Source organism: Nipponia nippon, unplaced genomic scaffold (assembly GCF_047370975.1).
Source record: "Nipponia nippon isolate SJK-2023a ecotype South Korea unplaced genomic scaffold, ASM4737097v1 scaffold_19, whole genome shotgun sequence".
NCBI classification, from domain to species: Eukaryota; Metazoa; Chordata; class Aves; order Pelecaniformes; family Threskiornithidae; genus Nipponia; species Nipponia nippon.
This window is the reverse complement of record NW_028262335.1, coordinates 1,783,237-1,921,274: the sequence shown is the minus strand read 5'-3', so window position 1 is coordinate 1,921,274 and position 138,038 is coordinate 1,783,237. Positions and strand designations below refer to the sequence as shown.

Genomic DNA, 138,038 nt, shown 5'->3' with positions numbered 1-138,038 from the left:
TGGGGCGAGCCCTCTCCCGACACAAGCTGGGTTTCCCTTGCGGCAACCAAAACCAGAGCAGCACCCTCTGCTCCATCAGCAGGTTGCAAGAAAAGCACCCCAAAGCCTCAGAGTTTTGCAAAAAGAGCCGGCGCGCATCCCTGCCGCCTTCTTCCAGAGCATCCCTCCTTGAACAAACAATGGGGCATTTGCAAAGGAGCATCCCTCCAGTGAACAAATAACGGGGGGTTTGCAAAGGAGCATCCCTTCTTGAACAAATAACGGGGGGTTTCCAATGGAGCATTGTCCCAGCAAACAAATAACAGGGGTTTGCAACGGAGCATCTCTCTACTGAACAAATAACGGGGGGTTTTTGCAATGGAGCATCACCTTGGTGAACAAATAACGGGGAGTTTGCAATGGAGCAGCCTCCCAACAAACAAATAACAGGGTTTTGCAATGGAGCATCCCTCTACTGAACAAATAATGGGGGTTTGCAACAGAGAATCCCCCTGGAGAACAAATAACGGGGGGGTTCGCAAGCAATATCCAACACAAGGAGTGAGGAGAGGGAGGGAATATCCCCCCGAGCCGAGCTTGTCGCCGTCTTTAGCGCCCAGAACAAATCCGAGGCGTCGACCGAGACCATGTTAAGCATTCAGGGAGACAAATGCCAGACCCAGGAATAAAGATCGGCTGCTCCTGTTTATTTCCATAAGGCAATAATAACTCGCGCCTTCGCTTTATAAAGTCGAATTTGTTACGGCGGATGAGCTGTAAAAAATAGTGGAGTTGGGGGGGGAGGAAAAAATAGAGGCTATAAATAAATTTGTAATTTTAACATGCATTACCATGTAATTGAGAGGGTAAAGGATGGAGCTGGCGCGGGGTCGGAGCTACCTATAAGCTCCCATGGGGTTTTTTGGCTGAGCTACGAGCCCCTGGAGATGGATCCTGTTCGAGTCTGATGGGGGCTTTGGCAGGGCATGGAGGAGCCCAGAAAAGAGCAGGAAAAGGGGTAAATAATATTTCCTGGTCGCGACGAGACACGGTGAGCGATTAGCAAGAAAGCAGAGCCAAGCAGCCGAGCCCCAAAGCTCCTGTACTGACGGGAAGGTGGATTTGGAATTTAAACATAAATATCTATAATTTGGGGGCTGAGGAATAATTGCGAATTTATCCTTGATATGCATTAGGGGCTCCAGGAGAGCAGGCCGCCCTCGGATGGGCACCGGGGGATTGATTTCTGCTTGGGGAGAAGGGTTTGAAGCGCTGGCGTGGGGATGTTGGGGACAAAATGGGACCGGTGGATGGATGCAGCATCCTTTGGGATGGAGGCATCGTGGGGAGGAGGGAATGCAGGTCCCAAGCACTTGCCTGCTTCTGCAGAGCTGGCACTTGGCAGCTGTTAGACAAAAATAAATCTCCTATCCTAATGGTCAGGGCCACTTTCATGGAGGAAATTTTCAACACAAAGCCAGGAAAAACCCAGCTGCTGCTCCATACAATGGGAAAAAACCCTCAAAGCATCTTGCCAGCCCAAGTCCAACCTGTGCGATGTGTTTCCAACCTCGAGTAGCGGCAGAAGACAGACGAACAGGCGGACAGAGGGACAACCGCCTTTTAGAAGCAGAAGGCAGCTCCCCGCTGGCTCAGGGCTGCTGCAGGTGACCATAAGCCATTGGGATTTTAATATATTTTGCTAAAATATATTTTGGGATCATCTCCCCCATTGCGGCTTCACTGGCACGGCTGCACTTCAGGGCTGCTCGCTCTGCAAACGGAGCGAGCGGCAACTTGGGAAGCGTCCAGACCTCCCTCCCATCACACCGTCCACCTTCCTATTACTTATTTTTTCCAATATTTTATAGAGCTTTTTTTCCTTCAGGTAACAAAGATGGCAGGGTCAGCAGAACCCAGCCCTGCTGCCGTCTCGGGCGTAGAGATCTCTGTTATTCATTTACCGATGCCCGTTGTCATCGCTCGCTTGCAAAAGGCTGTCAGGTCTTCTTTGCATCTGGTGCCTTGCTCTGCCGTGCCTGAGCTTGCTCGCATTTCGGGGGGCTGATCTGGGACTTATCCAACACAGGCTGGGGGTTTATGGGATGCTAATAGAGCAATATATATATCTTTACATGGAAAAGTCACTTAATAAAAGGGCTGTGTCTTGGGGAATAAGGTGGGTTCATACCCTGAGCGGTGTTTCCTCCCCTAACAGGGACCGAGGAGGGATGCTGATGGCAGCGGGAGCCTTTCCAGCCCTGCTTGCATCCCCTTTCGACCTCAGCTCCTCCGCAGATGCCCTAAACCTTGGGAAAAGCCAAGGCTGGGAAGCCAGATCTCACCGGGACCCAGCCAAATGCAAGGAGACAGGTCCCCTCCAGCCCTCGCCCGTCTCCCTGGCACAGCAGGAGCAGGGGGGGCGGCTGGCTCCTACCTTCCCGCTCCCCATTTCCCCGCCTGTGGCAAGGCAAATACATCCCCGATACATTTGCAGACAGATTTCCACGGCAGAGGGGCTCGTCCGGGGGTAATCCCAGCTGGCACCAGGGCGAGCGGCTTTTCGACGCTTCTCATCGCCCAGCTCCACGGGAGCAAACAGCAGCCGACGTCTGTTTAAACACAGATGCCGTCGGGCGCATCGCCTGGCTGTTTACACTCCTGCAAAAGTAATATCACCCAAGCCTCTCTCAGCTGTCATCTCCTTTCATATCTCATCCGTGCCTCCCTAAATTCTCTTTGCATCCCAGATTATGAGGTTTGCTTCCCTTCGCGGCACACCTCCTGGTATCCATAGCCTGAAGGGATTGCCCCGGCTGTCCAGCCTGACCATCGCCAGGGGGAAAATTGTATTTTTCCCTAGCAAATTCGCTGCAATTCCTACACACCTCTGCTCCAAGTCACCCTCTGTATTAACACCACCAGGACAGACCTACACCAGCTGCATCATCCAGACCTTCCTCCTCCTCACTCGCTCCCAGCATCCCTATACCAGCTTTGCTTTCGCACCGCTTTACCTCCCCAGCCCATAAATCTGCAGGTTTGAAGCAACTATAAATTTTTTACATATTGTCAGGGGAGCTCTTACAATGTCTGTATCACCTTGGGCACATAAGATGTTTCGTGGAGCGGGGAACATCCATCCATCTCAGAAGAGAGCTGTGTTTTCTGCTTTAGATGCTGACTTTAAGCACTGTCCATCACCCAGCGAGAAATACCGATAACAAGTAACACACGCCGACGCAAACAGGTGAAGTTCGGGCACCGGGCAAGTTTTCAACCAAGTTTTCCATTTATTTCCACACATTTGAAGCTCCTTCCCAAAGGTGTAAATGGGATTTGCTTGTTTGCGTGCTTTTTTCCCCCCCAGCAGCAATGTATTTACTTTCTGCCTTGGAAGCAAGGTGAATTATGCAAGCTCTCCTGGCGGCCGGGTTAGCAAGCACTGCTGCAAGCAGGAGAGCAAAAAAAGCTTGGTTTTGACCCAGATTGAAGACACGTAGGTCAACTCCTTGATATCTGGGCAAGGAAGATGAGCCCATGATGGGATCTGTAGCATCTTTTTAGTGCATGCCATCCTGGTGGCGAGAGATGGATGAAGGAAAGGGAAAGGATGCTTTTTGGCTCAAAAGCTTCAAAAGGGGGGGGGTTTGAGATGAACGACCAAGCCGGCCCCAAATTTCAGGTTTTGGGCACAAGGAGGGACAAGGAGCAGTCACACAAGATGGGTTTCCTTAGGGAAAACCAGTTAAAACAAGCTGTCCAGCAGCCCTGCGCTGGACCTGCTAAATACCTTATGGGACGGCTCATCGCTTACCGAGACCGAAGCAAAAATGAAAATAAAAGCAAGTTTCTTTGGGCAAGTCCGAGAGGACTCAGTGGTTCGTTGCTGCTGCACCAGAATATAGGAACTGCTGCCAAATTTAGGATAAAACCCCCATCCTCCCACCCTGCCATCGCCTTCGCCCACGGCAGATGCAAAAGCAGCCGGAGGATGAGCTCAGATGCAAAGCATCCGTGTGGCAGGCGTCAAAAATTCAGGGAGATGAATCACGCTCTGATCTCCAAGAGCATCCCATCACCGCAGGTGCTCTCCTTCTTCATTAAGGCCACGTTAAGCAACACATTTTGAGCACAGCATAGGTCTTCCGAGCTTAAAAACCCGACCCCGAGCGCTTGCCGCACCGCCCGTCTACACCTGCTCCGACTCCAGACGACTGCTTTGGGAGCACTGGGATGGTTTTGCCACTCGAGGTTTAGCAGAAAGGGGGAAATAACGGAGAAAAAGCAAGATCCTGACTCCTCGAGCACCCCTGCCTGTTTTACCTTCAATATTTTTTTTAACGTGCTCTTCTGCAGCGGGTTTTCCCCCCCTCCCATCGCTGCTTCAGCTCCCAGCATCGTGAGCGAGATGTAGCAATGCGGCTTGTGTATCCTACTAAAAGATATTTAATAAATATGCAAATCACTCCCCGCATCTCCTCGGGCAGGTGAGGTACGCGAATAGGCTGTAGTTAAGTATTAAATCCATCTACCGCCAAGTACCTGGAGAAGAGCAGAATAAACCGGAGCTGAAGTTTGCATGGAAACAGGGTAAAGAAATGCATCTGACAGCGGCAGGGAAGCTTTTCTCATTGAAAAACAAATCCAATACACCGTACCGTAGCACCCACCGGTCCGAATTTAAGTAAGCTGGAAGAGAAAACAGCTAAAACCACAGCATATAGTCTCATTACGGACCAGACGCATGAAATTTTCCTTTTATCAAGTCAAGTTTTCCCTGGTGGGTTTCTGCAGCATTTCTCAGCCCCCGACTGCTCTTCCCAGACCGCTGGTGCCTAATTTCTCATCTTTATCCTATTCTGTATTTTCCAGACCCAGAATACCCTTCCTACCAGGCTCTCGGATAAATAAGTCCAATCTTTGCAATCGCTCTTCAGAGATTATTTTTTCCAAGGCAGGCAGACTTTATAAACGCTTCCCCCAAGGAATAAATCACTATTTTCCCCCCCAGGCTAGCTGAAATAAATACAGCACTGAAGAAACCTTGATATGGGAACAGGCAGGCAAGTGCACGTAGGTGTCTTATCACTCCATGCTCTTGAGCATGCTGAGGTTTTCCCCTATTTTTTGCCCAAAAACTCCCAAACCCAAGGAAAGTTGTCATCTGTATGGAGGGCTTGAACAGGAGCACAGCTTGGATTTGAAGCCAAGCCATCAATTTACAGGATGATCCCATACAATTTTGAAACCTGTTACCGTGCTCTCGTTATTTTTGCCCTCCAAATCACTAGATTTGGGCAAGGGTTGTAAGAAAATGCTTCAACCAACCCAACGCAAACAACTGGACTTTCCAGCCTGCAAACTTTGCAAGCGTGATCCAAATGCCTTTTTATTCCCCCTTTCCTTGAAAGCACCAAGCCTTCCCCTTGCCAGCTACCTGCCTGCATGCAAAACCCTGCCAGATGGCCCATTGCTGCCTCCAGCCAGCTCCTGCCCATCCCTGCCCGTGCTGGAGAGCAGACCCATGCGGCCGTGCTCCTGCCAGATTGCTTCTACGGGAAGCAAACCCTAAAAACCCCCAAATCCTCTAGAAAATAATAGAGGCAGCGATGCTTTGCATGGGGATGGAAACACGCCCATGCATTGGAGCCAGCAGCAATTTTGGAGAAGCCACATCAGGCTTCACATGGGGCAAGAAGCCTAAAAATGACCTCAAAAAAGAGCCAGAGCTTTCCAGAGAGAAACAACGGGGCCGTCAAGACAGGAGGGGTTTGGTCGATTGGATGCACAACTCAGCATCAGCTCAAGCTGTGGTGCTGGCAGCCAAATATTGCAAGTGAAAAAGTATAGAGCTGACCTTAAACGATGCAGAAGGGCAGCCAGGTGCCATGCATCTTCCCCACCAACCAGAGGAACAAACAGTATTTTTTCTTGCAGAGCAAAAGAAAAAAAAAAAAAAAAGGTATTTTCCATAAAAATTGTTTCAAAAAAATATAATAAATAATAATTTTGGCGCTGCGTGGAGCTTTCACTCCTCTGCTGGCCCTGGGGAAATGGGAGCCAGAGCACCACGTTCCCCAGTGCTTTTCAGCAAACCCAGCAATAATAAATCAAAGCCAACCGCCGCAACCTGCCATGAAGCAGCGAGGAGGCCAAAGGGAAAGAGCACGACCCAGCTCCCGCGAGGAAAAAGCCAAGAGGCGATGGGAGCCAGTTGCTTTGCACGAGTGCAAGCCCTCACCTCGAGCTCAGAGAGAAAAATTCTGCTTTTTAAGGATTTTTTTTTTTTTTTAGCCTTTCAGAGGAGACCTTGCCCTCCTCGAGCAGTTTTATAGCGAGCATCACGCTCGGCGTCTGGCTCAATTCTGGGCACATCCACAGCCCTGTTCAGCACACGACTATTTTCCTCGGAGACCTGACCTTGGTCCATAACGGGCAATTTTACAAGGAGGAAAAGCACCTTGAGGAATTTGCAGAAAACTCACTTCTAGCAAGGAAGTATCTTGCTTTCCTTTTGCTTTCTCTATTTATGAGCTCTTTGGAGATTTGGTTAGACATCTGCTTGCAAAGGGGCAGCTTTCGGGGATGTTGCAACACGACGGCAAGCAAAAAGTCACCGGCAACGTCTGACCTGGATCCTTTTGCTCCTTTACACCAGCAATGGGATCCCTTCAAAATAAACCTTCTCCCAAGAGGATTTCCAGCCAAAGAAGTAGCGGGGGGGGGAATGTTACTACGGCTGGAAGAGGCGAGGATGAAAGATGGAGCAAAAAGCAAGAGAGAAGCAACTGAATTTTAATGATATCTACTTTATTTAAAAGGAAAAAAAAACCAAACCAAACCCAAAACCTTGGGCATTTGCATGAAAGTGGCAGGCTGTAACGCTGCCAGGAGAAAGCGGTTGGAAAAAGGCCACAAAAGGAGCTGCCCCTTTGCATTTCGGCTCCGTGCATGAGTTACGGCGCGATTCCCGAGGACGCTGGGCTTATCGCTCCCGATAAGCCTCTTTTTATAGGTCTGGCAGCGAGATGCGAGAAAGCAGTAATTAAATTTTCACGCGGAAGAAGGCTTCTGCTTTGCACCCGTGTTGGGAGAAGTCAGCATAAAACATAGGGGTGGGCCAACGACAGGGGGATTTCAATTGTATTTAGGGCAAGGCAAAAATACTAGAAAAATATAACACTTTTCAGCTCAAAAAGCAAGTGCAAACCTGGGAGCACCTTCTAACCCCAATATTAATCCAGCTGCCCCCTTTTTACCCACTAAACGTGCACGGAAACCCCAAGAAGTTCACAAGCGGTGCAAACTCAACCTACATAAGCCAAGCAGAGAGACTTGTAGCTAGGTAATAAAGCCACTGCATGCCTGGAAATCAGCTTGGAGTTGTGGGTAGACCCAAAACAGCCTTGAAAATGGGTCTCTCTAAGATTTCCAGCCCCTCCAGAGAAGCTCAAGTCCATCAAGGACATGGGCAAGCAATGGGAGATGGTGACCTAGATGCTCCAAGAAGCTCTCCCTGTAGTCAAGCCACCAAAGCCACTACTTGCATGAGCTTGCAGTTTTGTGGGTGACCTCCACCGAGCTGCTGTCCTGGTTGGTCCAGGTCCAGCCACCCCACATCCTGGGGGAAACCTCTTTTCTCAAGGCATGAAGATGAAAAAGAAGTTGCCAAACACGAGAAGGCCAACACGAGAAGAGCAGCACCTCTGCCCAGAATGAAACCCATCCCTGACAAATGACCATTAGCTCCAAAGAGATGGAAAGCAGGGGAGGAAAAGGGGTGATAAGCTATTTTCAGGTGGAAGATGCAATGTGATGCCCTACTTAGGCGGGTGCTTCATCAGCCAGAGGAAAGGACTTGACTCATGTCTATTTTATGAGGTCTTTTTCTCCATTCTGCTGAGTGCTTGGCTGTCTTGAGACTCCAGACTTCCAGTCGTTAGAGGCAGTTATCTCTATGCAATTTAATTAAAGTCTAGTGTTTAATGACACAATGTGCTGCTAATTATTTTTCACTGGTTGTCAGGAGGGTTGGGTTTTTTTTTCGGTGGTTGCAAAGCAAAATTTAATTACGGCAAAGAAAGCGCAGGGGTACTATCTGGAGGGCTTTTGGAAACAAAGAGCCTTGGGTGAGTAAGTGGCGCGTCCAGCTCTGCTCAAAGAGGACTATGAACAAGAAATATTGTCTGGAGCAGATAACCACCACATACGGACAAGAAATAGTGACCTGAGGGACACCTCTGGCTTGTTCCACTCTTACTTGGCCAACATGGCCGTGGAGAGTCATGAACAAGCCAGCATGTGGATGCATCCTAAATTTCCATGTCACCTTGGAAACATGGTCTATGGAGGTGCCATACTAAGGCAGCAAGAAGGAGTTTGGGGATGAGGTAGAGCCTACAGGATGCAAACAGGTTGGGTGACCCCAACTCATAGCATGAAAACCAGAGACAGACAGAGTTTGTTCATGCAGGACGGGTTCCGTGGATCACCACAGTAAAATACTGACTTTTCTCCTTAAAATAGCTTCCCACACAGCAAGTCAAGTCCCTCTTACAAGCTGTCATTTTTGGAGGGAGAATCTGTTTGCATCTCAATCCGTTTCTTCTTTCAAGCCGAATTATTCCCCCATTGGAGCCTTCGTCGTAGTTGTAGACTATCAAACATGTTCACCGGCAATTTTAGCGCTCCACAGTTTCGCCTCATCAGCAGAAGAGGGATTTGGGAATCCTGTTTTCCCCTCCCTGCCTCCAAGTCTTTGTCTGCTGGGAGATTTCCCCTCTCTAAGCCTCAGTTTCCCTGTAAAGTTGAGATAATGACGCACATTTATTTTGCAAATTGCTTTGATCTCTACTGTTGAAGGGTGTTCTGCAAGACTTAATTACATGTGTCACCACCAGCCTTTGCTGCACACATTAAAGTATCTTAAGCCGCCTAGCAATGCAGAGGAGATCTGTGCAGAGAGAATTAAATGTGCAATATGCTCATCTGAGAGCAGAGTTTTGCAGTTCTGAAGAGAGCTGGTGAAGTTTTGCAGCTGATAAGTAGCTTTGACAAACTCCCCATCATTTTTGCATACGTTATTATGGTTTTTCCCTTCAATATTAAAATATATCTGCTCGGCACCGCACTTAAGAGTTGGCAGTGGGTCTAGAAGCAAGAGTTTCTTTTAGCGAGACGCAGGCAGATCCTGTTTTGCTGCAAATAAGCCCAACTTTTTAAAGCTAAACCCCCACTGGAAATTGTTATTTTCTTGAGATCTTTGAAATGCCTACGCACTCGGATGGCACAAGCAGCGCACGGTGACACCCAATAATTACAGCTGGTCAAAACATGGAATTTCAATCCCAGGAGAAATTCTGACATCCTGAAATTTGCAGGTTTGTTCCAGCTGACAGAGAAGATATCACTGCAAAACTGCCCACGGATGCGGCGGTGGGGGGGTTCTGTTTTGGAGCAGCATCTCCAGAAAAGTCTGGGTGATGTTACAAAACACTTTTTGCAGAGCTTTAATATTTTGTTAGCGTGTGATGCGATAGCAGCCGAGACATTAGAAGCGTTGCAGAAGCATAAAATAGTCATTAAATACCCCAAACCTGGGCGATCAGGGGGGAAGAACCTGCACAAAGCCAAGCTGGATGATGCATTTCCCCAGCAGCATGGCCTTGACGAGATGAATATTGCAAAGACATCCAAGATCATTTGCATCCTTCTGCCCACGACTTTCCTCCTCATCAGCCATCTGCTACCCTTGAAGGGCTCGTGCTCTTTGGGGAGAGGTTTAGTTTCCAAGGCTGGAAACAGCGAGAAGAGCTGGAATGAGAGCAGCAAAAAGTCCAGGAGGAATTTGGAGGTCAAGGACGGAGCCAACCCAACATGCTCCAAACATCCTTTCCTAAGGGCTTGCTGCAGCCTTTACGTGCACAACAGCAAAGACAAAGAGAAAGGGAAGAAAAAGGCCCCCCCCCCCAAAAAAAAGGGGAAAATGAGGAAGGGAAGAGAAGAGCAAAACACTTCCCAGGGAAAAGCATCCCATCCCCAGTTCCCACCAGCGTGGCAGTGGGCAGATTAGCGAGTGGCGACCGCAAAGGCTGGGCAGGAGCCGCCAGTGCAATTATTTTGGGGAGAGGAGCGTGGCTTGAGAAACTCGTTGCCATCCTTTGTGGATCTATAATGAACCTTTAAACACGCAAAAAAAAAAAAAAAAAAGCAAAGAGGAAGGGAAGTGAAAAGCTCTCATTAAGGCTTTTGGCAGATCTGATTAGTGGTTTTAGAGCCCTAAACAACCGTTTAATTGGTAAATCCTCCAGCAGCCAAGGAAAAGAAAGGGCCCAGCACAAAAGCGGACTGTTTTCCTTGTTGTTGGAGAACTGCTCCCTTCCTCCCCGGGGAGAGGGCAGGGCTGGGTGACCGCATTGCCAAGAAAAATCAAATATCCAGCAGAAACTCCCCTCTTCGTCCTTTAATCCTGCTCCCTCTAGAAGCGGTGCACCAACTTTGCATTTCTCCATCTCGCCCAGCTGAGATGCTTCATATGGCAATAACAGAAAGGGCATCGAGCCGCGCACGGGGACCTCACCTAAAAGTGGGTTTTTAGTGCTTGGTGTTGGATCTGGGCCGATGCTGAAGGCTGTGGCCACATCCCTGGCCACATCTGCAAATGGCCAATCACTGCTCATTTCCAGCTCTGAGAAACTTCACAACAAAGTAAACTTAAAAAAAAAAAAAAAATAAAAAAACCACCAACCCAAAAAACCCCAAACAGAAATAACCAACCCACAGCTGCAGGGGCTGGAAGGGCGGCCAGGGCGCATCCATCCTTTTGCACGTCTCCATTTGGAGATCGCCGCTGCCTTTCTTCTCTGCTTAAGCTTTGGAGAAAGCAAACTTCTCCAAGGCAGCTGAGCAAATCCCTCATGCTGTGACTCAGCCGGCAGCCCGATTTAGCTGCTGTCCCCCACGCACACCGTGTACCCCAGCACACCGCGAGCTCACCCCGTTTCTCTATGACTCAGGGTTGCTCCACATTTCGATGCTTCCTTTGCAGCTCAACTCTCTGCAGCCCCGTGCTGGCAGCAAAAGCCACTCGAGGCAGCAGCGTGAAAGCCGGGGTGGTGGTTTTATTCCCTGGAAAAGTGGGGTTTGCAAGGGCGCTCCCCATTCCCCTCTGTCTCCCCCCAAAATCACTGCAAGGCTGCAACAGCGTTCCATGCAGAGGGATCCCTTGCAGTGGGGTTTTCACGCTGCCTGCCTCAGAGAGCAAGCACCGCTGGCTTTGACTTCTTATTTCTCCTATTCATCATCCTCTTTGCTATTTCAGCTTCATTTCGCCATCTCCATCCTTCACAGCCCTATTCCCAGCTCAGACCCTGCCTCCCTGCAAGAGAGATGCCATCGCTGGGATTAAAACCAGCTTCAGCTCGGATGCTGCTTGCACCAGCATCCCTAAAACCCAGGTACCCACAGGTTTGCTGCTGGACCGCAGCTGACGGGAGCGAAGCACCGCAGCCAAGCATCGCCCGGTGTTTCTACCACTCCTCTGCTTGCCCTGGAAATATTTCAGTGCAAGCTGTGCTCTGGGGAATTTGGGAACCCCAGCTCCTCCCTGCCTCCTGCTACTTCAATGCCTTGCTGCCTTCCTTCGTTGGAGTCCACAACGTTGCGCCAGGGATTAATTTGGCCCCGTGCCTTCATTTTCATCCTTGGCCTTGAACGTCCTTTGACATCCTCTTAAAAAGAGATTGATTAATAGGAAATTACTCAAAGTCCTTTTAGCCAGCGCTGCTTTTGACACTGAGAAGGAAAGGGTAGGATGACAGCGCCCAAGTCAAACATTTGCCAAATTAATTCCTCTGCTAGAAATTGTTTCGGATTTTGAGTATTTTTTTTAAAAATCCATCATGCAGTAATTCTCTAATTAGCTCAGCATTGCTTGAGTGAGGACACACCGAGCTGATTTTTGAGGAGGGAAAATATTTTAGGTAAATGCTTTTTCACACACATCCCAACATGAAGGGGAAGAAAATCCCGACCGGGTGCAGGAGACCTCTGAAAACTAAGAAATACTTTTTAAATTACATGAGAGAGGGAATTTGGTCTTGGGTATCCGAAAGCAGGCAGGGATGGGGTGTGGGCAGGACAGGCAGCTGGCCATAGCCTTGGGAAATCGCATTAGGGCCGCTGCTGCTCTGCTGCTGCTCCGCAGAACTGCTGCTAATGCATTAATGCTCCATTTAGGAACAGGGCCCATCGATCCCTCATCTCCGAATAACTAATTCAAGCCCCCAGTGAGTTAATATCATTTCTCCATGCTTGGAAATCTTCCCGTTACCGGCAGCTCTCTGCACCCCATCCCTGCGATGAAGGCGTTGAGGCTCAGCGCCCCATCTCCCCTCTGGGTCTGCATCGCTGCCCTTTATTCCTGGCAGAACATTATTGCTGCCAAGGGCTCGACACCGAAAAAATCGAAACCTTGAAACCCAGAGAGCCCAGACCACAGCTCCTGAGCATGCTGAATCAGCTGGACGCCTCTCCCCTGCAACGCTTGCTCTCAGTTTTGCTCAGGTTAATTAAAGGAGGGAGAAGATCCTATCGTCGGTGGTCTCTACTTTACAGTAACACAAGATCTGTCGTCACCCCAGCATAAATTAGTTGCTTTGCTCTTGCAAAAACCCAAAACCCCCCCCAAATTTCCTGCAAAACTTCCCCCCTCCTGCTTTTCCACGTCGGCACCGCTAACCCTATCCCTTCCCCTTGGTTTGCTGGGGTCAGATCTAGACAGATCGTCCCACGCCGGGGAAGCCAACCCTACCCCACAACAGGCATGAAGTTGGTAGAAGTCTCCCCAAAACGCTTGCGTGCAGCATCCCGGCTGCTTGCTGCACGCCGTGGAGCTTCCCACTCCCGCAGCAATTCCTTTTCACTGGTGGGTGCAGCCGTTCCCACCTTATCAAGCACTTTGGCATGCAAGGCATTATATAACCCCACGATATTAAGATTTTTTCCAGCCCCCGTAGGCTGCCTATAAATAAGGGAAAGCGATGGGGAACCAGTCCCACTAGAACCTGGTGACGGATAAATCCACCTCATGTACCCACATGCAGCTAAAACTCCCCGGGGGAAGAGAGACAGGGGGTCCATGCTTGGCTTGAATTCAGCCCAGCACCTAAAAAAAGCCTGCCCAGGATTTCACCGCTGCAGACTGGGTAAGGAGCAGCCCCCCAAAACCTCTGCGAGCCTGGGGTAGGCTGCTTTTCTGCTCCCCAACGTGATGTTGCATTGCTCACCCTGCTCAGGAGCTGAATCTGATGATGAGCAGAGAAAAAAAACCCACCCTAAACCTTCCCATCCCTCCCAAATTCTGCTTCCAGAGTCAAAAAGCCTCTTTCTGAACCTGAAAAGCCTCGCTCCAAACCCAAAATGCTTCTTTCTGAACCCAAAAAGGCTCACTCTGAACCCAAAAAGCCGCTCTCCGAACCCAAAATCCACCCCAACATTGGTATACAAGTTCACGGAGAGGCCACGAGAGAAAATGGGTGAATTTGGGGAGAAAAAAAGATGGGTTTGGGGAAGAAATAAAAGATGGGTTTGGCCTCGGGGAGGGTAAGGGGAGGCAGGAGGAGGGTGCTGGGGAAAGCTTTGAAGCTAAATTTTGCATAAATCGGGGCCGAGATGAACCAAGCCCGCGGGGACACGCTTGAATATTGCTCTGCAGCTTCTGCCTTCATCCCGGACAGCAAAACTACATTTATCTCTCCCCCTCTTTGCATTTCTTTGGGCTTCATTCATTTAAGGCCGAGATCTGTAAATGGCCTTTTTCTCCCTCCCGCTCCAACCCTTCCTGTCTCTTCCTAAGCTGCTTTAATTTCCCAACAAGATTTATTCCAGCTGCTTTCACTCCTGTTACTGATGATCCTGACTCGGGAATTGTCGCCAGAGGATTTGCTCTCCTTTCATTGCTCCACAAGCGCAACGGGCAAAAGGGGTTGGTGGAGGCAAAGAAATCCTTCAGCCTTTAAAAAAAAATCCCGTCTTTCCACAAGTTCCCAATGTTCCCCCATCACCGAGACCTCAGAGGTGGTTGCAGTCATCCACCATGAATGATTTTCTCAATTTTCCCCCCCGATATCTGCTTTTGCATAGTGTTTCTGGCGATGGTAGAGCAGCAAAAGCTGGGGTAAAAAAATTGCATTTTAAAGACAGAGCATTAAGGCAAGGGGTGGATTCAACCTCAGCCAGCCCTGACAAACCCTATTAATAGAGATTCAACTTTGTCTTTAATGGGATTAAAAAAAAAAAAGGGGCGGGGGGGGAAACATATAGGTGACAGAGAGAAACTAATTGGGTGGTGTAGATGTTGTATTTAATCCAAATTTTGGGATAAATGTGTCCCCACGTCACAAAATGCTGCTGGTTTCTGCTTCCTAAAGCCCAGCTTTGCCCTGGGAGGACAGGACCAGAGGAGCGGTTTCTCTGCAGGATATTGATAAATGCTTCTGCCCCGAATTGGGTGGAAATATATATATATAATCTCCAGAAGGTCTGAATACTGAAAGCTTTTAAAAACCGATCGGTTCAATCAATGCATTCCACTGTGGCTTCAACCATTTAATGCTTCCTTTCTTCTTCCCTGCCTTCTCCTTTTTTTTTTTTACTTTTTCCAAGGAAAAAGACCCCAAATTTTAAGCACAAGTGCCCGGGAAAAAAAAAAAAAACAACCACCCTTAAATGGATTTTTTTCTTTTTCCCCAAGTTTGAAACTCCCCTCCCTTGACCTTCAGCCTTCATCACTCCCATGCTCCACCTCTTCCTCCCCCCGCAGCCGCCGGGGCGATGCTGAGCCCATTAAGGGAGCCGTAGGCTGTAAATCATCCCGTTTCCAGCCCGCTGAAACGCCTGGTCAAAAAGGGGAAAGACTGATGGAAGTCTTATTTAAACATTTTGGAAGTCATTTGGGGGCGTTTAAGTCTTTCTTCATTTGCCATCGGTCCCTCTCCGGCGAGCCGAGGGCCTGAAAGGAAGACGGATAGCCGAAATAAAGCTTCTAATTGGCACCTTTTTCCCCTGTCTTTGGCCAATTTCGAGGCTTAATCATGATGAATAAGGAGACAAGGGCCGAGCGGGTGCCAGGGCGTGGGAGGAGGCGGCGGGACGGGAGCATCCCACCTCCATCCCCTCTCCATCCTAATTTCCTACATTTCCATTGGCGCCTGCTGGCTTTTATCTGCCACGTTTCAGCAGGGATGCCATATTTTGCTCCCGATCGCAATCTCCCAGGAAAGGTGATATCTCGTCGGGCGTAAGCCGAAGCCTGCAAGCACCTTTGCAGACTCAAAAAAAAAAAAAAAAAAATCTTATTTTTAATTTTTTTTTTAACAAGTACTGGGAGATTCGGCCGAGCAAGCGCTGGGCAGGACATGACAACGGGCTCCATCCTCTGACCCAAAATCCCAACGTGCCCATCCCTCATTGGGATGTTTTGATGCTTTTATGGGAAAAATGCAACATGCCACTATCTCCCAGGAGCTAAACCTCATGCAACCAATTTTCGACATGGATTCAGGGTGGATTTCCTAAAAATAAGCCTTTCTGCAAGCTTGCGACAGCCTCCTCCGATGCATGGCAGCACCCCACGCCCGCTTGCAAACTGCAGCCAGAGTTATGAATATTCAGGTTATTTTGGCTATTTCTAGGCAAAAGCATGCAACACTTTCCTAGCATCCTTGCAAAGAAGCCCAGCATCCCGCAGCTTCATCCCAAGAGCAGGGAAGAGGCAGCACGTTAAGCATTTTGGGGCTAAAAAGCATGGAAATCAGGGCTGAAAGCTGCAGGAGCTGTTTCACCTAAAAAATCCCATCCGTCTGGTTCGGTCCCAATTCCCCAGGGATGGGCCGAGGTAGGGATGGGATTTTGGGGCCAAGCATCACGCTCGGTCCCCAGGCTGGTCCCAAAAACCCCTTCCTCCGAGCACGATGTGCCCTTGAATGGCTTTGGTCCCCCTCTCATTTTTCTGTACCATGCCATTGATGGAGATTTGCATTGATTTTGCCATAAAACATTATGAATTCTGCTTGGGGAGAAAAAAAAAATAATAATAAAAATAAAGAACATTGATCTGCTGCTTAATTCAGCGCCGAGCTGCGAGACCCTGTAACGGCTCAGCCCAGGTTTTACGCTGAGGTTGCAAGAGCTCAGACTTTTTATATTATATTTTTTTTGCCTTTTTAAAATTATTTTTTATCAAAGTTGCTGCTGCGTTTGGGAGCTCCCATCTCTCCTGGCCATGCAATGGGGTTTTTTTTGATGTATCTCTTACCACCGGCACCAAAGGGGAATTTCAGAGCCCTTTAATCCCAAATAGCAACATTCAGGGTCTTATTTCAGCCTCAGCCAGTCCAGTAACCTGATTTTTACTGGGATCCAGTGGTTCCTCCGTACCCCAGTACCCTTAGGAGGAGCGCAGCTTAATTCAACATCCATCCATGTTGGCCAAATTGTGCAAGAACCAACGTTTTCGGGCAACCCAAGAAAATGCCCATTTTCCCTCTCTATCTCCATACACGCTGCTATGGAGCAGGGCGCAAAAATCCACGTAAAATATTACAAAATCACTCAATTTTGGTCTGTTATGGGTAAAATGGTGTAAATCCCCTCAGGTCCCATTGATTGCCAAGGAGCAACACCAATTTACACCCGCCGGGGGAATGGCCCCTCTATATTTGCTGCCTGCCTTTGGCAGATCACAGTCCATCAATAAATATCAATAAATCCCAAATCCACCATAAATCGAAGCGGGCATTAGTCCCAAGAAGAAGAACAGAAACTTGTTTTAATTTAATTTTGGATAGCGATGCAATGGGCTAAAGTTTTTCTTGATGGTGCAAACCCACCTGGGAGCTGCTCCCCGAGCAAAGGCAAAATATAAACCAAAAAAATGTGAATTTATCTCATGCAAAAAAATACGAGGGCTGGGCACAGGGGAAAAAAAGCTCAGGAGACGGTTATCTTTTCTCTGGGGAGGATTTTTCCACCTTCCCCTTGCAGGGTGACCTGTATTGCTATAAATTCCTCGGGGTACCTGTAATCTCCTGCGTGCAGCAGGCAGCACAAAGAAATCCAGGGGGTTTGCTTTTTTTTTTTTTAAGCAGGCAGCACAAAGAAATCCAGGGGTTTTGCTTTTTTTTTTTTTTTTGAATGACGAGCAACACCTATCCCAAGCAGATAACCACCAGGTTCAGAAACTCGCGCCCTGCGAACGCGAAAATTGGATTTCACTGATGTCCTCAAAGAAAAAATAGAAATCAAAGAAAAATCCAGATTTCCCCATCTCTCCAGAGGAAAACTCCTCCAAAAGTGTCGGTTTAGGCTTTTCTGAAACATCAGCTTATGTATTTCAAAACCAAATTGAAACCCGAATGCTTCAAAGTGGGGGAAATAAATAAATAAAGTGTTTAAGTTTTGAAAAAAAAAAAAAGATGAAACAAAGCATTTCTGCTCTCTCTGGACTTTTCTTTCCAAAACAAGATCCTGGCAAAACCAGCAGTATTTTTGCAGTGTATTGGGATTTTTTTAATAGATTAGTGTTCAGTCAAGATGTCTCCTGTTAGATGTACCGACCCTCTGCCACCTTCACACAAGTCTGTCTCCAACGCTGGATTTGACATAAATCGCCTGGGGACCCAAATCTTTAGGAACCAGCTCCTTGATTTTTCAAATTATAATTCTAATATATTAATGCATCCAAGTGACACTTTTTATAAACGGGACCTTCTCATGGCACCTGCATGAAGCCGGGGTGGCTCCAATGATGGGGACAAGCTCAGTCCCTTGATTTTTGGTCTCACCTGTGTCACCCGGCAGTGGCCCCCAGTGCTGTCCACCACCAATAAATACAATTTGGGGGTGAGATATGGTATTTCTCCTGCTGGCAGGTGCCTATTTCCCAGCCTGTCAGGTGCGAATGAGATCTTTGTTGCAACCTTCTCCATGAGCATCTTCTGGTGAGATGTCATGGCCTTGGAAATGGGCACTGTGCTGCTGTGATGGCAGCATTTCTCCTGGTGGAGAGCCCTATACTGTCCTCAGCTGCCAGTATTCACAGCTGGAGTAGCTCAACCAGGTCCCACAGCTGCCCCAGTGCTGACGTTGGCGTCCTCCAAAACCCTTGGGGACAACCCCAGACTCCTCAAGCTTTGACCAACTGGGCTCCTCCATGACCTGGGGTCTGGGGACAGACCACCACCGCACCACAGAGTAGTTTATGGGAGGGGAATGGCTAAATTTTCCATGGTCCAAAAGCAAAATTACCATCAAATATCCCCAGGAGATGCCAAGACGGGTGTCTTGGCCATGCTCCTCATCTTGAACAACTCCATGCACGCAATGAAGACGTGCAACTGCTTTTTGCTGTGTCCCCCCGGCTGCGCAGCACCAGCTTTCCTACGGGGCTGATTATCTCAGAGCGAGCAAGCAGAAGAGTCCTCCTGAAATGTTGATTGCAAAATCAATAGGCGTTTCATTTTAATTGAATTTCTGAGCTGGGCAGGGAAGCCAGAGCTGCTTCCGCCTCTCTTCTTGCACAGGGGCTGCGGCGTAGACAGACAAATGGACCATCCCATCGCGGTCAGACGAGCAAATGACTCGGGTCAATCCAGTCTCTGGTGAGCCTAACAGCCCGTGGACTTAAGTGCAAGATGCTTTCATCAATGAGAATAGCCTGAAATCACCCAAATCTCGCTTTTCTCCTTCTACATATCCAAACCATCACCCAAATCTCACTTTTCCCTTCCCACCCATCCAAACCGTATCCTCTTGCTGTTGCCACCAGCTTCAGGTGCATCCAGTGGATCCAGGCGCTGATCGCAGGAAGGAGGAGAGCTGAGGCAACCCATGAGTTAGAATTTCTTTTTCTAAGACGCAAGGATGGGGATTATGCGGTGCAATGGATGCGGGTGACCCAGGAGGCTCCAGCCAGTGGTATATCCCTTAAATAACCATCATCGCTGGCTCTTGGCTCCAAAAGTTTCTGAGGAAATAGTCCTGCCTTTAGCCCTTGGTTATGCCAAAGAGTTTTTTGGAGGGATGCATTTTTGTTTTCCTTGTACAACCTCTGCAAAGCGTCCACTGGCATGCCCAAACCTCCTTGCTGAAGTTATTACTGACTAAACCCCCTAATTTTCCTGCCTGCATCTGCCTCCACGGACCAGCACACGAAATTTCAGATGCACAAAGTGGATCGATACTGGCTCCTTCGACCGCCCATGTTAATTTGCAATTTGGATGCAGAAACCGCTCGTGCGTTGGCAAAAAAAGAAGCAGAAAGCAGGCGGGGAGCAGCCCCCGGTGCTTCGAGGGTTTGGGGGTGGCTGGAGAGATCTGCATGGCTCTCGTAGAAGATCAGCAAGACCCCAACCAAACCCAACCTTACTTCAGGCTCTGCATTTAACAGGAGCTGCTAAATGCCCCCATATTTCATAGGAAGGCAACACAGCTTGGCATCCCTCCGTCCCTGCTCTAATACCCATCAGCATAACACAGAAAACCATCAATTTAAAACTCAGGATAAAGCAGTATTTCACCATTGCAGGGAAAAATGATGTGCAAATCCCCCTTTTGCTGTATTTTCTGTGCTCCCCACAGCACCAAAACCCAGGTGCTGGTGCAAAGCAGCCGCTCAAGAGCGATTTTGGGGGAATATATATCACCCAAAGGAATATCACCCAATATCATCCCGGCTCTCTCCCCTTCCCAGGGCAAACACACTTCATCAGTGCCTGCAAAAAGGATGGTTTGGGGTGTTTTTTCTGCACCTCCAACCCATCAATCCTCATTAATTCTTCCTAAAGGAAGCCAATTTGCACAGCAGAGGTGTCCCATTTGGAAAAGCCAAATATCCACCCTTGGGCTCATAAAGCAATCGGAGGATGCAGAGATGTGAAAGGAGGTAAACAGACCCCAAAATAAGGTTTAAAAACTCCACTGGGCTACTGATGAGCATGAGCTGGTCCCCATCCCCACGGCAGTTGCTCCTGTAGAGGGCTATTTGTGGTCCAGGTCCCCCTGAGCTTTTGGGGCAGCCCCGTGCACCTCACCCCAATTTCTTTTTCCCCCTTATTTAAGAAATCTGGCCAATTCATGAATCACTTCATCACTACTGCAGTTTTTTTGCAGCAAAGTGGCCAAAAATCCCAAATTCCCCTGCTCCTGAGTATGGGAGACACCAGGGAGATCACTTCTGCTGCCAGGTGCTGAGATGGGTAACCCCAAAACTCAAATTGCCACAAGCATTTTCTTGCTAAACGACCTTTTTGAAGGTATTTTGGAGCTTGAGTCCCCAGGGGATGCTCAGGAAAAATGGATCTTAAACCAGGTCCCCCAAAGGGACTTGTGCACGGAGGTGCCTTGGAAAGGGTCACCCACCCCCATGGGGACAGCGATGGGCAGAGCCCATCCCCGCTGCAAAACCGCTTCACCCACAAAAAAAAAAAAAAAAAAAATCACATTATAATTGTAAGTTAATTAAAGCAGAAGACATCAAAGCCACTTTAGACAGATTAATGATACGACGAGTGCCAGAAATTTTCCCCGGTTTATGCATCAACCGCATCGCCAGCGCCTTTTTCCAGGCCCTGGTGCTTTTGTGTGTGATGGGAGGCTCTTTCATTCCTCCCCTGGTCCCCCGCCTTTTTCCTTGCCTCTCTTGATGGATGAAGGATTTGAAGTCCTAACAGCTGCAGGGATTTTTGTGGGGAAGAGAGGCAACATTCAAAGGATTATCAAGTGAAAAAAATCAACTCCCTTTAAAAAAAAAAATAAATAAATAAAAAATGAGAGGGTTGGACAAATTGCAGGCACATGCGGAGAGATGTGTGGATATGTAGTTATATATATTTTATATATATATTGAGTTATATATTGAGTTATATATTTTGATTTTTTTTTTTTTTTAAGATTTTTATTTTATATATATATATATAAAAATTCATAGGGACCAAGAGAAAAACAGGGAGGACAAGTGCAGGATTGAGCCAGCAACCTACAAACTGGGGGGAAATGAGGTAGCTTTAGGGATGCTGAGCGTGGCAGTGTGCAAAAAAATAAGGGCATTCTCCAGCTTGCAGCTCCTCACCCCTTGTTTTCTCTCTCTTGCCTGAAAGATGTTGTTTTTCTCCTTTTTTTTCTCCCCATGGGATGCTCTCCTCTGTGTCAGGGTGGTGCATGCCCCAGGGGACCATGGGGAGAATTGGGGGTATGTGTGTCTCCAAAAATCTCATTTTCTCTCTGCCATTGCCTCCAAAGACCGCATTTCCGCAGGGAAAAGCAAACTCAAGCCCAGATAAAAAAAAAAAAAAAAAAAGAAAATATCTGTATAAACACCCCCAAATCGGCAGCCCAAATTAAAGTCTCCTGGGGAGGGAAACAAATTCAGCCTGGAAACCAAAGGAGAGCTGGAAAAATGCTCCAGCACCCCCCAAAATGCCTCAGAGGGGCAGAAAGCCCAGCAAAACCCCCTCTAGAACTATTCCTACCCTTGTCCCCGAAAGACATCCCTCCATCGCAGGATGAGCAAGCGCTGGGGGAAGCTGACTCTGGTAATTGCTGTCTCTAAATGTCTACAGGCAAGGGCCTGACCAGGCAGCAAAAAGCCGATGTCAGGTTAGTCGTCTTTCACCGAGGTCATTTAAAAGAAGAAAATGGCATTTACATGTGATTTTAACTAAAAACTCATTCAGACGTGTCAGTTAAATTGGCTTTCTGGGAATTTCTTCCTCTTCGGTGAGAGCAGATTGAGTCCTGGTGCTCCTATAATAACTCCTCAAATCCAGTTACATGTTTCAGCTGTTTTACACGTTCCCCATCCCCAAAATAGACCAAAATACTTAAACCATCACTTTTGAACCACTCGTAATCCTGCAGATTTAAATCTGTCTTAAGGATGCTGCTGAGACAGGAGCTGAGCAGCAACCTGGGGGTTTTTCGACGTGACCACGCACCTCGATCAGCGTCACCATAAATCACCGCAAGCCATTCATTATCCCTCCAAATATTGTGAGCAGATTTGATGTCACCTCTGCGCACCTGTCAATCACACCTACATAATCAGGACAGTTGATTGACGGCTCGGGATAAGAGCGTAAACAGATACGATGCAGATAGCGCTTTCCACCCATAAAGTGTTTTATTATATGAAAGAGAATAACAACACAATGGTTTTAAGACATGGAAAACAGGGAGCAGCTTATTTATCGCAGTCCCCCTCCCAAAGCTGCTCCACGTCCACCTATGCCCAAAAACCAGCCAGGTTTTGGCAATGAGTTGGGTTGAGGGACCAGTTTCTCATCGGGGATGGAAAACTCGCCGAGCTGCTCTTCTGCAAGTGGCTTTTCATCAGGGCATTCCACCGGTTCTTATTTGGATACCTCAGGAGCGTTACAGGGGATTTAGATAAGGGATTGAGAAGCGCACTATGGCCCATCATCATCAAGCCTTTAGATATACATCATCTGTAGGCAGCTGGTGGCAATGGCGAGGCTCCAAGGGACGGGGACAAGCATCATCCCAACATCTCCTTAATGCCAAGACCTCTCTCCCAGCTCTTAACCCCTCAAACCACCGTCAGGAGGAAGACTACCCAAAAAAGCATGCACATCCAGCTCTGCCTTGCAGCTATCCACTGCTGGGTCACAAAGCAGCTGGAAGGACCCATAAAAGCAGCAATTGCAAATTTTTTTTTTTTTTTTGGAATCGCAAACACTTTGCACGGGGACATCATGCAAATGCAACACAACGACATCCTTCCAGAGGAACATCAGCTGCTTGTGCACCAGCTCCAGCCTCAGATCCAGAAATTGGGGACCAAGGGGCTTGATGAAGCCACATGGTTGAGCACAGCACATCCTTGCTCTGTGATTACAGTGCAGCCACTTCAGAAACCAAGAATAAAAAGCAAAATTCCCAGATCTTGATAGTCCTCTGCCACCAGCAATCAGCTGTGAAAGCTTTGAGCAAAGCAAGTCACCTTCACAACGATATTAAATAGCATTTTTTAAGGTCAGGACAGAGCAGGTTTGGGATTCAGCCTTCCTCACCTGTCCAAACCTGGACATTAAATCATTTTTCTTCAATATGTACTCAACACAGATAAATCTGACTTGTTGAACTCTCATCACCCAACCGCACATCTGAGATGCGACTGTCGTGGTCCTCGATGCTCAGCATCCTCCTCTCCACCTGGGCGATGCTCGCATGGTGGGGTTTCACTTAAATCCCTGCACAAGCCAGTCTGGAAGCAAAATGAACCTCCAAAGCCCCAGGTTTTGTTGCATCCCATCCTCAAAGCTCGACCTCGGGGGTACTGGAGGGGTTTTCCTTGCACCGAAACACCCAGGAGATTTGAGCTGGCATTTCCCCAGCACGGAAAAGCCAGAGAGCAGCAGATCCTCCCCACAAAAAAAAACCCAAACAACTCAAACCAAGGAATTAGCGGCTGTTGTGCAGATCATATTTTATATTTGTGTTCAGATAAACACGGATTTTGGCTCCCTGCCCAGGCCGGCGAAAGCTTTTATCTCCCGCGAAACACCAGGGACCGGGTGAACTTTAAAAAAAAAAAAAAAAAAAAAAAGCATCATTTCCCACCTCCTCCTGCCATCTCCCTCCTCCAGCCGGGGAGCCGTGTCGTTTCTTTCTCTGTAGCAAGTTCATTGCTTAAAAATACCATCTTTTCCCAGCTTTTTTTGCTTCTTCCCCCCTCCCAGTTCCTCATGCTAATTTATGGAAATCAAGTGGCACCTGTTCCCAGCCAGGGATAATAAAGGAGAAGTATTAAGGGGGGGAAAGCACAGCAAAGGGGGGGGCTGTAAATACTAATTGTCCTATAAGGAGAAGGCGGTTTATTTTCTTGCCAAAGGGAAGGTTATGTTTAATTAAATCTGCTTGTTCTCTGCTTTTAAATGAACTTCGAGCCTCCATTATGGGGCAGGGGGAGGATACTCCGATGCGCCCTCCTTCCCCAGGGAGCGTGGCTGCAAGGGAGAAGGGGGGACACGCCGCCCGGATCTTGCTTGTCGCAAGCGTTTTGGTGCGTGAGTGAGCACCCATATGTGAAAGGGGCTGAATTGGGTGCAAATTTGGTGAAGAAGCATTTTTTGCTGGGAAACTCAAGCATCACGCATGCTTAAGCATTGTGTTTCCCAAACATGCAGCTTTTGGACCACACACCGGGATGCAAACGTGCCTGAGGAGCTCTCGGAAAGGAGCATGGAGGCAAATCCAGCCAGGAATTGGAGAAAAAGCTCTTTTGTGAGCTAATCTGGAGAGATGCAGCCCATGAAAAGCTGGAGATGCTCTGGAGAGCCCCATTTACACGTCTCGGTTGCTGCATCCTTGCTCACCCAGCATCACCTCCATGGACGACGGTCCCTCCCCTCTCATCCTCCTTGAGTCCAAATTTTGGGGGGGTTTTATACCTTCTATTTTCTTCCAGGTTATTAAATACACACCGCTCAGTGCTGTGAGGCGAGGCAAGGTGTTCCCACCCCCTCTGATAACATCTCGGATCGTTCAATTCTCATTGCTCCAATAATCCAGATCTAATTTGCCAGGAGCCCAGCACCGAGTCTTTCAGCACTTCATTAGGGAGCGTGAGCAGCATTTCATTACCACAACCCCTGCCACCATCCCCAGGAAAAAAAAAAAAAAAAAAATCCAAAATAAAAGCTGAATTTGCAATCCATGCAACCCCCAGGGGTTGGGCTAATTTCCCAAATTGATTTTCGGTTGCATGGGGTGCAGTTTCCGCTACCTGGATCCAGATTTATCCTTCGTGCTCCCCCAGTTCAAGCTCATTTTAACTTTTTCCCCTGACGTGTCCCAAAATTAACACGCTTTCATTGGGGTAATTTTTACTTCTTGAAGCTTTTAATCTGGATTCAGTGATTATTTCTGGAAATCTTATATATTCCCATAGGCCAAGGGACCCCCTTCATAACCCACATGCAGCTTTTCCCCTCCTTTAAGCTATTTGAACCCAGCTTGATACTTTTCAGCCCTTTCTGTATGCAATCATTTTTCACCTTTGCTGAACTGGGTGCAAATTTGGTGAAGAAATTCAAAATATCACCTTTAGGATTTTTTGGGGGTGAAAAACCAGGCAAGTACATGGATTGGGGGCAATCTTAAGGAAGGAGCTGCCTGGATTCAGGAGCATCAGGCAGGGTAGAAATTAGAGTCAGTCCTGTATATGAATTGATCATTATGGAGGTTTGGGGAGGAAATTAGGGTGGGTTATTCTGCAAATAATCCAGTTACAGGGTATCCCCCACGTGCCTTAGATGGAGCTGATTTAAAGGCTCACAGGGGTGTTGGATAAGACAAGCACCCGCTCCAGGTTCTTAAAGCGTCTCCTCTGCGCGGGCGAAGGGACAGACGAGGCAAGGAGAAAGGAAGATGGAGCGATACGAGGGAGGGTGGGAGCGAGCACGAGCGCAGGCTGGAGTTATTTATAGGCTGTGGGTTTGTGCGGGAGGAGATAGCGATGCCAAAAAGAGATGGTAAAAATAATCTTGGAGACAGGTGCCGCTGCCTTGGGGAGGAGGCTGCTGCCAGCGACAGCTTGGGGGAAGTGCAAGGTAAGAAGAAAAGGGGGAAAATAAAATAATAATAATAAAAAAATTTGCATTTCTCTGCGTCATTTCTCACCCGTGCAGAGAAACCCCATCCTTTGCAAAACTGTCGCGTCACAAAATTGGAGGCTGGACTTTATGGACTTTCCTTCTTGCTGTAAAATTGGGGTGCATCGATGCTGCTGGCTTTGGGGAGCTCTCGGCTCCCCAAAATCCAGACGAAGGACCCTGCGGAGGATTAGACACAGGGCACAACTGCCGACTGATTCCCAAGGGAAAGGTAGGGAAAATAACCCCTCCTGGATCTGACCACAATTCCCTGCACGCTTTGCCCCATGGATGGAAACCCGAGTCCTGAAAACCATTTTCCACAGCCAAGCTTCAGCTCAAAACTGTATTATTAATAAAAAAACCCAACTTTATTAACTTAGCCTGCAAAGCTCTTACCTTCTCCATGGGGGCGAAGAACTAAGAGCAAAAAGCCTACATTATTTTAAGCAAGAGATCCATTTTGCCTGCTATTTTGCCATCAGCAGCCCTCCTGGAGATATTTGTGCTGCAGGTTTGACGTGGGGAAGGGACAACCCCAGACCCACGTCTGTCCTTGCCCATCTCCACCTTGCATGGATGCAGCTGGCACTGAGGTGGCTCTTGCTTATATATATATATATATATATATATATATATAAAATGTATGTATAAAATATTTATATATTTATATAAAAATAGGAAAAGCCACCAGAAACGGAGGAGGGGATTAATCACACCGGGTGAGGAGGAGGGAGGCAGCGCGCACTCCAGCTCCAAAGAGCCACAATCGGATAATCAAGGCAAGCGCTGGCGGCAAAGTGGCATCTCGACGTCTTGTTATTCCTTCCGCGACCTCCTCCCCTCCCTCCTCTTCCCTTTTTTTTCCCCTGCACGAATCCATCTCCTTGCCCTCTTTTCGGAGCGGCTTTCATCAACTTGTCACCCAGCGACAACAAGCCGGGCTGTGAGCGCAATGCAAAAAAACCCACGTCAGTAAGAAGAGGGAAAAAAAAAAAATACCCTAAACCCACCCAAAGCTTGATGATCCATCCCAATAACATGAAACCTGGAAAGATACTCTTAAACCGGCAGCGGTTTTGGCTGGAAGAGCTGACGGCGGCTGCTCGCACCCAAGCGAGCAAAGGCAAGAGGAGAAGCAAGCGAGGATACGGGACAAGCCTTGCTGCAAGCGCGCAAGACACGATGCGCTCAGGTTGCATCGAAAAGAAAAAGCCAAGCCAGGCTCTAGCACATGCTGGCATGGAATTAATTTTATTTGCAAAGTAGAAAAAAACCCCTTGCTTTTAATTTCTTTTCCCTGTTTTCTCGTGGCCTGGGAAATGCAGAAGGATGAGGCCAGGAGGGATCTCCACCGTGCTGGTGGCAGTGCTGGTGGCACGGTCCGGTGCCTCGGCTGACAAGGGGAGGACAAATGAGAGTGTTTAGGCAGTAATTAGGCAGTAATGACCTACTTGGAGGTCTCTACTGTGCAGGAAATAACCTGAGCCGGGACTCAGGCGAAGCGAGCTTGAGTGTACTCAGCAATTTATCAGGTTATTGCCGGCTTGCAGGGAACCATCGACTGAGTCATTAACCCCATTATGGACTTCTGCTTCTCATAGATACCTCTTTTAAATAAAAAGCCTTTTTTTTTTTTTTTAACCCCAAACCCTCCGTTCGTCCAAACTGGGAGCCGCTGGGCTCCTTTACCCTCTTTTTTAGCAAAGCAAAGAGGCATCATCGCAGGTTCTTGGGGATGCACAGCTGCCTTTGCAGAGCCAGCATGCAAAAAAAAAAAAAAAAAAAAAAAGGGGGGGGGTGTCTTTAGCCCCAAATTTCCAGCTCTTGGAGGCTTTTCTTCATGCCTGGTGAATGCACCCACCCCCCAAGCAGAGCCTTTTGCAATACTTAAGCATCTTCCCATCACTATATATAGATGCTCTTACTTAGACTGAAGGAATTGATTGTACTTTCGGGGGGAAAAAACCACATCTTTGTCCAAGTTTCATATTTATATACTGCCAAGCTCATGCAATTTTAATGAGGGTTTTGGCACGTCGGCTGAACTTGAGCAAAACCGCATGCCGTCTCCTCCTCAAATCCCTCTCTGCCAGGTACGGAGCTCACCTGGCTCCAAGAGACCTCCAAACCCAACTGGAGATGCTCAACAGGGCCCTGGATGCTGGTGAGGGCCCTGGATGGGCTCCCATCCTCCTGTGAAGGAGCTGGAAATAACATGAGCCATCCTGCCTGAGGTTTCTAGTAATCCTGGGGTTTTTTTTTTGGCAGGGAAGGCTGCAAAGACAAACCCCCATGCTGTGACAGAAGCAAGCGTTTCCAAGGCTGGCACAAACAGAGCTTGGTTTCTGCTTTGAATCCAAGTTCAAGATTTTGCTTCCTTCCAGTTGACTTGCTCCTCACAAAGATGCCAGCAGGATACAGGCAGTTTGCAAGCAGTAAAGGGAGCAGACCTTTCACGCATCGACTTTTTTGGCCAACCTGGCATCCAGCCGAAAGAGAAACCCAAGGTGAGCTTCACCTTCACCACCAGAGATGTCTTTTAGATTTTCACATCTTGGCCATGACCTTCACACTCTTAATAGCCAACCAGGAAAAAAGGAGATGTATGAGCAAGAAAGCAAAGCAAAGGGACATTAGCCCAAGATAACAACACCCTAAAGGCACTTATTTCTCTCTGCTGATCCTTAAAGGAAGGCACACAACCTCCTCCAGTACCACCATCTTAACCGCAGGTACCTAAACCCAGGCAAAGCACATCCTCCTCCTGCAGCATCCCGTCTCCCAAAGCTTCAGGGCTTGGATCCTCACCAGGATTTAACAGAGTAAGGCCATCGGAGATGCTCGTGGTGCAGAGCATCCTTAATTACCACTACGCCCCGTTTACTCTCCAGGGTGGTATCATCTTTGCAGCGTCACCGCGATGCCTCATCACAGCGTTAACGCACTGTGACTTACACGACATCTGCTCCACTGCACTGCCGTGCCCCACGCCCGCGTATTAACGCAACCGATCCAGTCCTCAACCTGTCACGACGCCTTAAAATCAACAGCGGGACGACTCCAGGTTGCACAAGGCAGCCTGCAAACGGCGTGAATAATTCATGCGCAAGATGCGGAGAGCAATGCGACGTCGCTGGCACGCATGGTGGGGATCCCGTGAGGTCTGGCAGCGGAGTTGGAGCAGAGTGGGGTGAAATGCACTTGGAAAATAGTTTGGTTGCCAACGAAGAAGGGAAGGAAAATGTTAAATAATGATAAACAAATCAATATATATAATAAAGCAGCTTTTGGCTGGGGGAAGCATTTGTGCTGGCTCCCAGAGGTGCACCCTCATGTCTGGGCACGATGCTCCCAAAGGAGCAAAGTTTTCCCTTTCCACAAGGAAATCACTCTTATTTTTGTAGGATTATGAGCACTAGGTGTAGCATGGGGTGGTTTGCAAAAAAACCAAAATCCAAAAAACCCAACAAACCACAAACGAGGGATATCGCAGAGAGGAGAGACGCAGCACGTGATGGGGCAGGACCTCAGGCAGCACAAGCCCCATACTAAGTAATTATTCTGAAAAAATACCACATTTCACCCCAAATATTTCCTCTCCCCAAAACCATTTAAATCCACACGATGCAGAGCGGGTAAAGCAAACAGCCATGCAAATCCCATGCACTTGAGACTGGAGGAAAACAACCTTGAATAGGGCTTCACCACACATTGCTCGTACTCGAGAGCCTCCCAATTTCATTTTAATTTATTTTCCCCATTTCTTCAGTGTATGCAACCAGGAAGGTTGCGTATAAAGTGTCATTAATGACCTCGGCGCAGGCAGGGATGGGGTCTGCATCACATCCCGCAAGCATCCCAGGGGGTACTTGGATCTTCCTGAAGCCTCCAGCCCCATTAGTGGGTTTATCCCCAAATCACAGAGGATTATTTCTCCCCTTCTTTCCTTCCCAGATGCCAAATAAGAGGCCAAGCAGGACAAGGAGATGAGCAAGGTTGCCCAGGAGCCTTTCCAAGGGTGGAACACTAAATCAATGCTCTTGAGGTTGGTTGCATGAAGCTTTTTTGGGATGCTGGGACTTTTGGGCAAAACACAAGCAGGGAGATCACTGCGTTACCCAACTGCATCTTTTTCAGTGCCTGCAACATCATAAAGCCAGCGGTTTCTGCTTTTGGAGCACCAGCAAACCTCTTTCTGCTGGAAAAAAAGGAAAGGAAAAAGCTTTGCGGGCAAAATCCCGGTGGAGGAGGTACGCGCATGGCTACCTCCTTGCTGCGAGCAGAAACGTCCCCAAAATTGGGACATAAATAACAGGTCTGGCCGCGCAGCCAGGAGCCAGCAGCTCCCTGCAGCCTCACCAGGATGGCTACCACCAACGCTGCCACCAAGGGAGATCAAAAGGCCACAGACAAGACACATCACAGCTTTGGGGGCCATGAAACCCCCGTTCTCACCTGAAGCATCCCCAAGAAGAGGGCAGGGGGTTGCTCCTGAGCCAACAGGTAAACCCAGACTTGCATTAAAGGACCACGATGGGTGATGGATTTGCATCACTTAGAGGCACATCAGCTCCCAGGTGTGTTTCTGCTCATTCCCAATTTCAATTTCCTCATATCACCAGCTTCACTTTCCAAAGCAAATCATTTGCAGCTACAAAGCTGCTCCATTTTGACAATTTCAGAACATAAAAAACCTAGTGCAATCACTCCGAAACGTCTTCAAAGTGGCGCTGCTGTCAATCACCCTTCCCTACCTCCACAAAGGCACTCCACAGAAAAAAGGTTCATCCAAAACCACTGACAAAAACTTAAGCTGCTCTTCTGTCTCCCAAATCAAAAGATCTTTCATGAAAACTGAACCACTTACGGGCCTATATTTGAGTTTTCTTTTTTATATCATGGGATCATTGGCTCCATAGCCAAACTTCTTGTGACCACGGAGACGAGAAAAAAAAAAAACCCTACAGCTTAAAAATCCGCCAAAACATAGTTTTTTCCTCCTGGCCATGTGCCATAGCATCTCAGCGGGGACGGAGGAGGAAGGGGACGGAGGAGGAAGGGGACGGAGGAGGAAGGGGACGGGAAACATTGGTCCCTGGAGCACCAGGCATGCAGGTGTAAAACAGGCTGCAAGTGGAGCCAGTCACGATCTATTCGATCTCTTTTTTTTTTTGTATGAAAAATTGTGTTAAGCTAAAATTTGCACAGAATTGGGAACCCTCCACGCTTGTAATTACTTACTTTAATGTGCTGTTTGACAGCTCTTGTGATTACTGTGGTTTTAAGGCTCCCGGCATCTCATCATCGCACGAGCAGCTCAGGCTTTGGGAAGAGAAATGCCAATTTCTCCCCCTTGTGATTGCACAGAAAATCTTGGGAATTCAACCAAAATGTGCCCGAGCTGGAAGATAAACGGGGAGACCCTCCACACACCACAATTCTTCCTCGTTATCGCCCAGCCCCGCTAATTCCCACCAAGCTGCTGCTAAACCATTTACCGCGTGAAACGGCGCATCCAAAGGGACTGTTTAGTTCTTTCCCCTCTAACCAGATTAGGCAAAGCAGCTCTTCGGCACGCCGGGAATCCTGACCAGCGTTCACCAGGGCCGGCAACTCCTGTGCCGAGCCAGCGACCTGTGGTCAAAGACCCACTCCAGTTTTGGAAAGGGATATTTAAGGTTAAGAAGAAAATATGCATCCCCAGCTCTGAGCATCAAAGGCAAGAGGACCTTTGTGATATATTCAATGGGGCACCCAAAAACCTTTCCTGAGCCCCCCCAGACCTCAATTTCTCCATCCAGATGGACAGAAGACCAAGCCATGGTGTCCACCATTTGGGTTCAGCACCTCCAAAGCCCCTGGCCCCTTGCAAAATCCTTTAATTCCTTTTGCAGAGCACCAGGAAAACCCCATCAGGGGTCCAGCGAGGTGGGGCAGTGTGGAAATATCCATCTTTTCCCAAATCCCAAAGCATACAGCCCCAGCAGGGCCAGCAACAACTTCATCTACTGCAATTCCCATTCCCTCGCCTCAGGCGCATGCAGACCTCCAGATAAAGACATTTTCATATTTAAAAGTCTCCTTTGCCTTGTCTGCACTTTTCCTACTGATAATAAAATCTACCAATGTAAATACATTTTTAATTTAATGAAACGATGCTTCCTTTTCCCTCCCTTAAAAGCCTGGTTCTTGCATTTATTTCCTGCCATCGCCTGGTAACACTTGAAGCAAGCAATTCAACCCAGGAACCGAGGACATTAGTATAAAGCACTTAAACTATAGGTAGGGGAAAAAGAGCAGACAATAATAGAGGATTGCAAGTTATATGGTACGAGCAAGGGAGCGCCGATAGAAACACTCAGAGTCAAGGGTGAGACGAGAAAGGCTGTCTATAAATTTACTCCACCTGTGTCTATATATACCTGTGCTGATGTAGCAGCGAGCAAAGCACACGGTGTTCTGGCAAAATGAAAGAGAAGTGTAGAGGGTATAAATGGGCAGCGAGGAGGATAAATGGGATGGAAATGGGTCCGGTAGCAATTCTGCCGTCCCTTCCCAGCATCTCCCAGCCCCGTGGGTTGGTGCAAGGATGGGAAACAAGAGTGAGAAAATAGCTATATAATGCAGATTTGCAAAAGCAGCTTTAGCAGGCGGAGTAGATGGGGAGATGTTTTGGGCACAAGGGGCATAAGATCTCCCGGAGCAATAAAATTGCACCTATCCCTGCTAACCTGCGCCTATTTTCCCTGCACAGCCTAAATTTGGGGTCTGCAGCACCCCGGAGGGACAAATATCCAGCCTCGGAGCTGGGAAGCTCAAGCATCAGAAAGGCATCCCCATCTCATCCGCTCTCAGGGCTTGGAAGAAGGAAAATTGCATCAAAAAGCCAAGTTGTGGCATGCCGGAGTGGGAGGTCAACGAAGGACACTCAGACAACGTCAAAAAAGGATGGTTATCCTTACAGAAAAAACAGGGTTTTATCTCAAAATATTGCCAGGCTAAGTAGTTTAGATGTATTTGGTGGCAGGTCCCCAGTATACCCAGTTCCACACCAGCACCCTGCCATTCAATATACCAACTTTGCAGCTATTTTAGGAAAAAAAAACAGCCCGATTTCACTCAAGTCCTAAATGAGCACATCACGCCATAACGCCTCCATTAGCCAGCTTACAAATCCCTCAAAACTATCCCATTAATTACTCTTTCCTCTCCATTTATCGAAGCCCCGTGACTTTGCTGCTGCAAACCCACACCATTACATTGCTTTCCATTTACCTTCACACCCATTAGCAAAACGAATTAAGCTTTTAGCCACGGCTCTAAATGGCACGACTGGTTCCTGTCCATCTATTCCCTGGGATGTTCTGCATTTAGGAGGAACCAAAATTTGCAGAAAATACACCGTTTTTCTCCTTTGCAGCCCAATTCAAGCTTTTATTTTAAAAATTGGAGGTTGCACAGAATCTTTGTTTCCTTGCCCTGGGATGAGCTTTGGGAAAAATTCAGCTTTGCACCACTGAACCTCAACCAGCATCGGTGTTTCAGCCGGGTTCTGAGCCACCCATGTGGAAATGGGGAAAAAAAAGGCTGGTTTTAGGTTTTTTTCACCCAAATCTGGGGGTTTTTTTGCATGCGTTGCAAGCATGAGCTGGTGCAATGCAACACATCTGGCACGTGGGAGGCTGCACACAGGATGCAGCCAAAGGGATGCACAGCCCCGGGATGCGACGCGTCCTTGGCGAGCAGACACTGAGCAGCGTTTCCCACCTTCCAGATAAATGCCCTAATTACAGGGCCCGCTAATTAAACTGCTTCTTGGGCCAGAGGAAGGACGAAGTAGAGCGGAGCCCAAAAACCAGGACACCAGTATCATGGGGGGGACCCCAAAAAGCAGGTCTGGACGTCAAACGTGCCCCCAGGGATGCATCCCCCATCCCAGGTACCGCAGCCGATGCATTTATCCCAGCAGCTCAGAACAGCTCCGGACCAGGCGGGGATATAGGGAGCAGCTCAAACAGACAATGCAAATCCCCCCTTGATGGGACACACAGCCAGTGCAAAACCCAACACAGAGAGGAGAGACCATGAGATAAGGTCAAAAACCCCCTTTCTGAAGCCCACCTTCTCCAAAAAACCCTACAAAGCACAAACCCACCTCGGCCAAAAGACTTCACAAAAAAATCTCCTTCCTAAAAAGCATCATTTCCAAAAGATCTTGGATTTCAATCACGTTAGGGACATACCGTGCTTCCTTGGTGCAGGAGGTGAAGAGCTGCAAGACGAGTCCCAACTTTCCTCCTCCAAAACCAGCATCTCCAGGATCTCAGCTCCTCCAGGCACAAGCCCACAACCAGGCAAAGCAAACTGGTGAGGATTAGGCTTGGCAGAACTAGTTTTTCCCCTAGTTTTGGGGGAAAAAAATACTGAAATGACCAGCAGCAAGAGCCCACGCAGCCTCTCCAGCCCAGGAGCCATCACAGGTTCCACCTGCTCCTGATGAGCTGCAGGTGATGCCCCACCTGAGACAAATAAGCTCCTGCCTCCCCACTTACTTTTGGCTGCAAAAATTAAGGGGGAACTGCAAAAATTAAAGGGCAACTGCAAAAAGCAGCTGCTGCTTCGCAGGAGCAATCCCCTGTTTTTGCAAATGCCCCTTGGGGAAGGATTTCCAGCTCCCGCTGAGGTCAAACCCAGCACCTAAATCCAACCTAGGCTGAGCTTAGCTCCTTGCCCCCCTATTCATGCTCTTCCCCTGCAGCAAAACTCCTCTGCCTTACGGCATTTTAAAAAGTTGAAGTTTAAATGGTTAGGGAGGTGGGAGCAGCATGGCACGATGAGGTGCACGTGTTTGAGGTGCCCAACGCAGCTCTAAAAGGGCCAAATCTCAGTATTATAAGAACTTCCGTGTTATAAAAATCCCGGTATTATAAAAATCTCAGTATTATAAAGGGGAACAGGGAAAATAAAGAATTTTTTTTGCAATAAATGCATTTTTCTCCTTGTGTTTCAACCCCATTGCAAAGCAAAATATACCATACTGCAAGATTTTGCTGAAATAAAGACAAAGTTTTAGCAGAACCCAGGCCATCCTCAGCATGCTCAGCATTTTATTAATAGAGATTTTTTTTGTTTTTTTTCACTTCCCCAGGCTGGCTCCGACTCGTGTCACCGCCTTGGTGACACCGATGCAAATAGGAGAGGGATGTTTGCTTGGAAACAAATAGGTCAGGCTGTAAAACACGGACAGGCTGTCACCGGGGCATGGGGACTTGCTCCCACGGCCCTTGCTTCGTCTCTCAGAAGCTGCAACCGGGCCGGATCCAGCCAAAATTTAGGCACTTAGTCCTTGCTAATAGCAGCAGCGGTGTTAGCATCGCCACGGAGGTGCTTAAGTGCTTTCCTGGCTGGGTTGGAGTGGGATTTTTCTTCATTTATGTGTCTTTTGGGAATCTGAGGTTTTTGTTTTTTTTTTTCTCCCTTGTCTGTGTAATGGGAACTTTACAGATAGGGACAATTTAAAGCAAGTCATTAAGCAGAAAAGTCCTTGAAGTAAATAAATCCAGGGCAGGGGGATGAATCCGGCAGCGGGAGAGGCACAGAGCAAGGCAAGGGAGCTAAAACCAGGCTGTTTGGGGGCTGAGATACTCCCCAGCTACTAAATACACTCCCAAAAGTGCTTATTTCATCCTATTGCAGCATCCCGTCCCATTGGGATTTGCACTGCTCCATCTCGGGGTATTAGAGACTTAAAAAGAGAGAGAAAAATGGCTTTTCCCCATTCCTTGCAGCTTTTCTCTTTCTTTCCTTCCCTGTTAAGGTCCCGGTTACAAAGCTACTCAGAAAAGGGAAAAAAAAAAAAGGTGCAGGAGCCAAAAAGGAATTATCACCAAGGTTATTTTTTTGCAGAGGACTGGCCAACTCGTGAGCAGAGTAGAAAAAACTCAATATCCCATTTTTTTAACCCACAAAGGGTTAATCCAGCTAAGAAAGGAAGAGTAAAAAATATCAAATAAAGCCATTAATTCCCATCCCTGCCCAGCCAGGGCAAGCCACCGGCAGGTAAATGGGGGAAAATTGCAAGAAGGTGCATAATGACCCCGAGTTATTTCCGAGCGATTATGGAGAATAACAGTTATTACGGGCAAGAACGGGGAAGGTCAAATGGCCTGATCCTGGTGCAAGGCAGCTGTGCAGCTGTTTTCATGGGGAATGGGGGATTTTGAGCCTCTAAAAATATCCCCTCAATGAAAAGCAATTTTCTAAACCCGTGTTGGTGCGGGAATAACCAAGCCTGGGTGACGCAAGGGGGAAAATTGCCTGAATTATGGGTGTTTTGGGGGCTTGCAGCACTGGAAATGTGCTACCATGGGCTGATGCTCTGCTACAGTGTTCCCTGGGTCACCCTGGGCATGTCCCTTAGCCTTGGCTCAAGACCTGCCTCCAGCCGCTTCAATAAAAATCATTATTTATTTTAAATAAAATCCCTTTTCCTATAGAAGAACTCACCAAAGACATCAGGTTTTAACCTTTCCTTGAAGAAATAGCTGAAAAACCCACCGTACCCAAGCCCGCGGAGCAAGATGCCGGGAGGATGCGCAGATGGGACAGGGATGAGCAGGGAAATAAGGGAAACCAAGAGAGACGTGAAATTTGGGAGCACCGACCCCGCTCCCTGCTCCTGCCGGTGACACGTTGTTCGGCTCTCCCACGAGGGACGTTAATTTTTATGGTGGAGCACGCTCGTCTCCCTGTTATAGGAATAATTTAATTAACTTGGAGAAATGTAATTAATTTTAATTGTTTGCGATAATTCATTGTTTAATACGATATTAATAATTATTAAAAAAAAATCCTAATGCCCAGTAACTATCCTATAATGTGCTAATTAAACTCTCATATAGGAAGCACTTAATTTAAAGCGTTGGGAAATTGGTTTTGGTCTCCAGAGCCCGAGTCAGCGACCCAAGAAGATGGAGGGAGGTGAGAAGGGAGGTAGGGCTGTGCCCACTGCACCCCGAACCCCAAATCCACCTGAAGCTGTTGGTTTGGGTGGTGATGCACTTGGATACTTCTTTTTCCTGGGATTTTGGGCTTCCTGAAATTACCTGCGTGGGGTTCATCCTTCTTTCCCAGCAGAGCACCCCAAGAGTGACACTGTGTTGAACATTGCAGGGTGGAAAGCGCTCGTTTCCATGTCCTCTGCTGTTCTCATAACCGTCTTAAGTACTTAAATATACAATTTCCATCAAGGAATTACATGCTGCTGGCAGCCTTTTAAACCAGGGAAAGGACCCCCCGTGGAACTGTTTGCTTTCTTGGAGTGGTATCATCTTCGGCGAAGGATTCGTCCTCTAATTGCACCATCTGTGCGTTGGGAAGATGCGATTGCATCCCTTGTTTTGCTAATTTTTCCCCCCATCTTTCTCTTTTTTTTTTTTTTTTCCTCTCTCCTCCCTTGGAAAAAAGCTCTGCAATTGCAGGTCCCAACATTCCCCCAGTCCAGGACTTGGATGCTCAGCCCCACCAACCACAAGACTCCCAGTTTGGGGTGGTTTAGTGGGAAATATCTAACGGGTACCAAAGCAGCACCCAATGGGGCATGGGACCCTGTTGCACCAACTGTCCCCCCCTTCCTTGTGCACATCCCTGGATCACGATCCCCCCCTTGGCACAGCAGGACAGACCCACAAAGCCATAGCGATGCACCCAAAAAGCAAGAGCACGATGCTCCCAAGCTGCAGGGCCAAAACAGGGACAGAAGCAGCAAATTTGGGGTGAGGAGTGATGCCTGATGCTGGCTGGACACACGTTCGCTCGCAAAGCGCCTGGCGTATGATGGTGATTTGAAGATGGAGGAGTTGGAGGGCTTTGTTGCACTTCGAAGAGTCGGTGCTCCCAAAAGCATCGATTAAATCCTTGCTGGAGGTGACAAAAAGCATCTCCATCCTCCCTCACCCACAGCCCTTGGTGGCAAAACTGCATTTCCCCAGACAGTGCCGTTAAGACCTCAAAACCCATTTTTTTTTACTGGTTAAGGGCTTGATTTCTGAACGTCCCTTGCAAAAAGAGCCTCGGGGGGGGAGACACGCACATCTCGTGCTCTACCAACGATGCTTCAGTCAGTGCAAGCGCAAAGCCTTTGCTAAAAATACCTCCATCTGCTTTGATGAGCCAGGAGACGGCGGCTCCCCGTGCCTTCGGCAGCCGTCATTAGCAGCTTGCATCTGCCTGGCTGGCAGCAAACGGCTCCTTTTCCATGTGGAGGTGTTAAAAAAATATATATATAATAAAATAAATAAACCCGTGTCATTTGTTTTACTTGCCAGCCCCGGAGCAATGGGAGATCTCCTGCAAAGCACCTGTTCGCTGCTTTCCCACCTCCCTTGCAGGTGGGTTTGGCACAGCTTGGGGAGAAAAAAAGAGTGTGCAGGAGGGGAGAGAGCTGCCTCTGTGCAAAATAGCAAGGGATGGAGCTAAGCAAGGGGAAATAAACCTCTTAAACCAAGTGGCATGGTGGAAAAGCAGGACCTTGGCACCTCTGCAAGCTGGAAGATGCTGGTAGACACCACCCAAGCCTCCATCTCTGCATGCACAGGGAGAAAAAATGAGATTTGATGGACCAAACCAGTCTTCGGTGTCTCCCCAAGCAATACACCACCCCACATTGCAAACTATTTATTTATTGCAAGGACAGTTTTGGCAGAGCAGATCCTCACAGGCGATCACCTCAAGAAGCTGGCAGCGGGCAGAGGACCAGCCACCTGCAGAAGCTGGTTGCCCCCCTAAACCATCATGGCACCCCCCCATCCCCCTGGCACATCACCGGCAAGCGGCGATTAATGCCAGAAGAAGTCGCCTCACAGTAATTAGTGTCATTTACTTAAAACGCTTGACCTTGAGGAGGTTTTGCATCGACCTCAGCTCAGGCACTGGAGGATTTGAGAGCAGCAACATCTTCCACGTGCACATAAAACCCCCTGTCTTGCTCCCAACCCTACGAAACCATATTGAGCTACAGGAGCTGGGTCTCCAAATTAATTAGGGGGGTTGGTTTTGCTTGGGGAACAGGAGGAAAGTGGGAGCAGACGGCTGCTGGCCAGGCACTGGTTTTGCAAAGGGGACTCAGAGCCTTAATTACTCCTTTCCCTTAACCTCGTTGCACCTTGAGGTATTTTAACATCCTTGTTGCTGGCGGTGGGGATTGATTGATCGTCCCTCCTTTGGCATCCAGACGGCTTGATTAACGTAACACTAACCAGTCACTCCCAACCCTGGGGAATTAATCACTTAAATGTGGGAATTACTCAATAAACCGTTCAAACCTGCAATAAACCAAGCCATTAAAAATTAATCACTTGACATCCCTGCCATGTAAACATAGCTAATAAGACCAGGGTAGGGAGTGGAGAGGGGAGAACGGTCCCACATCATCTGTGTTTTCCCATTCTTGCCCTAAAAACATCATCAAAAAGCCCAGCAAAGGACCGATCTCTTCCAGCCACATTTGCAGACTCAACCGAGCCAAGGACTGGCAGCTCAACGCCGACGAACCGGCTTCATCTCCCACAGGAGAAAGGCGAGGGGTTTTATTTTAAATCCCTTTCCTCCCATAATACATCTGACACTAATCAGGGTTCCAGCCCCATGGGAATCAATGATTAATGATGTTAAATATAGCAGGAGATTGCAAGGGTAAAATTAGGCGCCATGCATAAAACATCACAGCTCCTTGTTAGATAGTCAAATTAGACTAATGGTTTGATGTTCACGCGGGCTCTGGCCCTATAATTATGAATGGACTGGCTAACCTCCTCCCCAGCTGCACGCGGCTTGGATGCTGGTGCCGAGAAATAGCCTGGGCTTGAGCCTTAATGAGAACACGGCGATCATAATTAGAGCCCAAGGGCATGCAAGGATGGGGCTGAAGGTGGACCTGGACATCCTGAAGGTCAAGGGTGTGGTGGGGACCACGCTGTCCCGCCAACCGGCTGTTTTGCATCCCTGAGGGTCTGCTGCAGCACATGGTCCTGTACCATGTTCCCATGGGGTTGAGGTTGGCTGGGGTTGGTTGGTTGGTGTCAGCATCGTTATGGGCTTGCCATGGGGTCAGCGTCATTGTGGGTTGGCTTTGCCCAGCAGCGTGGCCATCAAGCCAACATCCCTGAGGCTTGGGGTGAGGGTTTGCTGCAGCACATGGCCCAGTCAGCATCATTATGGGTTTGCCGCGAGTCAACATCATTATGGGTTTGCCATGGGGTCAGCATTGTTGTGGATTGGCTTTACCCAGCAGCATGGCCATCGCTCCAACATCCCCTACCAGTGTGGCAAGAGCTTTTTGCTCAGCATGGTTTGCAGAAATACCCCCCAAACCCCCCCAGCTCCCAGCCTTGCAGATTTACACCATCATCTTCCACCCTCCTGGTCACTAATTAGCTCCAAGCAAAGCTGTTAAGGAGCCCAAAGCCAGGGAGAGAAGGAGGGGAAACGCAAAGCCATCAACATATATAACCACTTCCTCCAAAACCAGTGCAAAGAACACAAATCTGGCTGTAATTAATCTCATTATCTGGGAAAGAGAGACACAGAGCAATTGCGTGGCTTGAAAGGGTTGTCAAAAATGGGAGTACAGGAGAGATAAGCCTTTGTGAGAGCTTAAGCTCGGACAGCCACCAGCCTTAAAGCTAGTTTCAAGGGAGATCAGAGAGACAGGGAAATAAAGACAGGAGGAAACCAGCCTAGAGGAAGCAAATTCAATAATGTCTTATTCCACAGCCCTTTTGCATAAAAATCGAGACAAAAATAGCCCAAAAAGGCCAAAAGAGCCGCTCGTCACCACCACTGTGTTGTTGCATCCCCTGCAAAGCTCAAGCAAGTGGCCAGGTGTGGGATGGGAGCATCCGCGCTCATCCTCCAACCCAAAGAGCCGCATCCTGCCCTGCAGAGCTCCGCCAGGACCATGTCCAAAGCATCCTTCAGGAGAGCCTGTCTCAGCAAGCCAAAGGGGCTGAGGTTGGATTCCACAACCCGGAGCAGGGCTTGGAGCTGGCATCTACTGACCAATACCCCCCCAAACCATTATAAACCAGTTAAACAACCATGAGACAGTGGACGCGTCCACCTCCTCAGGCTTCGGTGCACAGCAAGACCCCCCCAGCAAACACCCTTTTTTGGGGGAAAAAAGGGGGAAATTCCCCCCCCTGGCAGAGGCTGGCAGGGAGAAAAAGCCCCCCGAAAGTTGCAGATGGCTATTTTGCGCCATTTCAGAGACTGTCGATTGTTTGGAGAAGAGGAGATTATAGCCTGTCAGGCAACCTGAAACCAAGCCAGGCGGGATCTTTGCAGTCTTAAACCCCTGAAAACGAATGAGCAGATTAAAAAAAAAAGCAGTTACAAAAAAAAAAAAGCACTTTTCTCCCTCCCCAGCTGCAAAGAACGGAGAGATGCAGCCCCAAACTCACCACTGCCTCCACCATCCCCATGCTGGGGAATGAACGCCAGCCTTGCCGAGTTTTTTCCTATTGCATTAGTGTCTTCATTTGCTCCTCTGGCTTTAATTGCAGAGGGCTGGAAGGAGGCAAAGCCGCGATGCTCAGCCCTGGGTTCAATTTCCCATTAACCTCTGGCCTGAACATGGGTTAATAGGAAGAAGAAGGAACTATCAGGGGTGATACCCAGGCACGCTTCGCCCCCAGACGTGGGCAAAGCATCGCCATTAGCAAAGGCAAAGGACCTGGCCACTTTCAAACAAGATTTTTTTCCCTGCCTCGAGCAGGATTTGACCTTCCCAGGACTGCAAATCCCTGCTGAGGAGGTGCCTGCCCTGCTGCATCCCACCTCAGCCTGGGTACATCCTCACTCCCAGCTCCCCACCCTCTCCTGGGGGTTGCTTTTTTGTCCCCCCTCCAGCCTTTTAAACACCAGCCTTTTAAACACTCTTTTCCCCCCTAAATTCCCACCGTGCAGTATGACCCAGCATCGCCGGCAGCATCTTGCTCCAGCAAAGGCGTTCGGGGTTTGGCGCTAGCAGCGGATCAAAACGGCTTTGTGAAGGCGGCTGGGAAAGGACGTGTCCACTTGACAGATTGGGGTTTGTCGGAGGGGGGTTTTGGCTAACAACCTGAAAATTGTCATTTTTTGACAAGGACTTCAAAAAACTCTGACACAAAGAGTGTTTAAGCCTTGTTTCTGCGAGAGGCTCCTGCGAGAGCACTTTTCCCCTCGCCGCTTGCAGCCTGCAATCCTATTAGGATGGTTTACATCCCTGAGCCGGGGATGAGACCGCAGTGAGCAACCCAGGACCCCCAAATCCATACCCAAGGGGTTTACCCCCACCATGCAAGGCCTTGCGGTCCCCGTCCCACCCTCCCCGATCCAGAGCATCTCCATCCTCTCTCCCAGCAAACCCCTGCAGTCCTTCGCATCGGCACCACGATGCAAAAGCAAAGCCACGGCCACTGCCACCGCGCTCCCAGGGGATAGCTACGTCCAACCCGGCAAGGAATGACAACTGATTGACTCTTATTAAGAGTCCAATAATCTCTGGGAGATTGCAGCTTTGATAAGCACTCCACTGCACAGCTTGGGTCAACCGCATTAGGAAAATGTAATTAGATTAATAAATTCTTGAGTTATTTTTTCCCTCGTCAGGGGTACTGGGAGCTCACCAAGCCTCATTAGCTGGGGAAGCCGTGGGTCCTTGGCTTGGGAGGATTTAAGCACTCGAATCCAGCGTTTTGGCATTGCAAGCTCAGCAAACAGGGAGCTATCGTGAGGCTCTCCAGCCCAGTTCTCCAGCCTTAATCGTCCCAGTTATCACCATCCATGAGTGCAATGACCTACGTGGGGTTAAAGCGCAGGAGCTGGTCCTGCATAGGATGCAACCAGCCCTGCCACACGTCACCAAACATCTTTCCACCTCTTTGGGAGAGACTGCCAGGACCCTGGGTCGCATCCTCATCCCCAGCAATAGCGGAGCTCGCCGAGAGGCATGCTGAAGGCAGGGGTTGGCTTCACCCTCCCCCTTGCCTCCCTTCCCCTTTCCCAAACCTATGCCTGTAGCAAAGCTCCCCAAAGGCAGCAGCTACTTCTCAGCTCACCCAACTTCTCTTGGCAACCTCTGCTGGCAGAGCCCTATCACCAGGAATAGCAATGCGTGCGGAGGTCCAGCTCTTGCAAACAATGATGCCTGATTAAGACAGCTGCCTAATATCCTACCCTGGGAAGGGGAAACTCTTCCCAGCAGCTCCAGCTCCCGTTGAAACGAGACGTGACACGTCTCAGGTCCAACTTTCCCTTCCCCGCACGCACACCAGCACAGCGAATGGCAGCAGAAAGGTGTTCGCGCAGCAAATGCGTCCTCCAGAAGAGCAGCCAGGAGCAGGACAACCCTTGGGCTCTGCTCACCATCCCTGTATTGCTGCTAAAAAAAGCCCAGGACGAGACCACACGAGTTGCATACGCTTCGGCTATCGCACCATCCTCCAGCCCCCTCCTTGCATGGAAGGTGCCGAAGCAACTGCTTCATAGAGACATCATGAATCAGCCTTTAATATAGCGTACGTTGCATTATTTTTAGCCGGGGACACTATTGTATTGTGCTTGTGTGCAGGAATCAGACCATGAAATTGGCTGGATGCAGACTAGTCGTGTTTGTCAGCATGAACAGGCAAACAAGGAGCTGAGCCATGCCAGGGTGAAATGTTAAAAGCATTTAAGTGCCATTTAATGGCACCTCCTATTAGCAAGCTGGGCATTCAAAAGCACGCGTCGTTATTAAACAGCATCCTCGGTGGCTGGCCTCGATAGCCCCAGTCAAGTCAGGAGCGAGGGTTGCCCTAAAATTAACCTACCAACCCAAATTCAGAGCCTGGCAGGGCGCCTATAGCAACTCTACATTATATAGTGGCTATAGGAAAGGCAGCGCTGCCCTCGTAGCGAAGTACAGCCAGCTACGAGTGCTCAGGCCCTAGCTCAGCGAACCAGGGCATTGCAAGCAAGCATGGGAGCAGAAAAACCTCTTTTTTTAAGGATAATTTAGGGCCCTGGGGCTGGATCAGCCCCTTTGGGGTCGCAGTCGCCACCAAGGTAATTAACAGTTGTTCAATCCCAATGAAGCTGCAAGAGGCATCCACCAGCAATGCAAGGGCTGAGGGCAAGGCTAAAGCAGGGTAAAATATCCCTGATGAGCATCCGAAATGGTCACGGAGGCTTCAGCATCTCTATTTATTGGCTAAAAAGGGAAGAAATTGGGGTCCCTTCCCCCTCCCTCCACAGTTTCAGAAGAAGAGGAGTGAGAAAACAAAATCCTGCTTGGAGAGCGTGGAGCCAGGAGGAAAAACAAACCCATCCAAGATATCTGAAGAGGGCAATCACAGCTCTTCTCGCAGCCCAAATTGTTAGTTTAGCAAATTACTTTTGAACAGCCCGTGTTTTGACATTTCTCAAGTGTTTTGCTTCCCTTCCGCCCAACTCAAGGTGACTGTTTCCAAGCTCAAACACTCGGCCAAGAGCAAAATAAGAGCTTTGGAGCTTGGCTTCCCCTCGCTTTGAGAAGCAGCTGGTCAAGGCCCCCAAAATAATGGAAATGGGGACAACCCCATCATCCCCCATCTCCATCCCTCCCTTGGAGCCGCTTATGGGGCTGCAAAACCCACATTACCTGGGACAGGCAAACCAGAGGAACAAACCATAGGCGCACAGCACAGGAACTCATTTCTACCTCTGCTCTGCACCCATTACTGCACTTAATTAAATTAAAACCAGCTGAAGTCATAACAGCTGGGGAGGGGTTATTATCAGTGGCCAGGTGTCTCTAAAAATATTAATGGTGAGTGATAAAACCAGAGCTGTCAGCTGAGGTTGTGCTGAAGATGCTCCTTCAATGCCTTATTCATGGCAGGAGTCACCTGGGAGCAGAGGTCGGGTCTGTCCCGCTGCTCCAGAGCTAGTCACGTCGTTAAGGTTCAGACACAAGTATTGCACCACAGAGGCAATTAGCAGATAGTATTTATTTTGCCTGCAGCAGAGGATGCTCTGCTAAAGAGCATCTAGCTGAAAAAAGGGGGAAAAAAAAAATCAAGATTTAGTGCCCAGAGTCCCTGTCGCCATTTGTGATTCTCTTGCAGTGCATCTGTACTGCAGCTTTGCTAAGCCTGAACCCAAACTCAGTTTCAAGCTTCACAAGAGCTTATTTCCTCTGCTCTGCTCCTCTCTGCTGCTATATTTGATGTCTCTCACTTGCCGGCTCCCCAGGGGCAGAGCCCGGAGGAAAGCTAGCGAATGAACATGAATTTCTGGAGGTTTTTTATCATCACTCCCAGGATCGAGACGGCTGCTCTTTGTGCCGGAGCTGTGTAGCTGGGCTTTGATACCGAAAGCCGCAGCCCGGCGGGTCGCTAGCTCCCCTGCTTGCTCTATAAGCCGGAGACAAAGATGCCATGGGGGATATTTTACATCTGAAATTCATCTGCGTTTGCTCCCGGCGATGCCTGTAGCTGGTTTCAGTGGCTATCGGCACTAAGAGGGCACGTTCACCCCATGCAAGCTGCACTTGGCCTTGCCTTAACCCTAACAGCAGGCACAAAAGCCAGCGAGAGCTGCAAAGGAGTTGAGCAAAGCCCCAAGTCATCCCTCTGCAAAGGGGATTTTGGCGTGCGCTGCGCAGGGACGTGCAAGTGCCAGTAATAGGAGTCAGCTTTTAGCAAAACCCCTTCCAGTCCGGCTCCCTGGCTCTGGTTCACTTAAAAACCAGCCTCTGTTTTTGCTCCTTGCACCCCTCAATTGCTCCTTGCAGTTTCCCACGGAGCAGTAATGCGCCTCCATGCAGGGAAACCACCCATCACCCATGAGGAGATGAACTAAAAAATAAAAACCTTGCCTTAAACGGGCTTTGGAAATGTCCCAGGCAAGGCGATGGCAAGATGAAGAGCCATTTGGGTGTCATGAGCACATTGAAGCTCAAATAAATACCTTGCTGAGGATGCTGGCAGGGCTGATAGCTCGGCGGGGAAGGTGGGTGGATGTTTTCCAGACTTCCCTAGGGCTTACTAGCCCTTTTTTTTCCTCTTCCCAAACCCGCTTTGGGTTAAAACCCTAAATCCCAGCCTGGACTGAGCCCCAATGGCATTTCTATCCCCAGCAAAAGCAATGTGCATGGCCCAGCCAGGGGCAACGGGGCATTTTGGGCAGGACCTGGCTCCTTTGGGAAAGCAAAACCTGGCTCAAGGGGGAGGATAAAGCCAGTTTCAAGGCAATTAGAGCACGTTGAGTGGGGTCTGAAAGCCATCCTGGCTAAGCCAGGCACCGGGCTGGTAGCCAAACCCAAACCAGGTTAGCACCGAGCTGCAGCATGGCTTTTGCAAGCCCCCGCGCTGCCAAAATTCCTCCTAGGCGGGGTCGGGGGATGAACCCCAAATCCCACACCCCTTTGCTGTCCCCCTTGCAATGCCAAATACGCCCTCAGCCAGGCTGCACGGACGATGCTGCAGCGACTTTACCCTTCAGCAGTTGCAAAGGTGAGAAAATAAAAGTGTAGAGCTAGAAATTGCTCCCCGCCGCTGCTAAATCCCAAGGAATAAATAGGATCTGGGGGAATTTAAGCATCCCCGGGTGAGCTGCCACCCAACTCCTGTCTGCTAGTGAACCGAGATGCAACGTGCCTACGTTGGAGATGCCCTGGGCAGGGGAAAACCCTCGCTCGCTGGGCTGAGGACGCAGCTGGCCGCCGGCTGGTTAAGCATTTGCCAGCGTTGGGATTATTACCTGCTGTTCAGTTGGGTTTAATCCTTCCAAATTGCTGAGGAAAAATTCACTTGGAGGAATTAAGAGGGCACAAATATTGCCTGTTAGCTGCGGGGAGGCGACTCCATCCCGCTGCTCTCTATCAGTCCCCCCCGCAGCTTTGTTTTGCTGAAGCTTTTTTGTGCAAACACCCCGATAGTTTTTACAAGCCAAAACCGATGCAACCCGGGCACGGCTCGATGTTTGCAGCAGCCGGCCGCACGTGCGAGGGAAAATAAGCCAGAGATGCAGCTGCGGTTTGAAATATCCCCCTTTTTTTTTTCCTGCAGGGCAGCAAACCTCCCTGCAATACAGCTGGGTTTCTCATCCAGCCATCCACCTGCAACAGGCTCTGCACCTTGGCACCCATCCTGCTGCATGCAATCCTTCCTCCTCCCTTAAAAAAAAGGCTTTAAAGGAACATCCAGTCGCTCTTCTGGGGCATTGTATTTTGCTACCAGCTCATTTAGAGCAAAAAGGAGTTGGAAAAACAGCTCTGCATCCCATCTTTTTTAAGCAGGCAGCCATTTCCCCACCGGGAGAGCGTGCAAAGAGCCGCAGCCGTTAACCCTCCGCTTCAATTAAAAGGGGGGTGAGGATTTGCACGTCCAACCCCGGCAGCTTCAATCACGTCAGATAAGCAAAAGGAATGAGCAAAGGACGCCGGCTCCTTGAGTTGTGTTGAAGGGAAAGCAGATTTAAGGGATGAAGTGATGCTCACAGACACGGTTTGCAAGCTCCGGTCCCAAAAGGTGCCGCATCCCAAGGGAGGCCAGAGCTGCAGCAGCATCCCAGCACCCAAAACCTTCACCAGCCTGGAGCAATTAATTCCCTGCATTTATCCATCCTGGTTAACCTGGGAAAGCCATTCCCAGCGGGATTTTTCCCAGGATTTAGGGGATGCCCCTTCCAGACAGTCCAAAATGGGAGTTTTCAGGCTGATAAGGAAGCCTGTAACCTTATTTAAAAGTCACTTCTGCTCATAATGGAGGCACTTACCCCTCGGATACATCATTCGCCTCGCATGGGTTTTATTGCCAGTAATAACTCCCGGAAAGTCCTCAACAGATGGAAATTTTATTTGGCTAATCATTGCTGGTTGAGTTACGGCGGGGAAGGCACCGGTGGGGGTGAGCAGCGCGGGGGGCTGTGACCCCAAAAAGGAGCTGGGCGATGGCATAAATTAGGGCTGCTGCGACTTCCCGACCTATTTTTATGAGACTGAGGATGAGAGAGAGGAGAGAAAATGTAATTTCTTCCTACCCAGCAGAGCTCCTATTCCAGGAAAATAAGAAAAAAGGGATTTTTCATTTTGTTTCCCAGTTAAACTCGTGTCTCCGAGCTCTTCTGCCTGGGAATGACAATTGCCAGCCTATTTGTGCATTATGGCCGCGGGATATATATATATATATATATATTTATATAGGGGGAGGCAGTACTGCATAAGCCTTTCTAGCGTTGCTTTACATGTGTAACCACTCCTCAGACATGATTTTTTAAAAAAACCCCAGCTGATTCCCATGTAAACTGCTCCAAATCCCCCCTTCCCTGCGGGGAGCACGAGTGTGACGATGTCCTTATCGCCAGGGCTGCTGCAAAAAGCAGGTTGGAGCCTCTGCCACCGCAGAGCCTGGCCCAAGGCGGGTTTAAGGGCTGGATCCCGAAGGATTTGCGCTAAATTTGGTGAATCCTGGAGGATTATATCCCAAATGGAGCTTTATTCATAAATATATATAACTGTACATGTGTATATACCAGCTCTGGGCTCCTTGCCCCATGGGGGAGAGGGACTGGATGAAAACCAGACCCAAGGTGAAATTATTGCTGTAATCAAGGTCTAATTAGTGCAAAGAGACCCTTGGAAATAAAGAGATGGGGTTGCAGTCCCCAAAAGCAAAGGGTTGGGGGGAAAGTGGAGCTTCTCCTGCCCTATAGCCTGGGGAGGGGGCATGCAAAAAGCAAAAAAGAAGAATAATAAGTAGAACCAGAAAGGATTTTAATAGGAAGCAAGGATTTTAATCCCTAAATTCCTCCTGTGCCCAGCAAGGGGGAAATATCACCCTTCAGTGGGTGCTGGAGGTGGTGGCACCCACTGAGCAGGGTGGGAGACTGAGCCCAAGGGACTTCGCCGCTTGCTGTGGCAAGAAAAACACTTGCAGATGAAGTCCGGTTTGTCAAGTGTTTATTTTCAGGCAAAACTTGCTTCCATCCCGCCCGGCAGCCACTTGTTGTGTTTGGGGGAATAATTTCCATGCCAAAAGCCCCCCAGCCGCCGCGCTTCCTCAGGACTTAATAACCAAACATCTTCAGAAAGACCCTAACTTCATCCCATGGAAATAACATTCGCCTTCCCTGCTGCGTATATAGATATATATTTAAATATTTTTATATATATACACACACATATAAAATATATCATACATATACATGCATTATTCGAACGCTGCTCAACACAGGAGCAAGGAGCGTTGCCAGGGATGCAGCACCCAGTGCAACCCCCCCGCCCTCTCCATCCCACCCCGGCTCCTGCACCCCGCTTTTCTGCAGCGATTTAATTGCTTTCCTCTTTTAATTGCTCCTTTCAAGGTAGGTTTCTCATCCCAAATCTCAGGCGAGCCCAGCTTCAGAGCGGTCCTGCCTTTGCAGCTCAAAGCAATTTCTCCTTTGCTCCTTTCCCCCCCGGGCTCCCACACTGCTTGTTATGATGAGTATTATTATTATAAACTTATTTCTATTTTTTTTTTCCACCCGCAGCTTGCAAGGAATGGGGAAAATCCAGGAGGAATCAAACCAGCTTGATTAAAGGCGACGGAGAGGGATGATGGGGAGCGAGGAAGGGAATTGGCTTTGCTTGCGGCTCCTGGGGAAGAAGCAGGAGGGAAAGCACAGCAAGGCTGGACCACGTACCCCTCCTAGAAACCTCTCAGATTTGTTTTCCACACCAAAATCTTGCGGGGGGGAGAAAGGAAATTTCTCCTCCCATGGCTGTGACCGGCTCAGCCATCTCATAACCCCGCTTATTCCCTGCGCAGGCACTCTCTGCTTGAAGGACACGGCCGCTGCGGCCACGCGTCTTTTCTTTGCAATGGGACGTGCAGTTAGCAGAGCAGGGTCTTTAAGATGAAGAAAAAAAGCCACAGAGACCCCATTGATCACAGCCCCACATCTCTGTCCTCTCTGGGCACCTCTTTGGGCCATACCAACATGGTATATCTGTGGAGATGCCACCACGGCACCTCTCTAGGACATACCGCCACGGCATCCCTGGGAGATGCCACCATGGCACCTTTGGGACATACCACCGCAGCAACCCTTTGGAGATGCCACCATGGCACTTTTGAGCCCTATCAACATGCCCTTCCCACAGCAGCTCTCCAGGGAAGCCAAGGGACCCCACCGAGCTCTCCACACCTTTTCCCCCAGCAAGAGCTCATCCCAAGGGCCTACAACTGCCCTCCGGGCTGGTGGCCAAGCCACAATCCCACCACAGGACCTGGACCATGGCACATCCATGACTCTCTACCCACCTACACCCCACGCCATGCTCCAAGGTGGAAAGCATGGCCATGCATAATATTCATCCCCTGACCTTCAGCCAAGAGCACAACTGGAATATCCTTAATCTCCTGGCCGGGGAGAGCAGTGCGGCGTTGGCCGCTGGCCAGCCCAAACCAGGAGCAGCTTTTCAATCACTCGAGGAGGCTCTAAGACAGGAGCTGCTCGCGAAGCCATCACTCTCCATCCTCTTTGCAACACGGCTGAGGGCTGAAGACTATCGGCCACCAGGGTCTGGGCAGGGCTTGGTGCCAACCGAAGGGGATGGAGGAGGAGGAAGGTGGGAAAGGATGACTCCAGCTGCATACGGATGGGCAACGAGCCTGATTTAGGTGGAGCCTCCTGCATCCTCAGGGATTAAAAGCATCATGGAAGCAGCTCCCCCACTGTCCATACCTGGTTTTGGCCGACTGGCACAGCAAATGCCAGCAAATGGAAAGTTGCAAAAGCAGCTGCAAAGATGCTTGCGCATGAGATGCTTCTTGCACGATGCATCCCCCCGGGACAAGGGTCATGAGCCTGTTTCTCCTTTAAACACATTTGAAAGAAAAAAAAACACCCCCCAACCATTTCTAACCCCTCAAGGTAGCAAAAATCTCCATTTTAAGTAAAAAAAAAAAAACATTCCGCAAGCTCTCCAAAGCCAGAGGGTGCTGCCCCGAGCCCCTTGCAGCACCACCAGGCAGCATCTTTCAGACAATAAGCAAAAAATCTTTCCTAAACCAGAGCCCTGGCGTTTTATATATTCATTTTTGTTGGTGCAGGTGTTAAAGGGAGCCTTCTGCTTAATAGCATGTGCTGGGAGTTTGCAAACATTGGCTGCAACAAGCTCGCCGGCTGCCCTGGCACGTTAGCATCCGGGTGAGATAATGAGTCTGGAGGAAGGGATCGATACAGGGAATATCGAGAAGACAAAAAGGGGAATAATAAATAAAAATATAATAAGCGTGAGGTGATGAGTCTTGGTGCACCCATCCCCAACTTGGATGAGGGGGAACAGGCTCAAGTCTTGCAAAAAGCATCTTCCAAAGGGTACCAACATAGAAATATTTGCATTTAGCGCATTAAATGCACTTTGTGATTAAAACAGCAAAGATTTGCCATCATGCAAATTAATACCGTGGCTCATTAAGGTGGCAGCAACAAACGCCATTGGCTTCGATGCTTCTTCTCTCCTTTCGGGAGCACGGTACCCACCGTTAGCAGGCGGTGCGAGAAACATCCGCATTAGCTGAAGGACGTTAATTTGGGATGAGAAAAAAAAATATCCAAGGTGGCAGAGCAGCCTCCCGGTGATGTCGGGCTGTGCACGGTGGGGAAACATCTGCAGCAGCATCTCCTCCGTGCTTCGAAAGCAGCAGCACGGCTCGATGTAGCATCCTCGGTTTGGGGTATTTTAAATGAAATTGTAGCTGCGGTGGCCGACGCGGGCTGGAGAGCCCGGAGGGACGGCACCTGGGGGCCCATAAATTGTTTTTATAACATCCCCTTGCTAAACAAAGTGCAATCTCCATGGCTGGCATTACATACAGCATTGCAATAAATATATATATTTTTTTTTTTTTAACCGATGTGTTGCAATCACATAGCATGGGAACTCCCTACCATGCCGTGGGGTGATATCCCTTGAGAACCACCTGCTGTCCTGCACGCCAACCCCAAAGGTGGCAAAATTGCAAAGGAAAATAGGAAAAAATGGGTGGAAAAAGCCACGAGCTCCTTCACAGCCTTCCCGTGGGCTTCACTGATGCTCGTGGTCCTTGGGCTGCGGCATGCTGCACGGCTGGTCCAGAAACTTCACCACCTTCTTTGTGCTGTTTCACGCAGCTGAGACAGGGAGAAAACTTAATCAGAAACGACTTTAAGGGCAAAGAAAGAAAAACCCAGCAAAGCACATTTGATGGCTAATTAGCAAAAATACTCAGAAATCGGTGCAAGGCGGATAATCTTCGCTCCCTGGCAGCAGGAGCCGCGCCGTCCCATTTCAAGGTTGAGCGGTCGGGAATATCAATCTGATAATTGTAATGCTACAAATGAAAATCAAATTGAAGCCAGTTAGAGGATCGCATTATAAATTGATTTAGTCCTCAGACAAGTTTCCACCTCCCTGGCCCCGGGTTTCTTCGTCGAGGATGGAGAGAGCTTTGAGTACCAGAGATGGAGGTGATGGGGTACATCCTTCTGCCCATTTTCCCTCCATCCTGCACCATTTCTGGGGGGGAAAAAGGGAATTTGGGGGCTTCCTATTGATTTTTGAGCCTGTGCAGCTCCAAGGGGGTGCATAAACCCCTTGGGATGCTGTCGCTGAAGCAAGGGAAAGAAAACATTTGCACCCGAAGCCAAACCAAATTACAAAATACTGCGAGGAAACACGTTGATTCCTACAGGATTTATTTCCATGCTCCCAAAATTTTCTTTCCTCCGGAAACCGCGCATACTCAGCTCCCAAAACCAGGGGATTTTGGTACCAAATAACCTCGACTCACAGTCAAAAAAATGGCTATTTCAGCAAAACGCCTGTTTCAGCGCAGCCGGCACCCGCTGAGCGCTCCCACCACTATTTCTGAAACTCCAAGTGCACCAATATATACAGATTCCTTCTTTATACAGGTAATAATATACATCATATTTATATATATATATTTATATATATAGATATTCACACGCAGACACACAGACACCTTCGGCCCAAGAGCCGGCACCTCCAAAGCCCGCAGGGAGGTCACCGCTCCCGCCGTTAAAAACCCTCTCCCCACGCATGAGCTGGTTTTTGGGGAAAAAAAGCCCATTTTTCAGTTTTTTTCCTCCTTAAAAAAAAAAAAAAAAAAAAAAGGGGTGATGCACCCAGGGCAGGACCACCCCCGGCAGCTTTTGGGTGGTTTTTTGAGGTAGGTGCCAGGTGGGTGGGGGGGTCCCGGGGTGCTATAGCATCAATGGGACCTGCCAGATGAGCAGGGTGCTGTCGGCATCGCCGCCCCGGCGCGGCGATTCGGCGTTGAAGTTACGGTAACCCCGACCCCCCGAAATGATGGCCACCGAGGAGATCTCCTTGCGTGGGGTATCACGGGCGCAGGGTCGGCTCCGCACCCAGACGTCGGGGTCATCGGCCATCTCATAGATAGAACCGTCCTCCTCGGTGTGTGCCGGCGTGCCGCCGACCGGCGCTTCCCGCACCGATAGCAGCTGCCCAGGGAGGTGGGAGGTGGATCGGAGGCGATATTGCAATAAAATCCCTTTTTTTCTCATTTCTCGAGGCTGGGGGCCATCCAGCTCAGGGGGTTTCTCTTCCTCACCCTCTTCTTCCTCCTCCTGGTCGCCCTTTAGCACGTCAGGGGCCAGGGTGCTCAATGCCACCGCCAAGAACTCCACAGGGCCACCATGGCCGTTGAGGGACACCATGCCCTTTCCTGCCAAAAAAAAAGAGTTTTGCTAAAACCGAGCCCGAATATAAGGTTGCATCCATGTAGGGAGGGATTTTTTGGGTGCCCACCGGTGATTTTGGGGATGCCCTCCAAGCGGGGCACGGGCAGCAGCACGATGATGCCCTGGTCGGTGCCCACCCAAAGCAAACCCTGGCAGATGAGGAGGCTGGTGACCCGGACGTGTTTTTGGCCTGCGAGAGGAGAAAAAAAAAAGAACAAAAGAGGGTGAGGGATGATTTTGCAGCAGCATCTTCCCAGATAACCCATCACCAGTGGATTTTTCATGGGGGACACACTCCAGAGCCCCCCAAAAATCAAGCAGCATCTTTGCATGAAGGTCTCCATGCCAGGGAGGGCGCTACAAATATAAATAAATAAAAAGAAGAGGGGGAAAAAAAAAAAAAAAGTAGTGAGACTTCTAATGGGCAAATGAATATTTTATCACCGGGACTTAGCGCTGCATGGCGTCGGACTCAGCGAAGCAATATATCTGCGGAGATGCAACTCCGGTTTCTCCAGGAGGACTTTATTAATGACCTGTCGAGTTAAAAAGGATGAGGGAGCACGAGTTCAAAAACGCATTAATACCCAACACTCACTCGCCCAGGAAGAAAAGGAAGTGATAAATATTTTAACATGCCCTTAAAAAAAAAGAAAAAGCACCTTACATGAGTATCATGCTTATAACTAATGACGCAATTATGTCGCTTTGTAGCTGGAACAAGGAGGGAGACAACCTTGCAAGCCCGAGGCAGGTGAAAGCAGGATGGGTGGACATGGCTGGGAGATGGTGCTGGACGGTAAGCTGGGGAAAATGGGGTGCATGGGGCAATGAGTGGGGCGCACGCATGGGTGCAAGGATGGGGTACAAGGATGCATGCACGGGGATGAAGATGGGTGCAAGGATGGGGTGCAAGGATGCATGCATGGGGATGAAGATGGGTGCGAGGATGCACACACAGGTGCAAAGTGGGATGCATGGATGCACACAGGTGCAAGGATGGGCTGCAAGGATGCAGGCACAGTGCAAAGATGGGGTGCGTGGATGCATGCAAGGATGCACAGAAGTGCAAAAGATGGCGTGCAAAGGATGCAAAGATGGTGCAAGGATGCAAGAATGGTGCAAGGATGCACGCACATGTGCAAGCACGGGGTGCACAGAGGTGCAAAGATGGGATATGTGGCTGTATGCACAGGTGCAAAGACGGGTGCAAGACTGGGGTGCACAGATGCAAAGATGGGATGCATGGATGCAAGGATGGAGTGAGTGGATGCATGCACATGTGCAACGGTGGGGTGCACAGATAAGGTACACACACGGGAGCGGAGGTGCAAAGACGGGATTCATGGATGCGTGCACAGGTGCAAAGATGCCACCAGCTCCATCTCTGCAGTCAATGAGGAGAGAGCCCAAATGTCCAAGCTCAAACCTTTACACCGTTAACCAGATCAATTCCTTGCACAGTTTCTCTGCAAATCAGCACAGCCATAAAGCAAAGCAACACGCCTATGGGGTGATGCCCCAACTTGCCCATTAATTGCAATTAAGAGCCGGGGAAAGGGGAGCTCACCCGGCAGGACGAAGGTGGTCCTGGTGGCGATGTTGATCTCCTGCAGATGCTCCAGTGTCTCGGTGTGGAAGAGGCGGATGGAGGAGCCCAAGGAAAAGGCCATCCAGACCCCGCTGCCCGCCTTGATCATGTGCGTGACGCTGGCCTCCGTGTCCGGGTGGGCCTCAAAGGTTTGCTGCCAAAAGGGGAATTGCAAAAAGGAAACCAAGAGTTGCTCCCTAAAATCGCTGCTAGCTCAGGCTGTCTCCAGGAGCTGCTTTCGGGCTGCAAACCTGCTTGGGGAGGGGACCAGAGTGACCCTGAGGTCCCATTCCTCCTCACCAGCTCAAGGACACTGAAACCAGCCCATCTCCAAACCCCTCTTGGGTTTTTTTTAGCTGATAATACAGCCTTTCCCACCTCTCCGGGTTGTTTTTTTTTTTTCTTTAAAAGACTCATTTCCCAGATTAGATGCATCTGCAAAATCCATCCCAAGATGGGACGAGACCTTCCTGCTTCCCTCCAACCCCAAAAATCAGCGATCAGAGGCTCCGCTCCCCTGCAAGAGCTATTTGGGGAGCACAGCCTGGTCCATCTGCTTCCCAAGCTCCCCAACGGAGCATTTCCCTATCAGACACAGGAGGCAAACTGCAGGGAAACCACCTTTTTGCATCAAAAAATCACCCCTGCTCAGATTTCCCAACATAAAAAACTCATATTAGCATCGAAGGATTAAATCACTGGGGGAGAAACCTGCACACGGCAACTTCGCCTTCATTTCTCCTAGGGCTTTGAAACACTTTTTGCTTCAAAATTTGCCTTATATAAAAAAAAAAAAAAAAAGAGGAGCGGGTATGGATCCCCTTCCTGGAGAGGACCGGCATAGAGCATCCCCCCAAAAAGCTTACACAAAATGGGGGTGGATAGAGGTTTTTACGTGATCTCCCCCTTGTTCCCCACCCCACGTGGGATTTGTTCCCTGATGGTTTATTCCCAAGTCACCGGTCCCATCCAGGCAGACCCAAGACCCCATGACACAGCTCTCCATCAAATACTATTTACACCACCCCCCCACACACTTTTTTCCTTTTCCTTCCATCACTTTTCTTCTGCAAAAATTCCCACCCGGCTCCTGTCATAAATAAAATCAAAGACTGAAAACGAATCCAGTCCCCGATGCATTATTCATCCCTGGCACCGCCGTTAGGCTGGATTTACGACAGCTAATACATGCAAACTAAGTTTGGGCACTAAACGTGAAAATTAAAGGTGGGAGAAAAGTGGTTTTTTTAAAAAAAAGGAACTATTCAGCATTCCCTGTTTATGCAGCTGGAGGAGATGTCTCAGCATCCCCCTCCTGTGACCTGACATCGCAGGGAAGGGACCCAAAAGTGATGAAAAGCAGCAAAAAGCAGCAATAAAAGGTTGTTTCGGGCGTTGCACAGGCAGAGACGTGCCCATGTGTGTCCTTCAGGGCTCCAACCAGTGTGACCCCCCCAAAGCCAACGCTGCGTCCCCCCGCGGATGCAGCATGGGGGTCCCGGCGATGCTCCCTACCTGGGCGCGGAGGCTGGTGGCATCGAGGACGGTGACCTGGTTGGCACAGCTGGCCCAGAGGGTCTCATCCAGCGTCAGGAGGGCTCGCACGGGGCCGGTACCCACGGCCAGGCAGGTGGGCTGCTCTGCCGGGTCCCACAGCCCCCCTAGAGCAGAGGGGCCGGGATGGGAGGCGAGAAGATGCTCAGCAAAATAATAAAAAGCATCTTTTGATGCAGCTTAAACCACCCTACATGGCTGCTGGGGAGGCTGCAAACCCCTCGTGTCCCCAGTGTCACCTCGGATGCCTCCGAGCATCTTAATGCCACAAGCAAACGGATGGGGGGAGCTCGCACCCCCAGCTTCAATCCCCCCCAAAAAGCCCCTTTGCCCCCGTGCAAACAGCTTTTTAGCAGCAAACAACTGGCCACCTGCAACACTCGGGCACGTTCCTCGCTGCAAAAGCCAAAAAATTCCCTTTTTTGTTGTTGTTTTTTAAATTTATTTGCCCTTGAAGCGACACTCCAGAGCCGATTCATCCGGGGCCGATCTGGAGTGCCTCTGTGAACAGCATCCAACCTGGATTTGGATGAATCCACCACCAGCGGCGGCTGAGCAGCTTCAATAGGCAATTGCTCTCCTTTTCTTATTTCCAATGCAATTTTTTTAAATAAAACCACAAGATCCAAGGGATAAAAGAGCCCTTTCGGCGCTCGGACCTCTGCTCCCATCGGCAGGAGTTTGCAACCGAGCCGCCTTTCAGCAAATCTTCATTTTCCCATAAAAACGAGCTATTTTGGGAAAGCTTTTTCCTTCCAAAAAGATGGGGATAAGATTAAAAACCCCACCCTTGCAGCCCTGCCAGCGGCTTGCTACCTTCGATGTCCGTTTATGCAACTGAGATTAAATGAAAGCCGCTTCATTAATTGGCTTGCACGGTTGCTATAAGGTGGGAAAGGGGATGCGCAGCCCCCCAAAATGCAATTTAAGTGGCTTTACTGGCTCCGGGCTGGCCTGGGTGCTGCTCGCTGCAGGTTATCTCAGAGCAAATGAGGGGGTTTGTCCAAAAATAAGCCAATGCAGCACATTATTTGAGGCTCTTTCCTACCCTCTAGCGATGAAGCAAAGGTATTTAACAGCCCAGGCGAGGAGTCCCTGGGGAGGAAGGCTTTGAGCAAGCTGCAGCCTTGGGCTGACCTGGAACCGGGGGAAAATAAACCCAAAATCAAGCTAATAAAGAGAGGGCTGTTGCATGGATGGGGTTTGGAAGGGATCAGCTCGGTTTATAGCACCAAAAAGGTGATTTTGTGAAGCCAAAAGCTCTAGCATATCCTTGTGCATCCCGGCATCGGAGCCTTCCTGGAGCCCCCGAGCGCAACCACCCTCCGAGCAAACCCTTTGCTGCGGTATCAAGCCCTTGGCGGGACCGTTTTCCACACGTTTTCCCCCAAACCGAGCCCCTCTTGCATTCATCCTGGCAATGCAAAATAGCATTTTTTTTTTCCTCCCCTGTGCTGTAAGAGGAAGAATGAAATAGTGGGGAAAAAGAAAAAGAAAAATGAAGATTTATCACCATTTTAGCAGCCAGCACATCTCGCTGGCATGAAGAACCTCCTGCTCCATGTTTTTTAGGGTGTCCCACCCAAAAGCCTGTCCGAAAGCATGCACGGGGGTGCCCTCACCGTTGCTCCTGGGGTAAGCGGCCACGGTCCCATCCTGCAACCCCGCAAACAGATACTCGGGGCTGTGCTTCAAGCAGAGGACGGGTTGCATGCCCGGGCTTTTGCAGGTCAGCAAGCATTGCGTCCCCGTGTCCACGCTGCCATAGACCGCGATGCTGGAGAGGGAACGGGGGGAAGATGCAGGAGATTGGGCCGGTCCTCGAGGTTTGGTGCTGGTGATTGCACCCAAGGATGGATGCGGGCTCACCTGCCATCCCGCAAGCCCAAGCAGACGGTGGGATGAGGGGATGCGAGGGCCTGTTCGGTGGTCGGTCGGGGCTCCTGGGTGCCCGCTAGTTCCCCCTCGCCTTCCTCGGGGATGTACTCCATGCACAGCACCGGCGAAGCCACCGGGAAGGACTTCACCGTCCGTGGCACAGCGCGGTTGAGGGAGAAGATCTCCACCTGCCCCCCAATGCCTTCCTGGCCCCCTCCAACCTGCAGGGACCAGAAAATGGGTGTTAGCACCAGCCACGAGCACTGGAGAGGGAGTTTGCAGCCAGTGTGACCCAAACCCGGCAGGTTTTGCCCTGTTTTGTGGTTGTTTTGCTCACCCAGAGGTAGCCCTGCGGCAGCGAGGTGCTAACGGCGGAGAAGCCCAGCAGTGAGGACTGTACGGGGTTGTGCACTGCGGCGCCAAGCTGCGGGAGAGACCGGGGTACGGGGGGGGCCGTAACACCCCCAAATTACCCCAACACATGGCCAGGTATCAGTGCATGACCCAAAATTTGGGATCCAGCCAAAGCCCAGCTTGTATTTTCCATTTTCCAGAATGGATTGCACCAATTGCTGCCTTTGCAACCAGCTTGGCCATCCCATCCAGCCCATCGGCCATGGGATTTCTGTCTTTATTCCCCAAACAAGCTGGATGTCAAGGGGAAGGAGGTACTGGGGGGGCCTGGAGAAGAGGTTGGCCATCGCTCTTACCTGCAGATCGAGGGCCTTGGAGGAGAAGGCGGGCATGTGGCAGGAGAGTATGGGGCACCAGAAAGGAGCTTTGCTCTTCTTGTCTTCGTCGGGACAGAGCCAGCCCGGCTGGTTCTCCTCCCCTGCAGCGAGCAGAGGAGATCGAGGACGGCTGAGGCACCCCCAACATCTCTCCCCTCCCCGATGGGACCCCAAAATGAGTAATTTGGGGTGCAGGGCTCTCATCTCCAACCCCAAACCACCCTCATCTCACCCCTTTCCTCCAAACTATTGCACCCCACCGCAGCATGCAGCCAAGCAACTGCCCCGAGCAGCGGCAAAAAAAGCCCCCAAACCCAAATAATATCTACATCAAGGGGGAAAAAAAAAAACCACCCTAATGTGTTTCTTCACATTAGGCTTTAATGTGTTTTCATTTCTAACTCGTGGATGCAGGATTATCCCCCAGGCATCCCAGATTAAAAAAAAAAAAAAAAAAAACAAACAACAAAACCAAAAACACACCAAAAAACCCTACATAAACTGTTAAAAACAAGAAAATCAAAAATCCTTGCAGCCTGGGGGGATCCGAGGACTCAAATAGGATTTCAAGTGATTTTTTTTTTTTTCTTTCTTCCATTAAACAGGTTGTATTTTTTTTTTTTTGCTGCAGTGGCTGGCAGAGTTAAATAGGGATAGGGACAGGGAAGTGGCAGGAGGGGCAGCTCCTCCCTTGCTTATTCATCCTATTTCATGGAAAACAGGTCCACTCCAACACTGTCGGCACGAGAGCCAACGGAAATCCATCACCACCCGATGCCACCCCAGAGATGCCATCCGAGAGCAGCCAAACGCAAAGCATTTTGAGCCAGAATTACCAATTCCCATCATTTCCAGCGTGCAAACCCCCAAAATGTTCTCCGTCACCTTGCTCCGATTTTTTTCCCCTGCCCCATTTTGCATCAGGATTCTCAGGGCGAAGCAAATCCCCGTTCTGCTCCCAAATTTGGCTTTTCAAAGCAAGGGTGATGGCAAGCAACACGCCGCAGGACTACTCACGCAGTCCTATCTTGGCCAAGTGCAGGCGGTTCACCCAGGAGATCTTGCTCAGGGGGTTTGGAGTGATGAAGACCACCATCACGCTGATGGGGCGGCCAGACCTGCGTAAGGAAAGCACCACCAGGTTGGTCTTCAGCCTCCTCCTCCTCCTCCCCAGGGTGGGAAGAACCCACCCATGATCTGCAAACTCACTTGTCCGGCTTCCCAGGCAGCAGGAGACGGAGGCGGCACTTGTTGGCAGAGTGGATCTCCTCCTCCTTCACCTTCATCATCCTCTGCAGGGCCAAGCACCAGTCCTGGGCCACTGTCATATTCAGGTTCTGGGGGAAAGTCATAAATCATGCAAGTGCCTGCAAAACAAGCCTGAATCATCCCCAAGTTTTATCCATGGGGCTCAGGAGGATGAGGTGCCCAGTGGTCCCCAAGGAACCGCATGGTCATTGCAAAGCGCCCAAGCTTGGTTCTACCCAAATCATGAGTTTGACCGTGCTTTGGTACGTGGGTACCTGGTAGGTGCCATGCAAGGTGCTGATGAGAAGGGTGATCTGCTCCACCACCGCCAGGTCCTTCTGCAGGTCCTGCAGCTCCTGGAAGAGCCGTGGTGGCCCCAGGTAGACTTTATCTTGGGTGGAGAAATGGAGAAACAAGGTCCATGGAGGATGCCTCATCCCACCCCACTGAAACCAGCCCAACACTGGATCAAGGGATGGGTGCTCACTGTGCGAAGCCTGCCCGGCTGGCACGTGCTTCTTGGCGCCGGCGTTGTGGATGACAACGTTGTCCTTGTCGTAGGCGCCGCTCTCCTGCCCCACCTCCACCACCTGTACCTGCGGGAGGGCCGTGCTCCACTTCACCACGTATTTGGGACCCAGGGGCACCAGGCTGCTAATTTCCAGCTGGCCTCTGCCGAGGGAGGATGCAAAAATACATGTAAATAAATCAGCAGGTGCCGTGGCTTGCCCTGCAAGCCCTTGCAAAATGCATGTTGCAAGCTGCGCCCCATTTGCAACCCCACGCCATGCACCGGTGCATGCCTGCACCCCCAAACGTGGGGCACACAACCACAGCAGACCACACTCGGCACCTACCCTGAGTTCACCGGCCTGGAAGAGGGGGAAAAAACGATTAATAAAGAGGTATTATGGGGAGGTCAAGGAGGGTTTTTCCCTTCGCAGCAACCTCCACCAAGCCCTGAGGTCCCAGCAGTCTCCCGGACCCTGCACTGGCTCCAGGACCCCACAGCACCAGGGGACGGAGGCTTTGCATGGAGGCATGCCAAAAGTGGGGAGCAAAGCAACTCCAAACCAGGTGGGCTCCTCCTCCGAAACAAGGTGGGGTGGATTTAAAAGCCTTTGGAGTAGAGCTAGCAAAACCCACTCAGCCCAAAATTGAGGCGGGGAAGGTCGCTACGTCAACGCTTTGCAAAGCGATTTTGGGGTCTGGGGCCGCCGACACGTACTTGAAGTTGATGTTGGCGCAGACCAGCATGTCGTTGAGGAGGAAAACCTTCCGTTCCTTCGACTTGATGAGCTGCCCCCGGTCGCCGTACACCGTCTCTGTCAGCGTCTCGCAGAGCAGGAGCTGCCGCTGCCCCGAGCTCAGCAGCTGCGGAGGGGATGGAGCAGGTTGGGGAGGGGCTCAGCCTGGGGGCTCTTGCAAACCTCCTGCCTCAAAATTTGGGTTGCTTTTCCCTTATCGCAAGGATTTTCCTCCAGCCAGGAGCACGCATGGCGCCGAGCTCTGCAGAGACGGCCGTGCAACAGGCTCTGAGGCTGCACGGTACAAAACCCCTTTGCACCCTGTAGGTCCAACCACCAAGAGAGCAGAGCCCTGAAAGACCAACGTGGCCCTTTTGCAGCCTCTTTTGGGTCTCTCTTCATCCCCTGGCCCTAAATCCTGATCCCTGGCCTGAGGTGGCATGTGCCCCGCTGCGGTTTTTGCCACCAAGGCCGTCCCCAGTCCAGGATGTGTTGCAAGAGCTTCATTTAGGGTTTGTTTTTTTTTCCACCACCGATTGCAAAATGAGGCAGATGAGACAGCAGCTCATCCTTGCTTTTCCCTTGAGGGGAATTTCCTCGTGCCAGCCTCGAGATCTGCTTTTGCTCAACATCCTTTCAGAGAAAACAGGGATCCTGGCTTCCTGAAACCCCCGACGCGGAAAGGAAGGTGGAAGCTGCAAAGCTCAACCACCAGCTCCAAAACCCACCCATCACGAGGATGAGGAGGTGAGGCTGAAGGACCCACCTTGTTGAGGCTGCTGCGGTCACTGATGCTCTTGCTGAGCTGCTGGATTTCAGCAACTTGGTCGGCCAAGCGCTTCTGCTCATTGAGCTTCTCTGCCAACGTCTCCAGCTCGGTGAGGGCCAGCTGGAGGGACAGGCGGTCCGCATGGCCCTTGGGGGTGTTTTTCAGCATGTCCTGGGGTGGAGGAAAGGATGGGGGACAAAAGCCACCCCAGAAAAATCAGTCTGGTTGGGGATGCTACAATTGGAAGCGCTTTCAGCACCTCCAAAATCAAAGCTTGGAAGATGATCCTTGGGAAAGTCCCCAAAGCCACAACCAAGCTGCCAACCCAAAAACGTGCCCCTTGCTAAATCCTTTCCCGCAGCACCCAGGTTGCAAAAAATAGGGTGCAAAGCAAGGTGGGTGCTGGTACCCCTCGCCAATACCTGCAGGAGCAGGATGAACTGGGGGAACCTCTGGATGGGCTTCACCATCAGCCCGTAGAGCGTGACCCGGTCGGCGCTGGCCATCTGTCTTTTCTACAGGGGGGAAAAAAGCAAAAAAGGAAGGGTTTTCACCCATAACGGTGACCAGCAGCACCGTGCGCCCACGTTTGGGTCCTGCTGACCTTGAGGAAGTCGAGGAAGGCAGGTTTGGTGAGACAAGCCTTCTTGATGAGGGACATGGCAGTGGTGAAGTTGTTGACATAGTCGCTGTAGACGTCCAGCACCATCGACTTGGAGAACTGGGGAGAGGGCAGAGCCGCGATGGAGAGGGGCTCCCCCAAAAAGGGGGGTCAGCAAAGCATGGGGGTGCTCGTGTATTTTTTGGAGTGATGCTGAGGATGCTGGTGGTACCCCAGGTTGGGGCTGCATCACTGAAATCCTCCAACCCACCCCCCGCTATCATCGAGAGGGGTCCAAGGGGAGGTTTGGCAGCGGTCCCCCGACTTTTCCTCCTACCGAGGCCACGAAAAGGTCCCCGATCTTCTCCGCCGAGTCCCACTCGGCCACGCGGGAGGCGAGGGCGATCTGGAACATGGAGTGGCACTGCAGGATCTCCTTCAGACGAAAAAACACCACCTGGCACTTCCTAGCGCTCAGCACCTTCGGCTCCATCTCCATCAGCGGATTCCTGTAATCCTGTGGGAGATGCTGGTGCATCAGCGTCCCCGCATCCCTTGCGTCCCACCAGAACCCCCCCAAAAAAGGGGGTCCCCCACCTGCAGGATGCGTTTCAGGGAGTCCACGTAGCTCCGCTCACTCTGCACGATGGAGCCCAGGATGTGCCGCCGGACCACCTGCAACGACGCCGGGGCTCAGCCGTGGTCCCTCCTCACCCCAAAAAATGGGATTGGGGCAGGCAACGCAGGCACAGAGCGCTGCAGAAGTGCTGACACGGCAGTATCGCTTTCTGCTGACTTGCCCTTTCCCCGGTTGCTCAATCACTGGACCAAGGGGAAGCCGTGCCCCCCTCCAAACCCCCCCTGCACCCCCAACCCACCCCGCACCGACCTGCTGCGGGCTCAGCCCCTCGGGCATGGGGCCCAGCTCCGGCGGCGGGTGCTTCATGTCGGAGACGGTGACCTCCAGGAAACCCGTGTCCTCCTCCTCTGAGTCCCCTGCAGGGAAAAAAAAGAAACAACCAAATGCCAAAAAACCCTCCAATTTTAGACTTTTTTTGGTCTAAAGAAGAGCTTGGCTGGGATGCTGCGGGGGCTGCATTTGGGTTTGGAGCTGCAAGCAGAGATGGACCCCAGCGTCCTCCCAGCATGGCCTGTCTGTCCCCAAGCCCCGGCCACTGTCACCGGACACCAGCATGAGTCAGGCTGCGAGCGGGGACCGAGCCAGGTCCCCACAGGGAAGGGACAAAAAGGGTCCCTGTCCCCAAAAAGCCACCCTGGCTGGGGGAAAAGCCCCCTGTTCTCCCTCCAAGGGTGGCTGCAAGCAGGGAAAATGGGGAGGAAAAGGAGCCAAAAGCAGCACGCAGAAGAAAATGGGGAAAGCGAGAGGCGAGCGCCTGCTGCCCGGCATGGTGATCCCTTACCCGAGGCCGAAGCAGCTGAGGAGGAGGAGGGTGAGCGAGCCAAGACGGCGGCACGATGCGGGGACGGCTGCTTCTTCCACATGGCCGCAACGCCCCGCTACGGCCACCCTGGCCCCATCCCCGTCACCTATAAATAGCCGGTAACGGGGAGGACCGGCTGGCTTGGAGGGGAGGGTGCTGGCGGCTGGGTGACCTTTTTCCTTCCCTAATTTTGGCAGGGAGGATCACCGCCCCTGACTGCCAGCTCCGCGAGCTCCTTCTCCCCATCTCCGTGCCCTGGGGACGGGATGCTCTGCAGCACCCTGAGGATGGGATCCCCTCCAGCACCCCGGGGACCACAAAAGCATTTAAGCCCCCACTATGGTGAGGCTAAGCCACGTTGGGGACATGCAGCGAGGCCGGGACACACACGCCGGATCCCCCGGGCAGCCCCGGCCGAGCCGCGAGGCCGCCCATCGGGATCCTACCTCCCCCGTGATGCTCCAGGGAGACCCTCGAGCTCCAACGGGCAGGCGGCTGCTTTTCCGCCTCCGCCGCCCTCCTCCTCCGCTCCCCATCCCCTACGTGACAGCAGGAGGGTTAGGAAAACACCCCAGAAATCGGTATTTCAGGGCAGATCCTGCTCTGCGTCCAAGGGGGGCACCCATGGGTGCTGGTGTGGTGGGGTCACTGTCCTGCTCCCAAAAGGACATGGGTGCTTGGAGCAAGGAGCGAGCTGAACTGACCGAGCTTGCAGGGGGATGCAAAGAGTGAAAAAATCAAATAAGAGCTTAAAATGCAGAAAATAAATCAGCAAAAGGAAACGCTGAAAGCCGTAAGGATTCATAATGAATTTTTTAAAAAAGAAAAACTCAAAAAAGGCATTTTTTTTTCCTCTCAGAAGCAAGGAGGGGGGGGGGGGTTCCCCGCTTACCTGGCACTTCTTTCCGGTGCAGGAACGTCACTTTCCTCATCACCGCAATCTTGGTCTTCTCCAAACCGTCCTTGGTGCCGCTTTTGGCGGCTTTCATCAGCTGGGTCATCTGGGCAGGGGGACAAGAGGGACCGGGAGGCTCGAGGCAGCACCGGGACCCCATTTCAGGTCCAGATACAGCGGTGCCACCCCCTTGGGGACATCTCCTGCAAGCATCGTCCCCCATTTCGGATCCAGATGCAGCCGTACCATCCCCTTGGGGACTTCCCCTCTCAGCATCATCCCTGTTTTCCCACGCAGCCCAACAGGGAGGAAGAGGAGGCACGTGGCCAGGGAAGAAGGATGCTCCAGCATCCCTGCTCCCTCCGCAGGGACACGGCCAAGCAGGCGCGGGCAAAGCGGGAGCATGCAGCGAAAGCGAAGAGGAGGGAGGGAAGGGAGGCAGGAGCGCATCCGTCCCCTCCTCGCGGCCGGGGTTTTATGTGCCAGAGAGCAAAGGGTGGGGGGGTGTTGGCCTTTCACACCTCAAATCGCAGCATTTTTAGCCCAAGCTGACATTGGCGTCGCCTTCCCAGCCCAAACTGGTCATAAACTGCCAACCTGGATGGTTTGGGACTGGGAAAGGCTTTGCACTAAGTTTCTAACATCTCCCAAGAATCTCCTTCCCCACCTGATTTCCACCCTGTATCGGGGGAAAAACCTTCTCAGATCCATCTATCCCGTGGGCAACCTCGCTTCGTCCAAAAGCCCCTTTAAAAAAAAACAAAACACCCCAAAAGCAAATGGTTTGGGCAGCTGGAGGCTGGGGAGCTGCAAGACAGATGGACATGAGAGGCAGCTTTGCAGTGCTTAACTCCATTTTTTTTCTCGTCTGGGGGATAAAATGGGATGAATTCAGCCTGGATAAACTCCAGGAGGGTTGAGTTTTTTTTCTCCCCTCCCTGGGAAATTTGGGGGACAAGGGACAAGGGATGGAGGAGGGACAGTACCTTCCAATCGTACTTCTGCTTCAGCTCCTGCATGTCTCTCCCCCCAACTCTTAAAGCCAGGATGTCCCTCTTAGTCCTGGCGTATCTCTCCTTTAGTCTATTCAGGTCTGGAGAAAGCTGAGCCCAAAGCAAACCAGGCGGGAGGAGAAGGCAGAGGAGGCGAGAGAAGGCAGAGAAGAGATCCAGGTAAGCAGCCAAAAAACAAAAGAGGAGGAGAAATCATCCCAAAGCAGCACAGTACAGGCAGCATCTTCCCAAAATCTGACTTTGCTCAAGCTGGGAAGGGAGCAAGCGTGGGGAAAAGCAGCAGCCATGCTCCAGCAATGCCGAAATGCAAAAGGAAAGGGAGGGGAAAAAAAAGGGGAAGGAAGAAAAAAAAAGAAAGAAATGAAACCCCCGAAGTTTTGTGCCGGCTTTTGCACCGGCTGACCCCGGGAACTGCAGCATCCTCTGCTTCACCATCTGCGGGAGCAGCCGGGCGTGATGCTCTGGTGCCTTTAAACAAGCAAACCCAGGGAAAACAAAGGAAAATAATAATCAAAAAATAAATCCAAGCATTACCTTGGGCTGGAAGGATGCCCGCTGCTTGGCTGGCTCGGCCTCCGGCTTGGTTTCCTCGCCCGAGTCCTCGCTGTAGCTCTCGAACTCGCTGGAGCTCCAGCCCAAATCCTCGCCCGCCTGCGGCCCCTCGCCGCGTTGCACCTCCTCGTAGATCAGGCTGCGGCCCGTCCCCGGGTCTGGCAAACAAAAACCGGCTCCTTTCCCTTCCAGAAAGGTGATTTCCCCCTCCCGGGCACCCACAGGAGATGCCCCAAATCCTCAGGGTCTTGCAGCCCCTCTGGGAACACATCTGCCTTCATCCCTCCCAAATCCCAGATGCTTTCCCAGGGTTATCCCCCTCCTCATCCTCTTCTAGGATGAGTTTCTCCTTCCCGGAGCATGCCTCAGTTTGCCTGCCTGGAAAATGGGCTCATGGTCCCTGGGGAATGGAGGGGGGAAGGTCTGTCCCTACCGTCCTGCTCGGCATCGAGGGTTTCACAGGGGACATCGTCATAGATCACATCGTCCTCCACTGCCGGGAACTCGAAGCGCTCACCTTTGGGGGGACAAACCCCCACCAGGGACTCAGGTGAGCACCCAGGGATCAAGCCAGGATGGAGAAATCCTTCCCAAGCCTTGGCAGGGCTTTTTTTTTTCCAGCATTTTAACCCACCTCGGCAGATGCTTTTCCTCTTCCAGGTCTGGGTACCGATGTGGGGGTCTCCACCAGCCTCCCCATTGCTCACCCCCGCTGGCAGCCTGCAGGGAAGGCGGTCAGGGAGCACCCTGGGGTGCAAACCCACCCAGATCGGGTGCAAACCCCGCCAGAACGGGTGCACCCAGGCCCCTGACCCCCCCATCACCCCCCTTCCTATTACAGGGGTTCAGAAGCACAGAATAAAGCTTGTATCGTGTCTCCCCCCATCACACGTCTGCTTCTTCGTGGATTTTGGGGCACCCAGGTTTTAGGGCCACAATGCAAAAGACCCCAAAATGGCTTTTTTTAGCCTCAAACCGCGTGCTGCTGGAGGGCAGGAGGATGCATCGGCATCGGGGAGCACGGGAGAGGGTCCCCATCCCTGGCGGGGGTCCTGCCCCTTGCCGCGCCCCGTGCGCGCTCCGCTGGGGGGACAAGCTCCCTTTGCAGCCAAATTTGCATCTTTTCCCCTCAAATCTGCAGCTGGGGTGAACACCAGCCCCCTTCAAACACCCAGCCCAGGGGGTTTCCTCAACCAAGGGGTTAACCACAGACCCCCGATGGTACCCAAAGCCCCCACAGATCCCCAGGGCTGCGGGGTGCACCCCAAAACCTTGGGGCTCTCCTGTTTGCAGCCCCTTTCACAAGCAATGGGAAGAAGTTGGGGAAACTGAGGCACGGCGCCAGGCTGCAACATGTCAAATGGGGGGGACACACAACCCCCAAAGCTGTGTTTTCCTCCTCGAGGCACTCCAAGTCCCCCCAAATCACCCCAAAACCCCACGTACCCTTCCTGGGTCTCCGGCACCAGGCCATCTGCGGAGAGGAAAGCAAAGAGAAATGGCGTTGGCACCCAGGCTTGCAGCGGTGCCACCCTGGGCACCCAAAGGGGACACGGTGGGGACATCGGGGACCCCCTGCCAGCGCTCCTCACCGACGGCGGAGCTGGCGGCACGTCGCCTGCGAGGGGGTGCCCGGAGGACCGCTTCGCCGCTCGGCTCGGCCGCCAAATCTTCTTCCTCCTCCTCCTCTTCCTCGCTGTCCTCAAAGTCGAAGGCTTCGCCAAGGTCCTCCTCGCCCTGGGGCAGGGGGCTGGGGAGCTCTGGGGCGAGGTGGTCACCTGCGAGCAGGAACGATGTCACCTGGCGTCCCCGCCACGGCGCTGCTGTACCCCAGCAAGGAGGGAGGGACGCAGGCGATGGCGGGGGACGGCGGGGAGCGTCACACCCCCAAAAAACACACGATGCAACAGCCCTGCGTGCTTTTGTGACCCTGAGAGGCTCCGATGGGGGTGCGTAGGATGCCCCCGGGTGATGCACTCCCCTTTCTGCACAAGACTGGGTGTCTGTCCCCCCCAAACCCCCTCCCAGCGCGTTGACAGTACCTACTGCGGGGTGAGGGGACAGCTCGGACGAAGCCATGGCGCGGGGGGTCCGGATGCTCCGCCTGGGCCCTTCCCCGAGGCTTTCCTGCGGGAGAAGAGGAGAAATGGGTTGAGAGGGGAGACCTCCCCCCCCAGATCCATCCCGGGGAGAGGCGGCAACGTGGGGAGACCCCAGGTGCGATGGATCCAGCTCCGGCTGCTGCAAAGCCTTGCAAGGAAGCAGAAATGCTGCTCCCAGGTCCCAGTTTGAGCGGCAAATCCAGCCTGCGCATGGTAAATCCACCCCGTGCGCAGCAAATTTATCCCGTGCACGGCAAACCCAGCCCCAAGCATCGAGCCTGAAGGTCTCGGAGGGTGGGAAGCGCCAAGCATCCTCCTTGCAATCGATGGCTCATCCGCTCCGGTAACCAGAGACGTCCGACACGACGCCCTGAAAGGTCAGCAAGAGGAAGAGGAAGGACGGAGCGGGGACCCCCCGTGCTCGAGGGACGATGAGGCGGAGAGAAACGACGCCTGAGAGGCTGCAAAGAGCAAAACGGGGCCAAACGCTGCTAATTCGGTCCTGCTGGAAGCAGCAACCGGTGCACGACAGCTGCTGCCATGCTGTTCCGAAGAGCCGTGACCCCCCCCAGGATGATTTCTCCCTTGCCTGGACCCTCATTTCCCCTGGGAGGGGGATAAAGGGGATGCACAGCCCCAGGATGATCCCAAAAAAGGATCTATTTGTTCCCTCTGTGCCAAAACCCCTTAGAGCTGCAGCACAGCATGGGTTCAATTGCCCCACATGGGTTTGCATCAAGCCATACAGCTTCAGGGCCATATATATATATATATACCTATATATATATATACCTATATATATATATATACCTATATATATATAGGTAGGTCTAGAGCAGAGCAGGAGGGAGCTGAGGTCTGGGGCTCCCTCCCAAATTCACCTTCACCCCTGGAAAATGAGCTGTAAACCCCTTGCAATCACGGCACGTGCACAAGCTGACGCTGCAACCCCCCCAGGCTGCAAAGTGCTCAGCAACCCCAACCCCGTCCCACTGCAAAACCCCCCCCCAAAGCATCGAGCAAACACCCATCCCACCCTTTCCCAGCCATAAAACAACAAAAATAAATCTTTTTCCCCTCCTTGACCTGCGTTATGCTGCAAATATCCTCTTCCAGCTACTTTTGCAACGAGCTCCCTGCCTCCGTAAACACATGAATAGGGATTTATTTGGGAGGAGGACCCGAGGACGCTTATTTTTCCTCCGTGAACTCTTTTCCTGGCCCTGGAAGCAGAAAGGGGCTGGCAGCCGAGGCTGCTCTCACATGTCACCTAATCTGCTTCCCATTAGCGTGGGAGCAGGCGATTCCCTTCCCTCCCCCTTTCACAAGCTCCGGGTTTTATCCCTACGGATGAGATGCCAACCGAGCCCTAAATCCACCAGAAACCAACCCCACCAGGAGACGCCGCGGAGCTGAGGACCACAGGAAAAAAAAAAAAGCCATATTTCTACAGCGATGCCTTAAAAAAAAAAAAAAAACAAACAACCAAAGCAAGGAGAAAATAACGCCCGGGTAAAATAAACCCAGCAGAGAGATGCTGATGGTTTGATCCAGAAACCAGTTTGCTTACTGGTTTGGTTCACCCTTCCAGCAACCTGACGGCTTCTGCATTCGGAGAGGGGAGCGGGAGGATGATGCACAGCCGGGCCCTGCCGCTCGGCCCCGGTTTTATCCTGCCAGCGGGGCGGGAGAAGGTCACTTCCCATTTTGACAGTTGACATAAGCTCCCATCAGCCTGATTTGTCCCAGGGCTGGTTATTTTTCCAGCCGCGAGCACGCCCGCCGCCGAGGAGAATTACCAACTCTCCAAAACAACCCGCCACGACCTTTAATTGCTAAATTAAAAAAAAAAAAAAAAGAGGGTTTTTTTGCATAATTTTTCATAGCAAAACTGCTGTCAGGGGTAGGAGTAGCCAAATGCATCCCATGGGATGGGGAAAAAGCTGGTGGGAATGAGCTGCCCTGCCGGGGAGATGCCCCCGGAGCAGACACGGATAGCAAAAAGGGGATGCAGAATAATCCAAGAAGGATGTGGGGATGCAGAATAACCCCAGAAGGATGCAGGGATGCGATGTCATCCTCGGAAATAAGGATTTAAAGCCCGCGGGAGCTGCCGCATCCTCGCCCTGCTGCCAGCAAACAGCTCGAGGCAGCATCACGAGCCGGGTTTCAGCTCCGTCTCCCTCCCAACCTGGGCGGGGAGGAAAAATAAATAGAGCTCGATCTAAATAAAGGCAGAAAAGCAGGGCCATCTGCTAAACCCAGCCCGACCCTTCGCCTAGCAAGCCAGCAACTATTTGGCTTTATTTTGGTTATTTTTAGCCGCTGCGATGGAGCGACAGGTCCCAGCTGGCAGGGACGGCTGCCAGCCCCGGGGGACCGCTTAAAGCATCCTCCACCCCGTCCCCCTTTTTTCTTAAATAGAGGGGTTTGCAAAAAAGGAAATAAAATAAAATCCAGACTACCGCAGCAGGGATGCAGGCAGGATTTACCCTGGGAATCCCTCCCGCTCCTCTCCGCATCCCCGCCCCATTAATCGCTCCTTAGAAATAACCCCGCCGCTATTTCTAAGGGATGGGGAGGGCAGAAATGAGAATTGGCTTTTGCCTCCCAAGAGTTTCCTCCGACTCCTTATTAATTCCTCCAGCCGATGGTCCCGCACCCCAGCAGCGGTTCCAAGGCTTATTTCACCACCTGGATGATTTTCCACCATCACCTTGGCCAAAAAATAGAATTAATTCAGATTATTTCCAGCCCGCTGGATGCCGGGGAGAGCAGCGCGGTCCCCAGGATGTTTCCTCTCCCAAATCCCAGTCCTTTAAAAATAATAATTTTTAAAAAAATCAGCAGATCTTTGCTGCAAGGCCAGTTTTTTATCCAGCCCTAATTGGGTCGGTGCGGCACATTATCGGTGTTTTAAGGAGCGAGTGGTTTATTTCCCAGTTTTCCAAGGAATTCGTTGCGGAGATTTGAAGGCGGCGGTGTGGGAATGAGGGCTCCAGTGAAGAGAAATTATCCTGCGTCTTCAAAATTCCCCCAAATTGGGCATTTTGATGCAGCTGCGGTTGGCGGAGGCGGCAATAAGGGGTGGCTCGGCGAGCGGTGGGAATGGAACGATAGCAAAAAGATGGGGGTTTCCCCCTAAAAAAAGGCAAAATATGGATTTTTTTTTTCCAAAAAAATGGGTTTTCCCAGAAAAAATCCATGAAAATTCAAAATTTAAGGCAATTTTGTGATTATTTTTTCATATAAACTCTTGCCAAAAGGCATCAGCTTATGGGAAAAGCTCTTCCTGAACACAGTGTTTCCCTCTTTTGCCTTGAAATGGCTCTTCTGGGCAAATATCCCGCAAATATTCCAGTTAAAAACCCAAGACCTGGAAAACTGCCGCTGTTCCCCTTTTTATTTTCCTTTTCAACATCACCAACGAACCGGAAAAAATCCATCCCTTGTCCAGCTCGCGCCGTGAGAAGTGCAAATGAAGGGAAAAAAGGGGGGAAAAAAAAAAAAATCAGTAAAAAATCAGAATTATAGCACTTAAATAAAAAAATAGAGCCTGTTTTGCAAAGATTTCTTGCAAACAGACCCAAAAAGCAAGAAAAAAAGCCTTATATATTGCCCAAACCCTCCCCACTTCGATGCTTACCCCAGTCTCCACCTTTTGGTGCTTTGCAGAGGGATTGCAAAGTTCACTCGCTGCGAAACTGTCCCAGAAACGAATTTGAATTTTAATCAGAAATAACAAGAAAAAAGCAGAAAAATTGGGGTTTTTTTTTCCCCTATTAGTGTTTCCAGCTCAAAATTCCCAGCAATTTGGGGGTTTGCTTTATCCCAAAGCTTCAAATTAAAACCTCTCCCACCCCTTGCAAGTGATTTTTCCTCTCGCCAACGCTCTGGGGTCACTTTATTTTGGCTGAAAAGTGACCCAAAAATCAGCATCAGGTGGCAACACCAACGGATTTGAGATCACCCTCCCCAATATTCTTAATTTCTCTCCCTCTTTTGCAAACACCTATTCAAGCACCCCATAAAATGCTGCTTTTTCCACCCTGTAAATGCATTTCTTCACTTTTTTTTGCTGGTATTTTGGGGCAAAAGCTGCTCTTTGCAACCCGGCGTCTCGCTAAAACACACTTAATACATTACAAAAATATAATAAACTGGTGCAAACAGAGGGGGGGAAAAATATTGCAGCGACTTCCCCCCCTTTGCAACCCTTGCAGCGTGCAATGCAACCTTGCACCCTGCAATGCAACCTTGCACCCCAATGCAACCGGTGGCCAAAAAAAAAAAAAAAAAAATCACTAAAAAGGGGAAAATTATCAATATTTGCTGTTAAAATCATCCTGAAAGAAGCTCTCAGCCCCCTAAACCTGCGGTTTTCCCGCAGGTGCTGCAAACCACAGCCGGGAAAACCCGGGAGGGATTTGCAACCATTGCAGAGTTTGCAAGAAAATGGGGTGAAAAAGCCCAGGAATGGGTGCGGGATAAGCCTGGTGCACCGATAACAAGACGTTAATGCTCGCCTCCTCCCTCCCCATTGCTTATATATTTAGAAGCAATTAAAAAAAATAATATATACATGTGTATGTGTGTGTATATATATATATAACAAAAGCCCCAGTCGCTGGCGGCAGCGGGGAGGCAAAGGATGACCTCCTCCCCCTGCAAGAGGATGCAATAACCTATAGATTTGCATTATTATTATTATTATTATATATATAGGGATTTCTGGGCAAGAAGGGGAGTGGAGATGGGTTTTGCTGACCTGGGAAGGCCGCGGCTCCTCCGGCTTTGTGTCCGCATCGGCCGCGCAGGCCCCCGGCGGGGAGGCGACGTCGGGGAAAAAAAAAAAAAACACCCAAACCCCAACCCGATGGGGATGAATCCCAGCGTCCCCCGCAATGGGGTGCCCAGGGTGGGTGACAGCCAGCTGGCACCCACCCCCCCACCCCAACAGCCCCGGATCCCGGCGGCCGAGGGCTGGCAGCCAGATGGGAGCCGCGGTCCAGCGGCTGCACCGAGGGATGCCGGGATTTTGGGCAGCATCTCCTCCCCCCTCCTCGTCTCCTTCTTCCCAAGCAGCTCTGATTTACACCCGTGGTGTTCCCCAATCCCAATAAATAACCCCCCAGCAGGATCTGGCCCCCTCCTTGCCTTTTAACCCCCTCTATGCCGCGGACATCTGTTAACCCTCTCGCCACCGACAGCATCGCCCGTGCAAAAACAGCCCGGGATTTGCAGCGGGAGCTTTCAAAATTTCCAGGCAAAGAGGATTTTCTCCAGGATATTTTCCATCCCAGCCACCAGCAGTCCCCAAAACACGGCTCCACGTCCCCATTCAAGGCTATTTTTCCCCACGCCAGCTTTTCAGGCCCTAAAAAATACCCCAAAATACACTGTACAGCAAAAAAAAAAAAAAGACAAGTTAAAGCAATGCAAGGACCACCCCACACATGCATTTATTTAAATGCAATATCCTCGCTATGACCTGGGCCCATCTTACCTATTTCATCCGTGTTTGGAGCTGTGTTTTTCTTGCTGGGAAGGAGTTTTCTGCCGCTGTCACGGCATTACCTGCCGGCACACCCGGCTCCTTCCGCCCAGCCCAGCTGGAAAACACCCCTTGCAAACAACCCAAATAGCTGCCAGCTTTATTGCAGCTCAAAACCAGCCCAACAAGCCCGGCCAAAAAAAAAAAATATATCCCAGTGCCCTTCAGATGACTCGCAGGCAGCCGGAAAAAAAACCACCTTTTCCTTTGGGTAATGGTATCGCTGCCCTGCCAGGTATTGCTGCCCGGGGAGGTGCTGAGCCCTGCCAGGAAAGCTTCTCTGCAAGTGGGAACAGGATCCAAGCCCTCAGCATCGTGGTGGAGAGGACTTTATCCTCGCTGTCCCGATACTGGGAGGGAGGAGAGCCTCCACAGCCCGTTTTGGGGGGGGGCTGGGTAGCAGCAAAAGCACCCTGCAGCAATCACAGAAATTCAAGTTCTTTTTCCACGCCTTCAGATTGCATTTCAATCGTGAATCGACCCTCCGCTCCCCACCCCAGAAACCTCGCAGCAAGGGCTTCGAGCCCTCCCAAAGGAGCGAGGGGCTCTTGCACCCCAAAACCAGCTCTGCAAAGGCCGCAGCAAAGAGAGATGGGAGCAAAGAGCACCCAAAGCACCCACCCTTTTGCCGGCCGCTTGCATCTTGCTTTGCACCAGCCAAGCAGCAATGCATCCATGGGGTGCACGCAGCACAGAGCAGAAAGGTGCTGGTGCACCCACAGCAGGGGACTTTGGACCCGCAGCCAGCTCTATACAGGACCGCCATACATCCTCATGGATGTATAGGGACTCACCCTCCCGCTGAGTCAGCGCTGGCCGACGATGACAGGGTTTACCGGCACGGTTGCATCGGCACAGGGGGTGAGTTTGTGCACACCCCGAATTACGTGCACACAACCCCTCCCTGGGCACCCAACGCGCCCAGCAGCGATTTGCAAACCCCCTTGCAAGGGTGCATCAATGCCCCCCGGAGTGTTAACCTCCCTGACACCCACAGGGTGCCCCCAGCCCCAAAAACTCACCCTGCGTTCAGCAAAAATAGGAGCAAGGAGAGATTTGCTTGCTGGCGGCCGGCGTGTTGGCACCGGTGCGGTGCCCAGTGTGCCGGCGGCACTGACTCAGCTGGGGCCGGGTGCCGGCGTCAGCAGGGCTGGGCCACCCTGGGGTGCTGGGAGCTGAAACAACCCCCAGAAAGAAAGAAATTCAGAATAAAAATAAATTAATGATAAAATATCACCCTGCAGATCATCGCCCCTGCAAGCCAAGGGGGCTCCTGGCTGCAGCAACCAGCCAAGACCCCCTAAAGCCCCCTTGCAAGGTGCAGGGCTGCATTTTTGCAGCAGGATTGCAAACACCCGCACGGGTTAAGGACGCTTTTCCAGCTCCTTGCTTGGAAGCAATTTCATGCACCTCCCGCTTGCACACGGGGCAACTTCCATTTAGCCAAAAAAAGTCCATCGGCTCCAGCACTGTGGTTTTATTCACCCACGAAAGATCGGGGATGCTCGGTGCAGGAGGGGGTTCGCCCACCCGTGGTTTAATCCTGCCTGCCAGGGGGTGTTTTTACATCAAGGATCCAGACCTTCGCACCTCCAGGAAAGGACCCCCAGGATATTTGGGCAAGCAAACAGCTTGCACCCCTGCTCAGCCCTTAAATAAGCAGCCACCGCCTCCTCCTCCTCTCCCAGCGCTGCTGATGGAGCCCAGCTGGCCTCATCCTGCCCCACTCCCTGCAAACCCCCCGCCGCCTGGCTCAGAATGGAAACCCCGAGCAAAACTCTGCCCCAGCGAAAAATTAACACCCCTCCCTGTGCAGCTTTACACCCTCCTCATAAAGCTTTACGATATATAACTTAGCAGAAACTCAGTAAACCTGTTTTTATGGGCGTGAACAGAGACTCTTTCAAGGAACTTTAAATATTTGGCGTTTAAATATCTGTGTAAGTGTGTTTGCATATGATACGGGGTGCAACAGACGTGCATGGAGGGAGGGTGTTTATTTAAATATAACCATTCCATGTGAATAAATATATATATTTATAGAGATCTATGTAGTTGGGGTGATGGAGCTGGTCCGGGGATGCCCTCTGCTGGCATCCTCCTGGGGAAGGCTTTGGGACGCCTTCTCCAAGAGGTGTCCCAGCTTCTCCAGAGGTTTTTTTTTTTGGAAGGACCTTGCAGGGAGGCACCCAGAGCTGATGTCCGTAGCATCACGGCGTTGCTAGAAATCCCAGGCGAAAATGCCGGAGTTCTTGGTGCACGGTGCAAGGATGCAAGAGAGCAGCTGGGCTGGTTTTGCTCACTGGTGTGCCAGCTGAAAACCCCTCGGAGATGCACAAACCATGCAGATGCACGCTTGCAAGGCATGCATTCATTTTTTTAGCTCATCCCTTGCTTCCTCCGTATCTCCCCGCTGCACAATTCCCAGCAAAACAGGGCTCTTAGCAGCAAAACCCTCCCGAGACTCCATCTGCCTGCAACGTCCCGCCAGTCGGAGGCAAGCCAGACCTTCAATTCCCTTCTCACTTGCATGAAATGCTTGGGAAAATTCAACGTACGCTTCACTTGGAGGATAAATCACCTCCCAGAGCGTCAGCAACTCGCTTAAAAACTCCGGTGGTGCAACCCAGCTGCAAAAGGAGCATGAAAAGGGACTTGCATTTATTGCAGCAAATCTCCCGCTGGACGCACGAGCCGGTTTTTTGCTCCCTCGCTGCAGGCAGAGCATGCAAATCCCCCTGCCCCCATTCCCACGCTGCACCCAGAGCCACCCTCTCCCCGGGACGGGGTGATTTTTGCAGAGGGTCTTGCTGCAAACCCCCTTTTCCGAGTGCATCCCCAGGGATACCCCAAATGTCATCGGCCGGGGATGCAAACCCCTGATCGGGGAAGGTAAAGCAAGGCCAAGGTTACCCAAGGCGAGCCGCTCCCCCAGCCCAGACACCCTTGGGAATTAACAGGTAAGACCAGTTTTGCCTTATCCCAGGAAAAACCAGTTTAACCCACGGCCTGACGCAACCTGCCAAGATCGCTTCGAAATCTTCCCATCCACCCAGTATAACCCAGTGGGTGTTTGGGGGGAAAAAACCTACATTTTTAGGGACAACCGGCCGGGTTCCAGCGCTGGCAGGGTTTTAGTTGCATCATGTTGCTATCGGTATCATGGAAATCCCCTAAATAAACAAAGTTCCCCCCTGCTCCTGGAAGTGATGCTTTTAATTTTCATTTTTACCAGAATTAGGACAAAAACCTGCAAAATAGTCCCCAAAATACCCCAAATTTTAAGGCAAAAATCGGCCGTTGATACGGGCAAGCAGGTAAATGGGAGGGGAATTTGGCCCGGGCGCTCGGGCTTGCACGCCGAAACCCATCCCGGCAGCGAGGGGAATCATCACCGCCAAATTATTCCTCCTCAGCTAAAAGCCCTTTTCAAACCCCAACGTTGCACCGGCTTTTTTTTTTTTCGGGTGCTGATGGGCCGAGGCCGCCGTGCCTCTCTGCCCTCCTTCCCGGCGCAGCGCATCGCGCCGGAGTTTTCTGCATCCGACCTTTGATCTCCCAAATCCTGCCGGAGCGTCGGCGGGACAGGACATCGCCGCACCGAGATGCTTCGCGGATGATTCAGTAAGTCATATATTAATTTTTTATCCCCTTTAAACCGCCGCCAAGGTTATTTTTTCTGAAATAACGCCGGGGTTCTGCCAGCGGTTTGGCATTTTGCGGTGTTTTTGCAAATGGTGCCCACCAGCAGCCCGTGGGGCCAGGTCCCCAGATTGCAAATGCATCACAAATTGCGATTGCATCACACATTGCGATTGCGTCACGTATTGGAAATGCATCGCAAACTGCAAATGCATCACATATTGCAAATGCATCGCAAATTGCAGATGTATCCTATCCCAGTGTGCCTGGACGGGACGGCACGGGGACAGCAAAAATGAAGCTGCTAAGAAAGATCAGGGCAAATGCACGTCTTCCCCTCCTGCAACACCTCTCTTTGCAATAAAGGGAATCTTCTCCCGGTAAAAAAATCTGCAATAAGGAGAATGAGCGCATCTTCCCTCCTGCAAAACTAAAATCTTTTTTGAGATGGAGTGCGTCTTCCCTCTGCAATAAAACTTTCTTTGCGAGGGAGGGCATCTTTGCTCCCGCAGAAATCTTTGCACTAAGGGGAAGGAGCGCCCCTTTCCTTTGCAAAAACTCTACGCGGTAAAGGGAATGTGTGCATTTATTTCTTGGGGAATAAAAAGACTTTGCAGTAAGGGACTATGTGCGTTTATTTCTCGGGGAAAAAACCCACTTTGCAATAAAGGCAATACGTGCATATTTTTCTCGGGGAAAAAAACCCTTTGCACCGAAGGCAGCAAGCGGACTTTTGCTCCTGCAAAAAAAAAAAAAAAAAAGGTAATTATTCTTTGCAACAAGGCGTGCATTTTCCTTTGCAAAGCAACGAACCCCTCAGCAAGGAGGGGAGCGCCTGCACCTTTGCTGCTGCAGGCGGGGAACCCCTTTGCTGTTTGCTCTCGAGTCTTCCCAGCCTAAAGATGGAGCTGTGCGTGCCCAGCTGCACCCTGCAGCCTCTTCCTCTCCCAAGCAGGATGATATATTTTTTTTTTTTCCCCTTTCCTGCCCATACATGTGTTTCTGTTTTGTATTGTAGCATTTGTTCTGGCGGCTCATATTTACATTTTAAGTGCATCTGGTGGGTGGGCGCTAAGGGAGGAAAGGGAAAAAAAAAAAAAGAAAAAAAAATTACCTCCTTTTTTCTGCAACAGGAAACACCACCAAAAATATTGCAAAGGCCCCGAGTTGTTGCTTTCTTTATGCTGCACCCTTCGCCCTAAAATCAGGTTTGCAACTGGGGGGGGGGAGGCAGGGAATTGGGGGGGGAGGAGGAGGGGAAAAGGGGGGGGGGCTTAAAAAGCCTTTAAAAAAAAAAAAGGGAGAAGGCAGGCGGATCCACGTGGTTTAATGGGGGCAGACAGAGATCCCATTGTTCAGCGGCGAGAATAAAGGGGAAATTAAAAAAAAAGGGGGGGGCAGATGGAGGGAGGGGGTGGGGGGGCAGCCACGCGGGGGGCTGGGGGTTTTATTGCACCCCCCCAAAATCATCCCCCCAAACAAGAAAGAACCCCCCCCCCCAAAAAAAAAAAATTAAGCAACTAAAAAGGCCGGCGGCGGCAGGGGCGCAGCCGGGGCCCCCCCAGGGCAGGGGGGGTGTGGGGGGGGGGGGGGGCTCCACCCCCCGTGCACTTCCCTGGGGGGGGCTTTTGTCTCCGGGCCGGTTTCTTGCCGTGCAACCCCCCCCCGGGTTGTGAATCCCCCCTTTGCGAATCGTCCCTTTGCACCCCCCTTGAGCCCCCCTTTACATCCGCCTTTACACCCCCCGTTTGCAGCCCCCCCTTTGCAAAGTCTCTTTGCACTCCCCCCGTGCACCCCCCACAACCCCCCTTCGCACCCCCATCTGCAAATCGCCCCTTTCCAACCCCCCTTGCAACCCCACTTTTGCAATCCCCCCTTTGCAACCCTGCTCTTTGCAAATCGTTCCTTTGCACCCCCACTTCTGCGCACCCCCCTTTGCAAATCGTCCTTTTGAACCCCCTTTGCACCCCACTTTTGCAACCCCCCTTTGCAACCCCCTTTGCACCCCACTTTTACAACCCCCCTTTGCAACCCTCTCTTTGTAACCCACTTTTGTAACCCCCCTTTGCACCTCACTTTTGCACCCCACTTTTACAACCCCCTTTGCAAACCCCCCTTTGCAAATCCCCCTTTGCACCCCACTTTTGCAAACCCTCCCTTTGTAACCCACTTTTGTAACCCCCCTTTGCACCCCACTTTTGCAAACCCCCCTTTGCACCCCACTTTTACAACCCCCCTTTGCAAATCCCCCCTTTGCAGCCCTTTTGCAACCCCCCTTTGCATCCCCTCTTTGCACCCCACTTTTGCAAACCCCCTTTTGCAAACCCCCCTTTTGCACCCCACTTCTGCACCCCACTTTTGCAAACCCCCCTTTGCACGCCCCCCCGCACCCCACTTTTGCCCCCCACCCCCCAACCTTCTCCAAGTGCAGCCGGGGGTCACCCCCTGCCCCGCACGCCCCCCCCCCCTTCCCCCCAGCCCCTCGTGTCCCCCCGCCCCGGGGCGGGCGGGTGACGGCGGCGCTCCCGTCCCCGTCCCCAGACGCCATGCCCCGGAGGAAGGCGGCGGGGCCGCCCTGGGACGCGGGCCCGGGCAACGGGGCGGCGGCGGCGGCGGCGGCGGCGGCGGGGCGGCGGCGGAGGAGGCCCGGCCCGGCCGCGGCGCCGGCGGGAGGGAGGCGGAGGCCGCGACCGGAGCGCGGCGGCGGCGGCGGCGGCGGCAGCAGCGGGGGAAGCAGCGAGGAGGAGGCGCCGCGGGAGCGGCGGCCGCGGGACGGCAGCCCCGGCGGGAGGCGGCCCGGCAGGCCCGGGGGAGCCGGCGGCGGGGCGGCGGGAGGAGCGGCCAGGGGACAGAGCGTCGTCATCTGCGAGCCCGAGCACAGCAAGGAGCGCATCGTGAGCGGGGAGGCGGGAGGGCGGCCCCCCGCACCCGCTTTGTACCCCCCGCACCCCCCTTTGTACCCCCCGCACCCCCCCGCACCCCCACTTTGTACCCCCCACACCCCCCTTTGTACCCCGTGCACCCCCTGCAGCCCCCCACTCCCCCCGCTCCCCCCACTCCCCCTGCAGCCCCGCACTCCCCCTGCTCCCCGCAGCCCCCCGCTCCCCCTGCTCCCCCCACAGCCCCCCGTCCCCCCTGCTCCCCCCGCAGCCCCCCGCTCCCCCCCGCGCGGTTTGGGGGCCCTGCCGCGCTCGGCCGGGGGAGGGGAAGAGCAGGGGGGCGCTTGCTGCGGGTCCCCTCCGGGGTGCACGGGAGCCAGTGTCCCCCCCCGCATCCCCCGCGTCCCCTGCATCCCTGATGTGCCCCCGTATCCCCACATTCCCCATGTCCCCCACGTCCCTGATGTCCCTGATGTCCCCCACGTCCCCCACGTCCCCCATATCCCCCATGTCCCTGATGTCCCCCGTGTTCCCCGGGTCCCCCGTGTCCCTGATGTCCCCAACGTCCCCCACATCCCCCATGTCCTCCACATCCCCAATGTCCCTGATGTCCCCCATGTCCCTCCTGTCCCTGATGTCTGGTGACGTCCCACACATCCCCAGTGTCCCCCACGTCCCTGATGTCCCCCACGTCCCTGATGTCCCCCATGTCCCTGATGTCCCCCACGTCCCCCATGTCCCTGATGTGCCCAGTGTCCCCCACGTCCCCGATGTCCCCCACGTCCCCATGTCCCTGATGTGCCTGATGCCCCCCACGTCCCCAGTGTCCCCCACATCCCCAATGTCCCCCACGTCCCCGACATCCCCCACGTCCCCGATGTCCCCCATGTCCCCTATATGCCAGATGTCCCCCACATGCCCCATGTCCCCCACGTCCCTGACATCCGCCACGTCCCCCACGTCCCCCATGTCCCCCATGTCCCCTATGTCCCCTATGTGCCAGATGTCCCCCACGTCCCTGATGTCCCCCATGTCCTCTGCATCCCCAATGTCCCCCATGTCCCCCACATCCCCCATGTCCCCAATGTGCCAGATGCCCCCCACGTCCCTGATGTCCCCCACGTCCCCCATGTCCCCCACATCCCCGATGTCCCCAACCCGCTGACGATGCCCCCGCTCCTTGCAGAAACTGGAGGGCTCCAAGTGCCGGGGGCAGCTCCTCATCTTCGGGGCCACCAACTGGGACTTGATCGGCCGCAAAGAAGTGCCTAAGCAGCAAGGTGAGGGGCGCCGGGCTCCCGCCGAGCAAAATGCCCCGCTCTGCTCTCGGCGTGTGCACTCCTCCGTCCTCTTTTGCTTATTTTTATAGATTTATCGTTCTTTTTTTTTTTTTTAATTCATATTTTTGAGGCTTTTTTTTAAACCAGTTGCATGTCGTAACCTGGGATGGGGGGTGTGCCCGGCCTCCTGCGACGCAAGATAAACGTGCTGCTTATTTTTTATGGGTTTATATTTTAGATTATGTATTATTTTTAGATTTTAATTAATTTTCCTGCTTATTTTTACGCATTTATATTTAATTAATTAATACTGGGGCGGTACGGTTGCATATTGTCATCTGGGCCGGAACTTGGGGTACGGGGTGCGCCGGATCTCCTGCAACGCAAAATAAAGGCATTGCTTATTTTTTATGCCTTTATATTTAACTCCTTATTTCTGCTTATTTTTTATACATACCTATTTAATTATTTTTTAATTAATCAATGTTTTTGGAGGGTGGCTTTTTTTTACAGTTGCATATTGTAATCTGGGCCAGACCTTGGGGTGCGCTGGATCGCCCGCGAAGCAAAATAAATGCGCTGCTTACTTTTTATGCCTTTATATTAAATTAATTTTATTCCTGCTTATTTTTAATGCATATATATTTCATTAATTTTTTCATTAATTAATTTGGGGAGGGGTTACAGTTGCGTATCGTAATCTGGGCCAGAATTTGGGGTGCGCTGGATCGCCTGCAAAGCAAAGCACAATAAACACGATGCTTACTTTTTATGCCTTTATATTAAATGAATTTTATTCCTGCTTATTTTTAATGCATTTATATTTCATTAATTTTTTTAATTAATTAAGGGGGAGGAGTTACAGTTGCATATCGTAATCTGGGCCAGACCTTGGGGTGCGCTGCATCGCCCGCGGAGCAAAATAAATGCGCTGCCTATTTTTACGCATTTATATTTCATTATATTGTCTGCTTATTTTTAATGCGTTTATATTTAATTAATTATTTTAATTAACTAATTAGGGGAGGGGTTACAGTTGCATATCGTAATCTGGGCCAGACCTTGGGGTGCGCTGCATCGCCTGCAAAGCAAAACAAACGCACTGCTTACTTTTTATGCCTTTATATTAAATTAATTTTATTCCTGCTTGGGTTTAATGCGTTTATATTGAAGGAATTTTTTAATGAATTAATTTTTTTCCCCTTTTTTTATTTTTTTCCCCTACAGTTGCATACCGGAATCTGGGCCAGAACCTGTGGGGGCCGCACAGGTACGGGTGTCTCTCAGGTATTCAGGTGCGGAGCGTGGTGTCGGGACCCTGCGCCGCCCACAGCCTGCTCATCACCGCCGAGGGCAAGCTCTGGAGCTGGGGTGAGCGACGGGGCGGGGGGGGAGCACCCCAAAAAACCCCCGCCGCGCTGCCGGGAGGCTTCGTCCTCCCCGTTTTGCTGCAAAAAATGCTGATTTTGGGGGCTAGGGCGCAATGAAAAAGGGCAGCTGGGCCACGGGGACACGAAGCGGGTGGAAGCCCCGAAGCTCATCGAGGTGCTGGGGGGCGAAGCCATCGTGCTGGCAGCCTGCGGCCGCAACCACACGCTGGCGCTTACAGGTACCGGGGCGGGGGGAAAAAAAACTCACATTTGGGGTGAATTGTCGAAAATCAGCCCATTTTGCCCCGTCTCACCCTTTTTTTGTGTGTGTGTGTTGTAGAGAGCGGCTCGGTGTTCGCCTTCGGGGAGAATAAAATGGGGCAGCTGGGGCTGGGGAACCAGACCGACGCCGTGCCCAGCCCTACGCAGGTATCGCCGCTCCTTTCTGTGCCTCCCCTCCTGGGTTTTGGGGGAAAAACCAGCAGATTTGGGGGTTTCTCATTGAAAAAAAATCCCTAGCAGAGCCCAAGCCCCTTTAGGATGCAAGCGCATCCTTCTCGGGGAGGGATTCATTTGCAGCTGCGGTGGGAAAATAAAATGCAAGAATTGAAAATAAAACCCCAGATTTGAGGATTTGGGGGTTTCCCCCGGGAAATTCTGGTTTTTACCTTTTTTCTCCCTTTTTTTTTAACCCCTTTTTCTGCTTCTCCTGCAGATCATGTACAACGGGCAGCCCATCACCAAACTGGCCTGCGGGGCCGAGTTCAGCATGATCATGGATTGCAAAGGAAACCTCTACTCCTTTGGGTGCCCCGAGTACGGGCAGCTGGGTACGCCGCTGGTTTGGGGTGCTTTGCTAAAATTTGGAGCTCTCATGGGCTTGGGGGGAGGGGAGGAAAAAAAATTCCCTGCCTCAGTTTCCCCATCTGGGCACCCAAAGCATCCCCCCCCTTCACCTCCAGCAAAAATAGCGGGGCGGGAGCTGCAACTAAAAAGGGGGTTGCAGGAGGAGAGGGGATTTCTGCAGCTGGCTTGGAAATGACGGGGTGCAGGGTGGGGGACAGCCCGTTTTCATCCCGGTGTCCATCCGCAGGGCATAATTCGGATGGGAAATTCATCGCCCGGGCGCAGCGGATAGAGTACGACTGCGAGCTGGTGCCGCGCCGTGTGGCCATCTTCATCGAGAAGACCAAAGATGGGCAGATCCTGCCCGTCCCCAACGTGGTGGTGCGGGACGTGGCCTGCGGGGCCAACCACACGGTACGGGGGAGCGATTGCCTTTAGCCACAGATACCTGCAGCCTGCGTTAATTTTGCAGCATGCATTGAAGGGTAAATGTTTGCAGGAGCATTAAGGATAAGATTTGCAGCGTGCATTGAAGGGTAGATGTTTGCGGAGTGCATGTAAGGACAAATGTTTGCAGGGTGCATGTAAGGCTAGAGAATCGTAGCATGCATTTTAGGATAAATACTTGCAGCGTGCATGTAAGGATAAAGTTTTGCAGTGTGCATGTAAGGATGAAGATTTGCAGCGTGCATTTAAGGATAAAAACTTGCAGCGTGCATTTAAGGACAGAGATCCGCAGCATGCATTTAAGGATTGAAATCTGCAGCATGCGTACAAGGATATATATTTGCAGCATGCATTTAAAGGTCAAGATTTGCAGCATGCATTTAAGGATAAAGGTTTGCTGCATGCATGTAAGTAGAGAGATTTGCAGTGTGCACATAAGGATAGATTCTTGCAGCGTGCATTTAAGGATCGAGATTTGCAGCGTGCATTTTAGGATAGAGATTTGCAGCATGCATATCAGGATCAATAGTTGCAGAGCGCGTTTAAGGATAAATACTTGCAGGGTGCATTTAAGGACAAAGATTTCCAGCATGCATTTAAGGCTAAAGATTTGCAGGGTGCGTTTAAGGACAGAGATTTGCAGGGTGCATTTAGCATTTGCAGTACGCACTGCCATCGATGCCGTTTATTGTGGCTGCTGCGGCTTTCCCTGCACGGAGCTGGTCGGGTCTCAGCTGCTGATGGTTGGGGGGGACGTTTCTCCATCCCCAGCTCGTCCTGGACTCGCAGAAGCGCGTTTTCTCCTGGGGGTTCGGGGGTTACGGGCGGCTGGGCCACGCCGAGCAGAAGGACGAGATGGTGCCTCGGCTGGTCAAGCTCTTCGACTTCCCGGGGCGCGGGGCGGCGCAGATCTACGCCGGCTACACGTGCTCCTTCGCCGTCAGCGAGACAGGTCGGGATTTGGAGGCCTTCGAGGAAGCGCATGGTGATTTGGGGTGTTCGGGGGATGCCGGAGCTTGACGGGCAATGTCGGGCTTTGCAGGTGGGTTGTTTTTTTGGGGTGCCACCAACACCTCCCGGGAGTCCACCATGTACCCCAAAGCCGTGCAGGACCTCTGTGGCTGGAAAATCCGCAGCCTGGCCTGTGGGTAAGTCCAAGCCCCCCCCCCCCAAAAAAAAACCCCAATATCCTGTTTTTTTGGGGTGCAGCCGCCCGCGGGGCAGCTGGGGGGACACGGGGTCACCCTGCCTTGCACCCCGCTGCAGGAAGAGCAGCATCATCGTGGCAGCAGATGAGAGCACCATCAGCTGGGGTCCCTCGCCCACCTTCGGGGAACTGGTAAGAAGGGATTTACCGGGGACCCCCAACCCCTTGACACCCCAAAACCACCCCCTCCAGCCGCTAGCGGGAGGGACCGGCTGCTTCTCACCCCCTCCGTGGGGTGCACTTGGCAGGGCTACGGGGACCACAAGCCCAAATCCTCAACGGCCGCTCAAGAGGTGAAGACCCTGGATGGGATCTACACAGAGCAGGTGAGCTGGGGGCCCCGCCGGAGGAGGCTGGAGGGAGGGCACGTGGACTCCCCCTTAAATAAATATGGTGGCTGAGGCCATACAGAACTCATCACGCTCATGGGATGCTGGAGGGAGGGCGTGTGGACCCCCCGTTGAAATAAGTACGGTGGCTGAGGCTGTACGCAACTCATCACACCCATGGGATGCTGGTGGGAGGGTGCATGGCCCCCCCTGCTTAAAGGAAGATGGTGGCTGGGGCCGTACACAGCTCAGCACACCCACAGGATGCTGGAGGGAGGGCGCGTGGACCCCCCCCTTGAAATAAATACAGTGGCTGAGGCCGTACAGAACTCATCACACCCATGGGATGCTCAAACATGGCCCTGGACAAAAGCGGGGGTGGGGGGGGGGCAAACCAGCGGGGAACAAGGTGCTTGGCCCCCGTGCCTCAGTTTCCCCACTCCGCCCTCATCCCAGGTGGCCATGGGCTACGCCCACTCGCTGGTGATCGCCCGCGACGAGACCGACGCCGAAAAAGAAAAGCTCCGCAAGCTGCCGGAATACAACCCCCGCACCCTCTGAGGGCTCCCCCCGCCGGGCCCCGGGCCCCCCCAGACCCCGCTTTTCCAAGCCAGCCGCGGGTTTCACTACCTGTTCTCCCATTTCCAAAGCCCGGGGGGGGGGGGGGAGGTTTCTTTCCGCTCCCCCAGGGCTTTTTGAGTTCCCAACCGTAGCAGGACCTTTCGGCACATCCAAGCTTCTTTTTTGGGGGGTTATTTTTTTTTTTATTATTATTTTAATTTTATTTGTATTTTTCTGCATCGCTTTTTCTTATTTCCCCTTTTCCCAGCCACAAATATTCCCGGCCGCGGGCTCGGGGTAAAACAGGGGACCTGAAGAGCTGCGAAAACACCTCTTTTTCCCCAATATTCCAATTTTTTGGCATTTTTCCCAAATACCCCCCACTTTGAGTGCGATAATTTCAGGGGGTCCCCCCCCGGCACCCCTTTTTCCGGAGGGATTCAGGAGAAGGATGGCATCCCGCCTCCCCCAGCAGCATTTTGGGGCTCCCCTCGCCCACCCCAGGGAGATCTCAGGTATGAAGGGGGGAGCCCTAAAGCCTCGCGTACGCTTTTTTCTTGGCGTTATTCTTCATTTCTTGGAATTTTTCGTCATTCTTCCCTGTTCCCGCCTGGGAGCAGCCCAAAGTCCCTCCTGCGACGCTGTGCACTGTGCTGGAGAAACGAGGTGCCTTTTCGAGCAGAGCCCGGCTCTGCCTCCACGCAACCCAAGGGTGATGATTTTTTTTTTGTTTGTTTGTTTGTTTTTTAATTATTATTATTATTATTTTTGAATTTTTAGGGTTTCTTTTGAATTTTGTTTTGTTTTGGAAGCCCGACGGGTCGCGCTGGGTGCTCGGGGGCGGCGTTCGCCGCGTTCGCGCCCGTTCGGGGAGCTTCACGGTAAAAAATACAGGGGGTTTTGGTTTTTTGGGGTTGGTTTTTTTTTTTTTCCTTTGGGGTTGGGGGTTATTTGGGGGGATTTTTTGGGGGGGTGTTAGAATGCAAATATCCAGGACAGGGAGAGCAGCTGGGCGGAAAAGTCAAATATGCCACTTTTTTAGCAATATTCATTTTTTGGGGGGGTTGCGGCACGAGCGGCTGCCGCAGCCCCAATACAATAGAGTGGAGAAATCACCAAAACCCTGCTTTTACCCCCCAAAAAAAGCATCATTTTGGGTCATCCGGCCGCCAGCCATGTCTTTTTTAGCCTGATTAAACTTCTCCCCCCTCGGCCGCCGGCGAGCGAAGGAGGAGGCGCGAGGGAGAAGAGGGTCGGAAACCCCGCGGATCTCGGAAGGCCTCGTCCTCCGGCCTTAGTGCTGGCAGCGTCCTCCTCGCCGGGTTTTTTTATATTTCTTGGAGTAAATGTTTAAATAAACGACGTCGTTGTGTACGGCCCTCGCTCCGCTCGCTTTATCCGCCCCCTAATTTTTTAATTGGTTCATTGCCATTTCATTAGGGGACGTTTTCCCCCCCTGCCCAGCATCCCCGAAAGCAAATCCACAGCCTTTCGGGGGCACCGTGCTGCTGCGCTCAGCACCCTCCGCCCCCAAATATCCCCACCCCGCTATTGCCCTTGAATGTTTTGCAGGCAGGGTGCAGCGCGTGCATCTCTCTCTATTTCAATGCATGCACGTGTGGTTTTGTGCACGGGTGTGCTTTTTGTGCTTGCATATGTGTTTTTTGCACGTGCATGCGTACGTTTGTGCATGCGTACGTTTGTGCATGCGCACGTTTGTGCATGCGCATGCGTGCGTTTGTGCACGCACGTGAATTTTTGTGCATGCATGCGTTTGTGCGCGCACGTGAATTTTTGTGCACGCGTGCGTTTGTGCACGCATGTGAATTTTTGTGCATGCATGCGTTTGCGCGCACGTGAATTTTTGTGCACGCGTGCGTTTGTACGCACGTGAATCTTCGTGCATGCATGCATGTGAATCTTTGTGCACACAGGTGCGCACTTCTTGTGCATGCAGCTGTATTTCTGCACACGCATGCACGGTGCGGTGCGTGCACGTGCTTCTTCGTGCATACATTGCACGTATGCTTGCTTTTCTGCACGCATGTGTGGTGTTTTTCGATGCGCGTGTGGTTTTTTGCATGCATGTATTTCTCCATGGATGCACGTGTATTTCTGTGCACGTGTGCGGTTTTGTACACACACGTATGCGTGGTTTTGCGTGCGCGTGTGTATTTTTCTGCGTGCACGTGTTTTTGCACATGCACACGCATTTTTGTGCATGCTGTCTGCACGCACACAGAGCTCTGTGTGTGTGTGTTTTGGGGCATGCACCCATGCATTTTTGAACGTGCGTTTTTGCATATGCATCACTGCAGCAGCCCAGAGGCCTGTATAACCCCCCTCAGCCCTTTTTTTCCCCCCGTTTAACCAGTTTGATTTTACTTGCTGTGCTGGGAGAGCGATGCCCGCGTGCCGTACCACCACCAAGCGGCACCCAGAGAGTGACAAAACCCCGTCTTCCCGTTTCGAACAAAGCTTCAAACCTTGCACCCAGCGAGCGGGAGGCCAGGAGAAAGCTGCAGCCCTTTTTTATTTGAAAGGCAGGCCGAGGGCCGCCGCGGGCGAAGGCACTTGCAGGGATGGGGAGAGGGAGTTGGGGAGGAGGAGGAGGAGGAGGAACAGCGCGGGTGCCGAGGCCGCTTCAGGGCACCATGTGCCACCATTTGAAGGCGAAAGGCTTGCGGCGGACGTTGGTGCCGCAGTGGACCTCCCCGGAGAGGACGTGGTAGGAGAAGTAGTCGTCGATGAAGGTGCAGGTGAGGCCCAGGGGCTCCAGCAGCGCCCGCGCCCGCTGCTCCAGGCAGCACTGCCCACCCACCAGCGGTCCGAAGGGCTTGGGGATGCCCAGGTGCCTGCCCAGCACCAGCATGTTCACCTGCGGCACGGGGAGGGCGGTGAGGGTGCAAATCTCCCCCCCGGATTCAGCCCCGGGGGCCGGGCAGGAGGAGGGTGCTGGGTGTTACCATGTCGGGGAAGAAGGCTTCTGCGCCGGCGGCCACGTCGCCTCGGAAGAGCTGGGGGATGTCGAGGATGTCGGGCTCGGCCAGGCCCAGCGCCCGCTTCAGGATGTCCCTGTTCCAGCTGATGCAGCTCTGCGGGGAGGGAGCGGGGCGTCAGCGGTGGCGCCGGGGGAGGGACGGACAGAGGGACGGACGGAGGGATGGGTGGACAGAGGGAGAGATGGAGGATGGAGAGAGGGAGGGAGAGGGATGAGTGGACAGATGGACAGAGGGATGGATGGAGAGAAGGAGAGACAGGTGGAGGGATGGAGGGACGGAGGGATGGACAGAGGGAGGGAGGGATGGGTGGACAGATGGAGGGACAAACGGATGGACAGAGGGATGCACAGATGGATGAAGAGAGGGATAGAGGGAGGGAGGGATGTGTGGATGGACAGAGGGAGGAATGGGTGGAGGGATGGAGGGACAGAGGGAGGGATGGACAGAGGATAGAGAGATGTGTGGATGGACAGAGGGACAAAGGGATGGAGAGAGGGATGGGTGGACAGATGGAAGGATGGGTGGGTGGATGGGTGGAGAGGGGGACGAAGGGAGGGGGGGACAGAGGGAGGATGGAGAGAGGGAGGGGTGGAGGGAGGGGGGAGGAGAGGGATGAGTGGACAGATGGACAAACAGATGGACAGAGGGATGGATGGAGAAATGGAGGATGGACAGAGGGATGGGTGGAGGGATGGAGAGAGGGAGGGAGGGAGGAGGAGAGGGAGGAGTGGACAGATGGACAAATGGATGGACAGAGGGATGGATGGGTGGAGGGATGCATGGATGGACAGAGGGACGGAGGGATGGACGGAGGGAGGGATGGGTGGACAGAGGGAGGGACAAACGGATGGACAGAGGGATGGAGGGGTGGAGGGATGCACAGATGGATGAAGAGAGGGATAGAGGGATGTGTGGATGGACAGAGGGAGGATTGGAGGGATGGACAGAGGGATAGAGGGATGGACAGAGGGATGGGTGGACAGAGGGACAAAGGGATGGGGGGACGGCTGGAGGGCTGGACAGAGGGATGGAGGGACGGAGGGACAGGCAGGGCTGGAAAGGAGCCCCCTGCCCCCCTTTCTCACCTGGACGTAGTTATTGAATTTCCGGAGGGCTTCGTTAGCCAGAATCTCGTTTATCGTCGGCTTGGGCACCTTCTCCAGCCCTGCAGCACAGAACCGGGCGGGAATTGTGCCCCCAGCACGCCTGGGACGAGGCTGCCGCGGCTGAGCCAGGAGCTCCCGTTTCAGGGCTCACCGGCAGCGAGCTCCGTCCCAACCCGGGAAACCCAATCCCTGCAGCTTTTGAATTAATTCTGCTTATTTCTGTCCCCCGTCCTTGCTGCCGGCAGCACTTTCCAGCCATTAGCTGGATTTTGGGGTGCCATGCCTTCACCCACCCCGTTGCATTTTGCAGGAAAAAGGGAAAATGAACCCGTCAAGCCCCATTTTTCATCCTCCCCCCTACCCTGGAACATCGCTGCCTCGCCGAACCCCTCATCTTGCTTCTCCTTGAGGAGCTGGTAGCAGGCGCTGGGGCTGGCCAGGAGCAGCCGAAAACCCTGAGGAGGGAGAAAGGGATGGTATTTGGGGGGGTATAAAGGTTGCACCCCCCTTTTTTCCCCCCACGGGACTCATTACCTTCCGATCGGGTGCGGGGACGAAGCTGAGAAACTCATCTACGTGGCCGACGTGGAGCCAGTCGGAAAACAGCTCCACCGGCGCCTGCACTTGTTGGGCGATGAGAAAATCCTTGACGGCTTTCGCCATCCTTCGGCCGCCGAATCTGGGGGGGCACAAGGAGGGGGCTGCCATTTTGGGGTGCCCAAGGTGATGCTCTGCTTGCAACCAACCTCAAACGGTGCATAAAAATCCTTTTTTCGGTTGTTTTGGGTTTTTTTTTCCCCAATGCTCTGATCCCTCCATCCTGCATCTCACCTGGGGAAGCTGCTGCCGATCAGGATACGGCCCAAGGGGTACTCCTTGCCCTGCACCGTCACGGGGGGGCTCACCTCCAAATTACCAAAGGAATCGAGGCTGGAAGCACCCTCCGGCGCTTGCCGGGCCACGTAGCCAAAATCAGGGCCCTGGATAGGAAAAAAAAAGGTGATAATGGTCAAAAAAAAGGTGATAGTGGTTAAAAAAAAGGCAATAATGGTCAAAAAAAAGCTGTAAGCACACAAAATGCAGCCCTCCCAAATCACCCTCCGTGCTGGCTCTTCCCTTCCCAAAAATGCAAGAAAAAATTTTATTCATCCTGGGTTTTTTTTTTATAGGTTTGCAAAGCTTTATGCCTTGCTGGGGAAGGGAGGAGGCAGGGCTCGGGTACCAGGATGCTCTTGACGGGGAAATCCTTCAGCCCGCGGTTGCGGGGCGAGTCGAAGACGACGGGGAAGGTCTTGTGGGGGGCTTGCACGTAGCCGAATTCAACCTCGTCCTGGAGAAGAGATGGAGAAGATGGGGGGAAGCCCCCTTGGAGCTGCCGCAGCAAGGATGGGGCTGGGCATCATCCTGCACCCACCTGGATCCAGCGGTCCTGGCGGTTCTCCGGCAGCGGGCAGACGGTGAGCGGGCACTTGGCTTTCTCGGCCATGGCACCCACAGCCGCCACGAAATCCTCGTTGTCGTCCACACTGGGAAGGAAAATGGGAATTAGGGATTGATCCGGCACGGGGCAGGATGCGGCCGCTCACCCAGCACCCACCTGCAGACAAAGACCTCCAGCGGCGCCGCCGTGTTGGGGGTCATGATCCACGGAGCCACGCGGAAAACCACCGTGTCGGTGAAAATCGGCGTCTCCAGCAAACCCTGGGATGGGGGGGGGAACAGCGTTCGGGGTCCGCTGCCACCCCTTGCCGGTCACCCCGACTCCCCCCACGGGCGGTACCTTCTCGGGGCTCTCCAGCAGCGTGACGTGGAACGTCACCAGCCCCGAAAAGCCGACGTCGGGGAAGGCGAGCCCCTCCACGTAGAAGATGCTCTCCTCCTGATGCCGGCTGGGTTTGATGGCGTAGGCGAGCTTCGAGCCCCCCAGCACGTGCTTGTACTCCTCCAGCGCGACGCTGTCTGCGGGTGCAAGCACCGTGCAACCCCCCTTAAACAACCAACCCCTCTTCCGCACCGTTTCAGCTCCGTTTTTTTTTTTTTTGCTAAAACCTTGCAAAAAAAGGCATATTTGATCCCGTGGAGTATGCACGGGGGGAGCAAAATCACCCGGTGCATCAGATAAAAGCCCTGGGACGTAGGTTGGATGCTGCAGAAGAGATGCTCGCTCTGCTGCAAGCATTTTGCTTGAACCCCAACCATTTGGGGTATTTGTCCCCCCAAACCCCGCCGTCGGGCACTCACTGCCGCCATAGAAAACGCCGACTTTATCGGCGTCGCTGAAGTCCACATGGAGGACGAGGCGGTGGCCGGCGAAGATGGTGCGGGGACCTCGGGTCCGCAGCACCATCTGTGACATGTCCTTCAGGTCTGGGGTGGAAAAGGGGGGGTAAGAAAAGAAAATTTGGGGGAAAAACATAGGAAAATGGGATTTTTTTTTTTGTATGGGATGCGCCGGTACCAGCGTAGGAGCGGACAGCGGTGTCGCGGTTATCCAGCGTCTCGGCTTTGGGGTCGTCACGGTCGCAGTTCACCAGCAGGATGGCCCCGTGCCCGTCGGGACCCCACGTCCACGTCGCCTGGGGGGGCCGGGGGGTGAAACAGGGCTGCCATTGCCCCCCGCCGTCCCGGGTGGCTCCCGCTCCCCCCTTTGTACCTTATCCAGCAGCGTCCTGCTGACCGCCCCGCTGCGGTTGGTGTCGGCGTCCAGCGAGACGTCTGCGGGGAGAGGGATGCTGGGGGGGAGGGGGAGCATCCCCACCAGCGCCACGGTTTGGGGTCCCCCCCGCACTTACCCACGCAGGTGAGGTACAGCATGGCTCTGCCCACAGGCACCCCGCCGGCCTCCCCGAAATAAGAAATCCTGACCTGCAACAAGGAGCGGGTGCTCGCCGCCGTGCAAAGAGGGGTTGGATCCTGCTGGCGCACCAGCACCCACCTTTTCATCGCCCACGTCCTTGCTGAGAGCATCCATGGCCAGCAGCACCTCGGTGCCAGTGGCCAGGGGCCAGCGGCTCACGCTGGAGGGCAACTTGACGCTCTGCGTATCGTGTACCACATAGAGCTTCACGCCCGGCGTCCCCTGCACGTGGAAGGCGACGGCGTCTTTGGGTGCAGATCTGGGTGGGGGGAAGCCTGGTGAGAGCCCCAGGTGGGGGGCGTTGCTGGAATAATATAGCGTGCAGCCATCCGCTGGGGATGCAAACCCTGCCACGTGCAAGCAATCTTGCAACATGCAATAAATCCTGCAACGTGCGATTGCAACAAGTCGTGCAAAATGCAATTAATCCTGCAAAATGCAATTGCAAGATCTCCTGAAAAATAAAATGAATCCTGCAAAACACAATTGCAGTAAGTCCTGCAAAATGCAATGAATCCTGCAGTATGCATTTGCAACCAGTCCTTCGATATGCAACAAATCCTGCAATACGCAATTACGATAAATCCTGCAACATGCAACGAATCCTGCAAAAGGCAATTGCAACGCGTCCTTCAATATGCAATAAATCCTGCAAAACGTGATTACAGCAAATCCCGTAAAAGGCAATTACAACCTATCCTGCAAAAGGCGATTACAACAAATCCTGCCAGAGGCAAGAAATCCTTCAAAAGGCAACACAGCAACAAAACCCACAATATTAATTACAACAAAGCCTACAATATGCACCAAATTTTGCTATATTCAGTTGCATTAAATGATGCAAAACGCAACAAGTCTTGCAATAGGAAATTGCAAGAAATCCTGCAATATTAATCACAATAAACCCTGCAAAATGCACTAAATTTTGCAATATTCAATTGCAACGAACCCTGAAAAACGCCACAAGTCCTGCAATATGCAATTACAACAAATCCTGCCCAAAAAAACCCTGCAAAACACACCCAATGCTGCAAAATGCAATTGCGACAACTCCCGCAAAACACAGCAAACCCTACAAAATGCAATTGCAACAAATCCTGCAACATTCCGTCGCAGCAAAACTCTGGAGCTGTTTGGGGGGGTATTTGGGGCTGCCGGAACATTTGCATTTCGCCCTACGGTAGCACCGAGTGGGTGCATCACCTTAAGAGCGAAGCAAAGCTGCGACGATCGATTGGGCAGGCTGCAGCTCGCATCGCTCCGCCCCGGCGCAAGAGGCCACGGGCGATGGGCCAAGGAGCCAAAATCCTGACCCTCGAGGAGAGAAGCAGGGATCCGTCCCCAGGGTGGAGAGGAAAAACCCACCCCGGGGCCAGCGGGCGAGGATGGGACGCTGTCGGCGTTGATGGGATGGTGCGTGGCTTTGGATGCGTTAGATAAAATAAAAAAAAACAACTAAGCTGCTGCTTGAGCCGGGCTTTAAGGAAGCAAAAAGCAAAACGTGGTGCTGAAAAGCACTTGAACTTGGGCTGGGGCCAAGGAGGGAGCTACAACACGCGGGGCTGGGAGCTGACGCCCCGGCCAGCAGCGCCGCGGTGGTTTCACTCTCTGGATTCCACCGAAACGGGGAAATATTTCCATTTTGCTGGAGAGATGGGAACCTCAGCCCGGGGCATCGCTTAAAGCACCCAAAAAAATTCCAAAATCCCCCTTGGAGGGGTCGCCGCCCGGCCGCTGCATCGCCATTTGGAGCATCCCCTTCTTCCCGGGGCCTGGCATCCCCTGGGAAAACCACCCCGAGCGGCGGCATTGCCCCCACCCCGCCCCGAGCTGTTTTTATCAGCTCGAATAATGGGATAAAAGCCAAAAAAAAAAAAAAAAAGCAGATTTTATTTTCTCCCCCAGCGCCGCGGCCGCTTACCCGCAGACATCCAGGGAGAGCTCGGTGCCCAGCACGCAGACGGTGCTGGTGGGACGCTGGGTGGAGAGCTGGACGCGGCGCTGCTGGGCCATGCCGGCGGGCCCCGGGGCACCCTTGGGTGCTGCGATGGGTGGCACGGGGGGATTTATAAAGCCTGGCTGCTGGGAGGGGATTAACCAAAGCCCGGCTTAATCCCACCTCCGGGCTGGGTGTGCGCGGTGCCCGGCCGTGCTTCTCGGCGACGGAGCATGAATCAATGCCGGGGGTAAAGCACCCCGAGACACCCACGAGGGTTTGGGTTTTTTTTCTTTTTAAGAAGCTCGGGGGTGGTTTTTTTTCCCCTCTTAGCACAAAGAGACGCTGATGTGACCGGCCACCCTTAAACCCACGCCGTAAAATATTCAGCGTGACACCAGAGCCGAGCTGGGGACGTGCCAGCGCCGGGCTCGGAGGGGTTTTATTTCTCCTCTCAAAGGGTTTTATTTGCTTAGCTGAAAAAATTGGCTTTAATTCTTATTTTAGGGGGGTTTGAAGGTGCAAGCTGGGTGCTCGCCCCATCCCCTGGGTGCTGCATGGGCCTGGGGGTCAGTATGTCACCTGGGGTGGGGACAGCAGACCCCACCGCGGCTTTAATCGTCTTTGTTTTAATTAAATCCTCGCCTCGGCGTGGGAGAGCCCTTTGCCGATGCAGCTGTCCCCCCACCAACTCCCTGCAGGGTCACGCGCCGCTGGAATTTAATATCGCTCCTCGGGGCCGGGGAAACTCAGCAGAGCCATAACTGCTGGGAAAAGGGGGTTTCTGGGGTTAGAAATCATCTTTTTGGTAAAAAAAAAAAGGGAGTGCCAAGCAAGATGCATCGCCCTTTGTGGGAGCATCTCCGCCTGATTCTCCAGCTTGCAAACACGGCGTCGCAGCAGTCTGCACTGGAGGCGTCGCTATGCTTTTACACCTCGAAAAGCATTGCTAGAAAAGCAAATTGCCCCAAAAAAGTGGTTTGAGCCCCATAATAGCTCCCAGGGTTCCAGAGGGCTAAGCGATGCCCAGGGCAGGGGACTGGTTTCAGTTCCTGCTGGGTGAGGGCAGCGCAGGCAGGAGAGACGGGCAGGGTGCCAGGGCGGCACAGGGAAGTGCCGCGCTTTGTTTGCGATGAAAGGAGGGAGAGGAAGAGCAGCTGGGGTGGCTTCAAAGGAAAAAGGACATTTTTTCATTGAGGAAGGTGTAAAATGATTTGCATGAGGACGGGGCTCTGCCTCCTCACCGTGCCGAGGCAAAGAGCAGGTCTCCCCAGCGGGAAGTGGTTTTTTGACTGATATAGGGAATTTGGGGGGGGATTATTAGCTACAAACCTGGGATAAGAGACTCTAAGACCCTTTAGCAGTGGGATGGGGCCTCCAAACCCCAAAGCAGCCTCCTTGCCTGCTGACTTGTACGCACCACGCTCCCGAAGATGCTCCGTGTCTATCCTCCACCCACCGCAGTTGTCCCCATCCCAGAACACCACCATTCCCATAACAAACCCATGTGCTTAAAAAAAAAAAAGGTTTCAAACAATATTTTCAACCCAACAGCCGAGGAAGAAAGGATGGGAGATGGCGAAGAGCTGCGCCCTCAGCATTAATGCAGCTTTATTGGCAAAAGCCTTTATTTTGATGCATCTTCTGATGCACCAAATGCACCTTCATCCTCCGGTTGCGGGACCCGAGCCTGTCCCCGGGTGCTTCAGGGCACCATGTGCCACCACTTGAAAGCAAAAGGCTTACGGCGGACGTTGGTGCCGCAGTGGACGTCACCAGAGAGGACGTGGTAGGAGAAGTAGTCATCGATGAAGGTGCAGGTGAGGCCCAGGGGCTCCAGTAGCGCCCGCACCCGCTCCTCCAGGCAGCACTGCCCACCCACCAGCGGTCCGAAGGGCTTGGGGATGCCCAGGTGCCTGCCCAGCACCAGCATGTTCACCTGCGGCCGGACCAAAAATCAGTGTTTTCCACCCAAAAGGTGTGTTTGCATCAGGTGTGGATGGAGAAAAAAAAAAAAGAGGGGTGGAAGGGGAGGAGGTGCCGGAGGTCTCACCATGTCTGGGAAGAGGGCATCCGCGCGGGAGCCCTTCAGGATGAAGAGCTGGGGGATGTCGATGATGTCCTGCTCGCTCAGGCCCAGCTCCTGCTTCAGGAGGTTGCGGTTCCAGTCAATGCAGCGCTGCAGAGAGGGGGGAGCTGGAACTGTCACCCCAGGCCATCCTGGCCCCCCCAAATCCCACGCACGGACCGCTCTGTGCCCTGTTGCATCCTGCCCAGATCCTCACCCACTCCGTTGCATCCCATTCCATCCCTCTGAGCAACCTCCTGAACCCATCCCCAACCCGAGCAACTTCTTTCCTTCAGTTTTGACACCTCTACAGTCATCTCCCAGTGGGACCATGGGCTGGGGTGACCCAGCACCCAAGGGTGCCTGGCTCCCTCATGGGTGCCTGGCTCCTTCATGGCTGCTCTTCTTCCGCGGCTGCTTTCACGCTGCTCAGTGCGACTCGTGCCACAGTTTCTTGCTCTTCCCCAGGATGTGTAAAAATACTCCCTGCACCCAGAAATCACCCGGCAGCGATGCACAAGCGAGGAGGGCGAATCCACCCAAATCCACGGGTGCAGAGACCCACCTGCACGTGCTTGTTGTCGTTCTTCAGCGACTCATCTGCCAGGATCTCATCAATGCTTCTCCTCTCAGTGCCCTTCAGCCCTGCGTGGGGACCGGAGCAGAGCGGTAAGGGACACCGGTAAGGGATGCCGGTGGTCCCCAAGATGCCACAGGGATGCCCTCGCCCGCTCCCTTACCGATGAGCTGTGTGGCTTCACCATGGCCCTGCATCTGCTTCTCCTTGAAGAGCTTGTAGCAGGCATTGGGGCTGGCCAAGAGGAGCCGGAAACCCTGCGGGAGAGAGCCCAGGGATTCAGGCTTTGCCGTTGGTGGGATATCTTATCCCACCGTCCTGCCGAGAGACACCACGCTGACCCCAAACCCAGCCCCAGGTGTTGCAGGGTGCAGGGGATGCCAGCATCGCAGGGTGCAGGGGATGCCACCCAGGGACTCGCCGTTTTCCAGGAAGCCACCCCAAAAGAAGGCGCATCGCCCAGCACCCGCGGGGAGGACGAGCAATTGCAAAAAGGGCGTTTTTTTTGCATTTGCAGAGGACGCCCCGTGCAGGAGCAGAGGTGGCTCCAGGAATCGGTACCTTCCTATCGTAAGTGGGGACGAAGGTGAGGAATTCATCCACGTGGCCCACGGTCAGCCACTCCGAGTAAATCTCCACCGGCGCCTGCACTTTCTGGGCGTAAAGAAAATCCCTGACCGCCTTGGACATCCGTCGGCCGGAGGCCCTGGGGAGCAGAGGCAGGAGGAGAAAGCGGGCGGCCATCACACCCCTCCGCAAGATTTACCTCCGTCCTTCCCCCCAGCATCATGCCAAGGGGAGAAAACGCATCTGCGCGTCCCATTTTAATGGGAAACACGGGGAAGAGGCTGGAAATAGTCTGAGCGATATATATCTAGATTATATATATTTTATATATTAATAAATCTGCATTGTATATTAATAGATGATATATTAATATATAAAAATATTATATATTACTATATCTATATTTATGCAATATAATAATATCTCTATATTATATATTGTCTATACCTATATTATATATTAATATATCTGTACTTATATATATATATATATATAAATATATATATATAGCCTGTATATACTATAGGCATCTGTGCATTACATCCCCCATTCTGCTCAGACACCTTTGGATTTAATTTCCCCCATCCATCCCCGTGACTCTCAAATCGCTCCTGAGGCAGCGCTTTACACGGGGGTGAAGTTTTCTTGGACAGACAGCAGCAGGCTGGGAAAACATTAATTAAACTTCTTGTAATAAGGGATAATTACGGTCCCAGCGAGGCTGGGAAAATGCCGTTTACCCGCCGCCATAACCAAAGCAAGCCCCCCAGCTTGCAGCGGGCCTGGGGTCATAGCATCCCGTTTTTTATCCCAGATCAAACCCCATCCGGATTCGTCCCCGTTGTTATTTTTCCAGGAAAATAACCTCCTTTGTGGAGGATTTTGCAGGGCGCTGTTGTTCCCGCAGGGCTGCCTAGCACTGCCTGCCCAGAGCAAAACAATTTCCAGTTATTCAGGCTTTTACCCTTTCCTGGATTCCCCTGCTTTTCCTTTTAATAGGGGGTGTGGGGGGGTGGGGAATAAGCTCAGATGATGGTTACAGCACTGTAGGATCAGAGCAGAAGCACCAGTGGTTAAGGAGGGGGTAAAAATCAGAGCGGTGGCAGGATTTTGTCAGGGATGAAGGAATAACGATGGGGTTTGCACATTAAATCTGTGATTTGATGGGAAATGGCCCCAAATTGCCACTCTGAAGAGTGCAACCCTTTCTCATGCAAGGGTTTACAGAGCTTCCCTGCATCCTCGGAGGGAGGGTTCAAGCCCCGCAGCATCTCACCAGGGCAGGGAGCTGCCGATCAGGATCCGGCCCAGGGGATACTCCTTCCCTCGCACCGTCACTGGTGGGCTGACATCCAGGTTGCCGAAGGAGTCGAGGCTGGAGATGTTTTTCCCCGGGGGCTCGCGGGTCACGTAGCCAAAATCGGGGCCCTGGGGAAGAGGGAAGCGGTGACGGGGGCCCCCAGGAGGGGGATTTTGGGGGGAGAAAAGGGGACTGGCAATGCAACGACGCACCAGGATCTTTTTAAAAGCAAAATCCTTCAAGCCTCTGTTCCTGGGCGAGTCGAAGACGACAGGGAAGGTCTTGTGCGGCGCTTCCACGTAGCCGAACTCCAGCTCATCCTGTTGTGGGAAGAAGAGGAGGAGGAAGAGGAGGAAGGCTCCTGGCGGGGTGATAGCTATCTCGGTGAGGCGTGTGGTGAGGGTGGAGCAGGAAATGGGGCAAACCTGGCAGAGCCCGGCTGTCGCCCTTAACCCCAACGGAAGCAAGGTGCCTTGCTCTCCCGGGGGGTGACACCCCACCCGGCACCACGGCACGGGTCACCCCCAGGGAAGGAACACGCGGCCACAACGGACAGGAAAGCGGGGCAGGGACAGCAGGGCTGGGGCATGCTGCAGGAAGCGCATGGCACATCCAGCTGGCATACACCGTGTCCTCCTGGAGATGCACTGTGGGGGTCCTTCTTGCAATGGGGACCCTCTTGCAATGTCCCGTGGGGTCCCTCTTGCAATAGGGTCCTTCTTACAACATCCCCGCTGGGTCCCTGGACAACATCCCTGTCTGTGCTGGTTGCCACCACCAGCAGCAGCATTTCCCCGTGCTTTAGTTCACAGTTGCCTGGTTCACCTCTTCGCATCTAGGTGCTTCCCTGAGCAACGCAGCTGATCCCTCCCAGGGGTGCCAGCAACAGGGGTGACACCCTACGTGCCCCAGGAGCCTTGTAAGGGACCAGGAGAGCCGCATATTACAAGCATCGACTGATAACCTGGATCCAGCGGTCACTGCGGGTTTCCACCTCCGAGCAGATGGTCAGCTTGCAGTTGGCTTTCTTCAGCAGGAGCTGGAGCCCTTCCAGAAAGACTTCGTTGGAGTCTGAGCCCCACTGGATGCTGGAGGGAGAGGAAGGAGCAAATGCTGCAAGGGGGGAATCACAAGAAGCCCCCCAACCCCGACCATGCAGCCCATTCCTCGTTCCTAAATCTGGGTAATAGTCCTGCATGAGGTTAGACCCTGGAGAGGGGCCTCCAGCCTTTCTCCTTGGGGTTGCAATGAATACAGCAGTGCCAGCGGGCTCCCTGCCCAAATATTGTCTCCAGTATAGCATGCATAAAGCCTGGCTCACCCTATAGCTGATACGTAGCAAGGAACGGTCAAAAGCTCCTCCTTGGAGGGTCCCCCAAGGCAGGAGAGCGATGGGTTGACGTCTCTCCTACCTGCAGACAAAAACCTCCATAGGCTGCTGGGTGTTGGGCGTCATTATCCAGGGTGCCACACGGAAAACCACTGTATCCGTGAAAATCGGGGTGCCAGGCGAATTCTGCGAGGGGCAAAAATGCCGGGGAGTGGCAGTTGAAAACCCCACCATTGGGGGACTTTGCAGGAGATGAGGCAAACCCCACGTACCTTATGGGGGACCTCTAGCAAGCTGGCACTGAAGGAAACCAAGCCAGAGAAGCCCACGTCGGGGAAAGCCAGTCCTTCAACGTAGAAGGTGTTTTCTCCACTGCCGACATGGTCCAGCACGTAGGAGAGCTTGTCCGGTCCCAACACGGGTTTGTAGCGGGGGTGTGAGTCACTCCCTGGAGAAACACCGAAATACCCAACCCAAGACGGGGTGACCAACCTGTCCACCACGCTGGAAGGAGGCACCAGCAAGGAGGTGGCTGATGCCAGCGTGGTTTGCAGAGGAACCGGTGTGCCTCCTCTTCTCTGGGGAAACACACTTGATCTTCCTCGTACAAAGAGGACTCTATACCCTCAGGTCCAACCCTTTCAAGGTGCGTGGCTCGAGTTAAGAATCTAATGATATGCTTGGGTTCCCTGACCTGATTTTCAGCGGGGAGCTGCTGGGGATACAGCTGCCGGGGTGTTCAAAGGCAAAACGTGCTGCCCGACGAGATGGGCTGCTTTGGTGGTTGGGTCATCACCCGCGCCAAAAAGGTGCCGGGAGCCACATGGGGGTTATCCACCCCATGGGAACGTCAAAGTTTCAGCAACCCCGCTGAGAAAAGCCTTTTTTTGTCCTTTTTCCCTTGATTTTTTCCATATAAACCCATCTTTTACAACAGCAGAGGAGCTCTGGGGATAAATGAGTGTTTCCAGCAATCGGAAGTGCCCAGCCCTTAGCCACGGTGAACAAAAAAATTAGGGTTCGCCCACCCTGGGGTCATGCACGGATATCTGAGAAGGAAGGAAGAAATACTCACGAATAGCATGGAAAACCCGCACTTTATCCGCGTCCGACTCGGGGACATGCAGGACCACCTGGTACTCAGCAAAGATAGCGCTGGGACCCTGAGTCCGCAGCAGCATGACAGACATGTCCTGAAGGTCTACAGGGGGGAAAAAGATGGAGAAAGGGGACGTGGAGAGAGGAGATGGAGGTGTTGCAAGTGGGAAACACCCTGGTGAGACGCTGTGAATGACACCCTACCTGCAGTGGTCCGTATGTCCACCTGACCGCTGTCCATCCCCCCCGCACCGGGGCTGTCCCGGTCGCAGTTGACTAGCAGCACGGCGCCTTGCCCATTGGGACCCCACGTCCACTTGGCCTGGAGGAGAAGCACCCAAAGGGGATGGGAGTGAGATTTCCCCCATCCCAGCCTCCTCACAGACCGGGGAAAACCCCACAGCCACGCTCGGAGGACATCCCACAACATGCAGTCAAGGCTGGTGGGGAGACAGCAGCAAGGCTTTTAAGCCACTAGATTTCCTAACCTCAGCTTCTAGCAGGGCCAGCAAAGACTATTTCAAACAGATCTTATCTTCTAACAAGCCACAGAGTATCCGTCAGGCCTCATCTGGACAACACTACACTGTTTCTAGAAATGCATCTCATCTCGATGTACGATTTGCACTGCCAATTGGGCTGCAGCTAATTACCCAGGTGTAAGTGCTTGGGCATATGCAGATTTGTTGCCAAAGGGGTAAATCTCTTGCTGTTTGCTAAACTTGCAGCTGACTCATAGTGGCATGTTTCAAGTCCAAAAAGGGGGGAAAAAAAAGAAAAGGAAAAAAAAAAAGCAGAGTGTTTTCTCCTATGTGATCCTCGGGGCTGGACTGAAGAGGTAGGAGATTTTGGCACGGAATAAGAAAATAAAGTCTTTTCCTCCTCAATTAGTAGGTTGAGAATTTGCCGGGTTGTTTGCCCTAATTCAGACACCAGCAACACCACCCAAGTCCCTCTCCCTCCTGGTGATTTCCGGGGAAGAGACTGCAAAGAGATACACCCTGCGTTGACCCTCCGTACGTTGCCTACAGCAAAGCTTCTCATTACCTTGTCCTTCCCTTTGCTCTTCACTCTGCCATTACGGCTCAAGTCCACGTCCAGGGATACATCTGAAACATCAAGAGAGAAGGAAGCCACTGGCAGGGGAATGAGCTCTAGGTGGCATTTGGGCTCATCCTCGGCACTAGCCAGGAGTCATCCAACACCAACCCCACCTTCATGCCCCAAAGCAGCTCCAGACCCAACGTCTCCAACAAAATGCCGATAGAAAAGCCAACCCGATGGCTTTTTCATGGCTTTCCCCCTTCAGTCTCCAGCTACCTTCTCCCATCTTGATTCCCCCAGCAGGGACGTAGGGCATATTTTGTGTTTTCACCAATTTCATATTGACTGTAGCATTTTTCATGAAGACGAAACATGGTGGAGGCATGAAAGTGTTTTCACCATGGGTGAGTGGACACCTAAATAATTAGGAGGCTTGATGCAACGTTTGAGAAGGACTTTCCCTTACAGAGCTCTTCTTGGCCTCCGGATCTCTGCCTCTGCTGCAATAAAGCAGAGGTTTACCAGCATCCTCATCTAAACCCTACCTAAATCTGTATTAAGCCTATCTTAATACAGAAACTCCTCCGAATCGGATATATGGCGTGCTGAAAACATAGGCACTGAAGCAGAGATTGTCCTTCTCCTTGATGCAGAGAGGAGGACATGGAGAAGCTGGAAACGAAGCTCTAAATCTAAGTAAGCGAAGAGCATTTGTAAGGCAAAAGCCCTGCAGACAGCAGTGGCCCCAGATGGCTCCAGCAGAACCCATCAGTGGGAAACCATCAGCCTCTTCAGGTGCAATTTTGGGAGGCATATGCATGACTTAAGGACACAGGACTGACTGTCATGTGAACACTTTAGAAAATCCCAAATTTAGGGTAATTAATCCATCCAAGTGGAAGGCTCTGCATCCAGACTGGTTGTCTAGACTCCCTTTGTAGTCAGCAGAGGAAAATAGGCATTTCAAGGGAATGATTCATCTCATCCTAAACTTCTAAAATAGGTCAGACAACTACATTTTGGTGCCTATTCCTCTCCACTAGCTGCAATGGAGGTCGAGGAGGGGGACGCCAGGCAAAGTTGGGTGAGACGGTCTCCTTTGGATCCTCTTCCGCCAACGCAATGGTCTTGGCAAGCAGAGAAGGATGCTCGATGTGTGCGTTGGGTGGGGACACGGCCCAGCCTGTGTCTTTTTTGCACCATATAAGGCAGCATAATAACATTTTAATTATTTCCCTCTTGCTTGTCAGTATCAGTCAACACCCAAACCTTCATTGCGCATTGCAGATGGGCAGCCCGCGCCCCCCACTTAACTCCTGTCCCATGAACCCAACTAGATCTTGGCATCAGAAAGGGCTGGCCGGGTTTGAACAAGCGTTGTCGTAATACCTACCTACGCAGGTGAGGTACAACCAAGCCACTGAAAGCTCATTGCCTTCCCGTCCATAGTATGAAATCTTAACCTGTGAAGACATCACCAGATGATGACCCAAGCCCCATGTCCTGTCATGCTGAGTAGGTCTTTCCACTCATTTGGTTGACCAACCAACACTATACAACAAGCTCTTGGAGGGTTCATCCATGCCATTCTCCATTACTCATAGTTCAGCTCCATTTCTGCCTGCTTCAGCGCAAAAACGAGCATGGAAAAAGCCAAGGTTGGAGTATTTTTGCTGCCTGGCATGGAGTTTCTGACACCGACTTTTGCAGTCACCGCTGTCTTCTATTTAAGGCACAAAATGTGATCTCTTTGTTCTTAGTTTCATTTTTCGTACATGATAATGACACAATTCTTTTTAAGTTTGAGTTTTCTCTGTAGAAATAAGCTTGATGTCAGCACTACCTAGAAATGCTCAAGCCTGCCCATAATCCTCCCTTCTTTCTCAGAAAATTTGACTTATTTCTTGAGTTTCAGTGCATAAAAAGCAACTAACCTTATTGTCATTGATGGTCCTGCTGGTGACACCAATGGTCACTACAACCTCTATGTCGGGATCCAGGGGCCATCTGGAGTTAATCATGGGTTTTGTCATGGGGCTGTGGACAATGTGGACTGTAACTGCGGAGGTGGCATGGACATCGAATGACGTGGCACCTTTGGGGGTAGATCTGAAACAGAGAGCAGCTTTGGGTTATAGACCAAGTTGTCCCTCCTGTTCTCCTCTGTGGAGCAAAATACTTGAACCTGGAATTATAATCCAGTCTTAACTGGGTGGAAAGGACTCAGAAACCATCTCTGAGTGATGAAATGCATCGTTTGAATTTTATATGTGTTATCTCTGTGGTGGTGTTGAGCAAGCAGAGCTCCCACTGGAGCTTCGGCACGTCAGTCCGTGGTTAAGCCTAGATTGCAAGTCACTGAAGTTTGGGCATCCAACCTCCCTCCACAACAGCAAGAAAACCCCCAAAATTTCAGGATCCTGCAACAAAACTTCAACAAAGAGCCAGGACAATTTTTAATGTCAGCCATCCTGGGAGATGGTTATCGTGGGACCATGTCCTGACCCAAGAGATCCCCAAACTGGAGCAGAGCCTGAATCCCAGTGTGGAGAACTCGCACCCCACCTGCATGACATCCCTCACCTTTGAAGTGCTGCCTACATGCTCATTACAGCCCCAGCACCTCCATCCCAGGAGCACGAGTGCTCCGACCTGTCTGCCGTTGGGAGCCAGCCTCCCCGCACGCAAAAAGGGACAGGGTGGTAAATTTTAACAGTGAGAACAACAACAACAACAACAACAAAAAAACCCAAAAAACAAAAAAACAGAGAAGATATTTATTCCTGGTGTTGCTCTTGGCATGGCATCCCTGGTGCCTGCAGCAGCTTGTAAGGGGAGATTAAAGCATCATCTCGCTTGTCACCCCTCATGTTTAACAACGTGCAATGTCATAAATCCACCTGCATGCTCCTGCACGCTGTGACTTCTCAAATTTGGGTCTATTTGCCCTGATTTTACAGCCCTCACACCTCAGCATCACCACTGGATTCCCACCGTGCTCCATTTTCTGCCCCCAAACAGACCAAACCACAGTCAAAGCTTGACGCATCCATCACCGAGTTCCCCCTGGCCAGTGCTCTCCGGCAACAAAACGATCCCATTTTTTTAGTTGAAAGAGCATCCGCTGTCTGCTTTTTTGGACCAAAGCTCATATTTGCTACTGAGGAGCCAAATCAGCCCATGTTGGGGCTTGCGTTCCATGTTTAAATGGGACTGAGCTTGCCTTGAGTCCAAATCCAGGAAAAAAAAATTGCAAATAATAGGTTTTATATATTCCTTTCCAGCTGAGAGGAAAAATAATACCTTTTTAGTGCAGCTAAAGCTCAATTCAAAGCCCTTCGAGGGGACGACAGCATGCCCTGGCCTGGCTCCAACACACAACCCCAATAATTGCCCCGGATGCAATGCCGACTGGCTTGTCCTGTAGCCTCTATCATTATAAATGTGATTTATTAAATAATGACAATGTAACAGCAGGGTAAATGTAGCCTCATATCTGGCCAATAAAGCAACCTCCCTATTTAATGCTGGAAAAATCTTTTTTTTGTGAAATCGCCCGTGCAAACCTGCTGGTGGATTTTTTTCTGCCTGAGCCACATATTTTATTCTTTCCCCCATTTTAGCTCCGGCCAAGTTGCTCGTCTTGAATTGCTCTTGCCTAATGTTTTCACAGCCAGAAATAGATCCCGCTTAGCTGGGGTGTGCATGGGCTTTGCCTGCAAATCGTCATGGCTCGGCTACGCTTCGACGCCTCACGTTTGCCAGAGCCGACGTCCCTCCTTTGGGCGCAGCTCCCTGTGGGACATCGTCACCTAGAAGAGACCCAGCGAGATGCGTCCCCTGTGCACCAAAAAAGCTTGCCAAATCCTTGGATGAACTCATGATGTGGGCTCAAAATGAGCTCTGATTTTCCCCCTAGCACCCATTTCTCCTTCAAACGAAGAGCAAAACCGCTGTTGGGCTCCCCCCTAACCCATCAGCCCTATGGAAAACGATGGGGATACCCCAATCCCAAAGCCTTACCGACGCGTATCAAGGAAGACCTCGGTACCCAACACGCAGACGCCGTAGCTGGCGTGGCTGGTGGACATCTGCACGACGTGACGGTGGGGCATGATGTGCCAGGGACGGCAGCCGCATGCGAAGGAACCTGCTGCCTGGCTTTGTAGGTAAACCAGCACAACTGGATTAAAAGGCAGGGGAATTTAACTCCTCCTTCCCTCGATGACGGGGTTTAGCCAGGGGACCCTGACGTCTCCACCTCCACCACCCAGCAAGCTGCCGCCCCGTGCGGGGAGATGGAGGCGATAAGGCAGCCCCTGGGGGGGACAGGTGGCTCCGGGGAGGGGACACAGGGCAGAACAGGGTGGGTGACACCCAGCCCTGTCCCGAGATGCTCAGCAGCGAGCTCTTTCGGGGCTCATTCTCAACTTTTTATACCCGTATAGCCCCATATAAGGACTCCAAAGCTTAATGTATTAAACATTTCAATTCCTCCTGTTGTGCAACGTGGTTGTTTAGGCTTATTACAATACACGGTATCATTAAAATAAAGCATTTTCTTTAAAACGACCCAAATTTTCCATCTAGCCTCTCCACAGGTGACTCACGGCCTCGGCTACCCCATTAGGGCAATGCCCGAATAAAGCCTAACAAAAGGAAATGTTTGTTCAGGTCGGTCTTTCCCATCATAAGAACTCCCGAGAAGCACGACGGGCAGAAACGGGTGCAGGGAAAACTGGTTAATTGGCAGGCAGGGAAGGGGAAAAAAAAACAAACAACAACAAAACAACAAGAGGCTTTCAGTGGAAATTAAAAGTTCTCGGTGTTTTGCTTGGACCTTGCGTTTCAGGGGAATTGGGGTTTTTCGGGCACGCAGCAAAGCTCCCACGGGAAACATTCCCATCACTGGAAGATGTCGTCTACCGGAGATAGCTATCTCTCTCCGGGCCATCCCAGGAGGCTTCGCCTGCTTGCGAAGAAGGAAACCGGGTGAGATTAATCCCGCTGAAGCTGGGCAGGAGGAAAAAGGCAGCACGGGGACGGAGAGCGCACCGACAGCCCCATTGCCCCAAGGTTCATCCCCGTAGCAAGGGGCACATGGGGCGATGCGGTCACGTTAGCAATGCAATGAGCAGGAGAGGGCTGGAGGCAGGAGAAACCCAGTTTTGTGAGCGGCAGGACCCCCTGCAAGCCAAAAAGGTCAAAGCAAGCTCAGCAGAGCTAGAAGGAGCAGTCCCTACCACTGCACCGAGCTGCACGTCCTCAGCCAGAGGAGCAGCAACGTGCACGCACCTTCCCCTGCAAGATCAAACCAGCTGCTTTAAACATCTCCCAGCCAGTCTACATTAAAGGGCTTCTTCTGACTTTAATTGCAGCAGAAAAAAAAAAAAACAGCACCGTGTCTCGTACACGAGCACGGCTTAAATAAGATCGTGGGAGCCTGCCGGGGCGGCTAGGATGCTCAAGTGGGGAATGCCAGTGGCATTTCCAGGCTCTCCAGGACCTTGCCTTGCTTGAGATTTTAGATAAAACCCTGTTCCCTGAAACCCAGCAGGAGCCAAACTCCTGATGTTCATAACTTGTGAATTATGTTGGTTCTCAAGCCCTCCCGGGGGAGCGCAAGCCTTCAAGCACCCCTAAAACCCTTCGAGCTAGGGCGAAGCAGAGCTGGCATAGAGGACAAGGAGCTCATTGCATCCTCCAAGGAAGAGTCTGGCCACAGCTGCATCTCTACCAAAGAGAGCCGCAAGTTGGATTTCCCACTCGTGGCTGCTGGTCACGCTGGTTTGGACTGGGCACGGTGCTGAGTTTGCCGCCTGCTGTGATTTTAGCATCGCATCCTGCTTGGCTGGTTTGAGCCCTGTGCCGGACAAGGAACACACCTTAATCCCCACGGGGTCAAGCTGGTATAGTCTGTAATCTGGAGGGAGGTGGAGGATGGTGGTTTTCAGCTCCCAGCAAATGTGAGGGCTTCAGCAGAGGGTTTGAGAGCACATGCTTCTCCAAACCCACCCAGGATCACGCCTATCCAGAAAGGATGGAGACATGGTGCCGAAAACTCATCTTCATTTTGGGTTTGGGGTTTTTTTCGGCAAGTTTAGTCACGGCACATTTTGAGCCGCCACGGTCACTGCGGATGCTCGCTCAAGCCCAAAGCACCTCGTCTTCATTGGGTGGTACCTACACTCACCTCTTCTTCCTCCTCCACCTGCTATTAGCACCGACATGCCCATGCACAGGGAGAATGACAATTTTAAGTCATCTGGCCCATTCAGAGCTGAGTGTTTCTTCCTAATAACACCTTGTCCTGAGAAGTTGCTATTAAGATCCCTGGTACACAACGGATGGGATCCCGCCTCTCCACCAAATTGAGTGAGCTTGGCCAGCCTTGTGTTTTGGGGCTCACTTCATCTTTTTCACCAATTTCAGCCTGTTTCTAGCCATGATGGAGCGAGACCCGACCCCCCAGTGCTCCCCCAAGAACCTCACTAATCACCCAGACTCCCTTGGGTCGTTTCTTCTCATCCATCCTGCACCGCCACTCCGTCAAAGAAAGTTTGATAATCTCCCTAAACTGAGAATTACATCTTGTCTGTTACTGTGCGTGCGTAATTGCAGGCAAGAACTTTTAAGAGCCATGTCAGCCTAATTACTTGCAATAGGGCAAGGCATCAAACCAGTTATCAAGTCCCGCTCGGGTTTGCACGAGAGTTTATTTTGTTTAGGTGCGCAGCTGTAACAGCACAGCAGGAGCATCCCAGGCAGGCAGCAAGGCTCCTCCTGGGGACCTGCCTTCCTCATCCCGCTTGGAAGCCAGGGAAGAAGGGTCAGAGGCTGGTTTGGACCAGTAAAAGATGCTTTTAAAGCCAGTAAAACCCAAGAGAGGTCAGTCCCCATCCTGGTAAAACATCCGTGGCCAGCACTCGTCAGAGCTGGCTTTGCAACCACCTTCTCCTGGGTGAGAAGGCACCAAAAATCCCTCTCCATCCTTTCTTCTCCCCAAAATAAAGGCATCTGCCTGCTGGGAGACTTCATTCCTGCCAATCCAAGAGCAAAGCACCCCATAAAACTGCTTTTTCCCCCAGGGCTGGAGCCATGCACGCACCCCACGCTCACTCTGCCCACATTCTCCCCCAGCTTTGCATTAGATTTACTGCCCTATAAATATCTCCCTTGCTGGGGCGTGCTGGATGCCTCCCCCAGGCAGAGCAATAAAGCCACGGGTGGGCTCAGCTTTGCCCAAGCTCCTTCATCCTTGCCGGTGGCTTGGTTTCACCTCCTCGAAGCTGCCTGCCTCTTCCAAAATAAAGCCAGCGCGGGCAGGAACGGGCAGCGCCTCGTGGCCCGATTGGGACGGGCACCTGTTTGCACCTCCTAAACGCGAAAGGTCAACTTGAAAAGACTCCGTGGGGGGAACATTTCCCTCCTACTCTTTGCAATAAGGCACGTGCCTGCAGGAAGAGAGCCGCAAAACCAGCCCAAAACCCCTCACCAAGCACCCACGGAGCTTAAAACCCCCTTGTGCTCACCGGCTTGGTCGTCCTCAGGGAAGAGACGCTGGGCAATGCGCACGTGAAAACCCTCGGCTCGCCGGGGTTGTTTGCAAGCTCCAGCGCTGGATCTGTTCCCAGGTCCTCGAAATTAGGGCAGGCAGAGATCCATCAGTGGCGGGGAAGTTTATGCAGAGCAGCTCCTAATCTGGCAGATCTGATTTTAAAAAACAACACAGAGAACTCCTCTGACCAGATTGTCTATAGCCACGAAACCACGAGCCTCCAGACATCCACATGTGTGTGTATATATATATATCAATATATACGTCCTGTGATGGTTTACCGTGCCTGATCTTCCACCTGATAGCGCAGATCAGAACCTGCATCACAAATAGCACTTCTGCTTCCTGAAAAATCCCATTCTTGCAGCATAAACCGAGGTTTATTTAGCAGCTCACGGGGGGGGGAGTCGCCCAGGCTTTCGCTGCGATGGGGACAGGCAGGTCCTCACGCTTGTCCCCAGCCACCTCTCCGCAGCATGATTGCCCCTCTCCTTCCTCCCCAAATGAGACATTGCAACAGCTGGGTGCTTTGCCAAGGCCTCTGCGAGAAGGATTTAGTATTTTTCTCACTGCCAGCATAGCTGCAGCGGCTCCATGAAGACCTCCAGAGGCTTGCAAAGGCCCCAAGAAGCTTTGAAAGACTCCTAAGGCTTGCAAAGAACTCGGAAAACTTACAAAGACCCTGCATGGCTTGCAAAGAAGCCCAAAGGTTTGCAAAGCCTCCAGGAAGTTTGCAGAGACGCCAGAAGTCTTGCAAAGACTCTGAGAAGCTTTGAGAGACCCCAGAAGGCTTGCATACACCAGACCCAGTTTCCAAAAACCCCAGAAAGCTTGCAAAGACCCCATCCTCCTTCCACAGCAACCCCTCAAAGACAGGGACCTGTGCAGTGGTGGGGAAATGGGCTCTGCCAGCCCCTTGGGCAGCCAGGGCCACCCAAAAAAAACCAAGGCCACCCAAAAATCCCCAGAGCCACCAGGGTTTCAATCCCATATTTGCTAGCGGGTAACACTTGCTCCTAAGGGTCCACAGGTTTCCTTCTGCCTGGCAAGTGCCAGGGGCTTTTATCCATACCAGCACCACCACACCAGCTGGACCATAGGGGATATAAATACATTTATATTTATATATAGATGTACAAAACAAACCCTGTGACCAGCTAGAAACGCTCTGGCTGATTTTAAAAATCACAAGGGATGTGGTGACCTTGGGGTCTTTCTCTAAGACAGGAGAGATTTGGCGTTGGGGTTGGTCTTGGTTTTTTGGGGTTTTTTGGAAGAAAAGGGGGATTTAAATAGCATGTGTTTTCCTTACTGATAACTGAAGTACTAAATGCTCGGGCACAGGAACTGGGAAGTGAAAAATGGTAAAAGGGAAGCTGGTTTTTGCTCATTTTCTTCCAAACGGACAGGTTTACACCTCTATTTCCCCAGCCCGCGGTTCCCAGGAGAGCGAAGGGAGGTGAGGCCACCCCAGGCCACACGATGCCAGCTGCTGGCTCTGCTTTGGGGTAAAAAGAGGGCAAAGAAGTCCTGTACAGTGCCGGAGAACAGAGCCCGCTTGTGCAGACATGATGCGGTTTGGGTTTCTTTTTTTTTTTTTCTTCTCTTTTTAAATTATTTCTCTTTCTGGTTCCTCTTTCACCAGTGGTTCTTACTACTGGTGGCTTAAATAGACAAGGGTTAAACAGATAAATGCTTCTCACAGAAGGAGCATTTTCCAGCTGCCAGCAGGTCAGCTCCCAGGTCGGGGTGTCTAAACCAGGGGTCCTTTAACCCAGACCCCTGGCACGTTTTGCACAGCAGCGGTGCCGCCCTGATCACGATGCTCTACGAAAGGCACAGTCTGGGAGCAAAGTGGTTTATATTTTCCTATATTCCTCGGGAAGAACATCTACGGCCTTTAATAAAATCTCCCCGTTGCCACAAATCTCATCTTTGCGTGTGCAGAAAAGCAGCAGAACTGCCTTTTTTTTGTGTTGTGTGTGTTCCCAAGCGTTTGCTCAGCAACACAAAGTCCTCGCTCACGTTTGCTCAGGTGATGGCAAAAAAAAAACCCAAACAAACCAGGATCTACTTCAGATGGGAAACTAGATTTGAGCTTATTTCCTACACCCCAGCCACGGAGGGAAGAGAGCACTAAAAAAGAAAAGCCCAAAAGGGATATAAACAGGGAACATCAACCTGAGCGTTTCTGCTCCTCACTAATTGCTTGTGGCTTCCAAAATCTGGGGCAGAAGTTTGGTTTTTAAAATGAATATTTAGCTTGATGTTAATAAATAATGCAAACGCCTGCGTGGGCAGCAATTACTCCTGACGCGCTCCGCTGCGGTGCGGCAAGCGACGCGTTCGCCGTACAAAACCACCTCCGATTTCCCCTCGTTGGCAACTCGCTCCCCAACTTCTCTTCGAAAATAAGCAGAGAAAAAAAAAGGAAAAGGAGTGTCCTGCTCTAGCCTAAGGGCTGGGAAATCGTATTTCTTCCTCCCAAGAGCAGCCAGAGCTTTTCCCTAGAGAGCAAAAAAGAGCGGATACCCCACAGATGCAAACGGCAGCCAAAAGCCAAAGCGCTGCCCGTCCCCATTTGGGGTCGGGGCGATGCTGGAGGGACAGGGAGTTGGGGACAGCTGGGGGAGCTCCTTGCATAGGGCTGGGAGCCGGCCGGGCTTCGGGCCAGCCGCCCTCCCTCTCCATCCCTGCCCTCCCCGCGGAGATCATTTTCATGGAGCTTTAGAGGGTCCAATCCAACTGCCCCTTCCCTTTGGACTGGGGTGGGGGCTGCAAATTTGTCATCCCAAACTTTGCAAGCTCCAAAAGAGGATTGATTTGCTCCGGGGGCCAGTCGAGGAGGAGGAGGGCGGTGTGCTGGAGAGGAAGGAGAAGCAGCTGGGTGCTGCGGGGGGTTCAGTGCCACCCAGCGCGGGTGGGGAAGGGTGCGCGTGCCCATCGTCAGGGCATCGGGGCTGCTGTGCAGGGAGATGCCGGGGGACCGCACGCTCCGGCTGCAGCACGGGAACCGCATCGAGGCCCTGTGCCTGCTGGGCACCCACATCTCCGCCGACGTCTACGGGTGAGTCTGACACCCCAACACTCCCATCGCTCCCTCCGTTTCCACACATCCACCTTTCTCCTCGCCTTTACCCCCCTGTTTCTCCTTCTGCAAATCCCCCCTCCTCAGTTTTCCGTTTTCTCCCCCAAAAACCACAGCCCTCATGCTGTGATTTAATGCAATTTGTGGGCAAAATCCTCTCTGGGCTTTGCAAATCTGCACAAGTCCCAGGAAAGCTTTGAGCACCCATGTGTACATGATATGGTATTTACCCCGGGTCTGCAACGGCGATTCGTTTGGTCCATTTGCGGTCAACAGATCTAGCGTCATCTCGGAAAGCTGCTGGAGAGCAGAGGGATGAGCAGAAGCCATGGGGATGGACTGCAAAGGAGGGGATGCAGCGGGGAGAGGGAAGGAAAACAGCATCTAGTGACCAAGCAGTGTCCTGGGAAAGCATGCGAGTTCCCACAACACCAGCCCTGCACCCCTGAAACCAACCTAACGCTGCACTGCAAGATCATTATTCCTCCAAAGGAAAAGGTTTAAAAGCTCATTTCATGGTTAATTCTGGTCTTTGCTGCTTTTGCAAATCTCACCCTCAATATTCAAGCCAAGCAGCACAGTTACAACTCATCTGGCATCTCTCCGGGTCAAATCTCCTCCCGTTGGGATTCCCAAAACCCAGAAACAAGGAAACCAAACCAGTTTTTCCATGCGTAATTAAATATAATATACCAATTTAAGAAACGCCTGGGCAGCAGCAAACAAGCGCTCAGATTTCCTCTCCCCCCGCCCCAGTGCGGGTTTGGCGGGGCTGCCAGCATCCAGAAATCCAATAAATGATGCTGTAACAGTGATACAGTGCAAGCTCTCAGGTGTCGAGAGCATGCACGCTCAAAGGGAGCCTGCACCTTGGGAGCTGCAAGCATCTCAAAAATAACAACCCTGGAAAGATGGGGAAACTAGGGACAAGGAGCCAGGAGAGGGGAAGGGGACGCACAAAGCAGCTGGAGAAGAGCAAGGGCACATCAGACTGGGAGCAGTGCAGCACCAGCTGCTTCGGGGTTGGATAAAATCACCCTGAAAATTAGAGTTTCCCATGGTAAAGTCTCTCAGCTGAGTTGCCACGCCATTACAAGGAGCTGTTAAATACTGGGTTTGCCTCAGCTGGAAAATAAACATGGATTTCTCCATTGAAGTGCAAACCCAAGTTGGGTTCCAGTGGCGCTGACTGCTTTGGCTGTGATTATTATAGATCCTAATCTGCACCAATGGCTACAAAACAGCCTCATTTTGTTAAAATAGCGTGTTCTGCCCTAAAAAAGAAAAAAGACACTTAAAGCATTCCCAGGCAGGGAGGAAAGGGCAGAAAGGTGCCGGCGGTGAGCGCGGAGACGCCAGCGTGCCCAGTCTTGGCTGCGTTTTGGGCAATGAAATTAATTGCAGTGAGAACCAGGTGTTTTTGGTGCAAACCTCTAAAAATGCAGCGTATTTCTGGCAGGGCGGCCCCGGCCGGGGCGGTCTCCTTTGGTGTGAAGCACACAGAGGGGGTGAGCGTGGAGGTGGCATGCCGGGGCCAAGCAGAGGTCGGGCCAGCCCCCAGCAGCGGGACACGGTGGCCACTGGATGAGGGGACAGTCCTGAGGTTTAGCATGAGCCGGGCCAGCACCGAGGTCAACGATAACAAGGTAAGAAGCGGGGTGCTGGGGTGTGGGACCCCCATGGAGGGAGAGCATCCTTCCCCAACAAGGGATTTGGGGGTTTGCAGGTAACCGTCAGCTTTTACGCAGAGGGAGGGCAGCCCATCAACCAAGCTGGGGTCTTCCTCACCGGCATCGGTGAGTACGAAGGCTTCTGCAACGCAGCAATCCCTCTTCACCCCTTTGGTCCCTTCAAGTGGGGCGTTTTGATGTGGGGGCAGAGACAGACCCGGGTTCGCTGGATCTGGGGGGCTTTTGCACCCACCCAACCTTGCTGTAGCCTGGGATGACAGTGGGGTCTGCCCATCCAGGGATCTCTCTGGACGTCGACGCGGATCGGGATGGCGTCGTGGAGAAGAACAACCCCAACAAGGTATATTCGGCCTCTTCCACTGTGAAGAAAGTCCACGGGCTTGCAAGAGCCTGAGCTCGCTAAGCCCCAGCGGGGTGTTTTAGGCAAGCTGGACCTGGGGTCCTGAGGGACACGGGGCCATCCTGCTCGTCAGCTGTGACAAGGAGAGCCCCTTCACTCCGGCATCAGACTGCGACGACGAAAGGGTATTCAGCAAAGAAGGTAACGCAGCTTCACAAAAATCATATAAAGTAAAAAATGCTCCATTATTCCCCCTCTTTAACCTTTTTGGAGAGGAAATTTTGCTTGGGAACCAGCTGCCCATGAGCTGCTCTCCACTAAGCTGCTGAGTAAGCTTCCCACATGGGAATTTTTTTTTTTAATGCCATGCAAACTAATTACGGTCAATCAGGGGCATGAAGCACAGCCAGAAAAATAGCAGAGGTGCCACTGACAGCAGAGCTTGGCCCAGGGATGCTTTGCACGGGTGAAAGGAGCTCTGGGCAAGGCATGCGGCCAGCAGCCAGGAATACACCCGCCTGTTCCTGGAAAACTAAAACCACACGGAGCTAGTGCCCATCAGCTTTTTGAGGCCAGGGACCAGCTGTGCCAGGGCTGTGGCGGGGGGAAAAAAAGGGCATTTGTTTCAAAGCACAAGCCACAAGCTTTGCTAGCAGGACTGCAGGTTGTTTTTCCAGCTTGCCAAGGCTGGTAGCAAGGGAAGAGCAGATTTGTTGACATGGGAGATGCAAACTCCAGGAGGGAGCAGGCAAGCCAGCCAGAGCTGCATGGCACAAGCACCCATCACCCAATTTGTTTTGGTTTGCACCGCAGATTTGCTGGACATGTCTCGGATGGTGTTGAGGACCGAAGGGCCACAGAGCCTTCCCCGGGGGTACGAAATCGTCCTCTATATTCCCTTCTCCGATGCCGACAAAGTTGGGGTCTTTTATGTGCAGAGTAAGTCCTTCCTCACCTCCTCTTCTGCCCCTTCCTCCTCATTTGTGGTGCTTTTGAGATCCATGCAAGCTCTTTTCTTTCTATCTCTGACCTTGTCCTCTCCATGCTCTTCAAATGGCACTTCTGAAGCAAATCATGTCCTCAGCATCCCTTCTCCAAATTTTTCTGGCATTGAATATTCTCTCTTCTCAATCAATTGGAAAGCTTTGGAGATAAACAAGCAGAGGCACAGGGCCATAAAGCCATTTATCCAAGGTCATCCAGCAAAGGAGTAGCAAAATAAAAAGCCATGTGTCCTGACACCCAGATGCTTTATCTGTGCTCTACAACACATTTTCCCCTCCTCATTCCTTGTTGTGGGCGCAGTGATTTATTCCCTGGGACCAAAAGTCCTCATCCAGCCCAGAAAGGTGCCATTACGTAGCTTGGTCTCATGCCTCCGTGCAGAGGCAGCCTGTTGGCAGGAGGGCTGGTGGCATTGTCATGACCTGCTGGTGGGAGGTCAGAGGAGGCTGCAAGGGCAGAAACCCCATGAAAACGTCTTCTCAATGACTGTTCCATCCAAGGAAAGGCTGGGACATTTTTCCCCACCCTTCTCGTGCATGACCGCAAAACTGCAAGCCCCTTAGCTCCTGTTTTAAGGTAATTCTGTCAGATGAAGTTGTTTCTACCCACAGAGGCGGAGAAGCTCCAGCGCAGAGGGATTGGGGGATTTCCTTGCACACGAGCAAAATGGGTTGGAAACCACCACTGAAGCTTTGGAAATTGCCCACCTTCCCCTTTCTCTTCTTGCAGACCCCTTCTTTGGGCAGCGCTACGTCCACGTGCTTGGCCGGAGGAAGCTGTACCACACTGTGCAGTACACTGGTGGGGCTGCTGAGCTCGACTTCTTCGTCGAAGGGCTCCGCTTTCCTGATGACACCTTCCCCGGGCTGGTCTCCATCCATGTCAGCCTCCTGGAGACCCTGGCTGAGGTCTGGGGGCTCCAGGGAAGGGGTGCAGATGGGAGATGCAACAGCCTGAGGGGCATGCAGAAGGGGATGGGGATTGAAGGGAGAGCGGTCCCCATGAATTTACCCCAAAAATGACCACAAGGGTAGGGTATTTGGGGGGGAATAGTGGTAAACAGGGTGTGGAGAGTCCCCAATTTCTGCTTGCCTCCTCCAGGGTATCCCCCATACACCGATCTTCACCGACACAGTAGTGTTCAGGGTAGCACCATGGATCATGACCCCCAACACTCTGGCACCAGTGAACGTCTTTGTCTGCAGGTAAAGGCCAAGGGATGATGCCTTCCCAGCCAAATCAACATCAAGAAAGGCTGGGGAGGTGATGGGCAGAGGGAAAGGCAGCTGCCTGCAGGGGATATCCATCCTCCAGCAGCCCTTCATCCCCTTCCCTCCTGCCGTCCGCTTTCCCAGCATGAAGGACAACTACCTCTTCGTCAAGGAGATAAAAAACCTGGTGAACAAGGCCGGCTGTGAGCTGAAGGTTTGCTTCGGCTACATCAACCGTGGGGACCGCTGGATGCAGGTAGATGGGCACTGGAGAGGGGGCAAAGCTTTCCCTCCCTGCTGATGTGCCCCACATGGGTTTTCCTCCCTTCTTTAGGATGAGATTGAGTTTGGCTACACCCATGCTCCCCACAAAAGCTTCCCGGTGGTGGTGGACTCCCCTCGAGATGGAGGGCTGGAGCAATTCCCCATCAAGGAGCTGCTGGTAAGAACAGGACAGTCACTTGCTTTGCCTGAGGAGCAGCTTGCAGGTTTTTATGCTTAGCCTATTTCACCACTCCTAAAACTCTGCTTGTGCTTGGCTCCTTGGGGGCTCTACAATGAATTGCCTGAAAAATGAGAGTTTAACACCTCTGCATGCAACTGCACAGAGATACTACCCTGTCCACCTCCAGCTGGGAGGACACCAACAGCCTCACCCCCCCTCAAAGCAAGGATCAGAGCCTAATCCACATCCCAGCCATCTGGAAAACCTTTTATCCAGAAGGTGCTGGATGAGAGGGGCAAGGAGGACCTCATGCCTCTGGGAACAAAGGACTCCTGCAAGCTCTGGGACAGGAGTGGATTTCTTCACCTTGAATATCCAAGCAATGGGCTGGTTTTTCCTTTCCTCCTCTGCACCTGTGAATACGCAGCAGCTCAGGAGAGGAAAGGAAAGTGTGAGAGGGGTCACTTCACTTGCTCAGAAGCGAGCAAGATGCAGCCAGCTTCCAAAAACATCCCTGTGGGGCTCCTTGGCCACGGCAAAGGGCCAGCCGCAGGCAGGGCATGCAAAGCTGCCTGGGCGAGCAGCAACCCTGGCCAGGGCATTTTGGGAGAGCCCAGCAAAGACAAGCATGGGAAGAAGATGGACTGAATGATCCCTTTGAGGTATCGCCACGCAGAAAGGGCAGGACATCCCCAAGCAGCCACCAAATCTCAGCCCAAACACCCAGCCAGCCCCTGGCAGCAGCCTCAGCCCTGGTCTTCTCTCCGACAGTAATGGGAGAAGAGGACTGCTCACTTTTTTGTGCTGCACGTCACTTTGGGGAATGTTAAGCGCTTTCAAAAGCATTGAAATACATCGTTTCTCATGCTTGAAATGAGTACATGCAGTCCCGGACTCATCAGGCAGGATGGGAATAGCACACTGATCCGCCCCTTCGCAAATAAGCCGGGCAACCGCTCCTATCTGCCCTCTTTAGGAATTGCTTTGCTTCATATTTAGAGAAGCAATTTCAGCCTTTGGAGCTGCTAACACATACTCCAATTTCTGCTTTGAAGCCTCCCCTAATCCCCACTCCTATTTTTCCAATCTCATTTTCCACCTCGGAATATTTAGCCAAATGCAACACGCACAGGTCCTCCTCTAGCCCCGGCCAAGCCCTAAGCCCCTGGGACCCCACACCAGGGAAAAAGGAGACGAGAGGGAATTAGCCCCTCAAGATCAATCTGGAACTGATAGGACTTGGATGTGACCCGCAAACCAGCGCCTTGACAGTTGAAACCTACCGGCTCCGTGGTTTATTAAACTGAAATAAGCTGAGAGCAGGTGTTTCACGCTCAGTCCCTCCCGTAGCACCCAGGGAAAGGATCTGACCCCCCCAGCCATCCTCCAGATACGCACCCCAAAAATGCACGAGGAGCCTCAGGGAAAGGCAGCAGCAGCTCCCTGCTTCTCCAAACATCCTCAATTTAAAAAAAAAAAAAAGCAACTTCTAGATCATAACTATGCACCCTCAGGTGTCCCTGCTCATTTTTACTGACCTGGGTATTTGGTTTACCCCTAAGGAAACCCAACACTAATAAGTGATTAGGATTTAATGCAAACCCAACAGATAGCTGATCTTGTCCCAGGGGCTGTCGTGAGCTCCAAGCCCATGTTGACTTGAACCAGAGAGCAAGGACAGGTTCAAGGCAGGATTTTTGTCCCACTGCTGCCATTTTTGCCCTGTTTTTAACATTGCAATCTCTCCCTCTGGCATTTGACCCTAGCACATCACAACCACGAGTTAATTACCCCCGCATGCACAACGCCTTAAATCCCAGATATATTAAGTCCTGAAAATCAAGACTTAAATAGGATTTAAGTGAAGCACAGCCCTTCGGGTGGCTCTTATGCCTGGGGCGGATTTACCCTCAGGGGCTGAAGTTCATCTCGCTAGACAAGAGCCATCCAGAAACTCAGCTTCGGGGCTACCCCAGCACTTAATTAGCCTAATGCTGACACTTAAACATTGGCTGCGGGATAGCAGAGGCGATCTCTCCCCGGCTCAATGCTCCAGCTCTGCCCTGGCACTTGCCATCTATTACTGAGCCCAGGTGACCCAGAGACCTTTATCCTCTTGCCTTTCCTGCAGCCTCTCCCCATCCATGGTCCAGGCTCCACTCTTAATATTTTTACCCACTGGAGCAGGTCTGAGCCCAGCAGGAGGGATAAAAGCAAAGGCACGGAGGCAGGGGGGACTCCGGGCAAAGCCCACAGTGATTTTTCTTTCCCCAGGGCCCCGACTTTGGCTACGTGACCAGAGAGCCCCTCTTTGAATCCATTGCCAGTCTTGACTCCTTCGGCAACCTGGAGGTCAGCCCGCCTGTGACCGCAGCAGGGAAGGAGTATCCCCTGGGGAGGATCCTCATCGGCAGCAGCTTCCCCACGTAAGAGATGGGAAACCCACATATTTGGGAGCAAAGGAGCCACGATTGCCCCTAAATATCACCCAAAAAAAAATCACATTAAGGGCCTTAATTAGCCATTCCCTGGCCAGCTGCAAATCTGGTACCCTATGGAGGGGGTGCACCCAGTCTCTGCCTCCACATTTGCACCCTCCTTTCTTTCCTCCACCTTGATAGCGATTTATGTGTATGTACATATTACTGCATAAATATTTATTCCCCTTATTCCCTCTCTCGGGGGTATTTTGCCCCCAGATCTGCAGGGAGGAGAATGACCAGAATGGTGCGGGATTTCCTCTACGCCCAGCAAGTGCAGGCTCCTGTGGAGCTCTACTCCGACTGGCTGTCCGTGGGCCACGTCAACGAGTTCGTCACTTTTGTGCCTACCTCTGACACAAAGGTACCCCAAAACCCCAAGCCGCTCCGTGGTTTCTCTTCTGAGATACTCATCCCATCAGGGCACCTCTAGGGAAAACCTCAAAGCTCATTTCGTTGACAGTCCCAGCCAGCATTTGCTTGGGTTTTCACCCCTGTCCCCAAAATGAGGGCTCTGAATACAAGAAGGGACTTTCTTAGCTAATAATCAAGACAGATAGAAGAGAAAAAAGATGCTTGCAAAGGTAGTCCAAGAAATTTAAACCTCAATATTCACATGGGCTAGGCAGGGCTCAGCATCTCCCAGATGTTTCAGAAGCTAGCTCTTTCCTCTATCCTGGTTGTTACTGCTTCTGACATAAGACTTTTCCCCCCCAGAGAAAGCACACCTTGACCTGGATGGCTCAGAAAAGGAGCATTTATGCACACGCACACCTCCCAACCCCTCCATGCAGTGCTTTCACCCTCCCCAGGGCTGTGCTAAGCCCCCATAAGAGAAGCCATCAAGACTGCAGCAAGCAGCCTCCCACACTCCACCAACAAAACCATTCCTGCTGGTGGGAAGCAAGCCAGGACACGCACAGGGCTCAGACCCTACAAATTCACAGATCCCCTGGGATTATAGCTTAACAGTGATTTTTGGCTTCTGAGGAAGTCAGAGCATCACTATTCACTTGCTCCACCCTCCCTCCCACATTACAATACCAGCCCCAAAACCAACCAAACAAAAAAACCCCAACCCAGGCAGCAGCCACACTCCTCACTCACCATCTCAGCTCACCCAAACCTCCAGCAAATACCCTCCCGGGGGTTTATGTACCCCACCTGGGGTGGGCAGGATTGGACCCAGCTGCAGCCAGGCTGCAGTTTTTCTCCCTGTCCCAGCAGCAGTTTAACCCCTCGGGGGCGGTTTGGTGGGTATTTGCTAACAGCGTAAACCACCGCACCTCATTCAGATATATCCCCTCGGCACCAGAAGGGCACTAAATAACAGCAAAAATGCCTAATTTTAAGAGTTTAAGCTCAGGTTCCTTGCAAAAAATAAGCCCCAGAGGTCCCCCAAGGCTTCAGATAAGCCACTTTCGGTGACCGCTCTCCCTCCCGTCTTGTTGCAGCAATTTCGGATGCTGATGGCCAGCCCCGCGGCGTGCTACAAGCTCTTTCGGGAGAAGCAGAAGGAGGGCCAGGGCGAAGCCACCATGTTCAAAGGCAAGGGGACAGCGGGCAGCTTCAGCCAAGCTTTGATGTCGGCTGAGACAGCCGGAGCCGCCCCGCAGAGCAGCCGGCCCGAGGGCGGCAGCGCCTGACCGACGTGCGGGTATCGGCGGGACGTGGGGACCTTTTCCCACCCGGCTGCCCTTCACGGCTGGCAAGCGGGATGCCTGCCCACCATACTCAGCCTCCTCAAGCCCTATTTTGGGAAAGCAAGTGGGACGGGATGGATAAAGCCCTCTGCATGGAGGGGATGCTTGTTTGGTGGGATGGAGCATCTCTGTAAATGCCAGCAGAGCTCCAGCACGGAGTGGGGACAGCCACAGGGCGCTCGTGTCACCCCAAATTAGCACCATTTTTTCTCGCTTGCCCTTCCCTCCCTGCAGCAACGATGTTTTCGCTGCCAGTTTGGGCACCCTTTAATTGTGGTTTTGAGCGTCATCCATCCGTGATGGGGTTGGGGGAAGATCTCTGTACCTCCACGGGTCCCTCTGGGTCACTGCCACCTGCCCAGGACCCGGCCATCCCAGATCAAGGGGTGGAGGTGGTAGCTTTGGTTTTATGGAGCTGAGTGGAGAAATTTAGGAGCTAACGACTCCTGTGGGCGGGAGGGTGGATGATAGGACCTTTCCAATACTCTTTCCAATGGGCAGAGGTTTTCCTCCCACCCAGTTTCCCAATAAACTAAGAACTGGGACTCCCAGCAGTCTTAATCCCAAGCTCAGGGAATCGGGATTTGGATTTTTTTTCCCATCTCTGTGCCCTGTTTTAAGCCGGGCTCCTACCAGTGCCGCTTCATTTTGACAGGAGTTTGCACTTGCAGGATACTCGGGGACAGACACAAAACGGGTCACCATCAACAAGGTCCTTTCCAACGACATCCTGGTGCAGCAGAACCAGTATGTCCAGGTAAGAACCGATATTTCTGGTAATCATCCATATTTCTTGCAATAACCACCCCAGGGTGGTGCAAACCCTTAAGGGGAGGTGTTGCATTTTGGCTCTCCTCTTGTGTGAGATGGTTTTGGGGACCGTGCCCACTTGTGTCCCCCGCCTCAACCTCTTCTTCTCCATCCTTTCCAGTGCTGCATCGACTGGAACAGGGACATCCTCAAGAAGGAGCTGGGGTTGATGGAGGAGGACATCATCGACCTGCCGGCTCTCTTCAAGCTCGACAAGCAGGGCAAAGCCGTGCCGTACTTCCCCAACATGGTGAGGGGGGTCCCTGTTCCTCGGGTCCTCCCCAAAAACCAGCTTATTCATAGAATCATAGAATCATAGAATGCTTTGGCATCGTAAGGACCTTTAAAGGCCGCCTAGTCCACCCCCCCTGCAATTGGCAGGGACATCTACAACAATATTCAGCCAGGATGAGTCCCCAGAGTTGTCCCAAAAAAGCACAATATTTACAACTGCCCAGAAAAAGAAAGTATCTCCAGCCAGGCTCGGATAAGCCCGGGTCTACCACAACCTCGTGGCTTCGTGTTGCTTGTGGTTGGGTTAAACGATGTAGTTTTAAGGTGAAAACTTTTCAAAGTGGTGAAATTGCAAGGCGTGGGGTGCATTTTAATGATAAAAAGAGGGAAAATGATGATGGATTTGGAGGCCTGGGGGAGGGCTGCTGCAAAAAGTGGCGTCGATGCCCCGTTTTGGGGTCATGCTGCTGGAGGAGGGTGACCGGCGGCTTTCCTTTGGCTGTTCTCGATCGGAGAGGCCTGTCCTGATGCTACCGGCTTCCTTTTGTGTCACCCCGCAGGTCACCATGATCGTCCTGGCCAAGGACCTGGGCATCCCCAAACCCTTCGGCCCCGTGGTGGGCGGCGAATGCTGCCTGGAGCGACGGACCCGCTCCCTCCTGGAGCCGCTGGGCCTACGCTGCCACTTCCTCGAGGACGTGGCCTCCTACCACGGCAGCCTCGGGGAGGTCCGCTGCGGCACCAACGTCCAGCGGCAGCCCTTCGCCTTCAAATGGTGGCACGTAACGCCATAGCGAGACCTCCTTCCCCCTCCGCCCTCGCCCCCGGCGGCTTTTTCGGTGTGTGTTGCTTGCCATTCAGTTAATAAATGAATTTGCTGTGAGGAATGAGGCGGGAAATTCAATAATAAGAGGCGATAATCGTGAGAGAAAGGGAGGGAAGCCCTCAGGGAGGGTGAGGTGGGGGGGATGCCATTTTGGCAGTCGGCGCCCACCATTTTGCCCTGCCCAGTGCTGGGGCAGGCGGGAGGGCCTGGGCACCTCCCCTGCAGAAATAATTCTGCTGGGAATTAGTGGGGGGCGGCACTGGTCTCCCTTCTCCCCAAAAAGGGCGGCATCCAGGCGCCCCGGCCCCGCTATCCCGCCCTGTGCCACACGGCGCGCCACACTCAACATGGCGCCTCCCCTCCGGCCGCCGCCACTCCCAAGATGGCTGCCGGCAGAGCCCCGCCCCTCCTTCCTCTTAAGGCCGCGCTCTATGGTCGCGCTGGGGGGTTGCTTCCGCTTCCGGGGGTCAGCGGGGTCGGAACTGCGCAACGCCAAGATGGCGGCGGCCGTGGTGGGAGTCTCCTTGAGACGCGGCGTCCCCGCGCGGTTCCTGCGGGCCGGGCCGCGGCCGGTGAGGGGCTTGGAGCCGCTCTGCTGCGGGCAGCTGGGCGGGGGGAGCTCGGGGGAGGCGGGGGGCGAGGGGCTGAGGGCTTCGGGGGGAGATGGGGGGCTGGAGGTGGTGAGGAGGGAGTTGGGGGCGAGGAGGGCTGGGATGGGGGGTCTGGTGGGCAGGAGGGGGTGCAGAGAGGGCTGGGAGGGAGCTGGGGGGCTGCAGAGGGGCCTGGGGGCAGGAGGGGGTTCAGGGTGCAGTACAGGGTGGGAAGAGGGAGCAAGGGAAGGGGAGGTGGGCTTGGGGGGCAGGAGGGGGTGTGAGGGGGATGCTGGGGAGGGTCTGGGCGCAAGAAGGAGTGGGAAGGGTTCTGGGGTGGGTTTAGGGGGAGATAGAGGTTGATAGGAGACTGGGGGGGTGCAGGAGATCCAAAAGGGGGTTGGGAAGAGATGTGGGAACAGGGTGAACAGGGATGTGGGGTGATTTGGGGAGAGGTGAGGAGAGGCAGGTGGGCTGGAGAGGGAAGAAGCCTCTGTGGGAATACTGGGAGGAGGTGGTTGGTTGGCCTGGGGCTGCGTAGAGAGGTGGCATGGAGCTTCTGAGGGCAGTTTTGGGGCAGGGAGAGCCTTCAGGGTTGTGGAAGAAAGCGTGTCTGCAGGCGCTGCAGGAGCACCTGTGGGTTGCCCCTCAGTTTTAGGATTATCTCCTCTGCCTCACAGAGGAGGGAGCCTCAGGACAGAGGTGGCTGCGTGTGCCAGGGTACGCTGCTGCAGCAAATCCTTGGGAAGATTTTCCAAAAACTGTATGAGTGCCCAAATACAAAGCAGGGATGGGTCCTGCAGCTCTCGCCCCCAAGCATGCAGCATCAAGTCATTTTTTTTTTTCCCCTGATAAAAGCCACCCCAAGGAACCTAAGGGCTCTTCTGCTGTCGTTTGAATACAGATGTGTCGGGGAGCGCAGACAGCAGCTGCAGCAGCGCCCCGTATCAAGAAGTTTGCCATCTACAGATGGGATCCTGATAAGCCTGGGGACAAGCCCCGCATGCAGACGTATGAAGTGGATTTGAATAAGTGAGTATGCCCCATTAGGGAGAGGCTTTGCTGCCAGGCAGGTGTGCTGGGGCTGCGTGTGCACGCAGGTTATCTAACAAACAATAACGGAGGGTGGTTGAGGAGCACTTGAGCTGACAGCTGAAGGTGTCAGCAGTCTCATTAAGCTTCAGGGACTGTTAAAACCTTGTTGGAGTGGCTGGGGAGGTGGTGCCTCAGCTGTGTTACAGAGCACCTTGTCCTCAGCGCAGGCAAGATCAGTGTTATTTCCTGATAAAGCAAATCTTACTGTGTTCACATGGGATTATTTTCGCCTCCCTCACCTGTCGGGGCTAAGTGTAGCAAATAAAACCGTACTCTGAATGCCAGTGTCTCTATAGCTGTCAGCAGTAAATGGTCACTTCATTTTGTGACTTCTGTTAGGTTTTACCTGTGTCCCTGAGTTGTGTTGAAAACTTGAATGTGTTTGTGGCTTTAATAAGCTTTATTTATGTGGTAAATTTTGGGGCATGTTCCAAAAGGAAACTGTTTTACGTGGAGCTTGCAGTCCCAGACCTGGGAGATAACACAGAAGCTTTATCAACTCTTCTCATAGTTTTCTTCACACTTAGTTACTCCTAATTTGCAGGTCATGTTACACTTGTAGTAACCACCTGCGCACTTTGGTGCAGCTATCGCCAGGAAAGCTCTTGCTTCTCTGTGGTGCTGCGAAGGGGTGCAGTCTTCCCTGTGGTGCAGAAACTTTCGCATGGGCGCGTGTGCCTTGATTTCCCTGAGCTCCGGTTGCTGCTGTGATCTTGCCAGAGGAATTCACCTGGAGCCCTTTCTGAAAGCTTCAGATGCAAAGCCACATAGCTCCCTACTTAAGAAGCACATGATGGAGAGCTGAAATTTTTGTGTGACTTGCACCAGTTAATAATTTCTGGGTGTTGCCTTGTTTGCTGTATATAAAATTACATAAGTTGTCCAAGACTGTTTGTTTTTGTGTGCAGCGCTGCCTCTTGTGACTAATGAGGACAGGCAGACTTGTTAAAACCTGACCCAAAAGGAGAGAACCGGTAGCAAGGCGCTCGGTTTTCAGTTGTGCTGTCTGAACCCTCTCTGCTGAGCCAGATCTTCAGGGTATCAGCAAAAGAAAGGGCTTCTCCCCCACCCTGACCCTGCGGTGTGCTGAGGCGAATGGGTTGTGCTGCTGATCGAGATATCTCTGTCTTGTTGCCTGGGATTGGCAAAAAAAGCGTTCTTAATTGTAGTTGATCAAAGTCCTTTTAGGTGCTGCTTAGTTGGGGTGCCAGAGGTCAAGCACTGAGGCGGGGTGGGGGGGGAATTATCTAGGTTCACTGACTTTGTTTTCTGTTATAGATGTGGGCCTATGGTGCTCGATGCTCTGATCAAGATTAAAAACGAGTTGGACTCCACTCTGACCTTCCGCAGATCGTGTAGGGAAGGTAAGAAGGGTTTTCCAGCCTGCTAAACTGAAGATTGCCCTTGAATACTGTTCATTGCTGACAGTGTTTGTGTAATTACTAGAAAACTTCAGGGTAGATGGCAGCATACCGCTCTCCTCTTCCAGCTGCTGCATTTGAAATACCTCCATGAATCCAGTAGTAAAGCTAAAGCTCATATTCACACGGCGTAATTGCACAACACTGAGCTACGAGCAACATGCTTAAACAGCCCCAGACGTTCCTGTTTCTGTCCTAATCTTGTTCATCTTGCTGCCCTCCAGTGACGGACTGCGTAGGGAAATATAGCAGGAGAGATTACAACAGCAAAATTGAGGGGGCAGACGTGGTGAATGGGCATGAATTGTAGGGGCTGCTTTGTCTAGTGCTGCTGTGGAAATAAGAAAGGGTGTAACTGGAAGAGTACTTACGACTTCTAGGAATAGCTTCAGGAATCTTTTTTTTGGCCCTTTGACTAAGCTAAATGATTGATTGAGGAAAAGGCCATCTGGTGGTTTTACATTGCAGAGCTACCGGCTGGTTCTCATGCAGGTATGAATCAGCATGTCTGTTTAACTGCATTAAAACTTACCTGTCCAGGTGACTTTCCTTGTAAAAAAAAAAAAAAAAAAAAAAAAAAAAAAAAAAACAATAATGTTGGGATGCTGAGCTTAAAATGATAGTTGTGGAAATGCAGGAGGGGAGGATGCCTTTATGGAATGACTTTTGATTTAATTAGGTGGGTTTGCAAGTATGAGAAATTCAGGTGCAGTTGATGCCTAAAGATGTTTTGACTTGGATCTAAATGAAAAGCACGCTTCAACGCAGCCGTTTCCTGTAGAATCTGCATAGCAGGCAGAGGAATTTCATACAGCGTGGTTGTTCTCAGTGTCTGATATTTAGATAGCCAACACTGTTCCCAAGCAGCTGGAATTAATTGCCCTGAATACTTTTCTTTGAGAACCTGAAGACAGATTTTCAAGCTGGACTGGTTCAATCTTGCCCCTTTTCTACCATGCAGGGAAAAAAAATCCAGTCACGTGTTCCTGTTGCCTACTCATGGGCCGTGTCTGCAGTCCTGGTTCTTTCTCCAGTTGACTGGAAAATACTCGTAACTATTTCTCGAGTGGGAGGAATAACCTTGTGCAAGTGTTAGCCTTTATCGGGCAGCGAGGGGAAGGATTGCCAATGCATCAGGCGCTGAGACGGGCTAGCTCGCCAGTGTGAGAAGCAGTGGCATTTCTCTGACTCATATCAATTGATATGTGTCAAATCCTCTGAGATTAGAGCTTTGCCCTTTCAATGTTTGTCGTCTTTCTAATATGATGGTTTAGGCATCGGTCTGACTTGGATATCCGAGCTCCTGACCTGAGCAGTATCTGTGACAGTTCTGCGGTGGTTTTTCTTGTAAACCTTGGCCTTTCCTGGGCTACATCTGATCCTTCTATTACTGGGAGATCATTAGTAGTGTCACTTAATCCATTTGTTAAGCTATTTATATGCTGTCTGTTCTGGTGAGTGTCTGTCCTCTCACCTTTGGGAGTTAATGAATGCGGTTTATGGCACTACTCGAGCCCGCTGCAGAAGGCACAGAAAGAAGCTTCTGTCTTGGGGACTTTGTTTTACGTTCCTGACCTTCAGGGATGCTTTTGACCGTAACTGTAGGGCTGATGGGGGATGTGCCTGGTTCCCGCGTTACAATCTTGGCGTTAGCTGCTTCGCATCAATATGCGCTTGTGCTTCAAACTTGTGAACAAAGCTGAATGTTTTCCCCACCCTAAGTAGCACGTAGAACTAATGAATGATGCGAAAGGGATGAAGTGTCCAAGCCACTTGTTTTCTGCTGTGGAAGGAAGTTCAACACTGAGAATGTGTTTAGGCTTTAATGAAAGTGACTCCTGCGTTTGTTCTTTATTTAAATAGCAACGTGTTTGGCTCAATGGCAACTTCTGGAGTTTTCCTTGTCACGTACAGAGTTTCTTGAAGACAGCCCGGGGGCATGTTTGGGGCCAAGAGGATCTTCCTCAAGTAGGATAAGAGGGTAAATATCTAATGCTTTATCCTTTTTCTCTCACTCAGGCATCTGCGGCTCTTGTGCTATGAACATTGCTGGTGGAAACACGCTGGCCTGTATCAAAAGAATTGACCCCGATCTCAACAAGGTCACTAAAATCTACCCTCTCCCCCACATGTATGTGGTGAAGGACCTTGTTCCAGTGAGTATCTGCCTCTGTCAGCTTGCAGCCAAGGGTGACGCCGTTCCAGGCAGCATGGGGTTCAGACTGGGTTGGAAAGGATAACGCTGGGAGGTGCCAACAAGATCAGGTCTCCCAATTCACATGTTATTCCTGCTGGTGTTTTCTGGCTTGGGTGGGTCTGAGCTTCACAGCAGTGACTAAATCTGTCCTTATTTGGAGGAATGTGGCAGGTTGAGGTACAAAATGCTGCCTTCTGTTGGAGTGGTAACAGGTTGAATCTCTCCTGCATCAGTTCAGCTTAATAAATGGGACCTTTCTTTGCCTTTTGACTCCTAGGACTTGAGTAACTTCTATGCACAGTACAAATCCATCGAGCCTTACCTGAAGAAGAAGGATGAGTCGAAACAGGGCAAGGAGCAGTACCTGCAGTCCATAGAAGACCGTCAGAAACTGGTTACTGCTTCTTTTCTACCGTTGAAATCCCTTCCAGATAAGACCGGGGTTAAATGTTAACATGCAGTAGCTTCTACTTCCTTTAATGACAAAGCTGTCTGGTGCAAAACCTGCCGTGGGTGGAATCTGCTCCCTGAAATGCAGTGTCATGGCATGCCTGCATTGCTAGGGGTAACGTTTGCTAATGAAACGCGTTCGTGGTTGCGATGGGGACTCTGATCTCCTTTCCACTGTCTGCACTGCGAAACTGCGTGTGTTTGTAAAAACACTGTGAAGGCTACAGGCGTGTAATATTCCAATGGAGATAAGGCTCTGCTGTTTATGCTGGCATGTAGGCTGTCAGGCTCAGCGCTGGCTGGCTTGTCTAGCTGCGGCATGCTAAGCAACGCTCTCTTGTTGCTGCTTGCTGGGTTTTACGGCCCTAAAAACTAATGGCGAAAGCTAAACCCTTTTGGACGTGGAGACACGAGCGTGATGTGTTAGTGCAAGTCTTCGGATGTCTGTCTTGAGCGCTGCGTTGTTTTGGGGGGATTTTCTGGGAATGTAGTGTTGTTGGTCCAAAGTTTCTGCATAAAGCTGACGGGTGTCTGAGGAACCATTCGAACAGCTGGGACATAACAGCTTTTTAAAAAGCTTGTAGTGTGGGTAAGTTGTTGTCTGGATTTCCGTGGCCTCCACAGTAAGTATCATTAAATCAGCGGTTTCTCTTTTGCCTCTGACCTGTCTTGATGGCTCCAGCACTCACTTCACAGTTCAAAGCTCGGCCTGTCTCAATGCTCTGCTGCGATCGTTGCTGCGGTGCTGTCACTGAGTAGGTGCAAAGTGGGCAGGCAGCCTAGATTTTGGCAAGTGGTAAAAGAGAGGTGAGTATGAACAGGAAAGAGGAAGGCTGATTAAAGGGGATTCAATGAAAACATGCGAGCTGCAGCCTAATTTGCTGCAGTGATCTCTGGAAGTTTTTCATTGTGTGTGTTTGCTGTGAAGTTAACATCTGGTTATGTGCCTGAGATGTCGGCAGCACCGTGCAACTGGCGCTGTGATGTCTTAACAACCACAGGATTTTACAGTCTGAAGGAATCTCTATCCAAGGGCAACGGTTAGTTCTGCACCACTTCATAATGTTATCTGATCCATACGTAAGGACTAAAGGGACTCTCCCTTCACATGGTTTTCATAAAGAGGCATCCTTGAAATCACTTTCTCATTCAAGGAGAAATAGGTGAACCTAAAAGTGGCTGCAAGAGCTGCCTGAATCTTTCTCACAATTAGTAAACTCGCTTGTTACCTCATTGCTGAAGTTTCTCTTGCTTTGAGAATGGCCTCTGCGCAGGAGAAACCTGGATACAAAGTCAGCTGAAAAACTCCCACCTTTTTCTTTAAATGATCAGTTATTTGAAGTGTTACAATTAGAAACAAGACAAATTTAGAGCAAGAAGGTAAGAGCTTTGGCAAGTCTTTCCACAAGCGTATTGGAGCAGCCCTTCTAAGGCAGTAGTCTTGCTACAAGCTCCCAGGAGTTCTTGGCATCCGGTATCTTTCTAAACTAAATTTAATAAGACCTTTGTCCCAAAAAGCAACTTGCAAATACATAATTTAAGCCAGACTGGACTCCATCTTTTAGCCTGGGGGGTGCTGATTGAGCTCAGAGACATGGGAGGCCTCTGCTCCTCAGAGTTTCACTGTCTTCTGCCCAGTGGCACTTCCATGTAGGTCTGACTTTTTCTTCAGTGCCTGAAATAAAAAGGCCTTCATCTCTCTAAAAATGGTGCAATGGCTAAAGACTCGCACCGTTCCTGTTCTGTAAGTGCTCGGGGATTCTCTCAAAGCACATGTTAAATGAGGAGCTCTTTACTTCTCCCCTGGGCTGTTGGGCAGGCTTCGCTCTCTTCTCACGTCTGTAACGCAGCCTTGAATTGTTAATGGGTTATGTATCTGTTCCTTTCCGCAGCCGCTTACTGGGACAGGCTGGAAGGAAAGAATGCAGGAACATCAAGCAATTTTCATCGTTTTTCTTCAGTTTAATGCTTTTTTTTTTTCCCCATTTGTCACAAAAAAAACTGGTTTATCGTAGCGGTCAAGTTGGGAGGATTGCACGCGTCTTGTTTCGGAGGACATGCATGTAGGAAGTGCTTGCTTCTGGCAGCGCTTCTTCAGCTTAAGGTTTTTGGAGCCGCTCTGCAGCAAGTCACTAGAGGGGAAGGTGGTGAGGGAAGCACGTGCTTGTGTAAATCCCCTCTTTAAAAAAAGTCTTTGTCATGGGTTTCTGGAGTGGCTTGACTGTGGTCTCCCACCCCCGTGCAGGACGGACTCTACGAGTGCATCCTGTGTGCCTGCTGCAGCACCAGTTGTCCCAGTTACTGGTGGAACGGGGACAAGTACTTGGGTCCTGCGGTACTGATGCAGGTAAGGACGGATTCCATTTGTCACGTGGGACTGCTGAGGGAGTTCCCATCTAAAACCAGTACAAATATTTGCGAGCACAGGTGGGATAGCATGACGTAGTCCAGATCCTGGACCAAAATACCTGAGTTAGGTGTTGCTTTTAAAATCTCACACTGATTACAACACCTTGAAGAAGCATGTGGTGTCAAATGCCACTGACTTTCAGGCCTATCGCTGGATGATTGACTCCAGAGATGACTACACAGAGGAACGCCTGGCACAGCTTCAAGACCCGTTTTCTCTCTACCGTTGTCACACTATCATGAATTGCACAAGGACTTGCCCGAAGGTACGTGTCCATCCTGCCTGTGTCCCCTCTGGGGTTACTGGCTTGTTTCCAAGCACCTTGTTTCAAAACAGGAAGCTACCCGCTTAGGCTTTTTACTTTCCTCAAGCTTGCCTTGGCTTGTTCAGCCTTTTGAAACTCAGTGAGTTACCGGTGGTCTTGCTCATGATAGTGACGGTACAAGAGGACGTGGTAAAGTTTGTATTACACATCGCAGGAACATCTCTTCCTCTTGAGCAAGGCTGTGACTTTGAGAACCTGTCGGTTTCCAAGATTTGGGAGTGTGACAGTAGGGCGCTGGTCGTGTGAGGGACACTGCCAGAAATGGTACGGGGAAGTCTGTCCTGTGTAGTCTGATTGGCAGCGTGAGCCTTGTGAGTAATACGCTTAACCCCCACACAACACAACCTTAAACTCCAGCGGTAGCAGCTGTCCCTGATGTATTGTGTAGCGGAGAAGACTGCGGCGAGTTTTCAGCGCCTTTGGGGGACGTGTTTTATGCTGACGTCCTGCTATCAGGGCATTTCCCAGATGGTCTGTTCTCTCTGGTATTTCTTTTGAGAACTGAGCAGCCTTTCTGAAATTGGAGCATGCCTCTTCCTCATTTTGCAATGACCTTGTGCCTGTTGTTGGGCAGATAACCAAGTTTTGCTTTCCTGCCAGCTGTGCTGTTTTCTTAGCCAGCCTTTGCTTGCACCTGGTGGTGGAGTAATTCTTGAGCTGTGAAATAATATGGAGGGGAACGTTTGAGTGGATCACAGATGTGGGGAAAAGGAGATCCTGGAGATTGGGGTTGACAGGGCAGGAGCTGATTTTTTTTTTTTGGTGGATTTTTCTGAAGTGATTCACTGTCTACAGATAATTCCCCCTTTGTATAGGGAGCTGGCTCGTGATCTGGTGTCAACCGTAGTTCAGCGAAAGGGGAAGGTTCACCCTGAAGACCTGGCTGTATGTAGGAACGTACGTAGCGCAGGGAAATAGAGACCACCCCTCCGTGTGCTCAAATTTGAGCTGGATTTATGGTTAATAACACGTTTCCACTCACATGCTCTAATCCTGGCTGTTGTCTTGATCAGCCCTGAAAGACTGCGTGGTGAGCTCTGCACCCGGGTAATTTCCTGGTCGTTCTCTGTCCCGCAGTGCCGCTGCTGTAATCACAACGATTCAGCAGGGCGGTTGCGATCCCCCTCTCATTTTGAGATTAGGCGTGCTTGGTTTGGTAGCAGTGCTGCAGGATTAAGGGCCTTTGCACCATGACGTGTGTCTGTATTGTAAAAAAACCTTTGGAGAGTTTAGCTGGCTTTTGTGCGAGGAGCGTTTTCATCTTGTGAGTTAGCGTTCTCGCTCGCTTCCCCAGTGTCCTCCAATATGGCTTTTTTTATTTCAGACAAGGAGAAAAACCGCATCTCTTGTACCGTCACTCTCGAGCTTTTACAAGGCAGATTCCTGCCTCCAGAACTCATCTCCTAACACCCATAAAAGTGTTGAATTCAGTCCTGCTTGGGCTTTATTAAAAGTTCCTATCACTCAGCCGCTCATTCTTCTCTTTGATCCTCGCGTTGCTGATTAAAACCAGTCCTCCAAAGTCAAACGAGTGGTTTTCTTCGAGTGGGAAGTGCTGCCAGCTCAGCCTCCAGGTAGAGGAGGTGAGCTCCAGGCTGGAGCGCTGCGTCTCTACCCCGGCCTGGTTTGCTCTTCCCTCGTAAGCTGAGGCTGGAGCGGAGCAAACCCGCAGCAGCACACCTTAACCGAGGGGCTCCGCGTGCCGAGCTGTCCCTCGGCGTCCTGTAACCTCCCAGCCTTTGAAAGGAAGCGCGATATTAGGCTGAGCTCCAGCTTTTAAAAAAAAAAACATGTCCTCTGCCAGGTATTTTTATGAGTAGCAGCGTATCTGTGAGTTTACTGTGACTTAGATCAAGGCGGGGGGGGGGGATGATGTTCTAACATGCTCTTTTCCAGAGGAGCTAACCGAAACTTTTGTCCTTTTTAGGGTTTGAACCCCGGCAAAGCAATTGCTGAGATCAAGAAGATGATGGCAACTTACAAAGAGAAGGCAACGGCTGCGTAAGGCAGTTCCCTAACTGGAAGTGTAACACACAAATGTGCTTTACCTGAAAGCAATTTATACCCGATTTAGCAAGGGGAGGTTCCAGCAGGGAGCTTGGTGGGTTTTCTGTAGGTTTGCACGTATAATAAATACTGTAAAGAACAAATAAGTGCTGTTACTTTATTAACAATATTGAACCGATGCCTCTGCCTCGGTCATAGAATCCCAAACCTCTCTGGTTTCGCAGTTTTGAGTGTGTGAGCAGCTGGGGTCACCTCCGAGGCTCCGCTGTGGGGTGAGGATTTGAAAGCGGCCCCACAGCAGAGATGAGCAGAGACAGAATTTTGGTAATGACCTTGATCCCGTGTCTTTAAAGCGAATGCATGTATGGAAAGAGAGCTGCCAGCAGTTCGGCCCTGTGGCGACGAGCGAGAAAACAACGGAAGTGGCTGGGAAAGGGGAATGTTGGAAGAATCTCGCCCTGCTCCGAAATCCCCTGGGCTCCTTGGTGAGGAGCAAAGCGAGGACCTGGAGCTCACGGGGCGCAGGCGTGTGGCAAAATACAGGTGGCACTGGGAAAGAGGCGTTTTGCCGCTGCCCTGCTGGGATGCTTATTTTGATTCCAAGTCCTAAAGCAGGTGGGATTTATTTGAGCAGGTTTGGGTCTTTCTCTTTGCTCTGGTCCAACTGTGTTTTAGCTCCAGATTTCTGAAACTTGCGATGTTCGCGGTAGGTTGTCGCTTGAAGCGGTTGTTTGCGGTCTTAGGGGGTGGAGAGAACGGAAGGGCTTTCTGTTTTGCTGTTAAATAGTTGGGGGTTTTTGTTTAGATGTAGTAGAAATGTCTAGAAATGTCATGATGCTGCTTCTGAGACGTGGTGTGGTAACCAGGACGCTGCCAGCAGGCAGCAAACGAAGGTTGGGGTGGTGTGTGCAGCTTTGGAAGGGCTCCCCCCCAAAACGACCCTGTTTTTTCCGTACATTTCTCTCTCCTGCAGTAAGGGAGCCTCGCGGCTGTCTCGAGAAGCCAAGCTGATGTCGCACTCTTAATTCTCCCTTACAGAAATACTTATTTCTTTTCCTGGAGCTAACATCTTCGTTCCTGAGAGCTTACGTGACACGGACTTCCGTAGGTCAGATATTTAACGCTTAAAATCCCCACGTGTTGGGCTGCTCTTCCATGTCGCTGAGTTGTCCCCGTTTTCGGTGTCTCAGGCGAGCTGTGGTTAAGGACGGGTGAGCGCTGGTGATGGAGAGAACCCCGCTGCCGATGTTAGACAGCGGGGGACGTGTTGCCCATCCCGTGATACTGATATTTATCTATTGCATGCCTGTGCTTCATAATCTCGTCTCCCCATTTAAATCCAAGGAGCTCCCATCAACAGCTTGAATAAAAAGAGCTTTGCGATCCCCCTCCGCCTCTCCCACTATGCTTTTCTTTTTAGCTTTTTTTTTTTTTTGGAACACAAACTGGTTTTTGCCTTGTTTTATGTAAAAGCTGGGCATGCTTGCTGCAAAGAGTTGGATGGAAATGCAGCAGGGTGCGGAGGAACTGAAAGCAGCGCCTCGCTGCTTCGACTGTCGCTGCACTGGCTGAGGTTTTTCCTGTTCTGATGAACAAAATCTGCTTCACCTTTTGGCTTCGGGAGGAAGCACGGGCTCGACCTGAGGCACGTCCAAAGGAAAAACTGGCTTTATCTCCCTTCCTGTGAAGGAAACCGAAACTCCTGTGTGCTAGGATGGGTACAGAGGGGAGAAAATTGCTTTTTGGCTGCAGCTGAGCAGGGTGGTGGTGGGCAGGAGCAGCCCCTCGCAGCTCTCGGGTGTTTCTGGCAGTTGGAGCCCCAGAAAGCCAAGCTGAGGCTGGGGGCCTGCCTTAGGGGGGGTTCCTTGGGTCTGCACCCCGTTATTGCTTCCAAATCCTCCTTGCTGCGGCTTTCCAAGAGGGAGTCTTGCTGCAGTGGGAGCTGCGCATGCTCCCACCCCTGGGTGAGTCTGTGGGGGGGGGTGGTGGTGCAGCCAAGTGGGGAGAAAAGGGGGGCTGCAAAGCCCCCTTTTGGGGCAGAGCCCTGTGCATTTCCCTGCAAGACGTGGCAGGGTAAAGCCCTTTTTGGGGGCACAGCCCTGTGCATTTCCCTGCAGG

General features: G+C 51.8%; 6 protein-coding genes across 11 annotated transcripts; 3 read left to right on the top strand and 3 right to left on the bottom strand.

The window, feature by feature from the left end:
- Positions 1-52,395: 52,395 nt before the first annotated feature.
- On the bottom strand, positions 52,396-73,965 carry ARHGEF10L (Rho guanine nucleotide exchange factor 10 like). Of its 5 annotated transcripts, XM_087755391.1 has the most exons (31): positions 73,803-73,965; positions 72,681-72,738; positions 68,975-69,059; positions 68,525-68,710; positions 68,379-68,406; positions 67,567-67,652; positions 67,366-67,449; positions 66,915-67,090; positions 66,354-66,470; positions 65,365-65,473; positions 64,919-65,011; positions 63,920-64,026; positions 63,628-63,705; positions 63,368-63,547; positions 63,034-63,150; positions 62,852-62,944; positions 62,427-62,600; positions 61,642-61,787; positions 61,271-61,285; positions 60,901-61,085; positions 60,689-60,804; positions 60,375-60,502; positions 60,183-60,283; positions 59,145-59,266; positions 58,772-58,858; positions 58,426-58,655; positions 58,179-58,333; positions 56,518-56,663; positions 54,982-55,156; positions 53,479-53,601; positions 52,396-53,395 (listed from the first exon to the last, which is right to left on the bottom strand). In XM_087755391.1, exons 1-31 carry the CDS (start codon positions 73,838-73,840, stop codon positions 52,911-52,913), a joined length of 4,023 nt encoding a protein of 1,340 aa, XP_087611517.1. In that variant the 5' UTR covers positions 73,841-73,965; the 3' UTR covers positions 52,396-52,910. The 5 variants fall into 5 exon arrangements, with proteins under 5 accessions (XP_087611517.1, XP_087611513.1, XP_087611515.1 ...); XM_087755387.1 differs by lacking the exons at positions 61,271-61,285; positions 64,919-65,011; XM_087755389.1 differs by lacking the exons at positions 64,919-65,011; positions 72,681-72,738 and having other exon boundaries at positions 73,803-73,925.
- Positions 73,966-79,202: 5,237 nt separating this feature from the next.
- On the top strand, positions 79,203-88,060 carry RCC2 (regulator of chromosome condensation 2). Its single transcript, XM_087755303.1, has 13 exons — positions 79,203-79,438; positions 80,772-81,124; positions 82,296-82,389; positions 83,617-83,760; positions 83,867-83,998; positions 84,100-84,188; positions 84,475-84,589; positions 84,853-85,019; positions 85,824-86,004; positions 86,095-86,200; positions 86,319-86,391; positions 86,508-86,585; positions 87,045-88,060. The coding sequence occupies exons 2-13, from the start codon at positions 80,777-80,779 to the stop codon at positions 87,147-87,149; spliced, it is 1,632 nt and encodes a 543-aa protein (XP_087611429.1). The 5' UTR covers positions 79,203-79,438; positions 80,772-80,776; the 3' UTR covers positions 87,150-88,060.
- A 1,603-nt stretch (positions 88,061-89,663) lies between these two features.
- On the bottom strand, positions 89,664-96,238 carry LOC104011227 (protein-arginine deiminase type-1). Its single transcript, XM_087755276.1, has 16 exons — positions 96,036-96,238; positions 94,193-94,373; positions 94,050-94,122; positions 93,911-93,972; positions 93,716-93,833; positions 93,499-93,624; positions 93,038-93,216; positions 92,855-92,958; positions 92,672-92,783; positions 92,480-92,587; positions 92,089-92,237; positions 91,792-91,936; positions 91,619-91,712; positions 91,237-91,316; positions 90,116-90,244; positions 89,664-90,027 (listed from the first exon to the last, which is right to left on the bottom strand). The coding sequence occupies exons 1-16, from the start codon at positions 96,125-96,127 to the stop codon at positions 89,794-89,796; spliced, it is 1,986 nt and encodes a 661-aa protein (XP_087611402.1). The 5' UTR covers positions 96,128-96,238; the 3' UTR covers positions 89,664-89,793.
- A 1,432-nt stretch (positions 96,239-97,670) lies between these two features.
- LOC104011185 (protein-arginine deiminase type-1) lies at positions 97,671-115,076 on the bottom strand. Its single transcript, XM_087755168.1, has 17 exons — positions 114,911-115,076; positions 111,567-111,744; positions 105,969-106,143; positions 105,428-105,497; positions 104,038-104,099; positions 103,195-103,312; positions 102,968-103,093; positions 102,165-102,340; positions 101,975-102,078; positions 101,527-101,650; positions 100,775-100,882; positions 100,539-100,690; positions 99,257-99,401; positions 98,859-98,952; positions 98,684-98,763; positions 98,104-98,229; positions 97,671-97,989 (listed from the first exon to the last, which is right to left on the bottom strand). The coding sequence occupies exons 3-17, from the start codon at positions 106,065-106,067 to the stop codon at positions 97,756-97,758; spliced, it is 1,818 nt and encodes a 605-aa protein (XP_087611294.1). The 5' UTR covers positions 106,068-106,143; positions 111,567-111,744; positions 114,911-115,076; the 3' UTR covers positions 97,671-97,755.
- Positions 114,568-125,393, top strand: LOC104011228 (protein-arginine deiminase type-2). The gene is made up of 16 exons (XM_009463447.1): positions 114,568-114,659; positions 116,140-116,326; positions 116,407-116,476; positions 116,650-116,711; positions 116,795-116,912; positions 117,525-117,650; positions 118,446-118,624; positions 118,818-118,921; positions 119,072-119,183; positions 119,262-119,369; positions 121,647-121,798; positions 122,072-122,216; positions 123,307-123,400; positions 124,227-124,312; positions 124,487-124,615; positions 125,160-125,393. Exons 1-16 carry the CDS (start codon positions 114,568-114,570, stop codon positions 125,391-125,393), a joined length of 1,998 nt encoding a protein of 665 aa, XP_009461722.1.
- Positions 125,394-125,872: 479 nt separating this feature from the next.
- SDHB (succinate dehydrogenase complex iron sulfur subunit B) lies at positions 125,873-136,066 on the top strand. Of its 2 annotated transcripts, none has more exons than XM_087755358.1 (8): positions 125,873-125,997; positions 126,874-127,047; positions 128,389-128,474; positions 130,551-130,687; positions 131,006-131,122; positions 133,424-133,525; positions 133,731-133,853; positions 135,841-136,066. In XM_087755358.1, the coding sequence occupies exons 2-8, from the start codon at positions 126,920-126,922 to the stop codon at positions 135,916-135,918; spliced, it is 771 nt and encodes a 256-aa protein (XP_087611484.1). In that variant the 5' UTR covers positions 125,873-125,997; positions 126,874-126,919; the 3' UTR covers positions 135,919-136,066. The 2 variants fall into 2 exon arrangements, with proteins under 2 accessions (XP_087611484.1, XP_087611483.1); XM_087755357.1 differs by having other exon boundaries at positions 125,874-125,997; positions 126,920-127,047.
- Positions 136,067-138,038: the final 1,972 nt, after the last annotated feature.

Bases quoted from the DNA above. Each gene is read 5' to 3' on its own strand.
- LOC104011227 (XM_087755276.1), bottom strand. From the start codon at position 96,127: ATGGCCCAGCAGCGCCGCGTCCAGCTCTCCACCCAGCGTCCCACCAGC. The intron at 92,588-92,671 runs GTGGGTGCAGGA...TCTCTTCTCCAG, and splicing joins GCCAGGACCGCTGGATCCAG to GACGAGGTTGAATTCGGCTA. The intron at 91,317-91,618 runs GTAGGGGGGAGG...TCTGTGCTGCAG, and splicing joins CGAGGCAGCGATGTTCCAGG to GGCTGGAGAAGGTGCCCAAG.
- LOC104011185 (XM_087755168.1), bottom strand. From the start codon at position 106,067: ATGACAAAACCCATGATTAACTCCAGATGGCCCCTGGATCCCGACATA. The intron at 103,313-104,037 runs GTAATGAGAAGC...CTTCTCCTCCAG, and splicing joins AGAGCAAAGGGAAGGACAAG to GCCAAGTGGACGTGGGGTCC. The intron at 98,953-99,256 runs GTACCGATTCCT...TCTCTCCCGCAG, and splicing joins TCCCCACTTACGATAGGAAG to GGTTTCCGGCTCCTCTTGGC.
- ARHGEF10L (XM_087755391.1), bottom strand. From the start codon at position 73,840: ATGCGGACACAAAGCCGGAGGAGCCGCGGCCTTCCCAG. The intron at 68,711-68,974 runs GTACTGTCAACG...TCCTGCTCGCAG, and splicing joins GTCCCCTCACCCCGCAGTAG to GTGACCACCTCGCCCCAGAG. The intron at 68,407-68,524 runs GTGAGGAGCGCT...TCCTCTCCGCAG, and splicing joins TGCCGCCAGCTCCGCCGTCG to ATGGCCTGGTGCCGGAGACC.
- SDHB (XM_087755357.1), top strand. From the start codon at position 125,923: ATGGCGGCGGCCGTGGTGGGAGTCTCCTTGAGACGCGGCGTCCCCGCG. The intron at 128,475-130,550 runs GTAAGAAGGGTT...TCTCTCACTCAG, and splicing joins CCGCAGATCGTGTAGGGAAG to GCATCTGCGGCTCTTGTGCT. The intron at 131,123-133,423 runs GTTACTGCTTCT...ACCCCCGTGCAG, and splicing joins TAGAAGACCGTCAGAAACTG to GACGGACTCTACGAGTGCAT.
- RCC2 (XM_087755303.1), top strand. From the start codon at position 80,777: ATGCCCCGGAGGAAGGCGGCGGGGCCGCCCTGGGACGCGGGCCCGGGC. The intron at 86,005-86,094 runs GTCGGGATTTGG...CGGGCTTTGCAG, and splicing joins CTTCGCCGTCAGCGAGACAG to GTGGGTTGTTTTTTTGGGGT. The intron at 86,201-86,318 runs GTAAGTCCAAGC...ACCCCGCTGCAG, and splicing joins ATCCGCAGCCTGGCCTGTGG to GAAGAGCAGCATCATCGTGG.
- LOC104011228 (XM_009463447.1), top strand. From the start codon at position 114,568: ATGCCGGGGGACCGCACGCTCCGGCTGCAGCACGGGAACCGCATCGAG. The intron at 123,401-124,226 runs GCAAGGGGACAG...TTGCACTTGCAG, and splicing joins CGAAGCCACCATGTTCAAAG to GATACTCGGGGACAGACACA. The intron at 124,616-125,159 runs GTGAGGGGGGTC...GTCACCCCGCAG, and splicing joins TGCCGTACTTCCCCAACATG to GTCACCATGATCGTCCTGGC.